The sequence below is a fragment of the Rattus norvegicus genome, chromosome 7 (genome assembly GCF_021556685.1).
Source record: "Rattus norvegicus strain SHRSP/BbbUtx chromosome 7, alternate assembly SHRSP_T2T, whole genome shotgun sequence".
Classification (NCBI taxonomy): Eukaryota; Metazoa; Chordata; class Mammalia; order Rodentia; family Muridae; genus Rattus; species Rattus norvegicus.
Window position 1 is genome coordinate 119843079 of NC_141540.1, and position 116133 is coordinate 119959211.

A 116133-nucleotide genomic window follows, 5' to 3' on the forward strand; every position below is an offset into this window, starting at 1 on the left:
TCCTTCAGGCCTTTCTTGCAGACCCAAAGAAGCCCGAACGCTGCCTCCACCTTCTAACCTAATCCCCTTCCCCAAAAGGGACCAGAAGAGCTCAGGGTTCCCCACCCGAGGCTGGGCACCGAGGTGGGTCTAGCTCCACGCGCACGCAAACACACACACACACACACACAGCCCCACCATCCCCCACCCCACTATCACCCCACCCCACTCCCGCCAGGCCCGCTTCTGAAGAGACAGCTGCCCCTGCGCCCTCTGGTGGATCAAATACGCAACTGCAGAAAACTCCCTGTGGCTCGCGTGTGCTCAGAGGTGGGCACTGGCAGAGGCCTACTAAATCCGCCCTGACCCAAGACATTGAGCAATAACTCCGGAGAGCACCAGGCATGGAATTACAAAGTGACATTTCTGATTCATCTGAATGAGTTTCCAGTCATCAGCCAGAGTGAGAGTCACACCCGTGCCACCCCCGCCCCCATCCCCCACCCCCAGCCTCAGTTTCCTCCTGAAGGAAATGGTTAAGTCCCAGCCAGTCCTTACCGGTACACTCTCTTCTCTCCTGGGGCCTGCGGAGCTGGCTAGACTCACTCAGCAGTAGTTTTGGGCTTCCATGTTTCCCACATTCCCGCTTTGAAGACTGGCCCTTTCAGGGCAGAGATAAGCTGTTACCACTTTCCCTCTCTGAGCTCTGTTGATGCACCACACAGATGGATGACATTGGCCGGCGCTGGGGTGGGGGTCATTGTGGACCACACCATCTGGTTCCTTGAGTGTGCCTTCTCTACACCCGCACTGTCCAATGGAACGTTCTACTACGGTGGAAGTGATTTAAGGAACCACTAACCTCGTGGGGCTACTGTGTGGTTAAAACCGTGGCTTCTACAACTGCCGAACACACTTATCTTTTTTATTTTGATTGATTTAAACTTAAGTGGCCACGTGTGGCTTGTGGCTACCATGTTAGTGAAAATTCGGGTACACAGCAACCTCCTCGTTGAAAAAGCCCAGAGGGGGGGGGAGGCGGGAGAGGGAGGGAGGGAGGGAGGGAGGGAGGGAGGGGGAGAGAGAGAGAGAGAGAGAGAGAGAGAGCGCTTGAGCGCTTGGTGTGAGTGTGCACACCAGGACCCTGAACAATTTATAGATCCAATGCAGTTTCCATAAAAATTCCAACACATTTCTTAATAGACCTTGGCAGAGCAAATTTCCAACTTCATATGGAAAACAAAAACAAAACAAAAAACAAACAAACAAACAACAACAACAACAAAAACAGGCTAGCTAAAATGACCCTGGACAATAAAAGAACTTCCTGAGGCATCACCATCCCTGACCCCAAGCTGTGCTACAGAGCAATAGTGATAAACACTGCACAGTACTGGTATAGGAAAAGACATGTTGAAAGTGGGATCAAATTGAAGACCCTGAAATAAACCCACACACCTATGGATAACCGATGCTTGATAAAGAAGGCAAAACTATACAATGGAAAAAGAAAACATCTCCAACCAATGGTGCTGGTCTAACTGGATGCCTGCATGCAGAAGATTGCAAATGGATCCTTATCTATCACCTGCACAAAACTCAAGTCCAAGTGGATCAAGGACCTCAACATAAAACCACATACAGTAAGTCTAATAGAACAGAAAGAGGGGAGTAGCCTTGAACTCACTGGTACAGGAGACAACTCCTGAACAGAACACTAGTGGCTCAGGCTCTAAGATCAACAACTGATAAATGGGACCTCGTGAAACTGAAAAGCTTCTGAATGGCAAAGGACAAGATGGCAGCCTACAGATCAGGAAAGGATCTTCTCCTACATCAACAGAGGACTAATATCCAAAATTTATAAAGAACTCAAGAAGTTTGACACCAGCAACCCAAATAACCCAATTAAAAATGGGGGGCAGAGCTACACAGAGAATTCTCAACAGAGGACTCCCCAATCCCAGAGAAGCAAAAAAAGAAATGCTCAAACTCCAGGGAAATGCAAACAAAATCGACTCTGAGATTCCATCTCACAGAACGGCCAAGATCAAAAACTCAAGGGACAGCACATGCTGTCGAGGATGTGGTACAAGGGACCCTCTTTCCTCCATTGTTGGTGGGGGTGCAAACTTGTACCATCACTGGGGATTTCTCAGAAAACCAGAAACATTCACCTCAAGACCCAGGTCGTGGGTGTGGGGTGAGACAAAGATGGATATCAGCGTGTCCCCGATCTGGGCTGGGCCTTCTCATTGGTCACCTGGTCTCCTATAACAGCCCCCTCTTCCTCTCTTGCATGTTTAAGCAATCCAGAGGTGGCCCGCAGCCCAGGCAGGGATGCAGATGTGGTCTTAGAAAGATGCCAAGTGAGTGGCACCAGCTGCCTGAAGTTCTCACTGGGTCAGCTGGGGATGTCTGCCTCAAGTGTAACTGCTGGGGCCTGTGCTAAGTCTTCTCTCCTAGAGAATGGAATCCAAACTCTCCACTTTGCTTTCTGTCCTGGCTAGTCTGGTGGCAATTCGACAGTTAGAGTTTTCTGGAAGGAAGGAATGGCAATTGAGAAATGAATGCCTCCGTAAGGGCTGCCTGTCAGGCACCTTCCTAGTTAGCAACTCATGGGGAGGGCCCAGCCCTTTGCAGATGGGGCCACCCCTGGGCTGGTGGTCCTGGGTTCTAAAAGAAAGCAGGCTGAGCAAGCCATGATGAGGGAGCCTCCTCCATGGCCTCTGCTTCAGCTCCTGCCTCCGGGATCCTGCCCTGCTTGAGTTCCTGCCCTCACTGCTTTTGATGATGAAGTGTTCTGTGGCACTGTGAGTAAAGAAACCCTTTCCTCCCTAAGTTTCTTTTGGCCATAGTGCTCCATCACAGCCATAGACACCCTGAGGCATTCTCACGGGTCCTTAGAAGGTGGACCCCGGCATCTTTCAGCATCCCTCCGAACACATGGCACATTTTCTATGGGCCAGCAGCACAAGGTTGGCGCTTTCCAGAACACACCACAAATCCTTCATCCCAGACTCTGTCCTTCCTGAGGATTTTCCTCCTCTCCGCTCCCTGACAGACCCTTCCTCCATGCCTCCTGCTAGGCTATCTAGCACAGGGCACTCTTCGAGGCCCACCTCCCACAGGACCCTTCCCCTGACTAACTCTAATGAGCTGGCTGTTGCTTCTTCCTTCCTCGGCTCCCAGAACATTCTAGAGGCTATAATGACATCACGTCATTTGCTCCTATCCTGTCCATTGCTGGGGCCTTCCCTGGTGGGACCCATTTGTCTGTGGCTTTCCCCAGTTCCTCTTCAGCCGAGCACCCCAATCAAGGAGCCCAGTGCTCTCCTCATAGGTCACTCAAATTAACAAGCTATGAAAGTGGCCATTAAGGGCAGCCTCTCTCCCTCTTCCCATAACACCCAATTCCTTCTCTCCCCACAGCCATGGGCCGTCTTACTGGGATATGAATCAGGGTGCCCCTCCCCAAAGCTGAGCTAATTGCTCACAGGTGGAATGATGTGTGGGCAGAAGGAACGGCTGTATGGGAACCATCCCAGAATCGAGATGTCCAAGATAACATGGTGGGCACTGCCTGGAGCCCTGTATTACCCTAGACCTTCACCCACCTTGGGATCTCCTCATAGTGCTGATGGGTGGTCCCCAGAGCCCACCAGCAAAGTGACCTCCATTCCTGAGTTGACCAAATGTGGTTCACATTCCCATGACCCCATGTCTTCAGGATGTTCTTCCCCAGAAGGTCTTTCTTTTGGGGCTTGGAGAACAGTGTAAAGAGACGTGTGGCAGTGCCATGCCCACATGTAGCTGAGTAGCAGGATGAATCCCTCACATACATGATCTTCACTTGATCTGCATGCCATTTTGAGTTGATTCTAGGAAGTTAAGTTAAGCAATTCTCTAACCACAGATACGTGCACGGGACTAGGAGTCACGATCCTGTTGGGCCTCTGGGGCCACGATGGAATGCTTGACCCACTGCAGGGGAGAGGTGCAATGAGAGGCGGAGTCTAGATGACACATGTGACTTTAGAGAACCCTGTCCTGTGCCCAACATGGATATCCCTGGGCCAACAGGGTTGGGGCGGGAAGAGACGAGGACTGGGGACAGAGATGCCTTCTCAGCAAGGGGTCCTCAAATGGTAGCTTTCTTAGTTTCCTGGACACTACAATGGGTCCAGGAAGCAAGGTTGAAGGCCAGGTTCCTTTGCCTTCTCTGGGCCTTCTGCCTTGATCTGGGGTTGAATACTTCTGGGTCCTAAGAAGGATGAGAGACCTTGAAGGTGGGCTGGGGTCACTAGGAGGATGCGTTAGCAACTGTCAGGAGGAGGAGGATGGAGCTGGAAGCCTGCCCCACCCCCACCCCGGCCGGCTAAGACCCCTCCCCCACTCCACTCTCCCCACTTTCTCTGCCCTACTTCCTTCAGGAAAGCCTCCCTGGTTTGCCACATCTGTCACCTGTTGTGTAATGAATTACCCCCGCCCCCACCCAACTCGGTAGCTGAGATCAGCAGAAACAACACAAGCTTGCCACTCAGGTTCTGGGGTTCAGAGTGGGAGGGAGGGGTGCGATCTTATAAGACCATCCCTGCCCTCGCCTGCTTCATGATGGATGACAAGCAGGTCCAGGCTGAGGGGTGGGGTGGGGGTGGGATGCGGAGCCCCATTCCTATAGGTCTACCTACAAACCCTCATGATACAATGACTATTTCCCCTGCAGCTGGTCAAAGGTCAGAAGCCAGGATGGCTCTCACAAACCTGTCCCCAGATGACACCAAGGTCAGGGCCACACTGGGTCTACACAGGGTGTGGGGTCTAGGAAGAAGGTCCTGTCAGGCTGTTCCAAGGCCAGAGGAACCTGAGGAAGTTCTAAGTTCTGTATCCAGATAGACAAGATGAAAACAGCAAAGGTTACAGGTACCAAGTCAGCCACCATTTGCTCTCCATCACAGGAGAGGTGGATTCTGGGAATCTGTGGTCTCTGTGATTCAAGAGCAGCTATGGAGTTGACAGGGCAGGAGGAATGAGCATGAAGTTCCTTCTAAAGCTAGCAAGGACGAAGGAGGTCCAGAACATGGCCCCAAGGGGAGGTGCCTACAAAGGCAGGGGCCAGTGCTACATTCTTAAATCTCCTGGAGTGGACTATCTGACCCCAAAAGCCTGTTACAGGGAGAGCCCAATAGGAGTACAGATGGCCCCCTGCTTGCTTGGACTGTAATGAGCCCCAGGCCTGGGAGAGCACAGACTACTGCATGTTCCTGGAGGTAATACGGGAGTCCGTATGTGACTGAGGCCAGAGTACCCTAGCCAGGCACAGAGATGCTGAGGGAAAGAGGGCGCTCGTGAGGGGCCACTTGAGGAGGCACGTGTCAGACTAAGGTTGTATCCATAAGGCCTCCTCTGAACGCTTGGACAGAGGGGCATCTTCAGGGTACTGAGAGCCCAATGGCAGCCCACTATCTCCCTCAAGACCACACCACAAAGAGTTGGCTGAGGGAACAGGAAGCTTGTCTGGATGGGTCTGATACGTAAACCTGAGAGTCAAAGCTGCCCAGCTCTGATATCAGAAATTTTCTACCATGCCTGAAACGTATGCCCAGAGCTCTACAATGCTGTTGCCCCGGCTCCCACAGGAGCTCCATCCATTGGAGGAGGCACAGTGAGACAGGTCACAGGTCCAGCCAGACTGCATTATTAGGGCCATCTATCTAACTGCCTGGAGGGAGGCTGGGGGTGTGTGGCATTCTCCCTTTTCTTTCTGGTCCGGAACTGGGGCAGTCCTGGTCTCCTGGGAGCTGGAGGTCACCGGCTCTGCAGCCAGGCTTGTGACCACTGACCTGCTGGCTCGGGCTCCAGGTGCTGCAGGGAAGAGGAAGCTGCTGACTGGCTGATTTCTTCCTGCTCATTCTCTGCTGAAAAGTACCCCACCCGGGGCTGACAAGATGGCTCAGCAGCTAAAAACACTTGCAGCCAAGCCTCATGGCCTGAGTTCTATCTTCCGGACCCATGTGGTAGAAGGAGAGAGGAAAGGACCCCCACATTTGACCTCTGACCTCCATATTGCACACACTGAGGCACACACGTACACATACACACACCACAATTTAAATAAAATGTACTCATTTAAATAAATAAGTAAGAAAAGATAAAAAGCAATACTTGCAATAAGGCACCCATTCCTTACTTTGACACCAGGAGCTAAGCCAAGCACTCCACAAGAATTAAAGTCTCTGTGACAGATGTTAAGCGATTCTACCAGGGCCACACAGGGAAGGCGCAGTGTGATCCACACAGGGTTTTGTGATTTTATTTTGTTTTGTTTTGTTTTGTTTTTGCTGGCAGTCAGAGCAGAGGTCGGGGCCCGTGTTTTACCAGCATGTCATCCCCGGCCCTACTCACATGAGTCATTGGGCCTCACCTTTCCAACTTTCTCTCCATCTAGAATTGAGTGTCTAAAGGTTGCTGCAGGTGGGCGAGCAGCTGAGCTTTCCCCCACCAGGTAAAGATGAGCCTCTTGTGGCTGTCCCCAAGTGACTCTGGCTCCAAATCCAGTGAACAGATGAATGTCCCCTGGGCTTCTGTCCCTGCCATCCTTCAGAATTTCCACTCACACACCACCGTTAGCCACACTCCCCACTTGTTCTGGTCTACCCACTACTCTGCCATCACACACCACGGTTAGCCACACTCCCCACTTGTTCTGGTCTACCCACTACTCTCCCATCACACACCACTGTTAGCCACACTCCCCACTTGTTCTGGTCTACCCACTACTCTCCCATCACACACCACTGTTAGCCACACTCCCCACTTGTTCTGGTCTACCCACTACTCTCCCATCACACACCACTGTTAGCCACACTCCCCACTTGTTCTGGTCTACCCACTACTCTCCCATCACACACCACTGTTAGCCACACTCCCCACTTGTTCTGGTCTACCCACTACTCTCCCATCACACACCACTGTTAGCCACACTCCCCACTTGTTCTGGTCTACCCACTACTCTCCCATCACACACCACTGTTAGCCACACTCCCCACTTGTTCTGGTCTACCCACTACTCTCCCATCACACACCACTGTTAGCCACACTCCCCACTTGTTCTGGTCTACCCACTACTCTCCCATCACACACCACTGTTAGCCACACTCCCCACTTGTTCTGGTCTACCCACTACTCTCCCATCACACACCACTGTTAGCCACACTCCCCACTTGTTCTGGTCTACCCACTACTCTCTCATCACACACCACGGTTAGCCACACTCCCCACTTGTTCTGGTCTACCCACTACTCTCCCATCACACACCACTGTTAGCCACACTCCCCACTTGTTCTGGTCTACCCACTACTCTCTCATCACACACCACGGTTAGCCACACTCCCCACTTGTTCTGGTCTACCCACTACTCTCCCATCACACACCACGGTTAGCCACACTCCCCACTTGTTCTGGTCTACCCACTACTCTCTCATCACACACCACGGTTAGCCACACTCCCCACTCGTTTTGATCCACCTGTTTCTCGCCCAGTGCTTGTTTTCTGATCCGGGTCTGACCCAGGAAACCACACTGCCTGTGTTTGATCACCCTCTCTCCCAGGACCTGTAATAGTTTCTTGTCTTAGCCTTATTTTTCATGGCTTTGAAGTTGTGAAGGAGTGGTCACATACTGTGTGGAATGTCCTTCCATTTGAGTTTGTCCGTCTTCCATGTCATTGGTCTGGACTGCAGGGGAAAGTCGAGCTGGAGGGTCATGCAGATCTGTGGGTGAAGAGTGTTCCTTGTTGGTGTCAACCTTGATTGCCTGGTTAATGGGGGGAGGGGCAAGTTATTAGCTCTAGGGGAGGGGGAAGGGCCATTATGCCACAGTCCATTGAGTTTTAGGAGGGGAAAGTCTCTAGGGACAGAAGGTGGCATGCATTGTGCCACAGAGTGTCCATGAAGACTGAGCCCAAACTCAGAGAGCAAGACCCAGTGAGGTTTGACCCCGGGACTAGGAAGCCACAGAGAATACTGCCAAGTTTAGCTGGGAGAGGTGGCAAAAGCTGACACAAAGGCCTTGGGAAGGAGACTAGAGCAGGGAGGAAGATTGAACTGGAAAAGAGGGACACAGAGCAAGGGCCATGTGATTCCACAAGGACACAGCAGAGTCCAGCGTGTCAGATCTCAAGCTCTGGAGTGCCACAGCTTGGGCTCAAATCCCCAGGCTCCCGTTTCCTAACACAGTGGTTTCATTACTCCCCACACTCACTGCAGGCTCTCCAGGCCTAGATACAGACACTGTGCACCCACCTGAAATACTCCATTCTGAGCCAGCGCCACCTCGTCCCCCTATAGTACTCCCTACAGCCATTGCAGTCCGTACCTCTATAGACTCCAAGGCCAAGTGAGACGGAAACTCTAGGCTCCTGCATCCACTGCATTAAGAACTTAGGACAGCAGCAGCCAAGCATTCATCCAAGTGTGGAGCCTTCAGACTGGGGGCTGTACAACTCTGCACAGGGCACAGGGCTGCTCTATGCCTCCCCACCCAGCCTTAGGGCACACCTACTCTTGTGAGCTGATGCCTATGCTCTCCCCAGCCCTCCTTCCCACACCATTGGCCTCCACCACCATTCCCAGGGCTGCCAAACTGCTCCAGCCACCCCCAGTGGCTGCCACTTTGATGTGACTGCTCTCCATCTGCCCTGGGCAGCAGGCAGCAAGAGAGCAGCTCAAGGTGCTGCCTGCAGTTAAGCTGCAAGTCCTTTAAGTTTATGGCTCTAATATCTTTGCCAGGAAGCTCTGAGTACACAGGCTCAAGATGTCAGGGGTCAGGCTCCCCTGAGGGCTCTCCAGCCTGCTGTCCGCCCACAGTTTGGAGATTTTAGATGAAAAGCCTTGTTAGAATTTCATTCACCAGTTTTTTTTTCCCAAACACAAAATGCAAAATTAGAAGGTTTTTTTCTCTTTTCTTTCTTTTTTCGTGTGTGTGTGTGTGTGTGTGTGTGTGTGTGTGTGTGTGTGTGTGTCACGTGCATGAGCACACACATGTATTAGGGAATTGAATCCCCAGGGTTTAAGTCTGGTGGGCAAGAGCCCTGCAGTGAAGCCACACTAATCTAGAACCCTTCAAATGTACGTTTATTTATAATTTTCTTTATCTTTTGGATTCTTTTTTGAAACATGTCTTCATGTAACCCAGGTTGGTCTCAAAACCACCTTGTAAACAGGGATGAGCTTAAACTCTCATTCCTCCTGCCTTCACCTCCAGAGTTCTGAACTGCATAGATCGGCTACCTCACTCATGTGTCAAACTGTAAGATTTGAGATTTTCCTCACTGGGTCCCTAAAGGTGGATTATGGGCTGCAAAAGGAGCTAGCTTCCCTTTGCAGAGTGCAGTGGGTAAATGTCTTGTGTGTTAGCCTTCTTCCCCCTTATCACTCCCAGAGGTGGAATGTAGGTGCCCCTGCATCCCTCCTGGACTCTGTATGAGTATGTGCAAGTGGCCTCATCTCTCTAATAAATGGAAACTCAGAGAGTTCATACCTGCTAGCTATTCATCATGAGAGACTCCAGTGCTTACAGATAGATAGACTGATGATAGATAGATGTATCGATAAATGATAAATGGGTGGATATATGATTGATAGGTAGCTAGGTAAGTAGATAGATCAGATAGATAAGTGGGTAGACAGACAGACAGACAGACAGATAATAGACAGATGGGTGGATGAATGGATGGATAGGTAGCTAGGAAAATAGATAGATAGATAGATAGATAGATAGATAGATAGATAGATAGATAGATAGATAGACAAATGGGTGGATGGATAGGTAGGTAGGTAGATGATAGATAGATAGATAGATAGATAGATAGATAGATAGATAAGATAGGGAGATATAGATGATAGCTGATAAATGGATGGATAGATGACAGATAGATAGATAGATAGATAGATAGATAGATAGATAGATAGATAGATAGATAGACAGACAAATGGGTGGATGGATAGGTAGGTAGGTAGATGAAAGATAGATAGATAGATAGATAGATAGATAGATAGATAGATAGATAGATAATTGATAGCAGATAGGGAGATATAGATGATAGCTGATAAATGGATGGATAGATGACTGACAGATAGATAGATAGATAGATAGATAGATAGATAGATAGATAGACAGACAAATGGGTGGATGGATAGGTAGGTAGATGAAAGATAGATAGATTGATAGATAGATAGATAGATAGATAGATAGATAGATAGATAGATAGATAATTGATAGCAGATAGGGAGATATAGATGATAGCTGATAAATGGATGGATAGATGACTGACAGATAGATAGATAGATAGATAGATAGATAGATAGATAGATAGATAGACAGACAAATGGGTGGATGGATAGGTAGGTAGGTAGATGAAAGATAGATAGATAGATAGATAGATAGATAGATAGATAGATAGATAATATCTAATCGACAGTAGATAAGGAAATAGATAATTGAGATGATCAGTAGTAGGTAGGTATATACTTAAACAGAACCAACCACTTTATAGTGCCACCCTGCTTCTGAGTCTCCAGACTTCTGAAAAGGCTCAGCTTGGTGACGCTCATGTGTGTCATGTGGCCCCAAGTTGTCTGCTGGAGTTGCCCGCATCTGATAGACCAGCTGGGTTGGGCATCCAAGAAAGTTCAGCCACAGAGTAGCACTAGGTGCCCACTGCTGCTGACCGGTGGGTTTGCCAGAGCTGGCAATTAGTCCTACCCACAGGATGGCAGAGAGAGAAATGGGGTTTTGTACAATGCAGAGGCTTCTTGGGCAAGCACCCCAGTAGAGCAGGCCAAGAAGCACACACAGCCTTAGAGATCAGAAGACATGTCCACTCCGTTTCGTTTTGTTGAGACCAGTAGCCCAGCCTAGCCTCTAACTCATGGTAATTCTCCTGCCTCAGACTCCTGAGTCTTGGGTGACAGGTGTAAACTTCCTCTGCTTTCTCTTGGCTCTCTAGACAGAAATAAAGGGAAGGGACAGAGACCTCATCCCCAAATCGGAACTTTATTTTAAAACTGGGGGACTGGGACTAGGCGTGTGGCCCGGGGTGTAGAGCACAAGTCTCTCTGGCGTGTCCCAAGCCTGACTTTTTCATGTAAGTTTAATTCACATGGGCAAAGAGAAAACACAAACCAGTAAGCATTCATAAACCACGGAGAAAAGAGTCAAGATGTATGTGGCTGGTTCAAGCCCCTGTGGCACGGTGCCTGGGAAACTGAATTAAAAACAAAACAAAAAACCTTTGTATTGGTTCTTTGTGAACTTCACATCACCGCACCCCAATCCCACTCATCTCTCCCTCCCCTCGTACCTGCCCTCCACCCTTGCTTCCTGCCCCTGAACAGAGAAAAGGTTGTGGAAGCTGCAGTGTTTCACGGGATGTCTCGCAGTGTACCTTTTTGTCCACACTTAATGACTGGTTGGTCTGGTAAGAGGCCTCTGGTTTCTGCTACTCTGTCAATACTGGATCCTCACTGGGACTCCTCTTGGATATGCTACTGTAGCCCTGTGTCATTGGGATCCTGCAGCTTTGTATCTGTAGAACTGGCCCCTGCATGTGCTCCAGCAGTTCATCAATGGGGTAGATGTTGGGGTGGGTCAATTCAAAGTTCTGGGTCTGGGCCTAAGAGATATGGATGGCTGTTCCTCATCACCCTTCAGTCTCCAGTTCTGCCTCTCTTCATTGTGCCCGCATCCTTCTGTTTCTCTTTCTCTTCCATTTCTCCACCACTTACTTGCTCCTCTTATCAGTGCCTGGGGTCTCTGAGTGTCTGGGGTCATCTCAGGAGCGGTCTCAGGAGTGCTCTGTCCCACTCCTGAAGTATGGCTCCAGGCAGGGGTCATCTTAAGAATGGTTTGACACTTCGCCCTCCAGGCCTGTGTGGCACCAGACTGGTGTTCATCGAAGGCTGGCTCCCTGTCCAGGTCCCATTGTGCTGGTCTAGTGGTCTTCTTGGGGTAGCCCCTTGCCTGGCCCACTCACCCAAGTGGCCCCTTTCATGGGTGATCTGTCTTGTGGTTACTCCTGCCAGGGTCTCCAGCTTCCTCACTGTCCTGGGAGCCTGTCTGGGCCTACCTGGCACTGGATAGTGGTCATTTCAAGCCTGTGAGTTTTTATCTTTTCTCCTATGGGGGGTGGGGGGGAGCAAGATGCCCCTAGGGGGTGGAGGCACAGGAGACTTCTATACAATGCGTATAGAATGAAGGCATCAGGTGTAAAACTGGTGACCCCTATGACTGAAAAGAAAAGGAAAGAAAAGAAGAGAAAAGAAAGGAAAAGAAAAGAAAAGAAACCAAAACCAGAGGTGTGCATCCAAGTGACTGCTGAGGAGAAAAGCCAGACACAGAAATCTGCAGCAAGGACATTTAGGATGCAAGTAACACACTGAGTGGCAAAATTATCTGTGTGTGAGTGAGTAAGTCTGTGTCCCCACATGCAGGTATGTCTGTGTGACAAAGAACATCAGGTGTCCTGCCCACAGGTGTACATGTGTGACAAGAGGACATCAGTGTCCTGCTCACAGGTGTGCATGTGTGACAAAAGCATATCAGGTGTCTGGCTCTACCACTCTCTCCTTACCCCTCTGAGACAGAAAGTCTTTCACTGAATGTGGCGCTAAACTAACAGCCATCCCAGCAATCCTCCTGTCTCCACTCCCACTTCGCCCCACTCCCCACCACAGTGGTAGGTGTACACCACCATAGTAGCTTTGTACCTGGGTGCTGGACAGTGGAACGTAAGTCCTGAGGCTTGCACAGCACAGAGCTCTTACCACAGAGCCATCTCCCCGGCCTCAGCTTTGCCTTTTGGTCTAAGTCAGAAGTCGTCATGGGTGAAGCCTCATTTCCCCCATACCATGTCCTGCTGGCCTCCTTTGGCCAAGTGCTAAAGCCAGCGGCACAGCCACCTCATCCCACTCTGCTTCGAGTCCCGAGAAGACAACAGCCTTGAACAGCAGCCACATAACTCTGCAGCAAACCTTCCACTTAGGCTCCTGTGTTCACCTCAGCCCTGGACGACCTTGCATCGTGGGCAACAGGAGGAGCCACCTTGCCTTGTGATAGCCAAAGAGCAGAAAGGAAGAAGGGGGGAGGGAGGAAGGGGCGGAGACAAGATGCATCCTTCAAAGGCACACCCCAGTGCCCTACTTCTTCCAACTAGGCCCTGCCTCCTACACCCCAATAATGCGGTCAGATTATGAAGACATTAGTGAACACCCAGAGATAAGGTCAGAGCCGTTGGGGCAGGAAGTTCTCCCTAAAGGTCCCCCTCAGAGCAGCGCTGCACCCAGAACTGAGCCTTTCGGGGTGCTTCATAAGAAATGAGCCGCCGCCAAACTGGTGGATGATGGTGCCTTTGGAGATGAGGGAGGAACGGCTTTAAAAGCCCTTCTCTGTGACACAGTAAGCCATGGAAAGCCACTTTGATTTGGAGCAGTGCGCGTCAGCACACCGTCCTCCTAGCCCCTTGAACAATCTGCTCGTCTCCTTGGATCCAGGATATAATCCTCACCTTCCATAAAAAGATACCAAGATGTCCCTCGAAACCAGACCATGGGGCTAACTTCTTGATCCCCACGAGGCCTACTCTGAACCAGTCCTTGATGTTTTTCTCTGCTGCTTAGAGGGAGAAATCGATGACACGGTGACAAGCATATTAAAAACCACAGCTGAGTGCCAGCCACAGCCAACAGGCAAGCTTCCTCTCTACTGTGAAATGCAGCCAAAGGGAGGCGTCCCAGTGGCCTGCCACGTGCCAGCTCCTGAGGGCACTGCACACGACGAAGGAGGCCACCCTGAGAAATCCCTTCTGTGTCATCCCATGAGCTGCGTCCAGTCCCCAAAGCCCAGGATGACAATCACTACCAAGCACTTGCAGGCGCCCAGCCACAGCTGCAGTCCCCTGTCTTGGTAGAGGTGAAGGAAGGGGACTGGAGAGATGGCCCCGCCGTTAAGAGCACCGGCTGCTCTTCCAGAGGACCTGGGTTCGATTTCCAGCACCTACATCCCCACGACCACCCAAAATTCCATTCCCCAGGCATTCAGTTCCTCCTCTGACCGCCACTGGCACCAGGCACAAACATGGTGCACATACAGGCAGGTAAACACTCATATAACACTCACATAAATACTTGTTTTGTTTCCATCTTTTACGAAGTAAAAGAAGAACACAGTCCTGCTCAGATCTCGGTACTGGTAGCTCTGTGGAGCTCCCTGCAGGGGAAAGAGGGCCTCTCACTGTCTCCTGGACGCACCATGAGAAACAGACAACAGCAACAACCAAGAAGATTGGAAGCGGATTCACCCCTTTCAGGGCTGGGCAGATGGTGTGGGTGGTGAAGGGCTCGCCAGACAAGAGTTCAAGCCTCAGCATCCCCACAAAGAAAGCTGGTTGTGGTGGCTTCACTTAGCCCTGGGGAGATGCAGACAGGAAGATCTGGGGCTCCATAACCAGACAGCCTGATTCGCTGAGTTCCAGGCCAATGAGAGACCCTGCTTTAAAAACAACAACAACAACAACAATAACAATAACAACAAGGGACAGCAGCTAAGGACATCCTCTGGCCTGCACACACACACACACGCACACACACACACACACACACACACACACGTGCACCCATGAGCATGTGTGTCCATACGGATGCAGGCATCATACATACACACATACCACACACACACACACACGTGCACCCATGAGCATGTGTGTCCATACGGATGCAGGCATCATACATACACACATACCACACACACATACATGCACATACACATACACATATGCACACACACACACACACACACACACACACACACACACACACACACGTGCACCCATGAGCATGTGTGTCCATACGGATGCAGGCATCATACATACACACATACCACACACACAGGCACACACACACACACACACACACACACACACGTGCACCCATGAGCATGTGTGTCCATACGGATGCAGGCATCATACATACACACATACCACACACACATACATGCACATACACATACACATATGCACACACACATCCATGCACTCATAAAAGAACCATCCCTTTGAGTCCTACAAAACTCTTTTGTATGTGGCTGTGTGTGTGTGTGTGTGTGTGTGTGTGTGTGCACGCACATCTGTGTGCACATGTGTGCAGAGGACAATCACTCTCTCCATCTTACTTTTTGAGGTAAGGTCTCTCACTGAAGGCAGAGCTCCCTACCTCACACAGCTCAGGACAAGGAGGCCTGGAGATCTTCTGTCTCCACCTCTCAGAGCTGGGGTGGCGGGCATGCCAAGCAACAGGAGTTCCAAGCCTCCGAGCTCAGGTCCTCATGCCTGCGTGACTAGCCCCTTACTGAAACACCTCTCCCCAGCCCCTGTAGAGCTCCATGTGAAGACAGGGTACAATGTAAATAGGAGGAATCCACTGGTCTCCTCATTTCTAAGTGATCAGCTCAGTGTCGGGAAGCCCACTCACATCGCCAGCTATTGCATTTCCACGTCTTTGCCTCAGCCCCAGTGTGAACCCTGGGCCTATTAAGTAAGAACTCCTAGACTCTGCACCACAGGCCCCAGCCACAGCTCTCTCCATCTGTAAATGTGACCTTCCTGGGACCCTTCCGTGAGCAGAAATTCACATTTGTCCCTCCTGTGGTTCATCATTCATCCGGCATGTTTAAGGCTTGCCAGGGCTGTGCACGTTATCACCTCTCTCCTCCTTGAGGATGATGGCTGTGCAGCTGCTCCCCTGGGTTTGGCTGTTGTCATGAATGAGGCTAGAATATATTGACATCTGTCTGAGTCCTCTCAGCTCCCCAAGTACATCCCTAGGACTGGAAGAGCTAGTCAACTTCTAAAATTTTATTTATTTGATTACATTCATTTAGTGTGTGTGTGTGTGTGTGTGTGTGTGTGTATGTGTGTGTGCGCACGCGCGCGCGCGCGTGTGTGTTTTGCTTGTATGTATATATGTGCACCATGTGCTTGCATAGTGCCTGCAGAGGTCAGGAGAGGGCATCATCAGATCACCCCTAGAACTGGCGTTAGAGATGGTTGTGTGTCGCCAGTGGGTGCTGGAAATTGAACCGGAATCCTCTCTCTGTACCAGCAGCCAGTGCTCTAACTGCTTAGTGGTTTCTGCAGCCCCAGCACTCATCATCTTAAAGAACAATGCCAAGCTGTCTTCTCTGCATCCACACCGTCTTATAATCTCCACTCACTTCAATCCGATGGGTTTTGTTTGTTTGAAACAAATAGAGCTTCTTGTCTCAGGCCGGCCTTGAACTCCCTAAGTTTCTGAGAATGGCCTTGAACTTCTGATCCTCCTGCCTCCACCTCCCAGCTAGTACTCCAAGTGTGCCCCCAGATAATATCAATTTATTTTACTTCATTTATTTTTCGTTATGAGAATCTCATCCTACTTGACCCGATGTTGGTGGCTCATGTGGGTTCCCTGTGTCTTCAGGCAACTGGAGCTGACACAGGCTGTAGACACACTCACATGGATTCTGGTTCTAGGACTCTCAAGCTGAGCACTGAAGGGTCAGAGCAACTTTTACACCAAGGCTGACGTCCCCCTCCACGCGAGTTCACATTGAGGCCTTGAGGGTAAGCTAGCTACGACACCTGGAAAACTATGGAGAGTGTGGCAGCTGGGAGGAACAGGAATTCCTGCTGAAGGGTATGGTTAGAGCAGTGGAAATAGAGAGGAAGAAGAGGTCGGGGGTCAAAGGGAGGGGTCAAAGGGAGGGGTGGGACCCACCAGAGAAAGTTCATGAGTTCTAGGCCCCTACATGAGTATCTGGCTCTGAAAGAAAAAAGAAGCAATCATTCATTCATTCAACAAACATCTCCTGCACTACACCAAGGTGTGCCCCCAAGGCAGCAGGAAGTCCAACTTCCTTGTGTTCAAGCCTGTGTGTCTGATCAGCCTTCCCATGAAATGCAGGAATACTGGGGCCAGCCCCCGCCTCCCTCACTTCTACTGGTACTTGTGATGTCGCCTGGCTGAGGATGACACCTCAGACATACGGGTCACCTCAGGGTCACCAGTGGAACAGTGCCAAGGTTGCTTCAGGCCTCGGAGGGAGGAGACCAGCTACAAGTCACTGAGCCTTCCCCTAGCCAAGTGTCACAGGTGACCCTTCAATGTTAGAAAGCCCAAGACTCCACCCTCAGAGCAAGATACCTCCACCATTTTCTGAACATGCGTCTGCAAAAGAGTGACAGGAAGTTTAACATCACAGGTATAGACTAGCCATTACGTCATTTCCCCCAACTCCAGTTTCTTCCCTCGTACTTCACACCATAAAAACTGTAAGCACCCCAAAACTTGACCCCCAGGAAGATGACTTGAGCCTCCCACCTCCTGGGTCAGCTCATGAATCAACCCTCTTCTGCAAAAACTGTCCTTTTGATGACTGGCTTACCACACAGTGGAAAAACAGCCCCCTCACCCCGAAGTCTCTACAGCCACCATTCACTAGGGAGTCACGAGGAACTGCTGCACACTGAGCCCTTTCCGAGGTTAGCACTAAATTGTTACAGCACCTTCTCCTTTAAAGGTGAGGTAAATGTAGCCCAGAGAGGGTGAGCAACTTCCTTAGAGACACACACCTGGGAAGCAGAAGAATCTACACTCATGACCCCCTGCTGTGCCTCTAAATCCGACCCTTCCCTGAGGTCACTAAAGGAGACCTGGGTGAGGGGTTGACATCACACAGATGCAGGATCCCAGGCCCCCGAATCTCATGGTATCTCTGGGGAGTTCCACAGCCTGCTCCCCACCCTGCAAGGGACAAGTCTCCCCTGCATGGCAGTGGCTGGCATTCCCAGTAGCTGCAGAGAGCTGTGCCCAGGATCGCAGCCCCGCCTTGTCGGAGCCCAGCAGCAGCTGAGAGCAAACATGTCTCCTCTTTGTCACAGAGTAATAGACTCTTGAAAAATCACATCCTGGGAGGGTCACTGCTGAATCTGATACTCTGGGCCTCTCTGCCAGAGAACCCTGGAAACAAAGACTAACGATGTCCATGCAGGGAGACCAGAGGAGCCCTGAGTGACACCTCTGCCCGTCAGGCAGGCTGAGGGCTTGCTAGGACCAGGAGGCCTAGGGGTGCAGAGAGAAGGGTGCGGGGGTGGGGGCTCAGCCTGTCACTGTGCTTGAGCACTCGGTTGGTGGGTGAGCCTGGCTCTGTTACTGATGGTTTTTAATTATGCAAATCAGCCGAGGGCCTGCGCCTGGCACAGGCTCCGCATCCATCAGCTGGCAGCAGGATTAATCAATAAATAACCAGCTGCATGGGGCCTGGGCATGAGAACCAGCCACGCCCCACCCCCACCCAGCTGGAGGGAGAGGAGGGAGAGGACACAAGTGCAGTAGCACAAGCTAGATGCACTTGTTCATCATAGAGGCATGATATGCAGTACACACACACACACACACACACACACACACACACACACACACACACACACACAGCCTCCTAGTGCCCTGGTGCATCCAGGATCACAATAGTAAGGGACAGGAGTCCCCCATTCCAATCTCACATTCCCCTCTTAACTCTCAGCCAACTGTGTTCACAAGACCCTGGGAAGCTGGCCCAGCCAGGGACAAGGCCTGTATCTAACATGCAGAAAAGCCAAGAGGGGGAATCAGAGGGGGAATGGGTCCAAGATCTGGTCCAGAGGTTCCTCCCCTCTCCTCCCTCCCCCTCCCCCTTTCCCTCCCCTCCCTCCCCATCTTCCCTCCTCCCTCCCCCTCCCTCCTCCCCTCCTCCTTCCCCCATCCTCTGTCCTCCCTCCTCCCCCCCTCCCCCTTTCCCTCCCCTCCCCCTCCCCCTTCCTCCTTCCTCCCTCCTCCCTCCTCCCTCCAGCAACATTCAATAGTTCCAAGAGGCTACAAGTCAGGACACTGAAGAAGAGAAGGCAATTTCAGGGGTTCTGAAGAAAACCCTATCCCTGAGAGCAGGGAGTTGGCAGGGTGGCAGGGGCACAAGTAGAGACACTGGCGCCACTTCCCTGCTCTCTCCAGTGAGTCCTGATGGATGACTTCTCCCACTGCTGTGCTGGCTCCCCAGCACGGCCCATAAATCAGACGCTCAACCCAGCCATGGCCGCTCCTTTGATCACTTTCCAGTGTTGAGGGGATGGGGTTCGGCATCCCTGGTGGCAGGAGGGGTTGGCAGAGAGGACAGTTAAGTTGATGGACAGGTTTCCTCTCCCTCTGTTCCTCCCCTCTGTGCCCAGCTGTCCGCCAGTCTCTTCTCTCAGCTGAAATCATTAAATAGTGAGGGAGAAATGAGCTGAGATGTGGGTGTGTCCCTCACACTCCACCGGCCCCTGTCCCTGGGCCTGAGAGCTGCTCAGGCAGCAGCAAGCCAGCTCCCAGATGAGGTTCCCTGCCGCAGCTCAGGGAGTTCCCAGCAGTGCTCTGAAGCAGCAGAAGGGGAAGGCGCCCTTCATGGCCACTGAAAGTTTCACAGGGTCCCGGCCTGTGACAAGCCAAGGGCTTTGAGAATCCTGGGCAGTCAGCTTTATGCAGCTGCCCACACCTTAGGAGCAGCTGGCAGCCTTTGACAAGGACCAGAACATTCAGCCTGGGGACTTGGAAGCCATCCGGAGCAGCAAGGAGAGTGACTCAGTCTTAAGTCCCAGCTGTGTCACCCTAAGCAGGCAGCTTTACCTCTCTGGTTCTCTTAAGTGTACAGAGTAGGGTAACGGGGCCAGTGTGGCAAAGGAGGGGAAGGCTCTAGAACGTGTCCACCGTCACCACTACAAAAGGCACAGATCCTCACAAGTCAGCATCTGTAAGAATCTCCAGAAGGCCCTTAAAACCCAAGTCCTCCCCCTTACCCAACAAACCTCAGAGTCCCAGGCGGATGCTGGTATTGGGGCCACACTCTCAGAGCCTCCAAAGCCCACACAGTGCTCACAGAGCCAGCTTAGCTCCCCACCCACTCTCCAACCCAGAATAGGAAGTTATGCCCAAGGCCACATAGGGTGAGGGTGGTAGCCCAGGTCACAGCATCCCTGGGCAGGGCTTCTCAGCAGGAACGGCAGAGGGGGTGAGGGTGGAGGTAGGAGGCTCTAAATGGGGGCTCCATGCCCACCCCCACCTCACCTCCACTGCCCCCAGGAGCAAAAGGGCAGACTCTGCCTTCCCGGCCTGAGGTAATCTTTTAATCTCTTTGGCTTTAATCTTACAGCCCAGCATAAACCCAAATCCTCCAGAGAAAAGAAGGGTTTGGGGGGACAGTCCCCTGTCCTGGCTGGCTGCTAATCTAAGCCTTAGGTTCTCACTTCATGGCCCAGCTCCCCTCCTACCCTGCCCCCTTCTCAGAAGACACAGCATCAGGAGGTGGGTCTAGGAGAGAAGGCAGAGAATGCAGCCAGGTAGGGTGATGGGCAACAGGACCATGGGGTCATGGCATGATGGGTAATGGGGTGGTAGGGTAATTGGATGGGGTGATAGGGCAATGGGGTGATAAAGTGAGGTCAGGTGGATTTACTATGACCAGTATGGCAAGTAAAACCTTTTTAATCAGGACACCAAAAGCATTAGCAATGAAAGAAAAAAGTACACATTAGGTTTAATTCAAATTAAGACTATATGATTAACCAAAAAGAAAGAAACATCAGTTCATGGATGCTGAGAATATCCAAATACATATACCTGGCGAGGGCTAGTCTCACCATACATAAAGAACATCTAGGGCTGGGAAGATGGTTACACAGCAAACTGTTTGCTATGCAAACTTAAGGGCCTGAGTTCAAATCCCCAGCATCCATGTGAGAAAACAGGCAGGACATTATGCACCTGTAACCCCATGACCGGGAAGGCAGAGACACAAGGAGACACTTTTGGTGTCTAGCCAAGTTGGTGAATTCCAGGTTCAGTGAGACCACTGTCTCAAAAATAAAGTGGGGGTGATAAGGAAGACACCCAGTGTTGACCTCTGACCTACACACACACACACACACACACACACACACACACACACACACACACTCTTTCTCTCTCTCACATAAACACTCACACACATATAAATACTCTTATTCTTTTTTTTTTAATTAAGGATTTATTGAAGTGGGAAATATATGTTGTTTGTCTGCTATCATTCTACATACTCTTATTCATACACACACATACATTCATACACATACACACTCACACACATACACACTCAAACACATACACACTCACTCATACACATATTCACATACACATATTCACACATATACATTTGCTCACACACTCACAGATATTCACACACACATATATATACACACTCATGCACTCACATATACTCACACATATACACATACCATACCACACACACACACACACACACACACACACACACACACACACACACACATTCATCCACTCATCCACACATATAGAGGTTTGAGACCAGGTTGGCCTGTGAAGCCAGATCTTATCTTCAAATATGGTGGTGGTGGTAGTGGAGTGTCACTGAATCTGCCTGCTTCTTCTTACTGCTGTGGTTGAATGACTCTGTCCCCTTCCAAATTCACAGTGAAACTTGCCACCAGTGTGACAGGATTAAGAAGCAGGGTCCTTAAGGAGTGATTAAGTCACAAGGGTAGGCCCCTCCTCAATTTGTAGCCTATGAAACAGTCTCCAGAGAGTTCTGTGCCTCCTGTGGAGGACGAGGCAGGAAGCCTCCAGTGCTCACCAGTCTGAGGTCCTGAGATCTTGGGCTTCTCACACTCCAAAACTGTGTGAAAGAGATTTCTATTACTCATCAGCCTCAAGCCTCTGGTATTTTGTCATAGTAACAGCAACAAACTAAGATACCTAGCTAAACTTACACCTGTTCTCCCACCAAGCCACTCTACTCCCAGGAAATTAGCACAAAAAAGAACAGGCCTGCCAATTCGGTTAGCATGAATGCCCACAGGGGATTCATTCTGTTTATCTCTAAGCAGGCTGAGTCAGTGGGATGATTGAGCAGGTAAGCACCCTTTCCGAGAACGTCTGACCTCCTGAGTGTCATGGCATGTATGCCCAAACATGTGGGTTATAAATATGCCTACACAAAATGATACTAATTAAAATAAAAACATACTTTTGGGGGGTGTGTTTCGAGACTGGGCAAAGAGGGGGTGTGAAAAGGCAGAGTGTGTGGTGGGGGATTGCTGTCCAGTGTCTCATGAAGTAGCCCTAACTGCCCTGGAATTCATTGTGTAAATCAGGCTGGCCTCGAACTCACAGACCTCTGCATCCTCTATGCTGGGATTAAAGGTGTGCTCCACTAAGCCCAGCAAAATATACTCTTAGAAAAGAAGCAAATAAGACCCTGTCTTAGAGAGGGAGTGGATAGGAAAGAAAAAAAGAAGACAGCAGGTTGTCGATGGATGGCATGGTGTCATGGCACCCCAACTCCCACCATGCTCTATGTGAGAAACGTGGCCTCTGTTAGGCTTAAGCCACTGTTATCCCAGCCTCCGTCACCAACACTGGACAGCAATCCTTCACCGTGCAATCCACCTTTCCCATCCCCTCTTTGCACAAGCGCTACGGCCCTCCTCTAAGATGTCTGTGACATCCAAAAGACCTGTGTTCTACTCCTCTCGTCTGGATGCTGTAGGTCAGCCTTGACCAACCAAAATGGCCGCATGGCTTCCGAGATAAGTGGTACTCCTTGGCAGAGTGGCCACTGGGGTTCTTAACAGGAGTGCCCAGTGAGTTGCCAGTGGCAGCCTGAGGGACAGCTCACTGGCAAAGGAGGGGAGCTGGGAGTAGCCACAGCTCAGTGTAACAAGCAAAACCCCTCCTAAGTGGCAAGGCGGTTATTCCGTGATTCAGGCCACTGTGGGGATGTGTATGTGAAGCTATCTTCTACCTTTAGGAGTGCTTTGCGGAACTCACCGGCTCATGCTGGGATGCACAGGGCCATGCACGCTAGGCAAGGGCCCCACCACTGAGTCACACATCCCAGGCCAAATGTCACGATTTCTACTGCATCCTAAATTCTCAAGCTCCTGGTGAATGGAATTCTAACGAGCCTTCTCCTTCCGTCTAAAACCTCCAAAGAGTGGGAGGGCAAGCAGGCTTGAGAGCCCTCGGGAGAGCCCAACCCCTGACCTTGTGATATCTTCCACCCACGTACTCCAAGCTTCCCAGCAAAGATATTAGACCCATAACTTAAAGGACGTGCAGCTTAACTACAGACAGCGCCTGGAGCAGGTGGAGGAGCCTGTGACCTGGGGCAGGAAAGTGGCAGCCACTAGACAAGGTTTTTGAAGCAGAGGAGAGGCCTGGGAACAGTGATGGAGGCCAATGGGGCAGGGGTGGAACAGGGGCATTAGACAGACAGACGTCTAGAGTAGTTAGGCCCTGAGACTGTGTTGGGGGCTGCATAGACATGCCTTGTGCCCCGGGCAGAGTTGCACCACAGTCCCCAGCCTGGAGGCCCCATGCAGTCCTGAGGACGTTGGTTTAGTTGGTTTGGGCTTTTTTTTTTTTTTTTTTTTTGAGAGGGGTGAGTTGTGGTTTTTTTTGTTTTTTTTTTTTCCTTTTCTTTTTTTCGGAGCTGGGGACCGAACCCAGGGCCTTGCGCTCGCTAGGCAAGTGCTCTACCACTGAGCTAAATCCCTAACCCCTGAGTTGTGGTCTTTTGAGACAGGGTTTCTCTTTGTAACCCAGGCTGTCCTGGAATTCACTATGTAGACCAGGATGACCTCACTCATAGAGATCTGCTCCCCAAGAGCCAATATTAAAGGCAGGCACCACCACCGCCCAGCGTGCCCTGAGTTCCTAATGCTGTGGACACAGTGCCCTACAGTTTCTGTCTCACTGTGCCCCCTGAAATCTATAGCAAGACCAGGCTGGGAGGCGGAGCTCTACCTCCGGTTAGTAGGTAGAGCTCAGAATGGGACATTTCCAGCAGTTGCTGGGCAGTCAAGACCAGAGCTGGACAGCCCAAAATGAATGAGTAGCAGCAACTTACTGAGACCACTCAGCCAGGAAGTGAAAACGGGAGGATTTGAACCCAGTCTGTAGGACTCCAAGTTCCAATGTTATCAACACACCACTTTGAGATCCTCTGTGGGTTCGCACAGCTGAACAGTTCTTTGCTGCGTCCCTCCCTCTCTTCCTTTCTTCCTTCCCTAGACCCTTGGGCCAGCCCCTCTCTACCTTCCCACTCCGTTAAATGGGCACACATGGGCAGGGTAGGATTCCAGGAGTGTCTCTGGCAGCAACCTGGTGTCTGTGAAGGGTCGTAGAGTGTCAGCCATCCTTACCACTTCATGGTGAGAACACTTCCTTGTGGTGTGTTATGGTGTTTCTTGGAGGAAACCACATTTCCTCCCTGGTGCTGGAACATTCCAAGATGCCTCGAAGGTTGCTCACGTGATAATTAACCCGTGTTTGGCTTCCTGACACCCAGGAGAGCAGCCCAAGGCCTCCTCCTGCTTAGTTTGTGGAGGTGAAAATATGCACTTGCGATCAGCAACTCATTTGCCAAACACAGGGTCATGAATTCAACCAATTTGTCTCATCATGAAGCCGGCATGACGCAGCTCCTTGCATCCCATAATATCTCCCCTCTGACCCTGGCAGAAATTCCACCATCCGATCTGGAGAGCCTGGGGAAGGGGGCAGGGGTACAGCATCCTAGAGTACAGACACGTATCCAGGTCAGCCTGGAGAGGAACCAGGGCAAGGAAGGGAAGGAGAGCTTTGAGCTCGCCTGTGTGTGTGTGTGTGTGTGTGTGTGTGTGTGTGTGTGTGTGTGTGTATCCTCTCCAGGTACTGGGGAATCTGCAGCCACTAAGGACTGTGCAGCCACACACACACACACACACACACACACACACACACACACACGGTGGACGGTGGGTGGAGGTGTAATCCCTTGGCCACCAGCACTAGGGACTTAAGCCTCTATCTAGGCTAGCCAGGCTCATGCCCACTGCTCCAGCCACCTCTGTCCCCAGTCTAGGTTCCTAAAGGCTCATCAAGGAAACCCTATGTGGCTGAAAGCCAACACCAGCAGAGCCAGCTGTTACCAAGGTCACACACTGAGCACAGGTGTACGCATGCACTCTCGTACACGGATGCACAGCCAGTGGCATATCAGACACAGGCACACACCGATCTGTGTCTCCAAAGGCCAGGTAATCCCAGAGAGACACTGACTCATCCAAGGAGGATGCACACAGGCACACACAGAAACTCTGCTCTGGGAGTGTTCTGCACCCCAACTCCAGGGTTCGAGGAGGGAAACGACACAGTTATTCTAGCCCGTAGCTATGCATGCCATCCTGAGGCTCCCTCCCAGCCCTCTGCCTCCATGAGGCAAATCTAGTCACGTGCCCCCTCTTACTCTTGCTGCTTTCCACAAATATGCTAGGTCCACCAAATCTCATCACTTCATTGTATTCCCTGCCCTGAAGCCTGGGCCATAAGGATTCAGGGCATCAGGGCAGCCTGGCACAGAGCCCTAACATAGGGGTGCAGCACAGAGTAGGTGCCTGACCCCAAACCTCCCATCCTTGGACTCTGGTTCCCTCCTCCTCTGCCCTCATAGATGGAGGTAGAGCCCCCATCACACCAGTCTTGGCTTCCGACAGGCCTAGGCAGGCGTTCAAAGACTACAGCTGCACACAGACTCGAGTAGGAGGGGCCGGGCAAGCTCCCTTCTAGCTCCCTCCACCCCATTTTGTCTAACCTCCTCTCTAATGCCTTCATGCCCCCTCCCAGAGGCAGGCGATGTGGGCATGGTTTCGGTCCCATCTCTCATCCGAGGCTAGGGGAATGTCACAAATGGCTTGCAGAAGCCCCAGTCTGCCCAGACTGGAAAGGGATCAGATATCTCCAGGCCCCAAGGAGGTACATCTTTTGAACTAGCCTGTGACCCTGTGCCCTGGCCTTTCCCTCTCCCTGAAAGAGAACAGGCAGAGCTGAAGCAGGTTCAGTATTGCTCCATGGCACTGTCTAGTGCTCACAGTCTGGCGTGAACACAACACACCTGTCATCGTTACCCTCCACCAAGTGACAGAAAAGCACTTGCTTTCAAACTGCCCGGGATTCACTGCCTTTCAAGATACTGAAGCTGTTGTCACTTCCAATGGATGGCTGTGTCCCTAGCTGGTCATGCTTGTTGAGCCTTGTAGAGACACATAGTGCAATTTTCTCCCCTGGACTGGGAAGGATTTTCTAGAATTTGAGTACAAGAGGCCCACTCTAATGCCAGTTACATTCATTTAAACCATAAGGCCCATCCAAGCCTGCCCGGGCCCTGCTCAGGCCCTGGGTGAGAAGCCAGGCCTGATGCACGAGTGCCCCCTGCTGGTGATGCTCGGTACTGCACACCAAGATTCCGGCAGTATGTGGAGCCCGCCAGCTGCCCCTACACACAGGAGGACGCCTGGAAGGGTGTGGGGACCCATGAAGTCCTGAGAAGGGGCTTCAGTATGGCATGAAGACGGTGGGACACCTACTTCAGCAGCCAGAAGTGTGGCTATAGGTGGCAGACTCCTGGCTAGCCAGTGGATGCCAGGTAGGATCAAGCAAGAAGGCAGAGATAATCAGCCATGGACCATTGGAGGGACCAGGAGTGTAGGATGGGCAAGTAGAGGGAATTCCACTGCTTTCTAGAAGTGGGATAGATGACATGAGAGGTACAATGTGATCTTGGGAGAACAGTAATCTTCTTGTTCTACGAATATATTTGACATATGTATCCGGCTAACCATATTGGTGGCATTTAAAAGTAAAGATTTTATGTACAAAGAGTCATTGTGATAATATATCAAGCACACACATACCATACATTGGGAGAGATTCCATAAATGCTGTAAGTGAATGAATGAATGAATGAATGACCGAACGAACAAACAGGGAATGGATGGAGGTGTGTTGCAGAAGATTATTGATGTATTTACAAAGCAGTGTGGTCCACAGCTGACTGGCCTACCGAGTCACTTGGGGAAGTCTGTGTCCTTGATTCTCAGGAGGTTGCAGACGTGTGTCACACGAACCTCTGAGGAGACAAGATACCCAATTTAGAACAACCCTGGTTTCAGTTTTGAGACAATGAAGCCACTGTCACCGGAGGAGTCTTGGTGACAAGAGACACTAAAGCCTCCGGCAGAAATGGGGACAGGAGTTGACATTGACGCAGCTCCCGTGACAAATTATGGCCGGCCTTGAACTCATGGTTATTCTCCCGTCTCAACCTCTCAAGTCCTGGGATCACAGGCATGTGCCCTACTTCATCTATGGCTGGAATATGTTATTAATTTACTTTATGTGCATGGATGCATTGCCTAAATGCATGTATGTCTGTGTAGCACACGTGTGCAGTGCTTGTAAAGGCCAGAATAGGGTGCTCCATTTCCTGGATCTGGAGTTACAGATGGTTGTGAGCCACCACGTGGGTGCTGGGAATCAAACCCTGATCCTCTAGAAAAGCAACCAGTGCTCTTAACCACTGAGCCATCTCTCCAGCCCCTGGTATTTGTCTTTATTACCAGCAGATATAAATATTACATCAGCTGCTGCGCAGAGCACAGAGAACTTGCCATCCTAAGGTTATTTATAAGTGAGTTCATTCACAAGACTTTTCTCCCTTGGGGGAAGAGGGGGGAAAAACCCTTCCATGAGAGGCTAATTACAAGCATGTATTAGTGTAACGTAGTTAAGTGTGATTATAATCCACGCATCTCTCATAAGGGTGGTCCTGATTCGCTCGTAACTCTTTTCTTCCTTCCTTGATTAAAGTTGGAAGAGTGCGGGGTTCTGTGCAGGCTTGGGAGGAAGACTTCCTCTCGCATCTTTAAACCCACAGGGAGGACCCGCATGTGAGTCAGGGCAGCTTGTAGCATGGGAGCTGATCTATTATCTGGTCAGTCACTCTTGATAAGAGAAAGGGAACCTTCGGTCATGGAGTCTTGTGGCTGGACCTCAGGAAAAGAACTGAGAAAAAAAGTGGATTTATTTTACATTAAGCTTATTTATGTGTAGCTTGTGTGTGTGTGTGTGTGTGTGCGCGCGTGCGCGCGTGTGCACATGAATACTTATACCACGTGTGTACAGGAGCCCTTGGCCATCAGAAGAGGGCATTGGATCCCCTGGAGTTGAGGTTACTGGGAGTTTATGAGCCACCTGATGTGCACGCTTGGGACCCCCGGAAGATCAGCAAATGCTCTTAACTGCTGAGCCATCGTCTCTCCAGCACGAGTCTGCCTTTTTTTCTTTAAGCCTTGAGAGGGTTTTAAAACAGAAATAGTTTTGCCACAGCACCTATCAGAATGAATTCCATGGATAGCAAAATATTCACTATCAATTATACTTTAGGAATAAATGTAATTAAGGGGCAAATCCCGTCACAGGATATGACGATTGGCCAGTTTTGACTGGTATTGGGGAATGTCAGATCTGGGACCCCTGAGGGTGACAAAATCCTTGGCACACTGTGGAGAACATATGCGCTCAGCTTTGAAGCTGGACCTTGCTCTGACATGACCAGTGGGACTCAAAATCAGCCCATTCGTGCTCTTGGGTGGCTGAACCGTGACCGCTGAACCACAGACGCTTTCTCATTGGTTCTCGGCCTCACTCCTTGAAACTTGCCCACCAGTGTGCTCACCTGAAATCCAGAGTGCAGGAAAACTCACGGGAGCACGGTTTGAGGGGTGTGTGAGTGGAAATAAACCAACCCTCCTCAGAACAGAGCTGGCTGTAGAGAACCAGAAAGGATGATAGGGACAGCACGGAAGTGTGTAAAAGCATGAGGGCCCAGCAGCAAGACAGGCAAAGGACCGGAAGAGAGGATGGAGAAACGAGTGTAATCATAGCACCTGAAGGTAAAGGCAGAGAAAAGGATCCGGAGTTTGAGGCCAGCCCCAGCTACATACCAGGTTTGAGGGCAGCCTGGGCTATAGATGATTCTGGCTCAAAACCAACAACAAAAAAAAACCACAGTGCATTTCTGGTGAGAATGGAAATTGTGGGGCTGCTGTGGAAAACAGTATGACGGCTTCTTTCAGTGCTTGTGCCAGCAAGATGGCTCAGGAGGCAAAGGAACTTGCCACCAAGTCTGATTATTTAAAAATTTAATGCAAAATTATGATAGGGCCCAGGTCCACCCTTGGAACTGAAAGAGGGGACTCAGAAGTTTGCTTATCCACCTTCAATCATCATTGTCCACAATAGTCAAAAGACAGAGGCAGGCAGATTCCAGGACAGCCAAGACTACACAGAAAAAGCCTCTCCTGGATTGAGGAGGGGAGGGAGGGAAGGAGGGAGGGAGGGAGAGACAGAGACAGAGACAGAGACAGAGACAGAGAGAGGCACCTAGTGCCCAGCAACAAATGAATAGTTGAACAAACATAGCCCAAAGCTATAGCAGAATACTATGCTGTCATAAAAAAAGAAGTGAAGTTTTGGTCTACGCTCCAGCACGGGTGAATTGTGCGGATGGTATGCCTTATGTTATAAAAAAGTGTTTGGTGATTCAATTTTCAGAAATTAATAATGGAGTAGTAGATGGAATCCAGCCTTGGCATGCACGAAACTTAGATGACTTGATTCTCCTGTGCCTAAGCCCTGCTCCCACAAAACACAAAGCTACTCTCAACTGAATGCTGGGTGAAGCCTAGACACAGGGTCTAGAGATAAAGGTACAGACAGATTTCTTTTATTAAAAAGATTGATTGATTGATTAATTGATTGATTTTATGTATGTGAATACACTGTCACTCTCTTCAGACACACCAGAAGAGGGCATCAGATCCCATTACAGACGGTTGTGAGTCACCATGTGGTTGCTGGGAATTGAACTCAGGTCCTGTGGAAGAGCAGTCAGTGCTCTTAACTGCTGAGCCATCTCTCCAGCCCCCCAAATAGACAGATTTCCAAAAGCATTCTCAGGGCTCCTGGCCAGAGGACCTGGAGATAAAGCCCAGGATGAGGAGTCCCCTTCCTATCAGAGTCCCCTTCCTATCAGAGCAGAGACTTCAAGAAACTCATGTGAGCATGGTTCAGTCAGAGCAAGAAGAACATCGAGGACTCTTGAGGGGATGGAGGCTTGTTTGGAGTTCAGATTTTATTATATGTGCATTTGTATGTATGTATGTGTGTATGTATGTGTGTATATGTGTGTATGTATGTGTGTATGTGTGTATGTATATGTATGTGTGTATGTGTGTATGTGTATATATGTATGTATGTGTATGTGTGTATGTATGTGTGTATGTGTGTATGTTTGTGTGTATGTATGTATGTGTGTATGTGTGTGTGTATGTTTGTGTGTATGTGTGTATGTGTGTGTGTGCACTCATGTGAAAGATGAGCCCTCAGCATCTTTCTCAGCTGTTCTCCACTTCATTTTTATAGCTTTTTAAAAATTAATTTATTATATATAAGTACACTATAGCGGTCTTCAGACACCAGAAGAGGGCATCAGATCCCATTACATGGTTGGGAACCACCATGTGTTTGCTGGGAATTGAACTCAGGTCCTCTGGAAGAGCAGCCAGTGCTGAGCCATCTCTCCAGTCCCCTCCACCTCATTTTTAAAAAACATGATCTCTCTCTCTCTCTCTCTCTCTCTCTCTCTCTCTCTCTCTCTCTCTCTCTCTCTCTCTCTCTGATCCTGGAGCTCTGGTTGGCTGGGCTGGTGGCAATTGAGCCCCAGGAATGGGTTCTCCTGTCTCTGTTTCCCCTTAGGCTGGGATTACAGGTCTAGCTGCAGCCTCAGCTCCCCAGCCATGGGTCTGAGGGATCAAACGAGAGTCCTCACACTTCCACAGCAAGCAGGGACTCACTACTGGGCCATCACCAGAGCCCTGGCTATAGATGTATCAGTGAGGCTTTGGAGAGTCTGAAAGCGAGCCACACATTGTGCTGTTCCCAGCTCCTGCACGTCCTCCTGCTGTTCACTTCCTTGCCTGGCCCCTTTCCCTCCAAAGCACTGCTTGATTCAGCTCTGTCACCTGTCCCTTCCGTCCAGGCACCACCAAATGCCAACTCCCCCGGAGCCAGCTCAACTCAGCACAGCCTCCTGTGCTCACAGCAGTTCCGAGTCACCCTGTTGGTGTTTGGTGAACAAGCCTCCTCTGAGGACCCTGAGAGAGCCACGCCCATCTCCAGGCTCCATCCCCTAACCTCTCTCCCTCCGTCCTATGGGCATGAAGACAAGATGGAGCTGGTAAGCCAGGCCCGTGATAAGCACACATCCTGCTGGGGACCAGGAGGAAGAGAGAGAAAAGTCACGTCTGCCTTACCCCTGGGGCAAAACTCACCCTTATTCAGGTATGAACTTTTAGGAAATGTGGGGTTCGAGGGTGAGGGCCAAGGGCTCTGGCAGGGTCCTAGGCACTGAGCTGAGTGAACACTTTCCCCTTAGGTGCCCTATGGGGTTGGGGGAAGGAAATCATGACCTCCAGCTCTCAGATTAGGAGACTGGGTTTTGATGCTGAGTAACAGATCCAAGGCTACATGGTCCACCAGGGCAGGTTCTGACCTTGTCTCAGAAGCCCCTGCCTCAGAGTCCCTGTGTCTTCCCTTCCCCAGGTTGCCTCTCCCTCTCAGACTTGCTGACTCTCAGCCTAGAGATCTTCAAGGCCACTCTCCTTTCTGGCAATCATTGAGTCAAGCTTCGGCTTCCTCCAGGCAGCACCTAAATCTCTCCCATCCCTGCATGACCCATGGCTACCAACACTACCCCTGACCCCAGTTGGTGCTCAACCATATCTGGGGGATTAACTCATTAACACAGACTCGGGAAACTCAATGTGCTGTTTGCCGAGTATGGGGCTGTATACAAATTAGAAAGCTATCAAGGGAAGACACTAGTAACAGGGCCACTCCTTGTGTGGAGTTGGAGCCATCCCTGCAGCAGGACTGGTGGCCTCTCTCAAAGTCATTTCTGAAGCAGAGACAAAGGTGGAGTCACGTGGAGGGCCAGGACAGCAGGCGCTGCCTGGCCCCATTAGGCTGGGCGGTGAATGTTTATCTCACACACGTGGGCTTCCCCAGATCCAGTCTGGGAAAAAAACCTACCAAGGCAGCCGGGCTGGGCTCTGTCCATAGTTCTGAACTCACTAAATGCTCTCCCACCTTGTTCTCTAGCCTGTTCTGAACCTTCTGGAGATGTGGCTCCTGAGAGTGCACTGTGAGCCCTGGGCTGTTTGATGTTGATGGTTGGTTGATTGCTTGCTTCAAAAATCACTTGGTCTTTCTTGCCTACTCTGAGCCTGGCACTGTGCCACAGAGAGACACTGAGGGACATGTACAGAGTTAGGCAGCACCTGGACAGGGTGGGCCTAGCTACTGAGTGTGGACAAGCACCAGGCACACCAGATTTGCTTTCTCCTGGATAAAATTAGCAGGCGTGTGTGAGAAAAGGCATGACTGGGCACAGTTAATGCTTGTCTCCTCCCCTGGGCCTCTGCAGCCCTGTCGGTATGAGGCGCCCTACTCCTTGAGACCTCCTCTTGGCTCAAGACCCAGATACGACACCATATCCTACATCAGGGGTCTGGGTTCCTGCTACCCACACAGCCCCTCCTCCATGTCACTACGGCTACATTCTATTACAACTTGTACTGTGTGCCTTGTCCTCCCCAACACATGTTGTCTCCTCTGGGATTGGAACTCCCTGTTCAGAGCGGGGCTTAGCACCTGGTTCCCCTGGGTGGGATCTAACACAGACTACATCTGCCCAGCCCAGGAGGTGAGCAGTAAAATTGCATTAGTGGATGAGTGGTGGGAGGAGATTGGCATGGGGTCAGATTGTGCCCAGGGAAAATGCTACTGGGCTACAAGGCAGCTGGGACCAGTACTCATAACCAAAAGAAATCAGGGTGAGCCTTGGGGAGTCCAGGCAAGAAGCCAAAGGCAAAGCAGGAGAGGCTGGCCCCAGCAAGCCTGCCTCCCCAGTGGTGGGTGCCAGGACAGCTGTGCCCAGGGAAAACAGATGTTCTCTGGGCCTGAATGTGGGACAGGGGGAGGGAGATGGGCAGAGGGAAGGGGAGAGGGGGGAAGAGCTTCATCTGGAAAATGGAGTACCCATAGATGCTCTTTTGTTATTTAGTATTCCTTTTATTGTAGAAAGTTTCAAATGGGAACAAAATGGGAGGGGGGGCTTGGCATAATGAATCCGGCGTCCTGACAGCTCCAGGCCCCCCCTACTCTGCTGTTCTTATTTTATGCCTCCCCTCAGGCCTCTTTGTAACAAAAATTCCAGACATATTCTACCCATAAATATTTCAAAATGTATCTCTCACATATTAGAACATTTCTCAAAAAAAATTAAAAAAAACCTTCAATATCACTATCTCTTGTGGAGACACCAATGCCATCTAGTGCACGGTCCCCGCTCAAACTTCCTCATTTTCCTGAAAAGCATCTCTTTAGGGCCCATTGATTTGAATCAAGATCAAACCACTTTTGAGGGCTGAGTTCTTGTCGCTTTCTTCTTCCCTGGTGATTATAGTTTCCCTTGCTGAAGACACCAGGTCCTCCCTTGTGAACAACTGTCCCTGCAGAGAACCTTATGATGTCACTTAACCCCCTGCACTGTCCCCAGTTCCTATGAACTAGCCTAGGGCTGATCTGACAGAGGGCCAGCTGCCAAGGAACATGACATCTGAGCAACCCTGGGCCTCCCACCTGCTCACACTGTGGAAGGATGCCAGCCATGACCTGTGGGATCTACCCTAAAGCTCTGCTCCACCTCATGCCTGCACCAGATCCTTCCATAGGATCCCTACATCCTGGCCATCAGAGCCTCAAGGGACCAGAGGACCCACTCCCTTCCTTTTCTATCCATCCCTTAGGTGTGAGCTGCAGGGAACAGGGCTGACAGGACCCCTGAATGCTGGGACCACTTAAGGTCAAAGGAGGGTGAACACAGAAGAGAGGCAGAGCCAGCAGGAGACAAGAAGCAGGTGGACATGGCTTAGTCATGCTTGCCTTGCAAAAAATGAGGATGGGAGAACAAACTCAGCATTTACTTTCCATGACAGCACTGGGAAGGCAGAGCCTTGATTCCCCAGGCTTTAATAGCCAGCCTGTCTAGTCAATCAGTGACTTCCAAGTCAGTCCTGTCACAGACACACACAAAAAGTGAAAAGCATATGGAGAAAAACAGTCAAGGTCATCCTCTGACATACTCACACACACCCACATACACACATACACATGCATACATACACATACACACATGTACACATACACATACACATGCATACACACATATACACATACATACACATGCATACATACACATATACATACATATACACACCTATACATATACACACACATACCACACACACACACAGAGTACATTTATTAGAAGCCGAGAGACCCACAGCAAGTAGATGCAGATATAACTGGGACCATGGTGACCTTCCTATGTGGAGACAGAGGGAATGGGAGAAAGGGGGGAGGGGGAGGGGGAGAAGGAGAGCAGAGGGGGTTGAGCAGAGGACCCTGAAGGGAACAGTAAGAACAAGAAGAGACTTTAAATTGGCAGGGCTGCTGAGCTAGAGACCCATGGGGAGGAAGGACCCATGGGGAGGAGAGACCCAGAGAGAGGAGGGATCCAGGGGGAGAAGGGACTCATGGGGAGGAGGGACCCATGGGGAGGAGAGACCCATGGGGAGGAGGGACCCAGAGAGAGGAGGGATCCAGGGGGAGAAGGGACCCATGGGGAGGAGGAACCCAGAGGAAGGAGGGACCCTTGGGAGGACAGACCCATTCAGAGGACTGACCCACAGCCGTCTCAGTCCTCTCCCAACCTTTCCTACTGAGAGAATGAACTTGAGGGGGGTAGGAAGGATGCCTGCTGAGCAACTGCCCATGAAGCTGCTTCCTGTGCAGGGCCCCCAATTTAGCTCCTGTGGCAGGGATAGCCATGATGCCTGGGGAAGCCACTTGCCCAAGAGCCCAAGAAAAGCAAAAGGATAAAGCCTGCAGGGGCTCCTCCACCCTTCAAAATCATCCCATCCGGAGAGGTAACTGGCACAGGCCACCTGGGCTCTGACACCCAGACAGTTGAGCCACGCCCCCACGCCTCAGTTTCCTAAGAAACAGGAATGGTCACGGTTCCTGCTTCAAACAGGTGAACTCAAAGTGACGTGAACACGTTAAATGCTTAGGACTGGGGGTGTGCCTCAGTGGATAGTACTGGCCTAGTGTGCACAAAACCCTCAGTTTGACACCCTAACACACACACCGGTTTCACATGAACTGGGCCTAGTGGCACATGCCTAAACTCCTAGCAATGGCAGAAGGATTGAATGTTCAGGTCCATCTTCAGCTGCATAGCAGGCTGTTACATGAGACAAGAGGAAACCACAGAGCCTAGGAGACAGTGGTCTCCCAGTGGCCTCTACTGTGTGGCTGGTGACCTCGATGTCCACATGGAGACACTCCATCACTAGCTCCCTAAATTCTGTCCGTGTCAGTTGACTGAGTCACTGGAGGGATGGTGTGGGTGGGAGGGGAACAGGGTCACTTGGTCCCTTGCTGCCTCCTAGGGATGGGGGCTGGTTGGAGAAACCCAGGCCCCTTCTAGCACTTTCTGTCCTGGTTTGCTTTCGGTTGCTGTGATAAACACCAACATCAAAGCCCCCTGTGGAGGAGAGAGAGGGCTTATTTCAGTTTACAGTGCTGCAAAATACCCTGAGGGAAGTCAGCACCGGAACTGGAGACAGGAACAGAAGCGGAGGCCATGGAGGAACATAGGACAGGCCTGCTTCCTCTGGCTGGCCCAGTTACTTTTCTAATACAGCCCAGGATCACCTGCCCAGAGATGGCACTGCCTGCATAAGCCGGGCCCTCCTCTACCAATTAGTAATCCAGGGAAAATGCCACACAGACGTGCCCACAGGCCAGTCTGATGGGGATCAATTCCTCAACTGAGGTTTCCTCTTCCAATTATGTCAAATTGACAACCAAGATTAGCCCCCAAGCTGCCTCAGATCCTGGCCTCCCCTCTGTCCTCTTGTCATGGGCCACCTCGGTTGCCCACTCATAGCTCCCAACCCAGCCCACCTATGACTACAGTGTGCAGCTTGGCTCAGCAGTTCAGGCCATAGACGAGGGGACTGGAGGTCAAACGAGACTGTCACAGGAGGGATATCTCACCTTGCCTACTTCTGGCTCCGGCCTCTGGGCTCAGATGAATCCCTCTGCAGCCAAAGAGGGGGCCAAAGAGCTTGAGAACCATCCCCACAGATGACAGGGGTTGAGCCACACTCCCTCCATTCTAGCGCAGGCCTTGCTGACTCGGCTCCTCTCCCTACCCAGCTATTTTGAGACAATGGAGGCAGCAGACAGCGGGAGCTTTCTTCTCTCTACCAAACCCTCAGGATCTGAGAAAACTCGAAAACCTGCTGCAGCTCCTAAGAGGGACCGGTGGCAGTGGATAGGACTGTCCTCTCACCGCACCTGGCTCTGGACTCAGGGCTCTCCCTCTAGCAGCCTCTCCCTCATGTGATGTGAGCCTTGGAGGAGCCTTGCAGCTCAATTCTGTACCAGATCACCAGAGATACAGCAAGCCCTGTCAGAGATCAAGACCCAGGCATCTGGTGGTCCCCAGCATCCCAGGCACAGACATGCTGGGGCCATTCTGGTCCTTCAAGGACAAAGGACATAGCTAAAGGAATTAGACATGGGAGCCTAAGTCAGCACCACTCTAGCCACACAGGAGGCTCCAGCCACAGGCCTCTCCCTCCTTCCCTCTCTCAGAGCCCAGGTCTGACCACTGGGCTCTGCACAAGGCTCTGCCTGTCTCTCACCCTCACAGTCTCATGTGCTCCCTTCTCTGAAGGCCCTGCCATCCGGTCCTGCTTGTTCACACAGCCAGCCCCCCTGGATAACAGCCAGAGATGTTAAAGGCCATTGTACTCGCTTGGCCTCTATCTGCCTTGCCTGTTCAATCCATCCTGTCACCTTTAACTGACACCCAAGGCAAATCCCCAGCTCGGAGACACCAGGCTGACTTCCCAGAGACAATGGCATCCCCAGTCTGCCCTGAGGGCAGAGAAAGAAGGCAGGGCTCCCAGCACTACAACTGACCTAACTACACAGCTCCTAAGAGGGACCAGTGGCAGTGTCCCAGCCACGAGTATATCCCCACATACACATCATACAGTGCATCACACACACAGGCACACACACACACACACACACACAAACATGCATGCACACATGAATGCACACACGAGTGTGCATATACACATACACACATGCGCACACACAGGCACACACACATGCATGTGCACGCACACACACTCATACACATGTACACGCATGCACATACAAGCACACAAACATACATGCATGCACACATGAATACACACACGAGTGTGCATATACACATACACACACAAACACACACACACACACACACACGAACACACACACACACCCCTTATAGTCCTCATTCACCATGCCCTCCATCTCCCCACACCAGGCTCTGAGCAACACGCCACATCCCACCACCAAATGTGGCCATCAACTCAGCTCCAAAACCTTGCTCCAGCCTGGAACCCTGGTCACCCATAGCAGGAAGCTGGACACAGAGAGCCTTAAATAAAAGTTTAATTTCTTACAGATCAGGTGTTAGGGAGAGCAGCTTTAGATTGTCTCGGCCTTTCTTTCATGGTGCCAAAGTAGCTTCCCCAGATCCAGCCATCACACCCACGTTCACAGTAGGAAGGCAGGGTCTTGGGCTGGGAGTGTACTCCAGAAACCCCTCTATTGACTTTGCTCAGTTCTGCTGGGCCATATGGCAGCTCCTCACAGCAAAAGAGGCTGGGACACTGAACCAAAGGCCCATTGCGATTGGCACCTGAGCCTGCTGGGGTTCCGAAGTCTAGGTCCATTGGCCAGCTGTGCAGAACCAGGAGCGGCTGAGGCCAGCCCCATAGCTGCAGATCACAGACCTGGTTTTATCCCAATGACTCTAGTCCCTAAAGAATGACTGAGGCCAGAGCCAGAGGCCAGACTCCAGGCAGGGCACATGTCACCCTCAGGAGGGTGAGGACCCCAACCCCCTCCTACACACCAATTCAAGTGTCCCTGCAGCCTCTGTGGTGTGACCAGGTGTCTGGGCCTGAGATACCTTCAACGCCAAGCAGTGTCCACATCCCGACCTTCCCTGTCACCCAGAGGCCCTGCCAGGGACCATCTGCCAGTGTGTACGGACCAAGAGCCCTCAGGACTGCTTGGGAGATGGGGGAGTGGTCAGATAGAAGCATCCATCATCCTTTGGGGCAGGTCAGAGCTCAGGGCACTGCCAGCAGTGGACACCAGGGTGTGTCCGGGTAGAGGAGACAGTGGAGGGAGCGAAATCTGCGGAGAGACCATCAAGGGGAGACAGTTACCCCATCCTCCCTGGTCTACGGGCACTGTGAATGCTCAGCCTGGGTAACTCTGTGTCACATGTGGCTACCCTGTTCCTCTCAGGACTGTGGCAAGCACCCCCAGGGTGGAGCAATCAGAACATTGGCAAATGACCCCTGGTTTGAGAACCTCTCCTTCCAGACACCTTGAAAGCCAGAGGAGACACCGAGAGCCCCCTGGCTGGATTCTAGAATTCTCAACCAACAGTGAGGCTATGGCTTGCATGCCTCCGCTGATGGACACTCACTCCGTTAAAAGGAAATGCCTTCCCTCTGGGAATGTTGCAGTCCTTCCCTACACTGAGCCAAATTCTATCTCCTTGAAACAGAGCTGTGCTTACCATAGTCCTGACTCCAGGGCTCTTGGAACAGCCATGGGCTCTGGTGCTACAGACGGCGAGTCTGAAGCCCAGAGAAGACAAGACACTTATCTAAGGTCACACAGAAAGTAGCAGAATAGGAAGTTAAGCCTATTCTCCCTGCTCCTAGCTTGTGTGCTCAGCCACCATAACCTGTGGCACTGCTTTCCCTCAAAGCTCCTCAGTCCCCGCCTTCATCCTACAGTCTCGACCCCATACTCACCTGGAAGGGTCCTCCTCATGGGAGAAGGGGCCCGGTAGCTTGATGATGTTCAGTTTCCCTTCAAAGACACCATAGCTGAGGGTGACCTGGGGGAAGATGGGAGGGTATTGGAGGAGGCTCCACCAGGGAGGTCCTCCAGGGAGACACTGGACCTTTAGAGAGGGCTGGCAATTGAGCCTCCTGGACAATGGAGGCCAGCTCTCCCAAAGGCACTGCAACTTGAAAGCATGCTCCTTCCTCAGTCTGTTTGCTCCCAGAAGCATGCTTACCCAGGAGACTAGAGAGTCCTTCTTCCTAAGGACTGGCACACCAAGCTCATTAAGAAGGGGCCATTCCCCTCAGCTGAGTCCCTGGGCTAGGAGGTTTCCACAGCCCTGGGCAGGCCTCGGCTAGTCTCTCCACCTGGAGCCTGGACCAACCACGTCAGGAAGACATGGCACAGAGACGTCAGCCAAGAAGCAGACACAAGCTAAAGACTGATGTTTTGGTAGCTACCAGGGCTCAAAATCCCCATTGTGGCTACAGCAGATTTATCACAATTGACTTGGTTTTCGGGGCCTTGATTTTCCCATCTAATAGAATGGGGATAATATTTACAGTCAGACTTCAGAGATTTTCTTTCTTTCTTCCTAGACAGGGGTTTGAACTTCTGATCATCCTGCTTCTAAAGGGCTAGGATCAGAGGTCTGTACCACCAGACCTGGTTTCTGAAGATCTAGGATCAAAGTCAGGGCTTCATGTATGCTATGTAAGCGCCCTACCCACTACGCTACACCCCAGCCCTGTAGTCAGCCCTCTGTATCTGCAGCTGTGGATTCAACCGGCCATGGACTGGAAATATATCAGTGACATCTGTCTGGGCTGTGCACTTCTTTCTCCTTCTCGCTCAGTTCCCTAAACACGTCAGTGTGACATTTTACTGAGTCTTTCTATCCTGTTAGGAATGGAAAGTAACCCAGAGCTGATATGAAGTGTGTGGAGAAGGGCCATGGGCCACTCCAAACACTGAGGCCTTCACAGAAGGGACTGCGGCTGAGGGTATGGGGTTCCCCGGGGACTTGGAAGCAGTCCCCGTGTTCACTGAGGGAGGCTTGTGTGGGTACCATGTGACAACTGGCAGAAAGAGAAAGAGAAGAGTGTAAGGGCCCTCATGGCTGCCAGGTGTGTCAAAAAGCAGTGGCAGTTAGCTGCCCTGTTTCTGGTCACCCTAAATTTGTCTCCCTTTCCCAGCTTCCTAATGGGTGGGACTCATACCCTGGTTCCCTGCCCAGCTAATCCACTGACTCCAAGCGCTAACCCAAACCATGACCATGGGATCTGAGGGTCAGCTGGGGGTCAGAGGACCCTCTCTCCATAGTGACTACAGACCTAGGGCTGAGATCCTGTCCTCCCAAGGCCTGAGTTCCCTGGGGAGAGTATAGATAGGACAGGAGATAGACCCTTCTGAATGCCAGGCCCTGGCCGTGTATGCTATTCAGTTTCATATGAATTCCTCATGTGTACCTCAAAATCTGACTCTGTGGGGACAGGACTGGTCAGACAGGACTTAAAGGGAACTCCAGACAGACGTTCTTTCCGCAGACTGCTCAGAAGGTCAGTGAGGTGTGGGTGGAAGCTTCAGAGAGGAAGGAGGAACTGTCAATGGGGATAGGGGTGGACGATGGGGGATGGGATGCTGGTGGGGGATGGGGGATGGGGTGCAGGTGGGGGGTGGGGGTGGGGGTGGGGGATGGGGCGGGGGTGGGTCCTGGGAGCAGCAGTCATGTCTGTAAAGTCCTCCTAGACCAGAGAGATAGGAGGCCTGAGCCACTGTCTGGAAGGGGTGTGCTGCCTCCCCGGGGGGGCCTCTGTTTCCCCATCAGTACGTAATGACCAACCCACATAAGTTCAGTTTCCAGGTTGACTCCAGGTACCCCAACCTTCATCTGGGAGACTCCCTTTCCCCACCCCTGGCCCTCTGCTCTGCCGTTGGCTCACCTGCTCCAGAAGCTGGGCAGTGCCCAGCAGCTGCAAGGTTTCCAGGTGTGAGTGGAAAAGGGGGCTGGGCTGCAGGCGGCCCCCCAGCTTGCACTCGATGATGTAGCCCACAGTGCAGTCATCGGGGAGCCGGATGAGAGCTGAAGTGTCCACAAAGTGGGAACCGCTGAAGGACAGAGAGGGATGGCAGCCACTGACCTGGGCCTTTCGAATGTGCGCCTCCTCCCTCCTCCCAGCAGGGCCTGTGCTGAACCAGCACACTGCACTGGGGTACTGGACAAGTCTGGGACCTGAAGCATCTCAGTCTCCTCCCCTGAGAAATGGGCTGATAACAGCCCTGCCTCTCCAGGGTCCTGGAAGGACTGGGTGGAGGAATGGCGGGAAGTATACCCTTTCTTCCCCTATTTCCTCTCATTCATTCACTGCTGAGCTTGGCACCCCTGGCCCCTCATGCCTCACTAGGGCTAAGGACCCAGACATGATAGAGAGGTACTTCCTGCCTGCCACAGATTGGGGTACTGAGGCCAAGTCAGAAGAAAGCACGTGGTTTGGGGGCCTGGGGAGAAATGTGGATTTCCCAGAGGCAGCAGCAGGCTTTCTTCAGTATTTTTTTTTTCTTTTCTTTTTTTCGGAGCTGGGGACCAAACCCAGGACCTTAGAGCTTGCTAGGCAAGCGCTCTACCACTGAGTTAAATCCCCAACCCAACAGCAGGCTTTCAATGGCATTGCCCAGTGTCCCAGGGACCATTTCCTGACTGCAAAGGCATCGACATCATTTCCCAGAATGCCTGGCCGGGGTGGGCACAGGAATCCAGCCTGGGTGCCCCTCAGCTGCACACTGAGATAGGAATGGGTACCCCAGAGGTGGACAGAGCACAAGGGAGCACCCTAGTCACAAGTCGACCTTGGGTCACGGTGTGTGCCTGCTCTGAGCTGGCCGTAGGGACAGCACATCCTCTGACTCTGAACTGACTTCTCAGGCAAGGAAGGGCAGACAGGGACAGTGGCCAAGCAGCTGTGTGACCTAAGGCGAGTCAACTTCTCACAAGGGTTCTGAGCGTGGGCCTGCCTTCCCTCTCGCTATGGTTCTCCTGGCGAAGCACAGCCTAAGTTGGGGCGAAGATCCACACAAGTTCATGGCCACTGATGCCAGCCTGGGAAAGGGCCAGGCTCGGCCACTTCCAGAAGGGCTGTATCTACCCATACGCACTCCCAGACCCTTCTCCTGTGAGGGCCTACAGGGATGTCTCAGATAAAAATGCCCCCTCTTCCAGAAAGCCTTCCCTCCTGCCCCCAGTCAATAGCCCCTCTCCATCTCTGAGGGCTCCTACACTCGACCTCCATGACATTGACTATCAGGTGAGGAAAGGGCTACCAAGGTGTCCTGCCCACTGCAGGTGTCCTCCTAGACATTTTCCCACCAAGCTCTTACAATGCCACTGTCCATTTCAGATGGGGAGACTAAAGCAGAGTGTACTGAACCACATTCCGTAAAAACAACAGGTATGCCCCCCATAGACCTGCGTTGCCCTATACCCTCTTGCTCCTCCCTGCCTCAAAGGCACCTCGTGTTCACCCCAGCCTCTCATTTTAACCATAGCCCCTCATACACCACAGGTCCTCATGTCCACCATAGCCCCTCCCGTTCACACCCCACACAGCCCTCATGTTCACCACCCCTCCCCTCCGCTTACCTGGCCCACGGCACCATCTTCAAAGCCAGTTGGCGGTTGATACAAAAGCCAGCACCCCCTGTGGCAAACCAGAACCGCACCAGCCTCTGGAAAGAGGATGTCAGAGATATGGACTGAGCCCAGGGAACTAAAGGGCGCCAGTTACACCAGCAAGACCGTCCCCTACCCTGAGCCATACCAGCTGGACCTCCCCTTACCCACAGCCATCGTGACCTGAAGCTCTGTACCTCACACCTCACTGGAGGCATCGCCCACGTCACAGACAGAGAGCTGAGGCCCAACGTCACACCACTAATTATGAGTCCCAGGGTCACAGGGGAGCCTCAAACCCAGCCAGAGTCTGGCTTCCTTGAAGAGGAGGAATTGTGCCTGAGACATCGCAGTCTGTAGGTCCCCACAGGAGAGGATGGGGTGGTAAGAGGAGGAGATCTGGTGCCTGATCCCCTAGCTCACAGAGGTGGCCCAGTGCTTCTGGAATGAAACCCAGGGCTGGGCCCCTTGACCCAGCAATAGGCACATAACAGGCCAGCCAATCGGAGCCTTTCCCAGAGTGCTCTAGGAAGACCAGAAGGGAGCGGCCTCTATAACGCCTAAGGATTGCTCTTCCCTGGTGCCACCTACACCAAGCCTCCAGATCTCACTTTCTCTACTCCCAATTCCTGAGGCTGAGAAAGGTTTTCTACAGATGAAGAGCATGAAGCTGCCTCAGGAGTAAAGGGGAGACCATCTTGGGAGCACCAATGGGAGACAGCCCCTTGACATGGCCATCCCCGCAATCAGGAGCACCCCTCTGCCATTCTCTCTCTTCTACCACCCTAACCTCAGCCCAGGCCTTTTCCTGGCTCTCCTGCAAGGACTCTGAATTCACCTCTGGGTTCTCCAAGTCTTTTGGAGAACTCTGCCCTTCTGCTGTTTCGTCTCTCCGTCTAACAATAACTCCCCATGCACACACTCAAATCCCTATCTCCAAGTCCACATTGGGGCTTAATAAAAAGATCTTGCACTGGGCTGAGATTTCTCCCACGATGCTGCTCCAGAAAGAGCCCTGGACAGACAACGTGGAGACCCAAAGGGATCCCCTCCCCTAGCCCCTATCCCCTTGAAGAAGCCACTTCCGGTGCCTAGAATTAAGTCTGGGAGTACAGATTTCCCAGATCTGCCTCTGACGGCCTTCCTCTCTAGTCTACTTCCACAGTTGTCCTTTAGAGAAAGCCCGGGGCTCCAAGAGGCAGTGCGAATCTCTCTTGAGGACCCAGCATCCAGGAAGTGCTCAATAATCATGCGCTTTATTAAAACTAACAAGTGTGTGGCTTCCCACTCCTGTGTAATTACGGTCACCACAACATCACCAAAAGGGCCTCGGCCCTGTGCTAAGGGCCGTACCACAAGCCCAGTGACCAAATCCCAGACTGAGGTCACTCGCCTCAGAGCACAGAGCAGAAACAAAAGCCAAGCCAGAGAGAGAGATCTTTTGCCTTTGCTGTCCCTCCATGCACAGCTGGAGGCTCTGTATTGGCCTGGGCACTCTGGGATCCTGGAACACTCCAAGACAGGACACAGGGTATGGGACATTCCCTTTGGCAGTGCTCACAGAGAAGAGCATTGTGGGGGTGAGTTGGTTAGTTTCTGTCAGCTTGACACAAATTAGAGACACCCGGGAAGAGAGCCCCTCAACTGAGACGATTCCTCCATCCGATTGGCTTGTAAGCAAGTGTGCAAGGCATTTTCTTGATAGATGATTGACGTTGGAAGGCCACACAGCCCACTATATTGGCCTCCAACCCCACTGTAGGTGGTGCCAGCACTGGTCAGGTGGTCCTGGGTTGTATAAAAAAGCAGGCTGAGCAAGCCATGGGGTGCAAGCCAGTAAGCAGCTCCCCTCTATGGGTTCCTACCTTCTGTTCCTGCTTGGAGTCCTGCCCTGACACCCCTCAATGGTGGAATGTGACTGAGATGCATGATCCAAATAAACCCTTTCCTCCCCAAGTCCATTTTGGCCATGGTATTTATGACAGAGAAAGGAAGAAAGAAAGAAAGAAAGAAAGAAAGAAAGAAAGAAAGAAAGAAAGAAAGAAAGAAAGAAAGAAAGAAAGGAAGGAAGGAAGGAAGGAAGGAAGAAAGAAGAGAGAGAGAGAGAGAAAGAAAGAAAGAAAGGAGAGAGGGAAGGAGGGAGGGAGAGAGGGAGAAAGAGGGGATATCGGGCAAACTAGAACAGTGGGGCCTGGGATCTGGATGTACCCAGTCAGGCATTGGCCTGACCCTGCAAGACATGACATGGCTAAGAAATGAATCCCATAATATCATCCAGTCCCCAGACTAGGGACTCTGACAGATGGCCCTACCTGATTCTTGGGCTCACAATCACCCTGTGAGGAACAGCGGTTATCACTGGCCCCACAGATGAGACACTGACACCCAAAGAGGTGGATCAGCTTCAATCAGCGTCCCCAAGTGGGAGTGACAGGGCTGGCATTTGAACCCCAGGAGACATGCTCCAGCCTGGAATCTGCAGGCCTGGAGACAGGGGCTCAAGCTGGGTGGGAGGTCAGGGTGGAGGGCGGGGACACCCCTCGGCTCACCTGGAGTGGCATGTGTGTACACACACCCTGAGGCCCAGGAGGATTTAATTAGGGCTCAGCGCCCGATGAGCTACTGATAATTAAGGCTCCAGTTTCCCCAGAGCAGCAGATGGTGGCCTGGGGAGGGAGGGGGAGTCTTAAACAGCAGCTTCTGCTCCATTCAAGCAGGGTCTCTTGACAGGGGAGCCTCCTCCCTATCTTCCCTCTACCCTGGGGTTACCACCCAAGCTCTAGAAACCAGGCGGGACTGAGGACAGGGAAGAATCATGCAATTAGGAGAACACAGACAAAACCTCATTATTTATCTGAAGTCTAGTAGAGGCACGCCCCAGCTCTCCTGGGTTTTGTTTGTTTTCCAACCTGGCCATCCTATGACTGTCTCTTGGGTCTACAGTGAAGCTGGTTCTGTCTCCCTAGCTCTAGGTATCCACACTTCAGTGGCTGGGCAGTAAAGAAGTTTGAGGTCAGGGTCAGTCTACAGCTCTGAGCAACCACGATCTATCACCTAGCCCAGCAATACCTGGGATTTTTCTGGCTTAAACACAGTATTCATCTATGGTCCAGGCTGACCTGGGAATCTACTATGTAACCCAGGCTGGCCTTGAACCAGCGATAGCTGCTTCAGCCTCCCCAAGTGGTGGGATTACACCATGCCTGAGCTCCGTTGTGTTTGTGATGTTAGGCAAGCATTCTGCCAGCTGAGCTCCACCTCAAGCCCAGGGCTGTACAAATCAGTGGTAATTCCAGGTGGCTGGGAGTTTGGTCATGGAATGAGAAAAGCCCAGTGATCAGAGGCCTCCTTACCAAACTAGGGATCTTCGATGACCCAGGCCTTACTATATAACCAGGCCCTGCCTCAGGATTCTGCCCCTAGTATCAGTATACACACACATACACACACACACACACACACACACACACACACACACACACACACGCACCCCAAAAGCAACAGCCAACTGAAAAAGGAGGAAGGGACAGACCGTGCGGTTTTTTGATTGCAGCTCAGAGGCGTGTATGGGCCGGTTCAGGCTGGGCTTGCCCACATAGACATCATGGTCCTGCGGGAATGTTCTCAGCAGCTGTAGCAGAGCCTTGGGGTTCACATAGTTGTCATCATCCACATGGCAGAACCACCTGTAGGGATGGGACACAGTGACCTTATGGAAATACTGGGTTCCTGGGTCCCCACAGTCAACAGCTAATAGCCATGAGTCAGGTCGCTGTTGGGGACTCCGTAAACCTCAGGGCCCTCAGGGGAGACATCCACGCTATCTGAAGAATGAAGCTTCAAGTCAGTACAGTCTTTTAGGCACTGGGTCAAAAAGTTCCAGAGACTGCCTTCCTGATTTATTCTTCTCATATGTTTAAGCATAGTAAAACTTTGGAGAAAGGTTACCACGTGACAATTATTGCAACAAAACTTCAGGCATAGCTACATAGAAACACTCTAGCAAGGTAAGGAAGCTTTACAATGAGCATGAATTCTATTGGTTGATAAACAGAGCTCAGGGCTAGGGCCTACAGGAAGGATCTGAGGTGGGGTTGGGGATTTAGCTCAGCGGTAGAGCGCTTGCCTAGGAAGCGCAAGGCCCTGGGTTCGGTCCGCAGCTCCGGAAAAAAAAGAAAAGGGAAAAAAAAAAAAAAAGGCCAAGTTTCCTGATTATAGTTGTTCAGTGTCTTGGCCATCAGGAAGGATCTGAGGTAAGCATAAGGAGAGTCTGTTGGTGGAGGATGCAAAGAACATGGGGCATCTTACACAGGGATGAGTTCTGCTCACTGAGAGACATAAAGCCCAGGATCAGGGCCTAAACAATTCTGAGGATATTGGAGGGACTCGGGTAGAAGCTGGTTCCTAAGAGAACAGCAGAAGATCATGTTTGGCCACTTTCGCTGGCATTCCAGGTGACCAGGTGACCAGACATCTTTCATTCCTTCCATTGAAGAAAATAGGATCACATGATCGACAATCCTGGTTTTGCTAATGCTAATTCTAAGCCAGCGGTTCTCAACCTTCCTAACTCTGCATGGCTTTGAACAGCTCCTCATGTCCTGGAGATTCCCTCCCAGGAAATGACTGTGTTGCTAATTCACAACTGTAATGTTGCTACTGTCATGAATATAATGTAGATAGCTGTGTTTTCCTGGTGGTCTAAGGTGACCTGGTGAAAGGGTTGTTCTACCCACCCCACCCCCATCCCCCCAAAAGGGGTCAAGACCCACAGGTTGAGAATCCTGGTAGTTACTATCTGAACCCCATGTTTTGGGCCAGGCAGCATGCTGTGAACCCTCACAGATATCTAGAGAACAGACAAAGCCGAATACTTCATGACCGCACAGCCAGCGTTGTGACAAGATTTGAATCTAGGTGGCCCACCTCTCTGCCTGTTAGGTGGGAAAGGGTGAGTCCAACCCCAGAAGGCCCTAGGATCCCTTCAGTGGCCCAGGTGCCTCCATTTGGGGGTATGGGGTGTGGGGTGTGCGTGTCAGTGTATGTTCAGGTACAGATGTGTGTGCTTGCATGCAAAGGCTGGAGTGGGTGCTGCTCCTGCTACCATCCACCTTGCTTTTTGAGACAGGACTCTCACTGGGACCAGGACATGATGGCTAGCCAGCAAGTCCCAGGAGCCACCCCATCTCCACCTCCTGGCACTGGGGTTAGAATCATACGTACATGCTTTTGGAGTCAGTGTGGGGTATCGAACTCAGATCCTTACACTTGCGCAGCTAGGACTTTACCCACTGATTCACGTCCCCAGCCCCACTACTCCATTTTTTGGGTTTCTCCATTTGTTTTGCTTTCTTTGTTTTGTTTTAGATTTATTTTTCCCTTACATGCATGGGTGTTTTGACTTGCATGTATGTCTGTGTGAGGGTTTCAGAGCTACAGACAGTTGCCAGGTGCCATGTGGGTGCTGGGAATTGAACCTGGGTCCTCTGGAAGAGCAGCCAGTGCTCTTAACAACTCAGCCACCTCTCCAGCCCATCTCCCCCCACACACACACCCTTTTGTTGGTTTGTTTTTTTTTAAATATTTTTTTAACACCGCTCCATGTTGTTGTCACGACACTCAATTCAAAAGATGGTCTGAGACCAGGGAGATGACTCTGGCACCGGCCAGAAATACCATGGAAAGATATATAACTCCTGAAAGTTGTCCTCTGACCTACACACAGTGCATGCCACACACATAACCTGACATGTATACAGACAAACACAGCATGGTGGCTCGCGCCTTTAGTTCCAGCATTTGAGAGGCAGAAGCAGGCAGATCTCTGTGAGTTCAAAGTCAGTCTGGTCTACAGAATGATACCAGGACACTTAGAGCTACATAATGAAACTCTGTAGGGGAGTCATGCAGAGGGTAAAGAGATAGCCTGAGGGAAAAGTCACTCCTGTCCCCATGGCCTAGCCACACTTACCTGAGGCCACTGACCAAGAAGGCATCAAATTCTGCAGCCATCTTGCAGGACAGAGCAGGATGACTGTGCTCTGCAGAACAGTTGGTGACCACGAGGTGCGAGCCTGGAGGTGAGAAGCAGTCAGGTGACCTGCCCAGCCCCTCCAGCCCCTCCCCCCATAACACTCACACACACACACACACACACACACACACACACACTGAGGGAATACATGTATAAGATGAGACTAGACCTGAAGGGCTCATCCCCTCCCAGAGAAACTGAGGCAGCAGACTGAACGGAAGCCCAGATGTTCAGGGCCTTGTCCAGTAGCCTCTTATACACTTACTCTGTTCCTGGGCACAAAGTACTCAGTCCCCAAGGCCAAAGACAGGAGATCTAATTCTAGGGACCCCAAGGTCTTATCACAGACACCCACGTCCCCAGCCAGGCAGTTACCTAATCTCTCCTGGAGGAGTTCATCTGGGCTGTCAGTGAAGATGAATGTCTGTGGGGAGAAGGAGGCATCAGGATAGGTTAATGGAGGGAGGTCCCCATCCACAGCCATGCCCTAGGTTAACCCACACATGGGAGGACATAGACAGGGCAGACTTCCGTCCTCTACTCTCAGACATATACACACGCACACATACAACTAAGCTGTCAAGGATACACAACTCCCGGGTGAAGGAGCCCAGCTGCATCTGTTCTCCAGGGCCGCACACTCTTGGCCGACTCACCCTCTTCTGCACAGAGTGTCACAGTCACACTTGGCCACTATCCTGGCTACATTTTGTTAGCTTGACACAAGCTAGAGCCATTTGGGAAGGGAGATCTCAGTTGAGAAAATGCCTCCAACAGAATGGCCTCTAGGTAAGACTGTAAGGCATATATTGATTCAGTGCCCACTGTAGGTGGTACCACCCCTAGGCAGGTGGTCCTGGGTTGTGTTAGAGAGCAGGTGAGCAAGCCATGGGTTGCAAGTCAGTAAAGCAGTAGCTCTCCATAGCCTCTGCTTCAGTGCCTGCCCTGACTTCCTCCATGATGGATTGTAACCTGAGAGCCCAAACGAACCCTTAGCTCTCCAAGTTTCTTTTGGTGCTTGTTTATCACGGCATAGAAAGCAAAGGCCCCTGAACCCTGTCCACAGGAGTGTACAGACCGTAGGACTTGCCCTACCCAAACCCTCAGACACCACGCCACAGCCACAACGCCTCGCACAAGTGCAGTGCCCACTACCCCCGCCCCCAGAACATTAGAAACCTCACACACTGGCACAATCCGGCTTTTTAAGATTGGGCATGTGCCAGGACCATCACTCACACTGCCTCCCCAGTGACCTTCTAAAGGTGAGGCCAAGCTGGATTCCAACCCACGAGGCTGTTTCTTATTTGGTTTCTTTGTTGAAACAAGGTCTCATACCATAGGTCAAGCTAGCCTGGAACTCAACTCTGTAACCCAGAACTTGCCTGGAGCTGGTGGCAATCCTCCTGGGTTGGATCCTTGTGTGCTGGGATTACAGGTGTGACCTGGCGTGACTGGGACACGTCAACCACACACCAACTCTGTACTAGGCAGCTCCAAAACCCCAGAATCTGCCTGTGGGCATGACAGAGTCGCAGCAGGAAGGTAATAGGTTACCCGGACTCAGAGCTAGCACAGTATGTGCAGAACTCACCAACTGCCTGTGGTGGTTTGAATAGGAATGGCCGTCAGACTCCTGTGTTTAAATGGTTGGCCCATAGGGAGTATGTGGCCTTGCTGGAAGAAGTGTGTCACTGTGGAGGCAGGCAGCCTTTGAAGTCATATATACTCAAGTCACTCCCAGTGTGACACACAGTCTCCTTCTGCTGCCTGCAGACCAAGATGTAGAACTCTCGGGTCTGTCTGCACACAGCCATGCTTCCCGCCATGATGATAATGGACTGAACCTCTGAAACTGTAAGCCAGCCCCAATTAAATGTTCACCTTTATAAGAGTTGCCGTGGTCATGGTGTCTCTTCACAGCAATAAAACCCTAACCACCTTACATACATATATCTTGAAGATATTCACAGAATATTACAAAACCTTTAGTGGTGTCCCTGACCCTTAGAACAATTTTGAACCACTCCAAAAGTGAGGGCTGAGATAACAATGCTCCCATATTCAAGGCCCTTGGAATCCCCACTCCCCACTGGACCTACACCTCTGTGAACTCCTAGACCAGGGTTCCAGCCACAGTGAACCTCCTTGCTTACCCACAACAAGCCAGTCATCCCTCCCAGACCAAAACAACCGTGTCCCAAGCCTCAGTTTACCCATCTGTATAGTAGGAGAGAGCAGCAGCTGTAACACATAAAACAAGGAAGAGTGGGCAGGGAGGAAGGGTTGACAGGAAGAAAGAGTAAACAGGGAAGGCGGCTGCACTTACTCTCACAGGAGGCCAGAGCAGGGGTGGGGCACAGGGAGGGCTGGGCCATCAGGGAACCAGCCTGTTCTCCCTAGGCCCATAACCACAAGCTTACCTCAGAGCCACTGCTATTTCTCCCATAGATTGACACAAGACTCTGCCCTGATCCTAGACCTACTGCCCTTTCAGACCTACCCAGATCGCACCTGCACCCACTTGTCAACACCATCCCTATCTCCCTTAGAACACATATGGAGAGATGGCTCTGCACTTCAGAGCACTGGCTGCTCATCCAGAGGACCTATGCGCAATTTCCAACACCTACGTGGTGGCTCACAGCTGTCTGTAACACCAATCCCAGGGTGACATCCCACGCCCTCTTCTGGCCTCCATGGGTACTGCACCCACATAGTACACAGACACATGCACAGGCAAAAACACCCAAACCCATAAACACTTAAAAAAAAAGTCAGGGTTGGGGATTTAGCTCAGTGGTAGAGCACTTGCCTAGCAAGCACAAGGCCCTGGGTTCGGTCCCCAGCTCCGAAAAAAAAAAAGTCACTGCGTTAAAGGAAGAGACACTTAACCCTTGCCACCAGATGTGACTTTACCTCAGCCCTCCCTGCCCCACCTCTGGGGCATCTCTATTCAGATTTCTGTCAGTTACCCCAACACTTTACAGATACCTCTTAGCACCATCCCCCAATAGTCCTTTCCTGATACCCATCAGCTAGAGCGCCCTCACCCCCCCATCCTCCCCCACCGTGCTCTTCTCCTGTCCACCAAAAGGTAGCATCCTGTCTGCCTCCAGTGTCCCAGCACCTGGTGTCTCAGGGAGACTGGGTCGTTCTTCCTTCTGAGCCTTCTCCCCAGGTCTGCCTCTGCCTGTCATACTGAGCTGGTGCGAGGGCCCTGGGTGTTTTAGGGAGAGCAAGTGGCTTAGGCCTGCCTAGTATCCTCCTCTCTACCCCTCTCCATGCACAGGCCCTGAACCTGGACCCTGGAGCCCCTCTCAGGCCTCCTGCTGGGCCCCAGCCTCTCAAATCCCTCTCACTGTAGCATTTCCTTGGAGGATGGAGCATTAAGAGTGAACCCCTAAAAAGCACAAGGAAGGGCCAGCACGGGGGGTGTGGCACAGCACTTGGCCAGCATGCTCAGGCCTGGAGTTCAATCTATAACACTAGAGTAGGTGGGGAGAAAATCCCTGCCCTCCCACATGCACACACACAAAGAAGAACCAGGGTTGGTCAATCGCTTGTCCGTGTGAGGCCCTGGATTCCATGACCAGCATCAAAAGATGAGCCCCCTACCCTCCCTCCCACACAAGTGTGCCTTCTTTCCACTCTCTGGGCCCAGAGCCTCTGAGTCACCATGCCTGTCACCTCATGTGGTCCATCACTCACGTCAGTCCACGTTATCCTGACTTCTGTCTTTCTCTGCTCCCAAGGCTAGTCCTGGCCCAGCTCTTTCTCCTAGGTCCCCAGGCTGTCTTCCTCTGCCCCTTGCTCCACTCTCGCACAAGCCTACTTACCACATAGCTCTGGAGGGAGCTGACCAAGAAGTCAGGCCTTTCTTGTCTGAGTGTCTGGCAAGTTTTTGCCACCAAATGACCATGGCACAGCAGAAGTCACTAGAGTCCAGAGCATGGGACAAACAGACTGAGAATGTTTGCTGGAGTGAAGTGGCATGTGGGCAGGGTTAGGATCCAGGCTGCAATCAGTCTAGGGTAGGAGTGGACTTAGGAGCTCTGTGGTTTTAGCTCTTGAGAGCACAGACAACTGGTTAGGTGGGAGCAGCAGGCTGCATTTGATTTTAAGCAAAAGACCCAGACAATAGTCAGTTATGGCTTCACAGGCTGGGAAACAAAGAGAAAGGCAGCCTGCTGGGGTAAGAAAGGGAGGGGCGGGGGACCATCTGCTGCAGTGAGGGGAGAGTGGGCTAAGGCCATCTCCCCTGCCCAGCCCCCACCCAGGAGGGGACTAGAGGGAGAAAGGCTCCTTCAAGCTCAAAACACACAAAACAGCCTTCCCCGCCTACCCCCTCTACTAGACAAAGGCCATACATGAGTCCACCCCAGCACACTAAGCTGAGGCCACCTGTCACCCCATCACCTTTAACCAGTCGGGTGCCCAGGATTGCGGTTAACCAGCTAGGGCTGTTTCCAGACACGCTTGTGTTGTGCAAATGTGGAAACTGAGGGCCTGTAGCCAAGGTCACGGGAAGAAAGCCTAGGAATAAGGAATGGACCTCCCGGTCTCCCACCTTCCTTCTGCACCTGGCCGTCCTTCCAGAACCTTCTCCCTGGCTTTGGCTGGGGATCCAACACCTCTCCTGCCTCCACCTGACCTCACTGTGGATGGGAAGTCAGTACCGGACATGCAGGTGTTTGGCAAGGTTAATGGATGTGAAGCCTCTCACTGCAGCTCCTTAGAGAAGCTGGTAGTTGTCCCTTTGACCTGGTGGCTGATTGGCCGCTTGGAGAACCTAGGACATACATTTAGGTAGCTGCTGGCCTTTCTGCCTTGTCCTGACAGGACCAGCACCTCAGCCAGTGGCCCAGGACCAGCTGCACCCCAGTAACCCCAGCAGCTCTGATCTTGAGGCCTGGTAGAGAAGAAGGGGGCGAGGCTGAGAAGTAGAGAGGGTGTCCTGCTGTGCTCTGTCCCACAGGCCTCCTGGGTGACTCTGGCCAGCCCTTCCTTTCCTCATTCACCATAAGAGAACTATCACGGTGAGCAAGACAGGAAAACACCAGGGACCATGTGGGGCCTTGCTCCCTGGTACACACAGACACAGCTTCATAAACAGGAAGGTCTGTGCAGAGGGCCAGCCCTGCTGGCTTCCGAGGAGGAACCATGTTCTCCTCCAGACAAGAAATTATACAGGGGGTGGGGGTTGCAGGGAGCTCTACCCGGGAAGGACTCATTCTTATACTGAACACTGTGCCAGGAAATGGGGGCGGGGAGGAGGGCATCCTCTTCAGGTACCCTCACCCTCCCTCACCTCCTGTCCTTGGCCTCCCCTCCAAGAGCTCAGTCACTTCCGCCCACAGAGTCAGCAGCCAGCGTGGGGAGAGAGTATGTGTATGCACAAGTGCATGAACTCTTCTACCTCCCCTGAAGTGATCCCCAATTCCCCAAATTCCCTGACTTTGATGGGGTTTTGAGCATGGGGGAAAAGACTGCTTTCAGGGAACACACTCATTTCCCACGCCTTCTTACACACACACACACACACACACACACACACACACACACACGGATTCCATATGGCTGACAGATCTCCCCCTCACCTTGATCTCTGGCCCACTCTGCCTCACCCACTGCCTCCCAAAGCAGCAGAGGAAATGGGAGGCCAGACACTGCCCCCACACCCTGGGCAGCACAGTGGGGCAGGAAGCCTCCCTTAAGCAAGCTCCACCTCCATGTCTCCCCAGCATCCACATCACACCCCTGCCTCATACAGCCTCATTCATGATCAGAGCTGAGGTGGGCAGCCACTCAGGCCTGGTGGGCTGTATCTCTCTGGAGCTTCCTTAACACCCACCATGACCTTAAGGCAAGTTGGGGTCAGAATCTAGGAGAAGAGAGGGACCCAAGAGAAGCCTAGGACAGGGGTCCCACACTGAACCCAACAGATGTAGTAGACCTGTGAGTCTGAGGAGGCCTTGGAGTGTGGCAGTGGGGGTTGAGGGGGCATGGAGGAAGGAAGGAGTAGAGACCCCAAAAGGAACCACTCACTGGTGGTCAGCTTTTCCCCAGACCACCAGGAAGACCCCTGGGAGCCCCTCAGCCTCTCTCAGGCCTCAAGGCGGCCTGTCACCTGTTGCCTGGTTCTGGAGACCCATGTGTCAAGCAGCAGGTCCAGGCGGGAGCGGTGGAAGGCCCAGGTAGTCTTGACTCCGATGAAGATGTCCCCCAGCTGCAGCTCCAGGTGCCCTGGGTTCGGTTGGTTCAGCCTGAGCGTGCCCTGCATCGTCCTCAGGGACAAGCTTGAGTGGTATCGTAGAGATAGGAGCCCCACGCACAGGAGGGTAAAGAGGGCTCCCGCCAGGCCCCGAAAGACCCGGCAGTGCATTGGGAGCGGGCCCCCAGACAGTTCAGCCCCCGACTCCCCAATCAGCCTGGGGTGGGAGGCTGGTCAGGTGGGGGCCCTGGTACAGGCAAAAGTCTGGCAGGCATCGGGGGCAGGCACCGACGGGAAAGGAGGAAGCTGGGTCTCTGAACCCAGAAGCTGAGCCACCACCGTCCTGCCAGCCGGCAGAGGCCACCAGCCCGCCACCTGCTCCTCAGCCCTCCCTCCCGGCAGGGCCGCTAGGCTCCTGGCCCCGCCCCTGCCTCTGCCCGAGGGGCGGGGCTAGGCCTGGGAAGCCCCAGAGGCTGCGACTAGGAGCCACCCACTGAAGGGGCACCGGACCCTGCCAGCAGCTGCAGCTACATCAAACCCTCCATGAAGTGGGAAGAAGCCTCTCCGGCCTCCCTATACCCCACAGCCCTGTCTCTGGGTCCTACAATACCCATTATTTCAGAGTCCTGTCGAGCCGGCCTCAGATCCCGGCTCAATTTCCCTCCTGCTGGCCTTCCCCATTACCCACCACACATCAGGCCTACCTCTACCACAGGACCGTGCTCATCATAGCGTGCTCCCTAGAGATCACCTCTCGCTTTCTTTGAAGCTTTACACAAATATTATTCTGCCATGAGGTTTCCCCTGCCTACTTAAAGCAACCCTCCTTCCCAGCCCCCAAGCCCAGACCCTTCTCTCCGTCTTCCAGCTGTACGGTGTGTTTTACATATTTATTGTCTTATTCATGAAACTACTGGGGCAGCGGGTTTCTCCTCTTTTGTTGACTATGCAGAGCCCAGTACGGTGCCTGGCACACACTGGGCACTCAATCAATACTTGTTAATTATGTTAATTAAGCACAGGAAAGTGCTTGGTGGCTGTGAATGGATCTAGCCTGCTAAGGCTCCTGACACACTAAGACAATGAGGCGTCAGCCTCAGCCTGTCCCCTTCACAGCCCAGCTCCTCAGAACAGTGCCACCAGGGAACAACCTAGGCCTGGTGCTGGGTTCAGATCCATACGGCGTTAGGCAAGATACCTCTATCGTTTACAATATGATGGTGAGGGCCTGCAAGATGGCTCAGCAGGTAAGAGTGCTTGCCACCAAGCCTGAGGACCTGAGTTCAATTCCCAGCAACCACGTGGTGGCTCACAACCATCTGTAACGAAATCTGATGCCCTCTTCTGGTGTGTCTGAAGACAGCGACAGTGTACTCCCATATATAAAACTCATACATAAAATAAATAAATCTCAAAAAAAAATTTAAAAAAGAAAGGGATCTCAGGGCAGGTGAGAGGGCTCAGCAGGTGAAGCAGCTTGCTGACATGCTGACTGCCTGAGTTTGATTCCTAGGACCCACGTGACAAAAGGGGAGAACTGGCCTCTGAACATTATACACACACTCTGCACTCTTGCTCCCGCCTGCACACACAATACACATTTTTTAGTATGTGCTGCCACAGCGAGCACCTCCATAAACATTTTAAGTGAAATCCTAATCTCAGAGCCCAGGGGCACCTCTTCCAGCCCGTAGACTGCTCCCCCTCAGGTGACCATCCTCAATCTATGGGAGCAGCCTCAGGGACACCCACACACCCACAATTTGCTCTGGGTCTCCTGTACTTAGAAACCAGGTTTCTTAAGCCACTCCTGGCCTGTCGGTTTCAGTGACCTGACCAAAAGACACTGGTGATGAGGAAGGCAGGGCTGAGGGCCCCCCACCTGGCACTGAGGCCAGTAAGGTGACTCCAGCACAGATGGCGTGCGTCTCCGGGAGGAGCCAAGGAAACGTGACTCTCCCCATAAACTGAGCAAACTGGCAGGGACCTGAAAGGTGGAATCTGCCAGCGCTGGGGATGGGGACATAGGGGATGTATTAGGATAGGGGCCCCAGGCCAGGGAAGGAAACAAGCATAAGGTCACCAACTTCTATGACAAACTTTAATGACTCACTGTGTGCAGCTTGAATGACAAGGCCTGGGAATTACCCACAAGCCTAACATTCGGGTGGCCTAGCAGCACCACCACCCTGGCCTCCTAGAGGCTGGTGGAGAACAAAAAGTCAACTGAGAGAACATGTCCTGGTGTGCCAAGCAGAGCACACCGTGGTTAGTGCTGGTGTCACAAGGACAGTGATGTTTACACAGGGTAAGAGACGACACACATGAAAAGACATAAGGGTAGGAGCTGACTAGGGCAGCCGTGGTATCTGCATGACAACATACACAGGAAATGCCAGAGGACAGTAGAGCCGCGTGGTGCTGGGCAAGGCTGGGTACACAGACCCAGGCTGAGGACCCCAGTGACCTGGCACACCCAGGTGGAGGAACCAAACTGGAGATCCATGAGGACATGTGTGCAAATTTGAACAGTGGTGTGAGAACTCTATTCCAGGGTGAGTGTGTAAGGGCACAGACACACACATAAGACCCACAAACGGAAATATGGGAAGACCCAGAGCAGCAGGTCAGGGACAGGTATGTGGGCTCCTACAGCCTGTGCAGAGTCAGTGACAGACTGCGGTGAGAGCCTGGGACCGAGGTCCCACATTGGAGAGTCCATGGAGGGGACAAGGAAGGCCACAGCTGGGGAAGATCTGATTCCACTGAAGACACAGGGTCTCCTCAGGTGGCTGCCCCTCCAGCACAGGGTGAGTCCATGTATTAATGGTGAGTGTCCAGCACCGGCTGGAGAAGGCCCAGGCATCTGATGGAGGCGCTCTAGATAGTGGTTGGGGGAGACTGGGCATCGCATGGATCCTCAGGCCTCACTGCTGCTGCCACTGCCCCCTCTGCTGCTGCCTCGTTCCACCCACACAAGGCGAGCCTGTTCCTGCAAGATTCGGCCACGAACCACCTTGGCCAGCTCCTCTGCATGGCCCCACGCATGGGCAGGCACCTGCACCCAGGAACACGGCAGTCCCCAGAGCCACTGTTCTGAGCCCCGGCACTGACGGAGCAGCTCTGAATCCCGCCAGCCTGGCCTGCCCAACAGGCTCCTGCAGAGGAAGGGGGTGATCAGAGCTGGATGAGTATATGCACACACATGCACACACACACAGAGTACACATATATGATACATGTACAATACACATTATATGCACATACGTACATGACAGGCAACACACATAGTACATACCAATACATACCAATACACAATACGCATATACACATATAACTACGACACACATGATACAACAAAAGCACAATATACCTATGTACATAATGCACAGTATGTATTATGTGTGGCATGCGATATACACTTAGGCATGAAAGTTACCTATGTGATGCACGTTATGCATGATACACAGACAGGATACACTTATAATGCATTATACATTCATGACACACACACAATACACACCCAGAACATACACACACGATACACATTATGCACACATGATACATGTATGATACATGCATATCTATGAGACACATAGCACACTACCTATGACAGATACATATACCCACACACGACCTACCCTCTCTAAAGATAAATATCCACAATACATGACCCAAGCATGCACACAGACGGACAGGTAGACAGATGACAGGCACAGAGACAGAGGCTTTCACAGGAGGCACCCACACATGGCCACCACTCACCTGATCTCACGGACATTCTTCTCAGTCACCTCCACATGGATGACAATGGGGTAGACCTCGCTGTGCACCAACTCCCGTACTCCCCGTGCACCCAGCTCCAGCAGACAGTGCTTCTTTTCCGACAGACAGACAGACAGTTTACCCCTAGGCCCACCCTTCCCTGCTGTACCCGCCCTGCTACCACCTCCCGGGGAAAGTCCTGCTTCATTGGCAAAGACCCAAAGGAAACAGGAAACCCAGACTCAGGAGTGCGCTGGGGGAAAGGCCCTCTGGACCTCGGTCTCTACTCTCATCCCCATCAACCCCAGACAGCAAGCAAGACGATAGAAGTTCAGGAATAAGGATGTTCAGGTAAGAGACACCAGAAGACTCATCAAGTAGGCCCCAAGGGTCATTGTCCTAACCCAAGCAGCACAGGGAGGACACTGAGGAGCCCAGAGAATGGTCCAGTGGTTGGCTCTGGGTCCCAGAGGGCAGGCAGTCTTGCCCTGGCTGGCACTTACCTTCCCAACAGACTCCTGGATGGCACGGATCCTGCTACCCAGCCCAGCACTGGCAGGCCAGGCTTTGGGGGCTCCGGGAGCCGAGGATGTACACTGCTCCTCTCCAGAGAGACTTTCTGTGGAGAACAAGGACATGGACAACCCAGGACCACAGGCTTGGCTGCCCAATGCTACCCAGATGCACACCCCTCCACCCCATACCAATATACCCACCCAACCGGGTGGCAGGCTCACCCGCAGAGCACACTTGGAAATCCAGCCTGGAGCTGGGCAGATCCAGCAGATTGCGGATAAGGCGAGGTGCCAGGCACTCAGGCAGGAGCACCACAGGCCTCAGAGCAGACACCAACAATGGCCGCACCAGGCTGTAGGGTTTTAGGCTTCGCTCTAGCTCTGCAGGAAGGAGTATGGAAGAGGTGAGAAGCTCCACAGGGTACTTAAATCAACATCATCTTCTGCCACCTTTTTTTCCTTTCCTGAGTCCTGTTGTGCTCCTACACACACACACACACACACACACACACACACACACACACACACACACACTCAGAAGAGAATTGGTGCTCTTGCAGAAGGCATCTTTCTGATCCTGTCTCAGGTCTGCCCCCTACAGGCCACTCTGCACTCAACACCTAGGGAGAAGCTTCCAGCCTGCAACGAGATCACATCACGTGACTCCCTGCTTTCAATGCTCCTCAGACTTCCCAACATCCCAGGGCAAAGGTCACATCCTCTTAGTGGTAACAAAGGCCCTGCATGAGAGCCTGGGGAGAATTCAGCATCTGACCCGCTCTTGCTTTAGCTGCCTGCAAAGTTAGGGTTTTTGTCTGCAGCCCAGAGCCATTCACTGTCCTCCCAGGTAACTTCAACTAGCCACCCCAAGCTGCAGTCACATCTTCCCAAGTCCCTAGACATGCTACTGGGCACTCACAGTCTCATCTGCTAGACAGGAAGCCCCTGAGCGCGGGGTTGCTGAGTGTCCTGGACTTCAGAGAGGCTCTCCACTCATCTACTGTACCCACTTTCCTCCAAAGTCACCACCTACCCTGTGCTCTTGTGACTGTACAGGAGCCTCACAGGGGCTCCTCCCCAGCCCCCTTGCTCTCCTTGGTGTGGTGGGTGGTGCTGGTTATCAACCCTCCTCAGAGCCACACACACACACACACACACACACACACACACACACACACACCAGCACCTACCAATGGGCTCTCTTCAATCCATCCCACCATCAGGGAGCCTTGTCACTCGGGATTGTTCCCAAAGCCAAGCCAGGGGCCGCCCAGAGACACATTGGACACTTGTGCAGAGGGGATGTTCCCACCCCCTCAGACTCACCTGAGCAGGGGTCTGCAGGTAGCTGTTCCGCTGAGTCTCCTGCAGTGCCCCCTGCAGGCTTGGGCCTCACCAGCCCCAGGGCTCGCTTCTTCAGCTAGGTGGACAAGAAAGGAAGATCCTGCACAATCCATCCCAGCAAGGAGGGAAGGCCGAGGGGGCATCCTGCCATTGCTCCTCCCCCCCATGTTATCGCTCCATTCACACACACCCCACTCCTCATCCCTCATCCCCACCCGAAACTTCAGCCTAGACCAGCACAGTCTCTCCTCCAGTGAACTAGCAGCAAGGCCTTGGGTAGGAAAACCAATGACAGTCACACTACTGAGACCTAACCTAACAACCATGGAGCAAGCACAGTGGCGGGCACTGGGCCCCAAACATACATGGACTCATGGAAGCTGCTGGCTGTCCAGGAGGTAGCATTAAAAGTGAGCATGTACGGCTGCCTGCTCTTCACACTCCCCTGAGCACACACTCCCCTGAGCACACACTCCCCTGGACACACACACTCCCCTGAGCACACACTCCCCTGCACACACACTCCCCTGGACACACACACTCCCCTGAGCACACACTCCCCTGGACACACACACTCCCCTGAGCACACACTCCCCTGCACACACACTCCCCTGGACACACACTCCCCTGAGCACACACTCCCCTGGACACACACACTCCCCTGAGCACACACTCCCCTGAACACACACTCCCCTAAACACACACTCCCCTGAGCACACACTCCCCTGGACACACACTCCCCTGCACACACACTCCCCTGAGCACACACTCCCCTGGACACACACTCCCCTGCACACACACTCCCCTGGACACACACACTCCCCTGAGCACACACTCCCCTGAGCACACACTCCCCTGAGCACACACTCCCCTGGACACACACACTACCCTGAGCACACACTCCCCTGCACACACACTCCCCTGGACACACACTCCCCTGCACACACACTCCCCTGGACACACACACTCCCCTGAACACACACTCCCCTGGACACACACACTCCCCTGAACACACACTCCCCTGAGCACACACTCCCCTGGACACACACACTCCCCTGAGCACACACTCCCCTGAGCACACACTCCCCTGAGCACACACTCCCCTGAGCACACACTCCCCTGAGCACACACTCCCCTGAGCACACACTCCCCTGGACACACACACTCCCCTGAGCACACACTCCCCTGCACACACACTCCCCTGGACACACACTCCCCTGGACACACACTCCCCTGGACACACACACTCCCCTGAACACACACTCCCCTGGACACACACACTCCCCTGAACACACACTCCCCTGAGCACACACTCCCCTGGACACACACACTCCCCTGAGCACACACTCCCCTGGACACACACACTCCCCTGAACACACACTCCCCTGGACACACACTCCCCTGAACACACATTCCCCTGGACACACACTCCCCTGAGCACACACTCCCCTGGACACACACTCCCCTGCACACACACTCCCCTGGACACACACACTCCCCTGGACACACATACTCCCCTGGACACACACTCCCCTGCACACACACTCCCCTGGACACACTCCCCTGAACACACACTCCCCTGAGCACACACTCCCCTGAGCACACACTCCCCTGGACACACACTCCCCTGAGCACACACTCCCCTGAGCACACACTCCCCTGAGCACACACTCCCCTGCACACACACTCCCCTGGACACACTCCCCTGAACACACTCCCCTGGACACACACTCCCTGGCCACTCTCCAGCAATGGGGTCTCCCAGGGACCTTATCAAGGGTCCTCACTTTACCATGGGCACAGTGGTGACCCACCCCAGGGACTGAAAAAGAGAAAATGACTGCTCTCCGGTGCCCACTGTGTGGTAGACATAGACTAGACTAGAACACAGGCCCATTCCGTCCATTTCATCTCTCAACCATCCTGCACAGGGAAACTAATCTTCTCTGTTTCCTAGGCACATAGTAGGTCAATTATGGTCACGGAGGTCTCCCTCTTCTCTCCTCAGGGATGCCCCTCCCTCTGTCGCCCATCCTCCCTGCTTACATTGCTTCGAGGACTTCGGTGTCTGCTGGAGATCAGGTATTTTTCCTGGACTTCTAGAAGTTGCTGAGCTCTGCAGGAGGAAGGTTGGGTCACACACGTGAAGAGAAAAGCAAGCCCCAGTGTCTTCTCCAACTCGTCCTGTCCCAGAAGGCAGTGAGGGACTCCTTGGGAAACATCCCATACCAGGTCCTGCAGGCCCCAACCCCAGGCTTCTGGCATCACCTCTGATAATTGGGCACAGTGCCCCGGTCCAGGTCCCGTAAGGTAAGGGTGTCCACTCGAGTGCAGAACCACTCCTGCCTCCGCTTGTAGGCTGGGTCCACCAACCGCAGGATCTCTTGGGCTTTCACACAGAGGGCATGCGGATCTGCCCGCTCAGGCAAGGAGAAGTTGGCTCGAATGTAGAAGGGTTCTGCACCTGGCCCTTTTGCCCAGACATCCAAGGCCTCATGGAAGGACTGACAGGCTGGGTTTGACAGGATAGGGAGGACACAGGAGACTAGTGAGCCCAGGGGTGATCTTCAAGGGACCTCAGGGACTGATAAGACCCACTACAGGCCTGGGCTGTAAGGACCTTCTTTGAGCAAGCAACTTAGTTACAGAAGAGTTAAGTGATTTGCCTGAAGCTTCGAGTCCCTAACAGTCAAGTCCCAGGACTCAAAGGTCTCTGGACTCCTAATGCAACATGCCCTTCATGGTTGGTGCTTCCTAAACGCAGAAAGAGAACGCATGCACACACCAAAAGGAGGTCACAGCCCTGCGGGGCACTGGGACATCATGGACTTCTACATCTACTTCTGGGCCCTTCTGCTCCTACCCACATCCCAGACTGAAGGAGCCCCGATGGGCTGGGTCTCATGCGTTCCACGGGTTCTCCCATAGGCTAAGCTTACCCTTTGAGTCCAGCAGGAAGGGGAGGGTGGAGCTCTGGTTCCAAGGTAAAGTCCTCTGCTGGACCTCAGCTTCCAGGCCTGTCCCCTCCAGGCCACTGCCTTCTGCCCTTGGCTGAGCCCAAGCAGACAGTGAATGATTTTAGAGATGTAGTTCTGTCGGGATGCTGTCATCATGCCCCGCCCCCCCCAGTCTACAAATCAGATGTGAGTCACTGCAGGCTGAGGGCAGAGCGACTGCATCCAGACCCCAGAAACCCCACCCAAAGATGCTGCTCCACCAACAAATGTCCACCCTCGTTGAAGCAGGACTCCTGCCCCTAGATCAGGAAGAGGCATCTCACCTCTTTCTGTTCTGTCCTGGCGGAACCAGGCCCCGACAACACCCTTCGCACCACTGCCCCAGACCATCTGTCCCCAAGGACCGGCAGGCTATCTGGACTCTTATCCTGGGGGTCCAGGCCCCCAGAGGGACTCCAGCCGGACACTCGGATGGCCAGAGACCTGAGAAAAAGGGGTGGAAGGTGGGAATAAGAATCCAGTCAGTACTGTAACAGAGTACCCCGAAAGCAACCGTGATTCTGCTGCCTGAATAGGTCAGGAACCTCCCCCAGGGCCAGCACCCCTGAGGTGCCCTCTGCAACACACTTCCCCTGTCCCCAGCTTGGTCCTCCTGCTGCTGCCCAGCTACATATACCACTAACCCCACCCCTAACCAGCAGCACCCCTGTCAGATTTTGTATTTTCTCCTCAGTTCTGCCCTTCGGGCCCAGACATTTGTGAAACCCAGCCTGCACCCCTAACACCAAACCCAGTGTCTAACACACTGAGGACAAAGGAGCACAACTCACAATTCCAGGAGGGAGCATCCATTAGCCTCTAATCTAGAAGCGGCTGCAAGGGAGGGGCACAGAGGTTCAGAAGAGGCTTCAGGAGAAGATACCGCTGGGTCCCACCTCAGTATGGAACTGGAGTATTTTGTGACAGAGGGTGAGGGGTCAGGCTCTGGGGTGATGGGAGGCTTGCGGCACAGAGTATAGGGTTTGCAGAAGGTTTGATACCAGGAGCAGCAGCAGAAGCGGTAAGAAATTCCAGGCGCTGCATGTGTTCCCCAGCACCACAGTCAGCTCCTTGATTTCCAACTTAAAATCCTGAGCCACAGCCCCCAGAAAAGCCAGCTGGAACCTGCGTGAGTCACAGGAAGGTATCCATCCGCCCTATTCCCTGACACAAGGTGGCTGTGGCCACTGAAGCCAAAGACATGCCAGGATCCCTGTCATAGCAGAGTCCTGCCCATCCCTGGATGAGAACCGGTAGCTCTCGATGGCCAGTCTCTGACAAACTGACCCCCAAAGTCTCTTCTGTGAGCCTGAGGCTAGGCCAGTGGCAGAGGACAGCCTCTTCTCCCAGGAGAGCCTCTCCCCTACCTCGAGGTACTCACACTGCCCCTGCAGCTGGCACCTGTCCCCTCAGTCAAATCAAGAGCCATGCCCCTGGGGCCTGTCCTGGTTCATGGAGGCAGTGTGGAAAGACCTAGGCAGAATGGGGAACTCTTGAGACCTGTGCAATCAGCACTTAGAGAAGGAGGACCCCACTCAGTGTTATCTAACCAACCCATGGCACACAAGCCACCCTGGACAGCACTCAGTGCATCCCAACACAAAATCCTAATTACTTAAAACGAGTTTCTTTTGGCCATTTTTTTTTAGAACTCAGTTGCACAGAGCATCAACTGCACAGATGACAACCTCGTGTCAAAATGTCAAAAGTCTGAGCATGCCTGCACTAAACTCTTCCTAAACCAGGGCCTGGACTCAGGAGAATGAACGGGCTGCTTGTCCACAAAGTGAGGATGACAGTGACACCCGCTGGCCCTGTGGGTGTGAGGGTCAGAAGGTCGAGGTACGGAGTTGTGAAGCCACCCTGGGCTGTGGAATTCCCCAGAGCCTGACTAATTCTGTTCTTGCCAGAACAGGATACAAAATGCAACCGTGCCTCCTCTCAAGTGAACTGGACCACACTCTATCCCTAAGACAGGGTCTTGGGTACCCCAGGCTGGCTTTCTATGTAGTTGAGGAGGACCCTGAACTTCTGATGCATCTACCTCACAAGTGCTGAGATTAGAGGTGTGTATTACCATACCCAGTTAACACAGTGAGTGCTAGGCTCTGTGCATGCTAGGCAAGTAATCTGCGTCACATCCCCAAGCCTAGACCATTGTCTCATGAGCCTTTGATTTCAGGTTCTTCCAGGTTTTCCCTTCCTGGGTGCAAGGTCAGAAAAGCAGAGAGGAAAATGCCATAGAAGGAAAGAGCATCGCGGCCTGACTAACCATGAATGTGTGTATCCCACTCCTCAACCCCCACTCACCCCAACCCGTCCAGTCATGAATGGAAATGTAGTGTCTCTCAGCAGGATGGCCCCAAGGGAGGTGCTCAAGAAACTCTGGCCTAGCCTAGCAAGCGCAAGGCCCTGGGTTCGGTCCCCAGCTCCGAAAAAAAGAAAAGGGGAAAAAAAAAAAAAAAGAAACTCTGGCCAAGCTGGTGAGATGGCTCAGCAGGTAAAGGTGTCTGCTGTCAAGCCTGGTGACCTGAGCCCCATCTCTGACCCACATGATAAAACATGAGAATCAAATCCCATAAGTTGTCTCCTGACTCCACATTTGCTCTGTGGCATGCACCACACACACACACACACACACACACACACACACACACACACACACACACACACACACAATGTGTGTACATTAAATAAACAAAATATAATTTAAAAAAACGCTTTGGCTATTTCCTGTTGTCAGGTGGGACTGGGAACAATCCCGTTGGTCCAATCCCCCCAATTGTTACAAACCCACGCACCACTGCCATCTCTCTGAGATCATAGAACTTCTGGTCTAAGATTCCTCCCACACCCCTGCCCACCCTGTAACCTAAAGATTCATTTCTGGCACCTCTCCTCTGGAACACCATGGACAGTCACCCTTCCCAGGTTCCTCAAGGACTCTGTAAACTTCCCTGAGCCTCACAAGCAGGCAGCCCACTCTGGGCACTTGTCAGAGTCTGGGAACAGCCTGGGACTGGGTGGGAACAATGTGCAGATATCCCCTTGTTTGGGACCTCGGTGGACTCAGAGGAGGGGAGAGAGCAGGACCTGCTAGCTGATCCTGACCACATCTGAGACTAAGGCCCTGGGGCCTGGAGAGACGTGGGCTATCCAATTCCTAGAAGGCTCCCAGCCCCACCCCTGCCTTGTCATAGACTATGTCATTCCTGCCTACAGTGAGTGGTAATGGGCCCTATGGCCTGTGAGTGTCCCTGTCCCAGAACACTGTGGGAGATCTCTGGGCTGTACGTGTGACAGAATTACATCAGTCAGGGACTTGGATGTTGAGGCTGAAGTCTGCCACACAGACGAGAAACACTAATGCTTCTGGCAATGATGCTACCATGTTAACGATGTGGGAAACTGAGGTACAAATAAGTTACCACTTCCCAAGGATGGTACAAATGGTGGGCAGCGGACCTGGACAAAGACTGTTAGAACTTTCTCTGTGTGTGGTCAGAAGGTTCTAGACATCTCTAGGACCACGTGAGTATACACAGTTACAGCGTTCTGCGGACAGACGGCAGACCAACTTTCTCTAATGCTCTCCCAGTACCCAGGGCCTCACGTCATTCTTGTATTTCCCCTACCATCTCCTCCACACAGCCATCTGTCCAGGGATCTTCTAGCTCCACTCCACCTACCCCAGTGCTTGCCTACCGTGTCCCCTAACAGAGTGGAGAGGCTGGAGGGGGTGATAAAGTTGGCCACTAAGAGGATCAAGAGCTATGTGTGTGACCCCCAATGTACACAGCAGACAGAAGGCAGACAGAAGGTGCCCAAACTACACCAGCCTCCAGTGGCTTTGGACAATTCCTGAATGGGTTCTGGGATGAAAAGACAGCTCAGTAAATACACACACTCTAGGACCGGGGTTTGATGCCTAGTACCCACGTGAAACCCAGGCCCTGGGTCTGTCATCTATGCTGAAGAAACAGAGACAGAAGGATCCCAAGAGTTTACTGACCAGCACGTCCATCCTACATCCCAAGATGTGGACAGCCATGCAAGGAAGTCACTGATTTCAACGCTGTCCTCAACACCTACGCAGACATTCCCATATTCTACTACGCAGACCACATTTCCTGGAGCACACACACCTATATGGGTTCTGCATAGCCACTGTAGTAGTTAGAATACCCAAGGCTGAGCCAGGTACTGTTTAATTCGGGAATTGTGGAGTGGGGGAAGCTGAGAGACATGCATTGTAATAGACCTACAGCATACACGGAAATAAAGGGGCCTGCCCAAGCCCCCAGGGGAGCAATAAACAGCAAATTTGAACTCAAGGCACTGGGTACACATCCAGATCTTCCCCACATTGCTATAAGCCATATCCTGGGACCCAAGTGGATCACCCTGATCTGCAGTCAGGTGAGGGCCTGTCTCTTCTTCTCTTTTAGCCACCGGAGCCCACAGCCTGGTCTGTGGTCTTCCTCCAACTCCCTCTTCCCCAGAACAGTATGAGTAGGAGAGGTGACCCAGCCCAAGCCCAGGAGGATTGGGCCAGAGCCTCACTCCCGGTACTGCATCCTGGCGCCCCCTGGAAGACAGCCAGGGCTCTGCTGCAAGCTAGGCTAGAGGAAGGGCCACAGCAGGCAGGAAGGGAGGCACCTCCGCCCCTTCCCCCATAAGCATGTCCTGCACAGGCCTGAGACAATGTCACACTGGGCCCACTGCCTACACTGGGATTGCAACAGGAGCAGGAGGTGGGGGTGGGTGGGAGGGTGGGGAGCTGGAGGCCTGGCCAAGCTGACTCTAAGAGGCAGGAGGCCTCTGGTCCTGCTCTGCCCTGATCTATTTAACTTGACATTCCCCTACCCCTAACCCCACCTCACACTGGCTGGCATTCAGTGTTTCCTAAGGCTTTCCAAAAACCCAAGTGTGGTCCGGTCCCTGAAGAGGGTCCTAGTACTTTTCAATCATGGGGTCTCAAGTGAATTCATGACCATCTCTGAGCTTCGGTTCTGTAGTCTATGGCAATCAAAACAACACTTTGTCCCAGGAGTGAAGCCGCTGCCTTGGCACTGAAAGGCAGTAGAACATTCCCAGGCATCTAATTCACAACAAACCAACATCCACATGTCTGTGCCTTAGTCACGAGGCTGCCGGGACTCATCCACCCTGAGCCCTCCCCTTCCATCTCCCCTTCCCCGCTCCTCACTGACCCCAGGCCCTTCCCTGGCCAACCTTTCCTATCTTCCCAAAGCAGCCCTGAGTTCAAAGGTCTTCTGGCCTGGGGGCTGGGGAGTGTCCTTCCCTCGTGGACCAAGTGGGTCATTTTCAGGGCATCCTGCCCTGATGTTTTGTAACTTCTGTTTTGGGTTTGTGGTCACAACAGCTACAGGGACTCCTGTGGTGGCCCTGGTCCTTGTAAATGGTTTAAGTGGCTCAGCAGATCAGCTGAGTCCTGCCCACAGAGAGCTCAGAGCAGAGATGAGCAACTAAAAAGAAGTCGGAATGTACCTGCCAGGGCTGGATGCTTTGTTCATGTGAACTGGACATTTCCAGACACCCTCATGCAAAAGAGATCATTGTTGCCTTTAGCCAGAGAGGAAACCGAGGCCCAAGGAGCCTCCAGCAGCTCACACAGCGCAAACACTAACGGGATCTGAATCCTGGGGCTGCCCTGTCTGAAGGCTGTACTGATCATGAATGCTTTGAGCAGAGACGTGGCCTGCTGCCTCCCAGACGAGACCTGGACCCTTTGCAGCTCTGTGTGACACCCAAACCCTACTCCACCATCCTGGAGAACTGCTTACCTATTGAGGAAGTCCAGGCCACAACCCCGGGCCAGGAGGCCTTCCGGCTTTCCCAAAGGCCACACACTGTCAGATGACGATGATGAAGAGAGGCCGGGCGACCAGGGCTTAAGGGTCACACTCCCTGGAGAGGAAGAGAGAGGTCAGGAGTTTGAACAACAGAGACAACTGAAGGCAACAAAAGGAGGTTTGGCAGGCTAGTGGCCCCAGGAACAGAGAGCTGGGACAGGGCCGCAGGGCTCCAGTTTCCTAGAGGAGGAAGAGGTGGGCAGGAAGTGAAGGGCCCCACGTGGCAAGCCCAGGAGCAGGTGTAAAAGCTGGACCCTATTTCTCAGGAGCCTCCCACACAACCCCGTGACTGGTCAGGGGCACAGATAGGCCATGGGGGAGGGAACACAGGCCAGAAGAGCAGGCACACACAGGATCTAGGCCAGCGGCAAGGAACTCCCCAAAGTGAGTCTCCCCCAGGGCCCTGGGAATTACCTGTGATATCCGACATGCTGCTAAAAGACCTGAACAGAGAGGAGACAGGGGTGACAAATGAGACCCATGACATTTGGCCCCACCTTGTATCTCAGTGCCCCAGCAAACACTGACCGGGCCCCAGGGCACCCAGGCCACCTAGGCCTTAAAAGCACAAGGCAAGGAGCTCACTGCTTTGAATCCCGGATGGCTTGTCCTTCAATGCTACCTCCCCTTACTTTGCACCCCACCATTGCCCTCCCTGCTACCTTTGGTCCCTGGCTCCTACTTGTACTTCCTGAGCTAGACCAACCTCCTCACAGCCACCCCTGTGAGAGCAGGTCACTTCACACAAGCCTGTGGGCACCACAGCCTCCCCCAGCCCAACCTCCCATCAGGAGGCCACTTAGAGGGGAAGACAGTGATGGGAAGCACCAGGAGCCAGGAAATCTCACATCCTGCTCTGGCCATGACGGATGTGGCTGGGTTTTCTGACCTGCCTGCGCTGCTGCTGCTGCTGCTGACTGAAGCTGGGGCCTGGCTTTCTTGCTTTGGGTACCCTGCCCATGGAATCCTCAACATCCCCAACCTGAGCCAACCCAGTTTCTAAGGTGAAGAATCTGAGATCTCAGGCTACTTGCAATGAATTCCCACCGGAGTGTTCCCACTCTGCTGGTTGGCCTTATCCTGTCCCAACCTGGTTCCTCTTTGAACTTCACTGTTTCTAGGACTCTGACAGCTTCAGGGCAGTCCTTCGAGGGGACTGCTAGTCCTGCCTGACTCTGGCAGCTGAACTCAGAGGTTGTTGATCAGGGTCCAGCAACCTGCCTCATGGGGAACTCCTGCTTCTTCCAGCAAGTTACCTCTTAGGGGGCTCCGGGTCTTCCTCACGCTGCCGGCGGAGTATGGAGCCAGCACTGGGTGGAAAGGGCAGGATAGAGAGCCGGTTGATCTCCTTCTCACTGTCTGTGGCTTCCTCCTGCAACACCAGCATAAGGCCTGGTCATCTCCAGCCCACCCAGTCCAGCCCTCATCTCCCAGACAAGACCTGGGGCCCAGGACAAAGGAAAGGAATAGGAGACTACAGTGTGTGAGGGCTGGCTCCCTATACCTGCAGGCTCTGGGAGAGGCTTAGCCAGCAAAGAGCCTCCTGAACAAGCAGGAGATCCTCAGTTGGCTCTCCAGCTCTGTCTGCCTGTCTCTCTCTCTCTCTCTCTCTCTCTCTCTCTCTCTCTCTCTCTCTCTCTCCCTCCCTCCCTCCCTTCCTCCCTCCCTCCCTCCCTCCCCTCTCTCACGCACACACACACCCACCAGGCATGGTGGCACACACTTACAATCTCAGTGATGGAGCAGCAAAGGCAGAAGGATGCCTGTGGGTTCCTACCCAGTCAGTCAGCATGACCTAATCAGAGAGTTTCAGGTCCCAGGGAGAGAGCTTCTCCAAAAGTGACAAAGGGTCAGAGAGATTGCTTAATGACTAAGAGCTTGTGTTGCTCTCAGAAGATAAAGCCCCATTCCCGGCACCTATATCTGACACCCATAACCACCTCTTATTCTAGCTCCAAGGGGACCAGACATTTCTGGATTCTGAGACTATCTGTACTCACATGTACACACGCCCACACACAGATATGCACACTCATGTATCCAATAACTTAAAAGAAAAAACTAGGTGGATGGCTCCTAAAAAAACGACACCCAAGGTTGACCTCTAGTCTCCACGTGCATACACAAGTGTCCTTGGTTACACATGAACATGCAGAACCACCTGCACATACAAACACACATGAAAAAGAAAAGGTTCTCAGCCTCCCTGGGCCTTGCCGTGCTTGTCTATGACATAAAATGGTTGGCAAACTGGGCACACTGTGCGTGTTGGCAACATAGGAAATTCTCAGGCTTCCCTGTATTTGGGGTAGGTAACATCTTACCGAGGTGTGGGGCTCAGATCCCCCGGTTTCTCCTGTAGCTTCTGGGCCTCCCAGTGGTGATGGGAACTCGCTGAGGCTCCAGGTGCTGCTGAGGTTGGAGCACAGGGAGTGGGAGGAGGCACAAGCCTGCCAGAGAATGAGGCAAGGGAGGAGGTAAGTAGGGCCGAGCCCTGGCTGGCCAGTCCATACTGCACACCCACCACGTGCCAGGCACAGGGAAGATACAGGCACAGGATGCCAGAACCCATGCGGCAAAAGGAGGCAGACTACAGGCCAGCAGAGGAGCAAAATCATCCCAGGGCGGCGGAAGGAATTGCCCTGAGCACAGTGCTCACCAGAGGAACCCCAGTGCCTGGCACCTCAGTGCGCTCCAGGCAAAGTGGGATCTGAGCTGCAGGTACGGCTGGGAAGGAGGACCTGGGCAGACGCACATGCAAAGGTCCTGAGGCAGGACCACCACAGTGTCTAGGATTTGCAACACTAAGACCCACAGGACCAAGCTAAGTGAGTGGGAGAAGCCCAACCTGGGGGGCAGAACTGGTCCATCTTTACCTCAGAGCAAAAGCCACCGAGGTTCTGACACATAGGAGGTCATATACTTATGCCTCCTCCTTCCACTCCTCCAGGCTCACGAGCTCATCACGAATGACCAAAAACAGGAAACAGCAGAGCTCCTGGCAGAGTCCGAGGACCACTGTCTGATTTCCCAGGGGTCCAGGCTCTGTGCCAGTACCACCTGACTGTGTGGCCTCCAGCAGACCTCTGGCCATCTCTGGGCCCCGCACTCTGAAAGGACTGCAACAGCTGTTCTCTTGTGGGACTTCAAGACCCATGCTAGCCTCGCCTCACTGCCCAAAAGTCCTGCTCATGTGCCCTCCAGCACCCAGGCTTACCAAAATGTTTACAGTCAGCTCAAACCATCCTGTGCACCCAGAATGGTTGCAGAAACCCAGAGGCCAACCCACAACCTCTCGGCTGCAACCTATTGTTAATGTCAACCCCAGTCCCACCCAGCTGAGGTCCCCAACTCAGGCCTTGCCCATTCCCAGCCCTATCCTAGAGCTCACAGCAGAGGCCCAGCCTTAAGCCAGCATATTTTTTCCCATGAAGCAAGGTCCCCAAGTCCACAGCAACCCAGCCCTGGGGTGTCATACTCCTGGCCCCATTCACCTTGAGACTGGAACCCCCCTGTGTCCGCTGTAGCTGTGCCTCCAGCATGGCCTTGGTCCCCTCCAGGCTGGTGACTGTGGTGAGCAGCTCATCGCGTTCCGCCTCTAGTCCCCGCACCTGCTTGCGGTACTGATCCTTTTCAATGAGGCTCTGAGAGTACTGCAACTGGATCCGGTCTCGGCTCTGGATTGCCTGGAGAGAAACAGGAGAGCCAGCCTCTGAGGGAGTTGCGCTGGCTCAGGGGGCTGGATAGAACAAGACTGGTGTTGTCGCCTGTGGGACACTTCCTTAATGGGGGCCCTGGTTTTAGCGTCAGCTCATTTCATCTATATGTAGAGAGACTAGGACAGCAGTTCTCAACCTGTGTGTCTCTATCTCCAAAAATATTTACATTGTGATTCATAGCAGTAGCAAAATTTAAAGTTAGGAAGTAACAATGAAAAATATTTTATGGTGGGAGAGGGATGTCACCACAACGTAAGGAATTGCATTAAAGGGTCGCAACATTAGGAAGGTTGAGGACCACTGGACTAAGAGGATGAATCACTGGTCTTACTGGTGGATGAAAACACACCAGAGCTACAAATGGCTCTGGCTGGGAAGGCTGGAGTCCAGGAATGCCACACCTCTAAACTTAAGATGTTTTTTCCAGTCGGGTGGTAGTGGAGTATGGCCTTTAAATGGCAGTACTTGGGAGGCAGAGGCAGGAAGATCTCTGAATTCAAGGCCTGCCTGGTTTACAGAGCAAGTTCCAGGACAGCCAGGGCTGCACAGGGAAACCCAGTCTCAAAACAACAACATCAAAAAGATAATACTTCTTTGTTCCTCCATGAACCCAACTTTAAGCACAGCACTTGGGTCCTTACAGGTGCCAGGAGTCCAACCTTTCCTCTCATAAAGAAGTCCCTGAGAGCTAGGCCCAGAACCAGACTTGCCCATGCTGCTTCCCAGGGAGCTGGGATAAGGAGCCCAGAGGACTGGGAAGAGTCTGGTGGCCTCAAAGCAACAGAATCACAATGCCAGGAATGACATCCCAAACCTACATTCTAAAGGCTCCCAAGGGATCAAGAGGGTCATTCTAACACATGTGGTAGGACAACAACCTCCCGCCCTGCCTACAAGGGCGACCTCCCACACAGTGGTCAGAGACATAGAGGAACTGGTCTGGGGCCCTCGGCTGCCTTGTAGCCTTCACAGGAGACAAGCCTTTGATGCCAGGAACATAAAGCCAAACCTTTGGGAATTTCTCTATCAGCAAATATTTGCAGGTCCCTCCTCCATGCAGAGAACTGAGAAGCAGGAGGATCTGGGAGGGCAGGTCAGCTCAGGCCCTAAGGCCGATCTCTCAAGTGTTCATGGGAAAAGGCAGAGCTCTTGGCTGCCATCTGAGGACCCCTGTGTGATTTACCAAGGGTGTGGGTCCTGCTCCAATGCTGCCTGCCTGTGTCATCATCAACAAGGCTGACCCTCTCTGGGCCCTGTGCAATGAGAGGACTGTAGCAGGGTCTCTGGGAGACCATGAGGCCCATATGACTGGTGGGCATCTTCTGAGGCCCATATTTCACAACCCAGCATGCTCACAGGCTTGCCGGGTACATGTGAAGATGCTTACCTGTCACCCTGACCTGACACCCTCATCTCAATTCACCAATTCACCAGTGCAGTTTGAATGTCTCTTCCTGCAATGCCAATCCTGTATCTTCCTCCTCCCCCTGCTCCTCCTCTTCCCTTCCCTGCTCCCCCTGTTCCTCCTGCTCCCCCTCCTCCCCCTGCTCCTCCTTGCCCTGCTCCCTCTCCTCCCCTGCTCCCTCTCCTCCTCCCCCTGCTCCCTCTCCTCCCCCTGCTCCCTCTCCTCCTCCCCCTGCTCCTCCTGCTCCCCCTCTTCCCCCTGCTCCTCCTCCCCCTCTTCCCCCTGCTCCTCCTCCCCCTGCTCCCTCTCCTCTTCCCCCTGCTCCTCCTCCCCCTGCTCCCTCTCCTCCTCCCCCTGCTCCTCCTCCCTAAATCAGAGCCAGAGATGGCATGAGGGATACCACTCGTGCCACACAGCAGGCTGCAACTCACCTGGTCCCGCTCTTTCTCAATCTCCTCCAGCTGGGCCAACACAGTGGCCATGCGGTGCTTATAGAGGTCACAGTCCTTCAGCAGCGTTCGATGTTTGAGCCTCAGATCCTCCATCTCCTGCAGGTACTGTGGGCAGGGCAGGTGGGCCAGGCTCAGAACCCCGGAAACCCAGAAACAAGTGCCCACCTCTCCAGCGGGATCATCCTCACCACTGTCTCTGTCTCCCCTGAGTGGTAAAACGGGCTCGATGGTACCAACAGCACCCTCCACACCAACTTCGTCTCCCATGGAGACTTCAGCCCCAAACCCCTCTACCCTACCCAGCTCCCTGGAGGCACTACAGCCTATGTCTCTGCGAATTGCTTTAGGGTCCCATGTGTACACCCTGTGCACCTGCCTGTTATAAACACCCTCTCCGGGAGCGGAAGCCTTGGTGTCGGAGAGGTATTTGTTATAGGTAAGTATGTGTATAAGTGTGGGTTCGGTAGGAGGGATACACACATAAACGCAGATGTCAACAGGAGACAGATGAGAGCAGCTAACACCAGCCCCTGGAAGCAACCTGACATGGGAGCTCAGAACAGAACTTGTGTCCGAACCCAGGGCCTTGCGCTTGCTAGGCAAGCGCTCTACCACTGAGCTAAATCCCCAACCCCTGTGGGTTTCTTTGTTTTGTTTTTTTGTGTTTTGTTTTTTTTTTTAAGATTTTTTTTTCCTTTTAGGTAGTCTTAGATGTGTTTACTGTCGAATCTGCAATGCCTAACTAAACAGGCCCTACTGATACACAAGGATTAATAAGTGGGAATGAATGAACCCAGTGCCTACTGAAGACACCAACGGCGGCAGGCAGCTAGGGTTACCCACCATGCCTGGCAGTGCCCCCCCACCCCAGACCAGGGCATTTAGTGGAAGTTGGTGGATCAAAACGGGGGGTGGGAGGCAGGCGGTGGTTTCCTACCTTGTCCCGCAGTTCTTCTGCCCACTGTAGCTCGCCCTGCACAGCGTGAAGCTTCTGACACAGCTCCTGCCTGCTGTCCTGTGCCTCCCTCCAGTCATGCTCCAGGATATCCAGCAGAATGCGTTCAGAGCCTGCAGCTCCTGGCCGGCTCATTTCCTGCAGGGTAAAGTGAGAGGCCACCTCAACTCCTGGAGCCCCCACCCCACCTTAGGCACGCGGAGGCAGGGAGACACACACCCCTCAACTCTCCAAATCAGCCCAGTGTCTCCTATTCCAGGTTTGGCACCTGGACCTCGGTTCCCCTATGTGGAGAGTGGTGTGGCCCTCCAGCACCCCTGTCCTCTAGAAGATGTGAGGCTCAGTGGATAAAGGTGAGCTCTGAGCTCAGCCAGGACCCCAATCACGAACAAAACCCTAGCCCACTCCCATTCTCTGGGCCCACACCAGAGCACTATTCCCCAGGGCCTATCCCTATCCCTCTGACTACAGGCTTCTAAGGGGCTGATCCTGAATCCAAGACACAGGTCCTAGGCTAATCAAGCATCTCCAAATCGCAATATAAACAATGTTGTTCCCACTCTCTGTGCGGAACAATGGCAGGCCTACACTGCCATGGACCTGAGAGAGGTCACTCAGCAAGTCCTAGAGCCACCCAGACCTACAGGCTGTCTCAACCACTTCGGGTCAGAGACTCCTTCACAAATTCCAGAAACCAGGAGTGGGTGACATAAGTCTGTAAACCCAGCATTCAGGAAACTGAGACAACAGGAGGATCAGGGGTTCAAGGCCAGCCTGGGCTACATACTAAAACTTGTCTCAAAAAACCTAACTCTACCAAGCATGGTGGCTCACACCCTTAATTGCAACACTCAAGAGACAGAGGCAGGAGGATTACCACAAATTTGAGGCGCGTGTGGTTTACATAACAAGTTCTAGACCAGCTGGGACTAGAGTGAGCCCAGGTCAAAGGAAAACAATCATGCAATAGGAAAAACTAGGGTTGCAGTATAAGTCAGGGCCCTGGGCTTGATCTCTAACACCACAATTTAAAAGAGAAACTGGGACTCCTCTTTCTAAGAAAATGCTCACATATACTGAGGGAGTTCAGAGACTTCTGGGAGTTGGCTACAGACCCCAGACTGAACCCCCAGGGAGAGCGATACCTTAAGGACTCTCCACCAAGAGCCTCAGGTGAGAAGAGGCCCCACCTTGCATGGGCCAGGTCAGCCCTCAGCTTCTGGTGCTGAAGTTCTCAGGCTCTGGTGTCAGAAGGACAGTGAACAGCTGAGGTCTGGCACCAGGGTCCTACCTGCTGAAGACCTTCCTGGAGCTCCTGCAGTGAAGCTGTCAGTCGCTGGTTCTCTGCCCGAAGCTCTGAGAGAAGATCCACACCGTCTGGCTCCTTCTCCTTCTCTTCAGCCCCAGGCGGTGGGCCCCTGCCCCTCCTCAGTAGCGCACACTCTTCCTCCAATCGGCTGACTTTGAGCTTGAGCTGATCTACCTGAGACCCAAGACGAGAGTCAGCCTGGAATGGACCCATTAGAAGCCACTCCAAGATGGCCCCAGGCTTCTGAGAAGCCTAAGCAGGGGTTTGCCTGAGACTCGCCTCTGAATGGGAGCCAGGCTGGGCAAATACAGAAATGGGAGGGAAGGGGGCAAAGCCAAGGCCATCCTCCCAGGAATCATCATGAAAACTGCATGAAACAGTTTGAGCAATGTCACTGGCGGGTGGGGCACCTTGAGTACAGAAAGGGGGACAAGGTCAGGATCCAGTCCTGCCTGCACTGAGGGTGGCCTTGAGCAAGGTATGCCTTTGGTTATGGCTCTCTTGAGTCTCCTTATGTAGATCAGATGGAGAAAGAAGTGATGGGCCTGAGGGCCTCCTCCAGCCCAGCCCCCAACATACACAAGGGAGTGGGGGGCCCTTCAGGAAATTCTTCACAGAGCAACTAGGTGCAGTGGCACATGCCATATCTCAAACACTCAGGAGGCTGAAGCAGGAGGCTTGCCAAAGATTCAAGGCCAGCCTGGGCTAATATTAAACTACAAACCAGCCTGGGCTACACAGTGAGATCCTGTCTTTAAACAAAGGAAAGAGGAAAGAAAATCCTCATGGAGAGGTTTTCTCCCAAAAGAGTCGCTCGCTGGTTCGTGCCGACACCCCACACCCAGGCTTCGGTATCCACCGCTGTACTGGACATCTTAAACGTGTCAGTCCCTCATCTCTTCCCAGCCTCAGTTTTACCAGTAAAAGCTCTCCTCCCTCTCCACCTCCTAGGGCTGTTAAGAACTGAAGAAGACCAAGATAGGGCAAAGCAGGCTATGAGACCACGACCAGTGAGACACAGCCACTGTGGGGCTTTAAAGAAAGCCCAGAGCCCTGGCCTGTCACCAGCTAAGTGCGGGAAGCCAGAGCCTGGCTTGGGAGCTGGGTGGGGGTGGGCAATTGATGACAGCAGCTTGGCCCAAGGACCGACACGCCTAGTCAGTTTGCTGGAGTACAGTGTTCTTGGCCAGGGATGTTTGCCAAACACATGTGGGATCTGGGGTGGTCAGGCTAAGGGGAGAAGAGCAACAGGTGCGGGCCATCAGTGAGGTCATTGTGGGGGAAAGAGTACAAGGACCTCTGAGGATATCAGCAAGAGAACCAAGGCCTGGTGTCCTAGGAGTGTCTGGTCTGGAGAATGACTGCCAGTCCTCCAGGCCTCAGAGACCAGAACACGCATGCATACACACCCTCGTCTGAAGCTGGGTCCGTAACTCCTCAAATTAACAGTCCCCTCCTCCTCCACAAAGACTCAGAAAGTCTTGACCCCCTGCATTCCTTTCTCCTCACAAAACACGCTTTGTGACCCAGCAGAGAAAGACAGCTGGTTTCAAAGGCCAGCCTGGCCACACCCTTCACAGCAAACCACAACTGCACACCCAGGATCCTGCCTGACCCTCAGGCCAGCCAGCTTCCCCAATGAGCTCAGAAGACAAGTCTCCAGGAAACCCGGATGCCTTTAATCCCGGGATACAAACTTCTGAGCTCGAAATTACACTGTTAGCTCCTAAATTTATGTTGCTCAGAAATAACAGCTCATTAACTTTGCACCCTATAAAACACAGTATTAAATCAGCCACCACAGACACCTGTCCATGGTGAGAGGAAACCAAACAGTGGAGCCAGGCCCCTCTGGCTGTGCTAAGAACTCCCACCTGCAAGGCCTCTTTAAACTTGAAGACAGGAAAAGCTCCAAGACGTACAGGTGGATGTGGGGGTTTCTTTATTCCTCTGATCTCACTCTCCGCCCTCCGAACACAAGCACAGCCACCAAAACAGCTGGTCCTGACTGCGACACCACAGGTGACAAAGAGCCCTTCCTCTGCCTCTTCTCCAGCCTCCAGCCATTCCTGCAGCAGCTCCAGCCCCAATGACCGGACACACACAGGACATCTCCTGGTCACACAGACCCAACTCACAAAGAGGATGCCAGCCCAGCCTGCTACAGCCTCTGGCAGCTCTACCTGGGCAGTGACCGGCACACTGCCCTCTCTGAGTAACGGCCCGGTCCCTTCAGGAAAAACCTGACAAAGCTCCTGTCAGTTTCTGAAAAAGTGGGCTAAGTGAAGAAAGAGAGAAGATCCCGACAGACAGACAGCAAAGCCACCTCAACCTGAAGATGCTAGGAAAGAGCTCCAGACAACCATTCTGTGCCTCAGTTTCCCCCTCCAGCAATGAGAACCACAACCACGGCCAACCCCAGTGGGGAAGTAAAAAGTGTGTGCAGAGCAAACACCTAGCGCTCAGCAGTGCTTCAGATGTTATGCCATCCTCAGAGTGACCTGTTACTTTAAGGATAAGGAAACAGGCACCGAGGGGGAAGCCCAGTCCTATGTGACACTGCCCGTCAGCAACTGAGAACAATCAGAGTCCCCACTTAGCACCAAATACAAAGCAGATGTTCAGACAATGGCTGTCCAATCAGCTTCCGACTGCAAACACATCAGCTACACCTCAAGCAGGGACAGCAACCTCAGCCAGCCAGCAGCCAGCATGTGTAAACCCAGACGATGGCGCCCCAGAGTTCCGCAAGCTGTTAACGACCCCCAGTGCCTGTCGTTACCACCAGCGCTGACATCAGGCTTAGGGAGGGGCTGCAAATACGAAGGTTAGAAGCCACTGTGAAGCCACTGGCACAGGAAGCCTCTGAGCCAGAGAGCTCCTCAGAGCTTGGGACAATACACGGGGGTCATCAGACATGACAGAAACACCATTGGAGTCCCAAGAAGAATGGAGGAGAATGAGAGACTCTCTCCCTCAGCCTTTGAGGGGGACTCAGTCCTTGAAAGGCAACCTGGGGATCTTCTGAAGAGGGACCAGTGGGAGTTCACAGGACAGAGACAGGCAGAATGGCATCCCTCAGGAGGTCTCCTGGGGTACCAGGCAGGTGCAGCTCATACCTAGGCTCTGAGACCTTGAACAAACCCCTTTACCAGTCTGAGCCCCTGTATCAGTACTGGGGAACGGAACCTGAGCACCATGCACGTGCTGGTGAGGATGAGATGAGGCCACCTGTGCCGGAGAACCACAATGGCTGACAGAATGCAGGTGTGGACCAAGCGCTCTGCCAAGCGCTCTATATCTGACATTCCGAGCCTGGACCTCACTGATTCCTTACAGCTCAGTAGTCCTCTTGGCACTACTGACATTCAACGCTTCATAAATCTGTCATAGGGGCTGTCCTGAGCACGATAGGACATGTGGGGGTATCCTTGGCCTCTGCTTACTAAACACTAATGTCATCATCCTAGTTGTGACAACCAAAACTGTTCCCAGAGCTTAGGGGTATACCTCAGTTACAGTGCTTGCCTATTAGGCACAAGTCCTGGGGTTCCTACAGTACATAAACAAGAGGTGGAGGCAAGAGGATCAAAAGTTCAAGGCTAGCCTCAGCTACATGTTGAGTTTATGGCCAACTTGGGATACCTCAGATCCTGTCTCAAAAAAAATAGTAATAAAATAAAACTCTTCCCAGAGTGGCCATGTGCTTTGCGGGGGCTTGGATGGGGGGTGTTCCTTAATAGAGAACTAGTCGTAATGCAATGAAACATGAACACAAGGCAGTCAGGGATTGATTCAGAACCAGGTGGATGGTGACTCTGAAACATGTATTGATGACCATGTTACCATGTCCTCCCTTCTCCATCCCACCACCTCCTCTGGGCCTACCGCAAGCTGCAGGTCTCGGCTACGCAGCACAGCCGAGTTCTTCTCCTCGCTGAGCTGAGCCAGGCGCATGGCAATCATGTAGTTCTCATCCTTGAGGCGCAGCAGCTCCAGGCTGCCCGCCTCCCAGTCCTCCCTCAGCCGCTGGCAGCGTTCCTGTGCCGCCTGCTGCTCCCGAAGCCGCTGCTCTAACCCTGCCCGCTCCTCCTCCAGTGCCCGGCCCCGGGCCTGCAGTTGCTGTTCTCGGTGCAGCTGGCTCTTTCGAGCTTCCCGAAGCCTCCGGACTTCAGTCATCAAGAACTGAGTCAGGCCCTCTGGCCCCTCCTCATCTGCCAGGTCAGGGGGGAAAAAAAAGAATATTCAGAAGGGTCAAATAAAATCCAGGGAGATGCCGGACTGCACAGAAAAACTCAAAACCATAAGAGCTCTGGAGGAAAATTCTGGAAGATATTTTTGCTATTGCTGGACAGGGAACGTCTTCTCAAACTACATAAAATCCAGGAGTTATGAGGGAAAAAAGTGGACAAGTCTGTATTAAAATAAAGTTTAAAAAGAAAAGAAAGAGAGAGAGTGCGCGTTGGCCAGACAGTGACGGCAGACACCTTCAAACCCAGCACTCCTGAGACAGAGGCAGGTGACTCTCTAAATTTGAGGCCAACTTTCTCTACAGAGTGAGTTCCAGGATAGCCAGAGCTACCCAGAGAAACCCTGTCTCAAAATCCAAAAACCAAAACAAAACTCCAAAAAGTTTTGTAGTAAAAGGGATAACAAAGTTAAGGGACAAGCAAAAAAAAAAAATTGTAGGAAAAACTATAATGGAACTCAAAGCCATAATACATAAAGAGTTCCTACAAAACAACAAGAAAAGCAAGCTAAATAAAAACATGGAACAAAAACTAAACACGTTTCAACCACCAGCAATAAAGGTAATGGCAATAACTAATGTTTGTTAGCCTCATTTGTTATACTAGACATTGTATCAACTTATTTAAACTTCCCAAAGGACAGTAAATACTGGGGCTCTACCCATCTCGTTTACCTACTGTTCACTAAATAGTAAGCTATGAGCTACATCACTTAAGATACAGAGCTGGCTGGGCAGTGGAAACATATACCATTAACCCCATCACTGGGGAGATGGGGGCAGGGAGACCTCTGAATCTGAAGCAAGCTTGGTCTATGGAGGAGGGGTTCTAGGATGGCCAGGACTACACACAGAAACATTGTCTCTAAAATACAAAAACAAAACAAAAAAAAAACAAACAAACAAAAACCCAGAAGATACAAACCTGAAACCTGAATTTTACAAAAGTATCTGGCAAAAATGTTGCAGGGGGCTGGAGAGATGGCTCAGCGGTTAAGAGCACCCGACTGCTCTTCCAGAGGTCATGAGTTCAATTCCCAGCAACCACATGGTGGCTCACAACCATCTGTAAGGAGATCCGATGCCCTCTTCTGGTGTATCTGAAGACAGCTACAGTGTACTTATATATAATAAATAAATAAATCTTAAAAAAAAAAAATGTTGCAGGATGGTTCTCCCGATTCCTAAAAGATTCATAAAGCAAAGGGGACCCTCACACTCTGCTGGGGGGGGGGAGCTACCCTCATCAGAAACTTAAAATTGATACATTCCGTGAGAAACTCCACTTCAGAAACTCCCCAGCTCAGAGTAGAACCGCCAGAGATGCCCAGGGGAGGAGAGAATGTCACAAAACCTGAAACGATCTGGTTGTCCACCCTCAAGAGACTCCACCAATGAGCTATGTGACAGGTTCACTAAAACACATTAAATATGCTGTCTCGGGCTGGAGAGATGGCTCAGTGGTTAAGAGCACCTGACTGCTCTTCCAGAGGTCATGAGTTCAATTCCCAGCAACCACATGGTGGCTCACAACCATCTGTAAAGAGATCCGATGCCCTCTTCTGGTGTGTCTGAAGACAGCTACAGTGTACTTACATATAATAAATAAATAAATCTTTAAAAAAAAAATATGCTGTCTCTTCAAACAAGTGGAATCAGATCCTGAGTAACTGCTCCCACAAGGAGCCTTGTCAACTGTCCCAAAAAACAAAACGCACAAAGTCGGGCTGGAGAGATGGCTCAGTGGTTAAGAGCACAGACTGCTCTTCCAGAGGTCCTGAGTTCAATTCCCAGCAACCACATGGTGGCTCACAAACTATCTGCAATGAGATCTGATGCCCTCTTCTGGTGTGTCTAAGACAACTACAGTGTACTCGTATAATTAAAAATAAATAAATCTTAAAAAAAAAAAAAACCGCACAAGGTCTAGATGTGTATCCAAGCTGACTTGCTGGTCACTCACTATGTAGCCTAGGCTAGCCTTAAACTTGGTCCTGCCTCTGCCTACTGAGACGAATACCACCACCCTAGGCTTAAATTTCTTATTACTTTTTTATTTATTTATTTATTTATTTATTTATTTAGGAAGAGAAGCATGTATGTACAGTCCAAAGGACAACTTTCAGGAGTCAGTTCTCTCCTACTGTGTAGGTCCCAGGGTGTGAACTCAGGTGGCCTGGCTTGCTGGATACTTACTGTCTTTATCCACGGAGCCATCTCGTCCACTCTTGAATGTTTACACGAAAAGCTAAACTACGTGTCTAGACACCCCATTCCTAAAGATGCTTAAGGAGAAAAAGTCATGCTGAGCACGTGGATTCTGGACTCTGGACCCAGCCTATCCTCCACCTACGGTGGGGCCCCAAGTAAACTTCTGCCGTCTGTGCCTCGGTTTCTTCACCAGTCCAATAGCGGGAACAGGCCCCTAGTACGGTTAGGATAAGAAAACTCTGCTCTGGCGCTGAGACCCGGGCACCCACTGAGATTGCTCACCAAGTATCATGGAGCAGCGCTGGGCAGGTTCCTGGCCAGTGAGCAGCGTGAAGTGTTCTGGGTAGTAGAATTCCAGCGCTTCCAGGAAGGCCTCGAAGCCCCTCTTGCCCCGGCAGCGTAAAATGTCTATGAGACGCCCTGAGGGTAAAGGTTTTGACAGGGGTCAAGATGAGGGCTTCCCTCAGTGCCCCTGCTCTCCACCCCCACAATGCTCCAGGGCCTACGTTCCCCAGATTTTTGGGCTGTGACACACACAAGGGCCTGTCCCAACACATCAGGGAGCAAAGCTCAATCTGCCCTGGCTAGGAACACCAGACCCTCCCCACAGCACCTGCTCTGCAGCAGGTTCCCAGCAACCCCTACACACACACACACACACACACACACCATACATTACCCATGCGCGGGGGCGGGGGGGGGGGCATTGGATGCCTGCGTTTCCCAGGCAAAATGCTCTCACTGACTTAAGTTCCGAGACTCCTAGCCCCCTTCCCAGTCCTGGTACAAAAACACCCAGTGTGAGAGGAGCCTCAGAGAATTGAGCCCCGACTTGAGCTCTTGAGAAAAACTGATTCTTTAAGGGGTGCATTCCCACACAGATGGGACAGAAAGAACCAGAGAGGTCAAAGAGCAAAGTAAAGATCCCACAGGGGTCTCCATCGGCACCACCCGCAACCACATCCAGCTGTCTGCTCTGGAGTGGGCCTAGGAAGTGAGAAGAAACCCCTGGCGGCGACGGGCTCACCGGTACGGTTAGCGCGGCACGGAAAACGGTAGGTGCTGAGCACCTCCTCCTCGTCTTGCTCGTCCAAGACGCGGCACTGGCGCAGATAAGGCGTGAGCTTGGCCGGGTTCAGGGCGCGGGTCAGCCGGTGCCGGACGCCCTCGATCCGCTCCCATAGCGCGTCCTCTTCGGCCTCCGACCCGGAGCCCGCCCCAGCCTCCTCGTCGGCCTCGGCCGCGTCCGCCCGGCCCTGCATGGCCGCGTCCTCGGAGTCTGCGGGCGACAGGCACGGTGGGCACTGAGCCACGGCCACCGCACCTGGGCGTCGCCCGCGGGTCCCAGCGCTGTCTCGCTCTGTCTTCCTGGGACCCCACGCTGCTCTTCTGCCTGCGCCCTCCCGGTTCCCCGAGCGATCACCCCCGCGTCCTCCGGAGCGTCCCGTCAGCGTCCTTTCAGGTCCCCACGCTGCTGTCCCGCCAGTGTCCTCCCCTCACTCACCACGGGCGCTGCAGCTGCCCTGGGCTCCGGGCTCCGTGTTCGGCCGACGGCTCCGGCGGCGCGACGGGGCGGTGCCCTCGGGGTCATTGGCTCCGCCCCCAGCCCCGCGGCCGCCGGGGCCACCCAACATCGCCCTTGCCCCGCCGCGCTCCGACGGTCCTCCCGCCGCTCTGCGGGCCAGTCGCGCCTCCCCACCCCCTCACCCCCGCTTCCTGTTTCCCGCCGGCTCTCTGGGCCAGTCCTGGCGGGGTCCGCACGGCCCTCCCACACCTGCCCGGCCCCCGACAGGGCGGAGTCGCCACGCGCGTGCTCACACCCCGCGCGCCACCGCTGCTGCCTTTCACCTTGCCCCCGACCCTGAGCGCAACAGCTGCCTGCACCCTCCACACAAGCCGGGCCACCCGAAGCCCTGGCGGCGACAAGTGTCCACTGGTGCTAGCCATACACACCCTGCAATTAACAGGTCACACCAACCTAGCGGGCTCTGGGCTCCAATCTCATACTCAGACCCTCATCATACCCACTTCAACCTGCATGGTAGGTACATTCACTCTGCACAAAGGCACATACCTGGGCATAATTCATGTCCATCTTTCAGGAAATAGCTGTAAAGTGTGGGACAGGGACCTCAGGAGCCGGCAGAACTTCCACATGTGTCCATCTTCTGGGATAATGGCCCAGTGTTGGGCAGGACTTTGACCGGAGACAGACTACTCACATGCCTCTCTCTTCCTCCCTCCCACAAACACCCTGTGTCCAAGCACTTGAAAGATCCGGGTCAGCTGTGAGCCTCTGTAGCTCAGTGTCGGAATCGTTGCATCCTGTTCCCAGCTAGGCCTCTTATCTGCCAGTGACCCGGACAAGTGCCCCTCCATAGTCTCCGTGTTCCCGAACACACTGCCAAGAGCTTGCATCTTCCACCAAGCTCAGGACAGCCTGTGTGGGCAGCCAAGGGGAGGGGTCATGGGCACCATTCCAGAGAAGGGAGTCAGTCCCTGCAGGCATCCAGACTGGCTGCACCTCTTTTCCTGGGTAAAGTTAAAGGCACCTGGGGACCAGGGTGCTTGCATTGCTGTTCCTCCAGACCAGGGTCCAAGAGATAACTGAGGAGGGTTTTGTGGTTAAAATCAATTATGTTTGAAAAGGCAGCCTCAGAACTCCTCCCCTCTGCCTTAGAGACTAGTGCTCACTCCCACAATAAGGTCCTGCACTCACGTGGTAGCAGTTCTCTGGGCACTGGAACGTGCCCTCAGGGTGGAGAGATCAGGGTTAAGAGAACACGGAGGGGAAGATGTGTAGGTCCCCAAACCCACCCATACTTTCCGAATTAGATGCATCACTCACCCAAGGAAACAAGGTTGACCACAACCCCTGAAAAGTCCCTGCAGTAAAGAAACCAGTTTACCTACGTAACCTAGTTCCTTTCCCAGCCTTAAGGAGCCTCGGTTTTGTTTGGAGTGTTACCAGTTCACCTGCAGAAGAAGCCTTGTGGGAAGGACTCAATTCTAGCACGAACCTATCTGTTTACAAAGGAGGAAGCAACGGCCCAGAGAGAGCAAGAACTTGCCACACACACTGGATCTGCCCTGGCCACTTTCCCCTCCCTGGGCTCAGTGTCCAGGTTCACACTAGGCTCCCTCCCAAGGAGTACCTCTCCTCTGCTGGCCATGAACACCCTGACTCTGGCTCTCCCAGTGAGCAGCTCCTCCCTCAAGGAGTGGCTCCACCCCACAGCAGCCCTGTGAATATTTTCACTTGGCCGGAATAATGGGAAGGAAACCCTGGAAAATGAGTCTTTAGTTAATTATTCTCTCATCAGAGGCAAAAACAGGGCCAGGGATCTGGCACGGAAACTAGGAATTAGCTTGTAAGCTGACAGGCTGGAGGGGGCTGGGGGGAGTGTCACAGGGTCACAGCAGGTCCCAGAGTCTGCTCCTAAAGAAGCTATAGAGATCCTGAAACACCTCACATGTGCACACATGGTCACATACATACTCACAGGCATGCACTTGGTTTCACAGACACACTCACATGGACACAGATACATTACTATTCACACACACACACCAACACACATACACAGGGCTACAAACACATCATGGATGGTTACACACATGCACACACATTTATAGGGACACATTCAAATGGACACACATGGTTACACAGACACACTAAAGGCACAAGCACAGTTTTACACACATACACAGACACCTAACAGATACACTCATACACACACACAGACAGATACACACAAACACATAGACATAATCATCTATACAGAATTACATAGATTCCACACTTACATGCACATGTGTGGTTACACACAATTGCTTTGTACACACACACACAGACACACACACACGCCTGTGTGGGTATGGGAGCCTGGCAGCAGGCAGTCAGCACGACGCCCACATCTCCTCCATTGTCAATAAATGCCACTGCTGTCCCCAGATGTTCCCAGCATGGATGGTAGACAGATATCATTAAGCATCCCTTCCAATACTGTCTTCTTGTGGCTTCTGTTCCATCATTCTTCTCCTTGTCACCGTGTCAAGAAAGCAAGGCAGGTGGGGTTGGGGATTTAGCTCAGTGGTAGAGCGCTTGCCTAGCAAGCACAAGGCCCTGGGTTCGGTCCCCAGCTCCAGAAAAAAAAAAAGAAAGAAAGAAAAGAAAAGAAGAAAGCAAGGCAGGGAGACAGAGTCCCTGTGCCAGCATCTCTGGGTCCCTAGGTACCTGGCCAGGAGTGCTAGACCACCCAGAGGCTCCATCCCTGTCTGCAGATGACAAGAGGTGAGCATGGCCAGCCACACCTAGGGAGGACAGTGGGAGAGCAAGCCGGGTACTCTGGAGACTGATATTGGCCATCCTTCTTGGACAAAGGCCTTCCTTCCCCTTGGAGGAATGGCTGAGTGTTAGTAATGACAGGAGTCCTCCCTGTGTAGGAATGTATGGTCCGGACTGGAGAGATGGCTCAGCAGTTAAGAGCACTGACTGCTCTTCCAGAGGTCCTGAGTTCAATTCCCAGCACCCACATGGTGGCTCACAACCACCTGTAATGGGATCCAATGACCTCTTCTGGTGTGTCTGAAGTCAGCTACAGTGTACTCATGTAAATAAAATAAATTTTTTTTTTTAAAAAAAAAGAATGTATGGTCCATGTGAGCTGAGGAACCTCCATCTTCAAGGAACCTATCCCTAGGTTTAAACCCCTCTGTGTCCCATCACCTCTGGTTCCTCCACACCCCAACTCTGAGGTACAGTGTCTTTACCACTGAGCAACCAGGGGGCTGGTTGTTGTTGTTGTTTTGTTTCGTCTTGTTTTGTTTGTTGTTGTTGCTGCTGCTGCTGCTGCTGCTGAGATGAAATCTCACTAGATTGCATGCACTAGCCTCCCAAGTAATCCTCCTGCCTCAGCATCCCAAGTAGCAAGGACCACAAACTCATAGCATCCTTGAGAGATCATTTCAAACCAGACTTCACTCAGGTTTAAACCTTCCTAGTTTCTCCACTAAAATGGAAGATGCCAAAACCTGCCCCCACTGTCTCCGCTCACCCACTGGCCCTGGTCTGCCCCTGTCAGCCTCGTCTACCTCTAGGCTTTTCCTTCTACCTAGAATGTGTGTCCCTTTGTTCATACCCTCTGCTTTCCTTCTGGCTATACGAAGCGAAGATCAAAAGTCACCATCTCTAGGGCAAAGACTTGATCTACTTCTTTATGGCCACTGTTGCTTCCTCTGCTCCTCGTCTCCCTGGAACAGCCCAGCTCACCTGCTCGGAGGAGTGGGCTAGAATGTTCCAAGTTTGAGGATGAGGAATGGGACAGAAGGGAGAGGAAGTTAGACGGGAGAAGAGTTGGGGACAGAGCAGGGCACCAGCAGCATGCCAACCTTCACTTTTGCCACGAGTGAAGCTGTGATCAGGGTCTTCCCAGGTCAGCCACAGAGTGTGCAGAAGCTATACCTCTGTTTTTCTCCCAGCTCTCTCGGCTGCCTGAGTTCCAGCACCTTCTCCTTCTAGGAAGTCCTCTGATAGCATCCCAGCAATTTGAGTCTCCTGGAGAGCTGAGAAAAAGACAGACAGACAGATGGGAGGAGGGGTGTGTGTGTGTGTGTGTGTGTGTGTGTGTGTGTGTGTCCCATCCAACCACCTCCATCACTCCCCTTCCCCCAACCCCGTTGGCCATCTCCAGAAGCTTGGCAGCAGGGAACAGAAATAGTGACTCATTCTAGTTTCAGCCAATGACAGAGATCTGTGCCCACCTGGCCTTGGGTGGGGCATGAGACCAGAGGTAAGACTGAGCTGGGAAGGACAAATAAGGGAACCAGATAGAGACCAGAGAAAAGAACCAGACAGTTGTCCGGAGACAAGATACTGAGGCTGGACTGGCTATCCTTTCCCGAGGCTGTACCACCCAGCTTCCTCAAGGGTCCTGTGTGTGCCTCCTCTTCTCCCAGGGTGGTTGGAAGAGATGTTCAGTGATGCTCAATCCATCAAACCTGTAACCGAAAGGAGCATGAAGACAGAGGGCAGCTAGTGTAGCATCTCGATGGAGGGTGTGCCTTGCCTACAAGAGAAGGTGGCCAAGAGCGCTGCCTGGGGGCCAGAATTCCAGAGAAAGGCCCTGGACAGTCTGGCTGAGTCAGCTGAAAAGGGAGGGGTGGAGAAGGGATGTGGGGACCTGCCTGTGAGTCACTGCCTCCAGGGGCTGGCAGGGTTCCTGGTGCTGCCTACCTTACCTGGTATCACGAAGGTCTGGCTTCAAATACCAGCCCCCATCCCACCTCCTTTGTGACCTGGGCAAAACAGCAGACAACAATGGATGTATCTGGTGACTCTGAGGTAGTGCTTAGCATGAAGTCAGTGACCATTTACGTATCAACACATTACATGTGTGCACTGTGTAGGGTTAGTTAGCTCGGAGCCTCAGATCAGCTACATAGACCACTGTTTGGGGACCTCCTGTCTCTTGCTAAGAGCTCACAGGTTTCCGGACGTTGCATGCCCAGGTGTTTGAGCTCAAGCGCATGTTTGTAGGTGTGTGGCTGTGCCCTCCCGTTCTGTCTTACCTGTCTGTACCCTGCCCCATTTGATACCCTGAAGACCCTGAGAGAAAAGCCCCCCTCCGAACCCACTGATGAAGAAACCCTCACCTGTACCCAGAGGCATCACAAAGCCCAGCTGAGAGGGAGGAGGTGAGACGGAAGGGTGGAGTGGGCAGAAGGAACAGCCGGTACAGAAGCCTGAGGCTTCACCTAATGCTTCCAAAAAGGACCAGGCTTCCTGCTTGCTCCGACTTGCACCATCACAAGCCAGGATCCTCCTAGCCTTCATCCCCCCATGACTCATAGCATCCCACCAACCCCTGCCCCTGGAGGAGAGGATGTGCTGAGAGCCACCCCTGCCAGGAAGCCTGGTGAATAAGCTCCCTTGGTGTTCACAGTCCCTTGAGGTTGTGTGATACAGATAGGGTCAGCAGCTGACCCTGTGCCAAGTCCAGGACCCTCCTTCTCAGAACCTGAATGCAGGCCTGGTGCTACCCCAAGTAAGGAATAGGACCCGGGGCAGAGCACTATCCCAGCCAAGGCCCAACGTTCACTGCACCAGACGCCTGGTAGAAAGAACCACCTAGGTTGGAAGAGAGAGGCTTCAGTCCTATGTGTGCTCCTGGACTTTGGAGGGTTTACTTCCCCTTTTTTGATCTCATCTTCTCCTCCTGTTCGTCCAAGCCCCTGGAGCTGCAGTCATAAGCAATAGTACACCACCCAATGCTAGAAGCAATACTGAGCTACTCAATGCAGGAGCTGGGAACCGAACCCGGGTCCTCTGTGATAGCAGCAATCTCTCTTAGCCAGTGAATCATCTCTCCAGCTTTTGCTTTGTTTTTGTTTTGGGGGTCAGGGCATGGCTTATAGACAAGAATGCCCTTAAACTTATTGCAATCCTCCTGCCACAGCCTCCCAAATGCTGGGATTACAATCATGATGCCCAGAGGTTTTGTTTTGGGGTGGTTTTCCCCCTGAATATTTCCAGTCTGAGGTTGATTGACTCCATGGATTAGAACCCACAGAGAGATAGAAAAGCGGGTGGTGGCTGTCGCATGCACACCTTTGATCCCAGCACTCAGGAGGCAAAGGCAGGAGGTTCTCTGAGTTCTAGGCCAGCCTGGTCTACAGAGTGAGTTCCAGGGCAGCAGGACAGAAAGGGCTACACAGAGAAACCCTGTCTCAAAAATAAAATAAAGGAAAGGAAAGAGAAGAGAAGAGAAGAAAAGAATCTGGAGATAGGAAAGGCTCAGTGTGTGGCATTGTAATCTCCAAGCCTCTACCTGCTGGGAGCATTCAGGAAACTGACAGTGCAAATGGCTGGAGGCTTTGCTCATCCACCCAGGTTCCCTACAGAACCCTCCAGCCACTCAGACACTGTCTGCCATGTTCCTCTCAGCCTCCTCACCTCTGACTCCTCCTCAGTTCTCTTTGCACATCTGCCCCTCCACCCATTGAGGGGGTTACTCAATTCTTTCTCCATGTGCACTCCCATCACCTCATGGTGACCGCATCAGAGCCTGTCAACCCCTTTCTGTATCCGTCTGATGCGTTCTCCAGAGAACATAAGCCTCTGATGGTAAAGACGGGGACCCACCTCCCCCATCACCACCTCGCTGCAGCCTGGCTCAGTACCAGGCATGTCCACAGAGATGTGGGCGATGCCAATAGACTAGTAAGTGGATGGGTAAATGTAGCGGACTCCTGCTGGCCTTCAGATAAGCCCAGCTAACCATGTATGAAAAGAATGAACAAATGAATGGATGGTATCATTAAGTCACCAGTGAATGGGACTCTGGAAATCATAGGACAGGCCCCTGAGACCAGGGACAGATATAGCCGTCAACATTCCAGAGAGCTCTTGCGGCTGGGACAGTTTGAGTATTTCCCGTAACGTGATCCTTTTAGTCCCCGTGTGAAATATCCGCTGTGACTACCTAGACTTTATACGTGAGGAATCTAAAGCTGACTCACGTACCCTGCCCAAGTACCCAACTGGGAAGTGGGTAGCCTGAGCTTTGAACCTAGTCATGATCTGCCCCTGCCACTGCTGGGCACTGCAAGCCAAAGGCTTCCTGGAGGAGGTGTGGCAACATCTGGCCTGGAAGAGTGAGCAGATTGATGCAACCTGGAAGGGAGGCATTTGTGCAATGGGGAAGTGGGCACACTAGTGTGGCTGGCAGGGTGGAGCAGAAAGGACCCTGCGGAAGAAGCCAGCCAGGTGTCTCTGTTAAATATCTCTGTGTAGCCGCCTACCCCAGGATAGGGCAGCTTGAGGCCAGCAGGAGTGTTGAGTGAGCTCTGGGGTCTGTGTGGGGTAGGATCAGGCAGGATAGCAAAGTCGTATGGTCATTGGTTGGGACAGCTGAGGGCTGCTCACTCTTGAGGCGCTAACTGTTTAGTCTCCATGGCATCAGAACCATCAGCTTCCTGCAACATGGTTTCAAAAACGTATGTCAAAGACATCCAGAGGAAGCCACCCCTTTTATGATCTACCCCCTTGGAAGTCGGCCAGTGTCACTTCCACAATGTGGGTCATAGCAGTCACAAGGGTGCCTGGGCTTGGGGGGAAGGGGAGAACAGGGTGTCCAAGGGGTCCTTAACCTGTGGCTCGAGACCCCATCAGGGTTGCCTATCAGATATTTACATTATGACTCAAAACCTTAGCAACAAAAATAGTCTCATGGTTGGGGGTTACCCCAGCGTGAGGAACCATCTCAAAGGGTCATAGTGTTAAGAAGGTTGAGGTGTTGTAGGGGAGACGGTCCTGGAGAGATGGAGAGTCAAGACCCTGGGTCCATTTAGAACAAGTGTCAGCCAAGGACACTCTGAGGGTGGGCTCCGGGCTGCTTTGGGGACAGAGTGGCTTTATATCTGAGACCTTTTTCTCCTCCCTTTTATTTAGAAAAACATTATAAAGGGGCCAATAAGATGTCAGGGCAGGTACAGGCCACTTGGGTTTTGTTTTTTTTTTTTTTTTTTTTTGGTTCTTTTTTTTTCCGGAGCTGGGGACCGAACCCAGGGCCTTGCACTTCCTAGGCAAGCGCTCTACCACTGAGCTAAATCCCCAACCCCATACAGGCCACTTGTAACTAAGCTTGATGACCCAATCTCATGCCCCAAGACACGCCTAATAAAAGGAGAGAATCAACTCCCAAAACTCACACACACACACACACACACACACACACACACCTGTCACCAGCACTTGGAAGGCTGAAGCAGGAAGACTGCCTTCCTGAGCTACAGAATGAGTTCCAGGCCAGCTTGAAGCAGGAACCAGTCTCAAACAGGCAAACAACACATAACCAGTCAGTAAACTCCACAGATCACAGAGGTGCATAGCTCTGGGGAATTTTACCTGTGCTCATAGCGAAGTCACCATCAGTCTGGGACAGGTTCCAGTGACTTCCAACAGAGGCTTCCTACAGGATCCCTCCCACACAGGTCCTCCCCTGGACAACTCGTCCTCTCTCCAAGGATCCATTTCCCCTGTTTGCTTCTTCCTGTAAGTGCACTGAGCACTCTGAGCTGGTGTATCTGGTCTCTTTGGTTATAGTCAGTGGGTGCGATTCCCCCTCAAAAGGCGTGCATTTGCGGACCAGCCATTCTCATTGCAGTGTGAGATGTGATGTGCTAAGAGACTGCTGAAGACCCTAAGAAATACCTCTAATGCACATCTGTTCCCTAGGATAACCACCAGCATGCCAGCTGCCTGCCTTCATCAAGGGTAGAACCACCTAGTCACCAGGGTGGGTTCACGGTCCCCCTTTCCTCCCTATTTCCTCCCTCCTTCCCTCCTTCCCTCCCTCCCTCCCTCCCTCCTTCCTTCCTTGAGTTGCTCTTATACAGAATTTTGTCCTAGCAAGAGGTAAAGTAACTAAGACAGAAGTGAGACCAGGCATTTGAAATCTCACACACAAAATAAAATAAAATAAAAATAAAAGCACCATGGCTAAGATCAAAGATGGAGCAATATCAGATACAATAGTGTGGCTCCAGAAAGCATTTTGCTAGTGCTTGATTTAATTCTGCTTCATTTTATATCTTTTCAACCACGTTGCTGTGGTTTTTGGATTATTAAATTAAAAGTAATAATAGGGGGAGCTGGAGAGATGGTTCAGAGGACTAGCTGTTTGGTTCCCAGAACCCACATGGCAGCTCATGACTGTCTGTAACTCCAGCTCTCCAGGATCCAATGCCCTCTTCCAGACTCTGTGGATTCAGACAGACACACAAACATATAGGTAAAACACCATTCAAGTAAAATAATAAAAAAAATTAGATAAAATTAATGATGGGAAGTATATAAAAGCTTTTCCGGAAAGCAATTACAAAAATACCTGATAATGACAAGAGATCAATAGAGAGACAGCTGTCACTGTGGGACTTCGAGCTGGGTGTGGTGGCACTTAGGAGACAGAGGCCTGTAGATATCCGTGGGTTCAGGATCAGTGGGATCCACATAGTGAGTTTCAGGCCAGCCATGGCTACACAGTGAGACCCTTGTCTCAAACAAAAAAGTCCAAAATTGAGAGATAGGTCAGCGGTGAAGATCACTTGTGGTTCCCAACACTCACAGCTCTCTGTGCCACCAGATCTGAGGGAGCTGACACTCTCTGGCCTCCCTGGGTACCTGCATGTACATGAATTCATGTGCACATAAGTGAAAATAAATAAACCTCCTTTTTAAAAATCCCCAAAATCCAAAACATCAACTCTGCCAAAGATCATCGAATGAGGAATGACAGGAAATGACACTGTTGCTGGTGAAAACATGGGACAACTACTTTGCCAGGACGGGTGTATTCCGGCCTTCACTTTTAGTTATTTTTTAAGTGGTTTGTTTGTTTGTTTTTTGGTCTTTTTGTTTTATGATGTTTTGAGCAGGGTCTTGTTATATAGTCCTGGATGACTCACGACTGGCTATGTGGCCCGCAGACAGTCCTTGAATAGAGGCAACCCTCCTGCCTCAGTCTCTCAAGAATTGGCATTATGGGAACTGGAGAGATGGCTCAGCAGTTAAGAGCACTGACTGCTCTTCCAGAGGTCCTGGGTTCAATCCCCAGCAACCACATGGTGGCTCACAACCATCTGTAATGGAATCTGATGCCCTATTCTGGTGTGTCTGAAGAAAGCAACAGTGTACTCATATTAATAAAATAAATAAATCTTTTTTAAACAAAGAACTGGTATTACAGGCACGTGATACCTCGTCCAGTTTTATTTATTTATTACTTTTGTTTTTTTAAGACAGGGTCTCTCTTACCTAGCTCTGGCTGGCCGAGCATTCAGGCTGGCCTTGAACTCACAGAGGTCCTCCTGTCTCTGTCTCCCATGTGCTGGCATTAAAGGACAGAGCCACCACACTCAGCCCAGCTTAACCTCTGAGAGAAAAAATGTCATCCTCTTACCATGCTGCCCAGCAGTCATGCTCTAAGGTACTTGCCCAGGACTGAAACAGCCACACAAAAGTCTGCACACAGGCTGCTTTCAGTTTTATTCCTCATTGCCAACACTTGGAGGCGAGCACAGTGTTCTTTGTAGATGAATGGATAACTAGGATGCCTCCAGACAATGAAATATTATTCAGTGCTAAAAATGGAGCAAGGTAGCCAGGCTTGGTGAGACTCCCAGCACTTGGGAGGGGAAGGGTGAAGGAAAGATGATTGGGAGTTCAAGGCCAGCCTTGGCTACATAGGGAATTGGAGACAATGAGACACTTCCCCCTCCAAAGGAAAAAAGAAAAAAGAAAAAACAAACAAACAAACAAACAAAAAGAAAGAAATGAGCAGCCGGGAGCCGGGAGTGGTGCTGAGCATCCATGAACCCAGCCCTTGGGAGGTGGAAGCAGGAAGGTCAAGCTGGTCTAAGCCAGCCTGTGCTAGGTAGTGAGACCTGGTCCCCAAAAACAGGAGGAAGAGAGAAGGAGAGAGAGAAGAGAAAGACGAGGAGGAAGAGGAGGAAGAGGAGAGAAGGCAGGGAGAAGACAGGAACGTTGAGAAAAGGGTCCACCACGTTAGGACAAAGCAACAAAGGAGCTTTTACATTACGTCACCCGCTGGCAGCTTTTACGTTACTACAAGTTATTAACGGCCCAGCGCATAATGTTTGGAAGAGTGAAAACTCTAGGGACCATGGAGGTAGGGTAAGGGGGCTGCCAGAGGTTTAAGGAAGAAGGGTTGGCAGTGGCAGGTGACTCCAGTGGGGACAAGTGTCACTCATAATCAACACATCCTTCTGTATGGGAGTTTGATTCAGAGAGAAGTTATATTGGAAATCCTATCTTTCTCACTCAATATTGCTGTAAATCTAGTATTTCTATTTTTAAAACAGTCTGGTTTGTCTTTGATTTTATGTTTGTTTATTTGGTTAGGTCTGTTGTTGTTGTTGTTGTTGTTGTTGTTGCTGCTGCTGCTGTTTTTAGAAAAAAGAAGAAAAGGACTTAGAGAGGCAGCCAGTGGCTAAGGCCTAAGTTCAGTTCTCAGCACCCACATTGGGTGACTCACAACGGTTCCCAGGGATCTGATCCCCTCTCCTGGCCTCTGAAGTCACTGTACTCCATGTGGCAAACAGACACACGACCGTATACATAAATTAAAACAGTAATAAGTCTTTTTTTAAAAAAAACTTTAAGGGGTTGGGGATTTAGCTCAGTGGTTAGAGCACTGGCCTAGGAAGCGCAAGGCCCTGGGTTCGGTCCCCAACTCCAAAAAAAAGAACCCAAAATAAATAAATAAATAAATAAATAAATAAATAAATAAATAAATAAATAAATAAATAAAAATAAAAAAATAAAAAAACTTTAAAAAGAAAGAGTGAGATTCGAGTTGCAACTCAGTGGTGGGGCACTTCACTAGGCTCCACTGAACACAGCAAAAATCAAACAACCTCAAAAACAGTAACCTAGGCTTGGCAGCGTGCGCATTTCATCTCAGTACTTAGAAGGCAGAAGCAGGCAGATCTCTGGGAGTTTGAAGCCAGTCTGATCCGCTTAATGAGTTCTAGGCCAACCAAGGATACACAGTGAGACCCTATCTCAAAGGGGGAAGGAAGATCATTTGTGAGAGCATTAAAAAATAAAACAAAACAAACAAAAAAACCCTCCTAAGATTAAATCAACAAAAGATTGGCAAACCCTCAACACTGAGAAATACAAAACAGTATTGTGTATGAGTCATTAGGAAAGACACAGACAGAACCACACTGGGCACACACCCACCACCGGGCTCTGTTCCAAAAGATAAACAAAGCAGGCAGGAGAAGGAATCAGAACTTTACCTGCATGTGGGATGTGTGGCTGCTGTGGGAAACGGTTTGGCAGGTCCCCAAAAATTGAAACACAGAGTTACCTTATATCTCTTCAGTTCCCTACGAGGGCTAGTGGTGCAGGTCAATGGAGTGACCTCACCTAGCATGCCGGAGGTCCCCCAGCACTAGATGGGGAAAACAGTATGCAGGAGAGAACGGAGGATAGCCATGCAAACACTTCCCCATTGTGCTGGCTGTAAACCTGGCGCAAGCTAGAGTCACTTAGGAAGAGGAAACCTCAATTGAGGAATTGCCACTGTCCTGTGGGTGTGTCTAATCGCCAACTGATAGGGAGAGCCCAGCCCGATGCGGCTGGTGCCATCCTGGGCAGGTGGGCCTGGGCTGTATGAGAAAGTAAGCAGGTTCCTCCACAGCCTCTGCTTCAGTTCCTGCCTCCAGGTTCCCACTTTGCGCTCCGCCTTGACTTCCCTTGTTTGATGGCTGAGATGTGAAAGTGTATGCTAGATAAGCCTTTCCTCCCCGGGGTACTTTTAGCCAGTGTTTTATCTCAGCAACCGGGAGGGAAGCACATCCAGGAGGCTCAGCCATTCAGCCCTAGGTGTGAACGTCCCAAGGTCTCTAACTGATGAGCAGGTCAGCATTATTCAGCCATAAAAAAAAGGAGGAGCTGGGGTGGTAGCTCGTTGGTGGAGTACTTGCCCGCTCTACACGAAGCCTTGAGTTTGATCCCTAAGTACTGCAAAACTAAGGTGGTTATATGGTCATTGTGGTGCACGCCTGTGACCTCAGCACTGAGGAGGTAGAAACTGGAGGATCGGAAGTCCAAGATCGTGGAAATCGTGAACTAACTTTGCAAACCCTGCAAAAGTGAGAGTAGCCGGGCTGGAGAGGGGGCTCAGTGGTTAAGGGCACTGACTGTTCTTCCAGAGGTCCTGAGTTCAAAACCCAGCAACCACATAGTGGCTCATAACCGTAATGAGATCTGATGTCCTCTTCTGGTGTGTCTGAAGACAGCGACGGAGTACTTACGTATAACAAATAAATCTTTTTTTTTTTTAAGTGAGAGAAGACAAAAGAACAGACAGGGTATGATTCCATTTATATGAAGGTTCTAGACTAGGCAAGGGCCGTGCATATAGAAATTATCAAAGAGCAGGCAGTGAATGCCTTGAATCCCAGCACTCGGTAGGCAGAGATAGGTAAATCTCTGATTTTGAGAGCAGCCTGGTCTACAGAGCTAGTTCTGGGACAGCTAGGGCTGCACAGAGAAACCCTGTCTTGAAAAATAAAACAAGGGGCTAGAAAGAAAGCTCAGTAGTTAAGAGCGCTGACTGCTTTTCCAGAGGTCTTGAGTTCAATTCCCAGCAACCACATGGAGGCTCCCAACCGACTGTAAGACCAGTCTAAATAACATGAAACCCTTATAAATGAGTTTATAAAAACAAACTGGACATTTCTGTGGATTCTCACATATTTACATTCATTGCCAATGTTCGGTTTCTGAATATTTGCTTCTTTTCCCAAATGCCACCTGCTCAAGCTGGCATGTGTTGGCTGCTACCCCTCTCTCTACTTCCTAATCCTTAATCAATTTCATTCTTATTGTTTTGTTTTCTTTTATTAAAGATTTATTTAGGGGCTGGAGAGATGGCTCAGTGGTTAAGAGCACTGACTGCTCTTCCAGAGGTCCTGAGTTCAAATCCCAGCAACCACATGGTGGCTCACAACCATCTGTAATGAGATCTGATGCCCTCTTCTGGTGTGTCTGAAGACAGCTACAGTGTACTTATATACATAAAGTAAATAAATAAAATCTTTTTTAAAAAAATATTTATTTAAGTTTTTGTGTACTTGAATGCTCTGTCTTCAGACACACCAGAAGAGGGCATCGGATCCCATTACAGATGGTTGCGAGCCACCATGTGGTTGCTGGGAGTTGAACTCAGGACCTCTGGAAGAGCAGTCAGTGCTCTTACAAATTGAGCCATCTCTCCAGCCCCCAAGGCAATCCTTATAAGACAGAACATTTGATTGGGGCTGGCTTATAGTTTCAGAGGTTCAGTCCATTATCATCATGATGGGAAGCTTGGCATTGTCCAGGCAGGCATGGCCCTGGAGGAGCTGAGTTCTCAATTTTAATCTGAAGGCAACTAGAAGACGACTTGCTCCCATGTGGCCCGAAGGAGGGTCTCAAAGCCCAACCCCCACAGTGATACACTTCCTCCAATAAGGCCACACCTACTCCAACTCTAACAAGGCCAAACCTACTTCAACAAGGCCACATCTACTCCAATAAGGCCACACCTCCTGATAGCCTACTTTTTGGGCCAAGCATAGTTAAGCCACCACATAAACCCTATCTCAAAAAAACAACAAAAAGCCAAACATTACCATTAGGAAATTAAATGAGATCGAAGTTGATTTTAAAGTTTCCATGGAAATGCAAGAGAAAAACCATTTGTATAAAATAGGATCACAAAGAACAGAAGCTGGGAGCCCCTGACCCCAGAAGCAAGAACTGTGCTGGCCACCAGAATATGATGTGGGGTCTGCACTGCCAGATTATGGGAACAGACACCTCAGCCACTTGACTCACCACAAATGCCGCCAGCCATGGCTCAGAAAGGTGTTCTCCGCACCTAGGGTGGGGTCAGTTGGGTAATTACCAAAGAGTGTGTTGACTCCATTATCTTACTGGGGCTGAATTAAAAAATAGCACCCCAAAGCTGACACACACCTGAACAGTGGAAAAGAGAACTGATTCCAGGTTCCAACCTCTATACATGGGTGCTTCGTGGTCCACATACAACAGCTCCAGGCCAGCCAGGGCTTCAGAGTGAGATCCCATCCCAAGTAAATATGAATACACTCACACAAATAAGTAGGTGTAAATGTAATGTTTCTTTTGAAATACACAAAGTTGGTGGCTTCAAAACAATAGAATTCTCTCTCCTCGCCGTTTGGGGACCAAAATCTGTATTTAGGCCCAAATCAAGGCGTCTGCAGGGCCAAGTTCCCTCTTCAGGCTCCTGGAACCCCAGGCCGGCTCAGTCAGCTCAGGCAGTGACTGACCCCGCTGGTTCAAGAGGAAGGCAGCCCTGTCTTTACAGGCTGACATTTTCAAACCCTCTAACGACAAGAGTGTTGAGCCAGGTGTGGCAGTGCACGCTGTAAATCCTAGCACCAGGGATGCGGAGGCAGGAGGATCAGAGTTCCGGATCCTGTCTCAAAATAAACGAAAGAGAGCGAGAAGGAGGGGAGGAAACAAAAGCCTTCTGTGTAGTACAAGTTACTCATAATGTAGCCCAGGCTGGCCTTGAACTTGCAGCAATGCCCCTGCCTCCATATCCAAGGCACTGGGATTACAAACATTGACCCAGGTTCCTTTCTATCTGTTGTCATGTAAATGTGAGTGTGCGTATGTATGTATGTGAGTGTGAGCTGACTCTGTGTGTGTGTGTGTGTGTGTGTGTGTGTGTGTGTGTGTGTGTGTGTGATTTCCCGTATCTCTCTTATGAGTGGGATTGAATTTGAGCCCATGCGGCTAATCCAGGATCATCTCAAGATCCTAAACCTGATCATGGCTGCAAAGCCTTTGCAGGGAAGGAGATATTCGCAGGTTCCAGGGAACTGAGGCTATGTGCCTCGGCAGGTGGGGGTGGCAGGTTTGCTAACTCAGATCAGGAACAGAAACTCCAGATCTAATTCTGAATGCTTGAAACAATCAAACCTTAGAATTCAAAGCAAGAGGACTCCTGACCATGGACAAGGTAATGATTTCGCACCCAGGACAAAACACTCATCTTTGCTGTTGAGTGACTATTGTCCAAACCCAGCAACTGCCATCTTGGGGAATTCAGCTTTGCCCGTTGCAAAAGGGTTAACCCAGCTGGTCTCGTTGACTGCTTATGTCCCCCATGGAAGGGTAGAAGCCACACGACTCTCACCTAAGTAGCCAGCTACTCTGTATTGTAGCTACTCTGTCTTAGCTGCACGTGGCCTGGGAAGGGCTTGAGTATATACGGGAAGGGGAGCTTGTCTTTTTTTTTTTTTTTTTGCTTGTCTTAAGTTTATTTGTAAAAACAGCATAGGACACCGGTCATCTGCAAATAGTGTGTAGGTGTGTGTCACAGGGGTCCACCTGTCTTCACACTGACAGGAGCTTTTTCTATGGGGCCTTCATAGGGGCCTGAGCACCCTTGGGAGCCTGGGCTGGAGCTGAAGCCTGGGCCTTAGCTGGAGCTTTGGCCTCTGCCTTGGTTTGAACCTTGGGCTTTGGTTGGCAGAGCCTACGACCCTTGGCCATGTAGCTTCGAATCTTCTTCCCAAGCTTGGGGTGAGCGATGAAAGCCAGAAGGCTGGGTTTGTGGCTAGAGCCCTTTGGCATCTTGGGCTTGATGGCCTGAGGCTTCACAAGGGCCTTGATGGCCTCTGTGCGGTGCACTCACTGCCTTGGCATTGTTGGCCTGCATCTCCTTCAGGCCTTTCTTGTTGTGCTTCTTGGCAAAGCCAATGTTCCTCAGGAACTTGAGGTCAACCCCCTTAAGAGATTCATATCTTGTGACCGGGGTTTCTTGATGCCATTTCTGTGCCATTTGCAGGACTGGTCGTGTGTGGTTCTTGGACTTGGCCATGTCTGCACGGTAACCCACAGCTCCCGCAGCCTGAGACTGGAAGAGAAAGAGCAGGGAGCTTTTCATTACAGATGGTTGTGAGCCACCATGTGGTTGCTGGGAATTGAACTCAGGACCTCTGGAAGAGCAGTCAGTGCTCTTAACCACTGAACCCTCCAGCCCCGAGCTTGTCTTAATTAGACTTCCTATTCCTGTAATAAAACACCAAGTCCAAAAGCAACTAGGGCAGGAAAGGGTTTATTTCAGCTCACAGATCCACACCTCAGGGTAGAAATCAGGCAGAAACTCAAATAGGGAAGGAACCTGGAGGCAGAGGCTGGTGCAGAGGCCTGGGAGGAGTGCTGTTTATAGTCTCACTGCTCAAGGCTTGCTCAGTGAAGGGGCTCTAGTCAACCCCAGGCATGGCAGACATGGCTCTGGCAGGCCCCTGGCTTCTCCTCCATTCCCTCTGCCTAAGCTAGGCACCAAGATCTATTCCTTTATTTGGCCACTTCCTCCTCCTGAGGCTGACCACCAAGTTCCAGCTATCAAAGTATTGAAGTCCAGCAATCAAAAGCCCCCTCTGGCTCACCTAATTAACATAGCCAACTAAAATGAAGCTCCTCACACTAACACAGGGTCCTTTTTTCTTTATAAACCACCATTAGCCCATCTAGAGACAGTCAGTCCTCTGTCCCACTCCAGAGGAAACACCCCTACCTTTCTCCCTTGTTCCCTTTCTCTTCTCCCTCGTCCTCTGTCTCCTGCCTTTGTCTCTTATCCCCTGTCCTTTGTCCCTCTGGGTCAAATAAATCTCATTTCTGCTGAGAACTTGGTCTTGGGGTATCCTGAGCTGGACATCACCCTTACACTAAGCTTTCTTTCTTATACCACCCAGGACCACCGGTCCAATTGTGGGACCAACGGACATGAGCTAGGTTCTCACATACCAATCATCAATCAAGAAAATGCACCACAGGCTCGCCCACAGGCCGATCTAGTAGGGCATTTTCTCAACTGAAGTTCCTTCTTCCAAAATGACTCCAGCTCCTGTCAAGGTGACATCAAACTATCCAGCACAGGGCTCCATCTATGCTGCTATGGGTGGCTAGCACTCACCCTGATGGGTAATGGTTTTCCAGGCTCTTCTGGGGAGGATCACCCACACCCTTGTAAGTACACACTTTGTAAGGAAGCCCAATAAAGTCATTGGTTCCCCCAAAGTGTGCCTCAGTTTGTCATTGAGACCTGGAGAGAAGGGGCAGACTTTATTTCTCCCATTGTTATGAATTTCAGGAACCGTTATCCTTCTCATGGCTGTGCCGGGATGCCTGGCAAAAGCAAATTCAGGGTTGATCTTGAGAGCATAAAACCAAAACCAAAACCGAACAAGCCTGTCCACAGGGTGATCACAGCACTCGGGAGGCAGAGGCAGGCCAATCTCTGAGTTCCAGGCCAGCCTGGTCTATAGAGCAAGTTCCAGGACAGCTAGGGCTACACAAGGAAATCCTGTCTCAAAAAAACTAAAAGCAAAAGCAAGATGAGAGATGTGGCTCCGTTGGTAGAGTTCTTACCTAGCATGTATTCAAGCTCCCGAACAGAATAAACCAGGTTTGGTTTTGAGAGACCAGACCAACTCCGTGTTGGGTTCAGGGGCCATCTTAGAGAATCTGGTTTAAGGTCGAACTTGAGTTAACCAACAAGCTTACACCTAGCACTAGTTTCCAGGTCACTCTGTAACAAGCCTGTTCCTTCAAGTCACTCCCTAACAACCACCGATCAGGAGGAAAGCAGAAGTTAAGATTATGGCTTGGCTCCCAGCATCAGCCAATTATTTTAAAGGGCAACAAAATTCCATAGTACCCCCCCCCCATCAGATGTGTACCAGGCTAGAAATCCCCTTGTTTGCTTGCCTTTATAAATGCTTACCTGAAACTGGGCTCGGGACTTCACCCTCCCATTCTGTTGCAACAGGATCTGCAGTAAGCCCAAGCTGAACCTTGAATTCAAAGACCCAAATGGGTTGCATCAGAATCAGCTCCTTGGGGTCTTTTGGGGTTCACGAACAGTTTGAACAAGCACAACAGTTGCAAACCCTTAAATTCCCAGTACCTGGGTGGAGGCAGGAGGACCAAAAGTTCAAAGTGATCCTCAGCTACACAGAGAGCTCAAAGCCAGCCTGGGCTACATGAACTCTGTCTCAAAGACAACAACAACAAAAAAAAAGGAGGAGGAGGAGGAAGAAGAAGAGGAGGAGGAAGAGGAGGAAGAGGAGGAGGAAGAGAGGAGGAAGAGGAGGAGGAAGAGGAAAAGGAAAGAAAGAAAGAAAGAAAGAAAAAAAGAAAGAAAAAATGAAGAGAGAGACAGCTTAGTCAGTAAGGCACTTGTTTTGCAAGCATAAGGACAATTCCAAAGAAATCCACAGAACTCACATTTAAAAAACAACAAAAAACAAAAGCAGGGCATGGCAGTGTGTGTTTGCAATCCCAGCTGTAGTCCGAGGGAAGGCAGAAAGATGCAGATAGGCCTGGTGCCCCATGGCCAACTAACAGTCTACTTGTAGAAGTTTCAGAACAGCAGGAGACCCATTTTCAAACGAAGGTTAAATGGTGTCTAAAAAATGAAGCCTGAAGTTGTCCCCTGGCCTCCACATGCATGCATACACATGCAGCTACACATGAACATGTACATTGGGTGTGCATGCACACACACACACACACACACACACACACTCTTACATAACCCTGAGCAAAAACTAATCTCTATCTACCTGGACAGTAAGCTTCCATCTCAGGAGTGTGAATTACCCACAGTGCAATAATCATTCTGTTCTCAAAACAAGGGAAAGAGAGAAAGAGAGAAAGAGAAAGAAAGAAAGAAAGAAAGAAAGAAAGAAAGAAAGAAAGAAAGAAAGAAAAGAGATAAAAAGGCAGAAACTACCAAGAGTTGCCAAGAGTGTGGGACACTGTTGGTGAGACTGTAAACCTAAGCAGTTCCCCCGAGAAAACCGCGGCTAGCACAGAGCCAACTTGCCAACTTCTCAGCAGACCGGCAGCAAAAGTGTGCGCATGCGTTTCCCCAAAGGGCACAGCACCTCACCGCCACTCAAATACCCACTAAGAGCGAACCTAATGGGGGGGTTTACACAGTGAGCAAATTCAGCCAGGCCAGTCAATGCACACCTATGCAGCTCTGTGGATGAACCCTTCTGGATGCCAAAAGCAAGACACCAACCAGAACTAGAGCATGGCTCACATCCACAGAGACTAAAACCAGACTAACAGACTAAGACTAACCAGACTAAGGATCCAAGACGATCAGGATCCTTATTGGATGAGTTGCTGTAAGGCGGCATGACGGGTGGCTCGTAGGGGTTACCCACAAAATCTATATAAATACACACTCACATGTGTGTATATGCACGTGCAGAATTAGGTGCAAAGACCAAAGACTGAGAGCCGCCTTCTGCAATACTCCAGACAGACACACGGTGGCGCCCGCAGCCCATAGGCTGCTGCTTCGAGGTTCCGGCTTCCAGGCAGAGGATGAAAGGGCTAGTTAATTAATTTAACACTTCTCTGCCCTGGGAGTGGCCACGTGCTACAGGGCCACCCAAGTCATGATCAGAAAACTAGACTAGAGGGATCAGGGCGGGCCTCAACCCGAGGAGGAGGGGACAGAGGAGAGTAGCAGTTTGTGACATTGCTGCTCCCCAACCCTCGACCTGGAACCTGTTAACATGACTTTAGCACCTGGATAGATCAAGTGTTCTTAGACTAAGAGAAGACTCGGGGAAGGTCACAAGGAAGCAGCCTGGAGCCAGTGGAGACTGGAAGAATTAATCATCTTGAAGCCTTTAGGGCCCTCACAGACCTTAATCTCAGTCTCCAGAAGGCACCCCTTCTGTTGCACTCAGCTACCAGCTTCCTGCTCTTTTGTTACAGTAGCTGCAGGAAACTAGTATGTGTTGAAAATCTCCCCCAGCCTCTCAGCCTACCTGCCAACCTGTCCCCCAATTATCTGTGGGAAGATGGCCGAGACCCCGACACTTGATCCCACAATTATCCACCCCCCTAACATAACACTCACCATCCACACTTCCCACTAAGGCTTTCGCTCCTCTGTTCAAGGTAGCCTGCCTTTCCTCACTGGGCCTCTTCTGCACAGCTCCTGCCCGGCCTTTGAGGCCTTCCTTAAACGTCCCCTACTAAACAATTTACCCTGATCTGAGTTATTGGCTCTCCATAAACCTGCCCTCCTCCATCTCCCCTACACACGGAACTCACTCACTCACTCATTCCCCGTGTCAGCTCAGCCCTGTGTGCTCCCAGCAGTCCCGTCCCTGGCCAGTCCACTCTAGGACTACTATCCTAGCTCAGATGTCGCCATCTTTGTGTTTGTGTGCTGTGCACTGGTGTCCATGTGTGCACGGGTGGAGGCCATTGGTGGACACTAATGTCTTCCCTATCAATCTCCACTTTATTCTTTTTTATTAAAAAAAGATGTATTTATTATATATAAATACACTGTAGCTGTCTTCAGACACACCAGAAGAGGGCATCAGATCCCACTACAGATGGTTGTGAGCCATCATGTGGTTGCTGGGATTTGAACTCAAGACCTCTAGAAGAGCAGTCAGTGCTCTTAACCGCTGAGCCATCTCTCCAGGCCCACCTTATTCTTTAAAAAACTATTTCTCTCTCTCTCTCTTTCTCTCTCTCTCCCTCTCTCTCTCCCTCTCTCTCTCTCTCTCTCCCTCTCTCTCTCTCGCTCTCTCTCTCTCCCCCCGTGTGTGTGTGTGTGTGTGTGTGTGTGTGTGTGTGTGTGTGTGTGTATAAGAATGAGCAGGTGTGTAAGTGGGTGCCACAGCACACACCTAGAAATCCAGGGACAGCTTTTATCCACTGAGCCAGCTCATCAGCCCTTACTTTTTGGAGCAGGGTCTCTCATTGAACCTGTAGCTCGGGCTGGGGATTTAGCTCAGTGGTAGAGCGCTTACCTAGGAAGTGCAAGGCCCTGGGTTCGGTCCCCAGCTCCGAAAAAAAGAACAAAAAAAAAAAAAAAAAAAAAAAAAAAAACCAACCAAACAAACCTGTAGCTCACCAACTGGCCAGACTGTCTGGCCATCGAGCCTCCCAGGATTCACCATCGACTGCCTCCTCACATTGGCGTTACAGATTCTCTGCTTGGCTTGGCTTTTCTCACGGGTTCTGGGGACCAGAACTCAGGCCCTCATGATTGTACAGCAAACGCTTTTAACATACTCAGTACTGTCTGTCGGTCTATGCTGAAGATGGCGCTGGCCATCTCGTGCTGCTGACGCTTCACAAGGCTGACCACGCTTTTGAGATCTCATAATGACCCCAGCAAGAGAAGCAGCAGTCTTTCTCCCAGGAAGCTTCTGGAAAGCCCCGCTAGTCTAGGGCTGTGGCACAGCGAATGGTAGATGGATAAGGGAAGGGCTAGTCTCCAGGGAAATGGAATCCCGGGGATTTCTCACCCTCCTAAAAGAAAAGAACAAATTATGCAAATTCTTGGAACCAGCCCCCTGGCCACCTCCTCAGCTTCCCTCCTTAGCCTCTCCCTGAGCTTCTGGGAGGGTGTAGGGCTCAGCAGAAAGCGCCCTAGGCTCTCCTGAAGCTGTTTCCTGATTACACTCGAAACTGGGGCTCAGAGGTGGTGAATCACAACAGCCACTAGCCAGGGCACGCTGGGTGTCAGGTGGGGCGAGCAGGATGCTGGCTGGTTGCTGGCTTTCCTCTGCCATCCTCAGGGTTGTCACCAGCAAAGCAAGTCTCGCTGACACCATATAGACTGGTGCTCACCCTGGGTATGGCAGAGTCTGCCCAGTTTCTCATGGCCCCACTTCTCCTACCCCATGTCAAAACCCACTTGTCTTCAAGGAGCCTACAGCCCAAGTGGTTCACAAGCCACCTGCCTGTGTCTTATGTAGCCAGAAACAGCCATCTCTGGGTTCCAAGGGTGTAATGGGCAAAGGAGTTAACAGCAGTGGGTTGGGGAAACCTCAAACCAAGGTCCCACATTCAGGCACAAACCCCAAGCAAGGTACTCACAGTTCATGGCGTTAGTTCCACACATTTCATAGCTTCTGTGGACCTCAGCTTTCCTCACAGTAAATGGGAGGGAATGAGTCTCCATATCGTGATGGGCTTGTCGAGGGGCAGGATGCCCAAGAGCAAGGCTTCCAGAACTTTTGGATAAAAGGCTGCTTTATAAAGAGGGCATTTGCCAGGCTAGAGAGACGGTTCAGGGGGTAAAGGGCTTGCTGGAAGAACATGAGGTCCAGAGATCTCCATCACCTGTGTCAAAAACCAGGCATTGTGACACAGGTTCCTCTTTTTCTTTCTTCCTTTCTTTCCCTTTTTCTCTTTCATTTTTTTTAAATTGGCTATTTTTTTAATGTAGTAACCAGGTGGTAGAGATGGAGAAGGGGGGCTGAGGGAGAGAGACAGGTATATTAGGGTGTCTTTGGGCTAGGGGGTATTTTTTTAATGCATATGAGTATACTGTAGCTGTCTTCAGACACACCAGAAGAGGGCACCAGATCTCATTACAGATGGTTGTGAGCCACCATGTGGTTGCTGGGAATTGAACTCAGGACCTCTGGAAGAGCAGCCAGTTCTCTTAACATCTCTCTATCCCTGTTTTGTTTTGGGGGGCAGGGTTTCTCTGTGTATCATTGACTTTCCTTAAATTTCTTCTATAGTCAGGGAGCCCTTAAACTCAGAGATCCACCTGCCTCCACTACTGAGTGCTGGGACTAAAGGCTATCACGGCCGCCGCCCGTCTTACAACACAGGTTCCTATAATCACAGAGCTGGGGAGATGAAGGCACCAGGATTCCTGGTGCCCGCCGCTGGTCAGCTACTCTAACCAGTGAGCTCTGGGTTCACTGAGAGACCCTGTCTCAAAACATAAGGTAGATGTGTCGTCTGCCTTCAATTCAAACACTCGGGAAACTGAGACAGGTGGATCTCAGAGAGTTCAAGGCCAGCCTAGTCTACACAGAGGGGCCTTATGGGGGGGGGGGGGGTGACAAGGAAGGCACTCGGTGCTGGCCTCTGTGCTTACGGGCTCAAGTGTGTGAAAGTGCACATACACAATAAATACATACATAAATAAACAAACAGATAAAATACTTAAAAGAATAATTTCACAAGGAGACACATCAGAAGAGGTCTTGGCTGTCATCAGAGGAGTGTGTTCGAAGCCTGTTAGACAGAGCTATCTTATGGCCTCTGCCTGTCCCCAGCCTGTCCATCAGAGGTCTGGGAAGGGGTCTTGGGAGTGTTTCTGGAGATTCCTTGTCCCAGCAGGCCTGGGAACCCTCCACTGAGCGTCAGGTCTCTGCTGCAGGCTTCTCCTGGTTAGTCACCGCCCACCCACCTGTTGGCAGTCTCTGGACCAGAACCAACTTTTCCTTCCTTTTTTTTTTTTTTTTTTTTTTTTTTTTTTTTTTTTTTGGTTCTTTTTTTCGGAGCTGGGGACCGAACCCAGGGCCTTGCGCTTCCTAGGTAAGCGCTCTACCACTGAGCTAAATCCCCAGCCCCTCAACTTTTCCTTCCTTAATACTGCTCATAAACCAGAACGAATACGGCCACAGTGCAAGCCCCAGGCGAGCCTAGCCAAACGGTTAATTGGCCTTGGACGCAATTACTTCCAGCTCCATCCTACTGGGGGAAAGACTAAAGCCAGGACGGCCAATGATTTGGCCACAGTCACACAGCTGGATGACATGTGGGCAGAGCCAGAAATCCCTTTAGCCACAGCACGGCTTTTACGAACAGTCCCAGCACGCGGACCAAGCTCTTGGCCATAGCGAGGCCGCAGTTCCTCTCAGGGCAAGTCCCAGGTTAAAGGCCCCTCTGTTGCCACAGAACAACCACCACCACCAAACCCCTGACCTTTCCTTTATCAGGCTCCACACTGCATTCCTGAGGGGCCAAAGAGGGCATTCTACAGCACAGGAAGCCCAACACAGAGGACTTCAACCCCTGCACTATCCGACAAACACACCTTTTTCCTTCTCCTGTGCCTGTCTGACAATCCCATGACACTGCCAAATTTCTTTAGGAACATCGTCAGTCCCTCTCGCCAGGCTATGGCTACATTTCAGGAATGTGTGGGGAGAAGCTGCTGCCTCTTGTGAGAGAGAAGCCCTCTGATTGTCTTTTGCTCCTTGCTGAACCAGCTCCTTCCCACAGAGCTGCCTCAAAGGTCTAAATGGTATGCCCTGAGGGCTGGTCTCTGGGTACTCCAGAGAACTGTGGAGAGGAACTGAAATAAATGAAGGGGGTTGGGGTTGGGGAGTGGGAGGACTGACTTTTTCCAGTTAGGTGAGGGATAGTGACGGCAAATCTTCTGTCACAGCTGCTCTATTCTGTCACCAGGTCATGACCCCTCTGGTCCTAGATCAATACCTGTTGGGTAACCACAGGGAGAGCTGGCTGGGACGACCTGCAGGAGAGGTGGATGGACTGTTCTCTTCTGTACCCTGCTGTCTGTTACCCCTGGGTCCTGGGCTTTAGTATGAAGTGTATCTGGCTGCTTCTCCCAGCAGGTCCTGGGCCATAAACAGCTCATCCTCCTGAGGTTGGGTATGGAAGGCTTTGAGACCAGTCAAAGAAGGCGAGGCAGTCTGAGCTAGCCAGGAGCTGACCTTCAAGTCACCCTTGGAATAAGGGGTCCAGGTCCCCAATTTTTGGGCCTCAGCTGAATCTGTGGCCTCTGAAGGCGGAAAGTGTCTATCCTTCTTCTCAGAACTGTGAGAGAGAGTACTTGGGAGAGCCCTACCTACTGGTCTGGGGCCCCAGATATTACCCCACATGCAGTCCCCCTCAGTCCTTCCAGTCTGACACCACTCCAAAGGGTCCTAGCTTCCCGTACTATACAGGGGTCCAGTCTGAGGCGGGCTGGGTGAAGTGCGGGAGGCCCCTCCCTGGCAGCCAGAGCAGAGGGGCTGCCTCCAGGCCTGTCTTAAACACCACCCCTGAAGGTTCTAGGGATTCTTGTAAACAGGAAGCCTCAATCCCACCCCCTCCCTCACAGACAGCTCCATGTTGTATGGACTCTGGGCTCTGAAGGCCCAGGACTCTTGACCTCTCCGGCTGTGTTTCCTGTTAGCTGGCCTGGAGGAGAGTGAAAGATTGAAATGGTCGAGGGGGGGGGGGTGCAGGGGAAGGGGGGGGAGGATGACAGCTGAGGAGAGCCAGACCCTGGAAGATCCAGAGCAGGCCTGCACATAGTAGGTATTCAGTAGAGCTTGGTAAGGAGCCCAAAGCCTGCCCCCCACTTTTCCGCATAAAAGAGCAGTGCCACTGAAGAGGTGGACTCTGGGCCACCCTGGCCTGGCAGCCCTGGTGGCCAGCCCCAAGGCTCAGCATCCCCCCATTGTCCCCATCTGGCCCCGCCCCAGCTCTGACTGCCTGAGCCAGGCCACTGTCTCAAGGCCCTTTATTTTTAAAGTCCCTGTGGCGTTCGGTCCCGAGCCTAAGGAGAAATGCCAGCCACAGCGAGCCTGTGGCCTGGGCTTGGGCCCAGAGGCGCCGGGCGGGGCATCCGGCCACCCTGCAGCTGCTGGGCAATTCTGGGAGGGCTTCAAGGCCAGCCGCCTGCTGAGCTGCTGAGGAAGCCCTGGAATGCCCAGACTTCAGGCCTGAGGCACTAGCTCTTGTCCTTAGTGGAGGAACTGGGGCCCACCAGGGTGGCAACTGGGCTGTGCATGGAATCTGGTGGCACACTGTGCTGCAAAATGAGTCACTGTCTCCCCCGTATTCAAACCAACAAAGAGGGACCCAGCATCTACTGAGAGAAGAAAGGAGGCACATGTCAGTCCTTTGGGGAAGACAGCAGTGACAGTGACGCATACCCTCTTTTCCAGGGAGCTGAGGGGACTACAGAGGAGATGGCGTGGTGGTGGTGGTGGTGGTGGTGGTGGTGGTGGTGGTGGTGGTGGTGGTGGTGGTGGCAGTGGCGGCGGTGGAGGTGGTACAGTTCTGAATGGAGAGTCTGACTGGGATCCAAGATGCCCAGCCCAGTCCTAGCTCCATCTTTTCCCAGCTGTTTGGCCTTGGAGAAGTCACAGAACTTCTGTAGGACTTCGGTCACCCTCTCTTTTAGCAGCAGAGAGTAAAAGGCATCTTGGAAGGCTGTAGTTACTCACAGAGGCTACAGGAACAAGATCTTCACAGGCCCTTCCCCCACGGGGCTGGAGGGAGAGTGTGTAGTCACTAAGGACAAAGCAAGGCATAAGTGAGAGGTGTCTGGTGGACTGTGGGGGCAGCCACAGGGAGATCATGGAACACCAGTGTCTCACAGGGTTTTGATGGCTGATGGCCTTTCTGGTGTTGGCAAGGAGCCCTGTAAGTGGAAAGAATGAATGACAGGCAGTGCAAAGGCCCTGAGACAGAAGGACATGGGCGTGGCCTGGGCCTAAGCTGAGGAGGTAGGAAGAGCTATTGCTATGATTGTCCTGAGGAGACGCCTAAGAAGGCTTCAGACAGACTGGTGTACACTCTCTGGGTTACTCCTGTGTCCTTTCTCTTGATGGCCAGATGGTCAGTGTGTGGCGTTCCCTTGATCTGCACAGCGGGCTCACTCTGACCCAGGGAGCTCTTGCCTTTGATCCTCCCAGAAGTGAGAGAAGGCAAAGAGGATGTATTACCACAGGCTCATTTGATAAGTGGGGAATTGAGGCAGGAGGGGCAGAACAGTGATGGTGGCCTACCCAGATCTACTCTCATGGCCAAACTCAGCCATGTGCACAAGCAGCCCAGACCCTGACGAATCCACTCAGCCTAGGCCGACCCACTTATCCTGTGGTAGCCTCATGTGTAGCCAGTGTTGGGTCCCTGAAAAGCATTTCCCGCCTCATCCCACCCTTCACCCCAGCTCCTCTCCAGCACACAGGCTCCACCAGGACGTACCAGTCAGTCACTTCCCCCACCCCAGACTCGGCAGGCAAAGAATGTGGTCTGAGCCTCCCCCAGGGGCTCCGGCCAGCAAGCCTTGGCAGGAGACCTCGCTGAGTCAACACAAGGTTGGCTGCAGCTCACACTGCCCACCAGGGCCACATGAGAGACCCAGAAGGAAGAACTGCTTGCTCCCACCCTCCCTCCCCACAAGACTCCCCTCCTCTTGCTCTGGGCTCAAGCCAACACAGTTAACCCTCGAGGGCCTGCAGATAACTAACTCCATTCCCAGCAGACATCAGGCAAGTCATAGCAACCCTTCTGGGTCAGTTTTCCTCACCTGTGAGAGACTCATCCTCCTCAAAGTCTTTATGATGTTACAAAGGCTTCTCTACAAATAAAACAATAGAAGGTGCGCGTCCCCCTCTGCCAGATGGGAGTGTGAGTTCCTGAGTTCAAAGGCAATGGCTTTGTGCCCTTGCCTTCTCCTGACCTGGTGCTTAATGAGTCTGTTGTGATGTGACATGGAGTCTGTGACAGAACTATAAGCCAGGGAGCTGTGATTACTATGATGCACACCCCAGCCTGTGTTTGTAAAACAGCTTTCCCAGGTTGCTGCTTTGATGGTGGGCATTATTCTCTCCATTTTACAGACAGACAAACTGAGGCAAGGGAGGGGAAAGAAGCTTGCCCGAGAGTCCTATCTGGGACTAGCTGGAGCCAGGCCTCCTAACACTTGAAAGGGAGGATTTCAGGGCCATTTGTGTGTGGCAGGCACCTTGCCTGGCACAGTTGCTCCACGTAAGTAGTGAGCTCCCTGCCATCCAAAGGACATATGTGACAGCAGACCATCAGACAGGCTCTCATTGAGTCCTGCTGCAGGAGGATGTGGTTACCACAGGTGGGACTCTTTCTGACACTAGAGGATGAGTAGAGAGAGCGATAAGCTTGGAGCTTTTCGTGTGCCATGAGAGGCTGCAGGCCCATTTCCCAGGGCGATGCTCACACTGCCCAGTTATGTGGTGCTGCGGAGGAAGCGGCTCCATCCCCTTGGCCCTGTGTCCTCCCTGGACAATGGGCTGTAAGGATGAGAAAGAATTCAGCCAGCCGGCCAGGCAGCTCCGTGCAGCAGGGTCCAGCCTCTGACCATCTTCCTCCCATCACCAGCCTAGCCAGCCCCGCAGGAAGCCAGGAGCCAGCAATCCTGGGGAGGGGGGGAGTAGGGGGGAGTAGGGGTGTCACCAGCTGAACCAGGGGCTGTGCCAGGAGTGCCACTGGGCAACAGCCCACAAGGAGGGTGAGGAAGAAGAATCCTCCTGCACACTTGCTCATCTTGGGGGGCCAGGCTGGGGGGGTGGGGGCTGACGGTGACGATTTGGGCCCAAGCCTGGCCCACAGCCCAAGGGCCTATCTCTCCAGCCAGGCTGGACCATGGAGAATAGGCTATTGTTTGTTCTACTCTTAACGTGTTTCCTGTCCCCCAGCCCCTCCTCTCTCACCCACCCCCTCAAGGGAAGAACAAAGGTCTCCTGGATGTGGACCCCTCCCCACCCTTCCATCCTGGGCCTGACCAGCTTGGAAGAAATCAGTCCCATCACCCAGAGGACAATGGGTCACCTGGGCCTGACCCCTTCTGATGTCCTCACCACCATCTGCAACTGTAGGCACCTCAGAGGCCCCCATGTCCCTCTGTGTCCATCCATCTCTCTGTCCTCCTCAGGGTGGGGCTGGTGAGGAGCCCCCCACATCCTTCCTCAGCTCCCCACCCCCACACTCCGCCCAATGTCTCCTCCCGGAGACTGAGTGGCAATGAGGAGGGGGGAGTCTTTCCCCACCCCCATTTCCCTGTGGACCAGGGAGCTAGGAACCAGAGCTGAGCCGCTCAGAAGGATCCTCCTCAGGAGAAAACTCATCCAAGATCCCCCCATTTTCCCAGAGCCTGGAATTCCACAGGCGTTTCCGGCTGGCCAGCTGTCTCTGAGCTGTGTTCTGTGAGCCTCCAGCCCCATGCCAGGAAACCCTGGGGATTAGCTCCTGCCTTGACCCAGGGCCTCTCAAGAACTCCTTCCACACCCAGGCCTGAGAAGTAGCAAGGACAGATAGGCTGGCACTCTTCTGTGGTCACCAGGCCCTCGGACCGGGCCCAGCTCTGAGGTTTCAGCCCTTTTCATGGCTATGGCCACATACGCATATGCATGGTGTACTGAGCCTGGCTTTTAAGCCTTTTCTAATTTACTCAGTCTCCTGCAACTGTATCCAGAGTGTCTTCCTCCTCCAGGAAGCATTCCTCGAATTAAGACAGCTCCCTGTGACCTTACTGTGAGACAGTTTTTATTGTCCCCTTGGGGCAAGAAGGCACAGCTCAGTGGTGGCTCACACCTTAAATCCCAGCACTCAGGAGGCAGAGGCAGGCAGATCTCTCTGAGTTCCAGGCCAGCCTGGTCTACACAGTGAGCTCCAGGACAGCCAGGGCTATGACAAAGAGGAAACCCTGTCTGGAAACCCCAACAAAAAAAAAGACACCCCGTATGTGGTAGTCCAGGGTTCTCATTGCTGTGTAACCCCTGACAAGTCCTGTCCTCTGACCTCAGTGTCCCTAGCAGTTTACTGTCAACCTTAAGACCCCCCCATCAGGTTGACTCTTGGGGCTCTTAGATAGGAGACAGGAAGAAGAGAAAGAAGAGAGTCAATGATTCCTTCCAGAAATTTCAGGTCTCCTAGCTCCCAGACAGTTCCAACCCTTGAGGTCAGCAAGGGATGAAAATCACCAGCTGCTGAAGGAGCCTTAGTGACCCTACGGTCACACATGTTTAGCCTGGCCATGTCACACAGGGTCCCCATATTTCTTTCTCAACATGCCTCAGTACCTCTCTCCACCTCATCCTCCATGGCCAGGCAGGCAGGTAGCTTAGGCCTACCTCCTAGCCAGGCCATAAAGCACCCTTAGGTGTGCCCAGGCTCCCCTCTGTAGTGGAAGTTTCCGGTTGTGTCATGTGATGCAGATTCACGTGATAAGCCTACACAC

The 116133-nt window shown here is 52.0% G+C and overlaps 3 protein-coding genes across 13 annotated transcripts; all 3 read right to left on the minus strand.

Annotated features, from left to right (window-relative positions):
* Nucleotides 1-37600: 37600 nt before the first annotated feature.
* On the minus strand, nt 37601-55223 carry Mfng (MFNG O-fucosylpeptide 3-beta-N-acetylglucosaminyltransferase). Its single transcript, NM_199110.1, has 8 exons — nt 54867-55223; nt 49112-49160; nt 48674-48776; nt 46235-46388; nt 42673-42758; nt 40979-41144; nt 39002-39087; nt 37601-38369 (listed from the first exon to the last, which is right to left on the minus strand). The coding sequence occupies exons 1-8, from the start codon at nt 55119-55121 to the stop codon at nt 38303-38305; spliced, it is 966 nt and encodes a 321-aa protein (NP_954541.1). The 5' UTR covers nt 55122-55223; the 3' UTR covers nt 37601-38302.
* Nucleotides 55224-57037: 1814 nt separating this feature from the next.
* Card10 (caspase recruitment domain family, member 10) lies at nt 57038-85935 on the minus strand. 11 transcript variants are annotated; one of them, XM_087557437.1, is made up of 22 exons: nt 85821-85935; nt 84774-85025; nt 84029-84166; nt 81175-81500; nt 77269-77460; nt 75960-76115; nt 75002-75127; nt 72941-73132; nt 71771-71896; nt 70703-70818; nt 69861-69889; nt 69378-69501; nt 64362-64478; nt 63855-64014; nt 63514-63625; nt 62843-63086; nt 62621-62690; nt 60557-60650; nt 59453-59611; nt 59219-59334; nt 58716-58828; nt 57038-58108 (listed from the first exon to the last, which is right to left on the minus strand). In XM_087557437.1, the coding sequence occupies exons 2-22, from the start codon at nt 85006-85008 to the stop codon at nt 57871-57873; spliced, it is 3183 nt and encodes a 1060-aa protein (XP_087413563.1). In that variant the 5' UTR covers nt 85009-85025; nt 85821-85935; the 3' UTR covers nt 57038-57870.
* Nucleotides 85936-101816: 15881 nt separating this feature from the next.
* LOC148004877 (uncharacterized) lies at nt 101817-113613 on the minus strand. Its single transcript, XM_087559552.1, has 5 exons — nt 113449-113613; nt 108252-108497; nt 107270-107681; nt 104107-104176; nt 101817-102234 (listed from the first exon to the last, which is right to left on the minus strand). The coding sequence occupies exons 3-5, from the start codon at nt 107302-107304 to the stop codon at nt 101935-101937; spliced, it is 405 nt and encodes a 134-aa protein (XP_087415678.1). The 5' UTR covers nt 107305-107681; nt 108252-108497; nt 113449-113613; the 3' UTR covers nt 101817-101934.
* Nucleotides 113614-116133: the final 2520 nt, after the last annotated feature.

Excerpts from the sequence above, each read along its gene's own strand:
- Card10 (XM_087557434.1), bottom strand. The coding sequence starts at position 85,380 with ATGTTGGGTGGCCCCGGCGGCCGCGGGGCTGGGGGCGGAGCCAATGAC. Across the intron at positions 81,501-84,028 it reads GCGCTGCTCCATGATACTTG|ATGAGGAGGGGCCAGAGGGC; the intron begins GTGAGCAATCTC and ends CTGACCTGGCAG. Across the intron at positions 58,829-59,218 it reads TCCAGGAGTCTGTTGGGAAG|AAGCACTGTCTGCTGGAGCT; the intron begins GTAAGTGCCAGC and ends CTGTCGGAAAAG.
- Mfng (NM_199110.1), bottom strand. The coding sequence starts at position 55,121 with ATGCACTGCCGGGTCTTTCGGGGCCTGGCGGGAGCCCTCTTTACCCTC. Across the intron at positions 42,759-46,234 it reads TGCAATCAAAAAACCGCACG|AGGCTGGTGCGGTTCTGGTT; the intron begins GTCTGTCCCTTC and ends TCCTCTTTCCAG. Across the intron at positions 41,145-42,672 it reads AAGATGGTGCCGTGGGCCAG|CGGTTCCCACTTTGTGGACA; the intron begins GTAAGCGGAGGG and ends TCTGTCCTTCAG.
- LOC148004877 (XM_087559552.1), bottom strand. The coding sequence starts at position 107,304 with ATGGCCAGACAGTCTGGCCAGTTGGTGAGCTACAG. Across the intron at positions 104,177-107,269 it reads GGCCAGTTGGTGAGCTACAG|GTTCAGCTTGGGCTTACTGC; the intron begins GTTTGTTTGGTT and ends TTTGAATTCAAG. Across the intron at positions 102,235-104,106 it reads AGTCCCGAGCCCAGTTTCAG|TCTCAGGCTGCGGGAGCTGT; the intron begins GTAAGCATTTAT and ends TTTCTCTTCCAG.